Source organism: Mytilus californianus, unplaced genomic scaffold, assembly GCF_021869535.1.
Source record: "Mytilus californianus isolate M0D057914Y unplaced genomic scaffold, xbMytCali1.0.p SCAF_2, whole genome shotgun sequence".
Taxonomy (NCBI): Eukaryota; Metazoa; Mollusca; class Bivalvia; order Mytilida; family Mytilidae; genus Mytilus; species Mytilus californianus.
The window spans coordinates 900,405-1,023,110 of record NW_026262668.1 but is presented as its reverse complement, the minus strand read 5'-3'; the positions used below and the strand labels follow the sequence as shown (position 1 = coordinate 1,023,110).

Below are 122,706 nucleotides of genomic sequence, written 5' to 3'. Positions count from 1 at the left end.
GCAAAAAAAAGGTCCAAAAATTTTTTCGACTCGCTCCGCTCGGCGAAGATTTGATTCTACGCCCCCTCTTTCAAATATCCTAGAAACGCCCCTGATAGAGCGACACCGCCAGTGGAAGTAGCCACATAATACTGTTTTCTCATGCTTACTGACGACAAACAGAACCATTTGTACGTTCGTACTTGTAGCACTGCCAACTAACATTACATTAGTTTTTCATCACCTGTACCACATGAAACAATGGAATAAACCTTCAATAAAGTAAAATCTCTCACAGGTCAGTATATTTAAATTAATTTATTACTAAAATTAAATTTCATCAACTGATGCGTAATTAGACAGTCATCATGATAAATAAAATTGCTCTAATGAATATTAAATACTGTCATAATATTAAAACATATTAAGTTTATATCTTATGATTCACAACATAACCTACTCTTAGCACATGTTTGGGCAAAGCTAATGCTATAAAAATGACATGGCTTAAGTTTAGTTATTAAAAAACGTTTATTTCAGAAATAAGATTTATTCATCTTTATTCTCATTTATTTATATTTTTGAGCTCGGGGAGCATATATTATGTTTCAAATTATATTTTTTACGCATCTATGCGTTCGATGTTTTAAACAAATAATATCGTTCTTTTTCATTAGTTATAACTAAAATAATACTCTACCAATTCATGTAAAGTGAAACCGACATTCATAATTATTGTTTACATGCACTGGAAATATTTATATTAAGCGTGGGAGGTCATATACATATCTGTTGGTTCATCTTTTTATCAGTATGCATATATACATAATACATGATAATAGAATCTAAGGCACTTGAGGGTCTTTACGGTTACGCAGTCCTTTAGCAAACATGATAAAGGCTAATATTACAACGAAATCACATGTCAATTACTCTGTAATCGGTATACTGTTATGCTGATACTAGTGACATGTTTGTTTGAAGTAAAAAAAAGAAAAGTATTAACTTAAATCTAAACTTCTATTTGAACTATGAGATCTAAACTTTACAACTAAAGCCATCATTCTTTTCCCATTGTTAACTTTTGTATTCAATTTTTTGCAGCAACAATTTCGTCCTGTAATAATTATTACCAAATGAGGCCCATCACGGAATTTTTAATTGTCAGGAGCAACACGAGAGTTGCAATTTGTTGAGCAGAACCTGCTCCACCGTCCGATGGACATGAATTCATCCTCAGTTTTTTGTCGGGGTTCATATATGCTCAATCTTTAGTTTTCTATGCAGTATAATGTAGATTATTGTTTGTCTTGTCTTGTTTTATTTGGCCATGACATTGTCTTGCTTATTGAAGTTCTTCGAATTATGATTTTGATTGTCACCTTAGTATTTTATTTTATTTTTTACTTTTACTTTTACTCTTTTGTAATGTGACAGTTGTCATATCTTTTTCAAGTTAATGGGCACACGTGCGAGATTTCTTGTACATCCTCTTTTATTGTATATTTTTGTTTTGTACACATAGTTAAGCAAACCATAAGAAAAGGGTCAAAATGTTTAAAACCTTGGTTTTTTTTTTATCTAATCCATCTATATGATGTACCTATGCTAAATCTGAGTATCCATTTCCATGTGTTCTTCGTCTTTGATAGTTTTGTTATGTTTTTTTTTTTTGGAATGAATGTGCGTTTCATTTTGATTAAACTGACGTTTGATTGTTTCAGCACTTTGCTGCGATGTAAAATGGTTCGTAAGTTCCTTGTATCTTTTAATACATTTTTGTACCTCTTTAAACTATTGAAATAATTATTTCTGTTTGTGTCCGAACTATATGTCAACATTATGCATACGATGAAAATATTAAAAAGAACTATATATATATATTCATCTTTAATGGTCAAAGTAAATAGGACTTGCCGTTTCTAGGACAAGTGAGTGAAAACTAGTGTCGGGACTTCAATATCATAAATGAAAATATTAGACATCATAGGGTTTTTTTCAATTCTAAGTACCTAGTCTGATATAATTTAGCAGTTACTGTGTAGACCCTCAAACATTCTGGTGCAGTTGCCAATTATAATAGAGTGACGTGAATAAGTCACCTCCAGGTACGTTTGATTGACCGATAACAAACACGTGTATACACACATAGAAATTATGATTATTATGCACATTAATATTTCTATATTTCTAGTGTTTCGAATCTCCTTGTTATTTTATTTAGTTTGATACATATTCAATCGAAACAACAACAAAATTTCCTGTATATGTTATGAATATATTTTTAGAAATACCATTGATTTACACAAAGATGGCTTCAAATATAATTGGATATCCTGCATTTATCTTGCTTTACCATGAACTAAGGGGAAATTGCTTAAAGACCCCAGTACCTCCTTAATTATCAAAAGCTATCATTTTGCATCAACAATAATTATCATGGCATAAATTATATAATGATATTTAAAGGGGCATTAGCTGTCAAATTCATGTTCACCGATTTGACTTAAGTGCTCATATCTGATTTATATAGCATACTAAAACATATATCCAAATTATAATAAGTCTAAAATAAACAGTTTACGGTGCATGTACTCGATAATATGTGTCATTTTATTCTAGACGCCATCTAATTAACCATCGAGGTGACATCCGAAGACTGCCGACGGTCAAATAACCCGATATAAATATAATTATAAATATAAATAGACAGTGAACACGTGCAATTGGATTTTTCTAGGTCAGTTTGATTTCATATTAAAGGTTAAAACATATGTTAATCATCATTTTTACCTGTATAAGAATGAGTCTTTTTGTGGATCGAATCAGTCAACCAAATAGTTTACCATTGTTTCACTTTCAATGTGGACATTCTTTTCCTTAGAATAGCTCAACACGTCTTGTTAATGCGTAACACATCTCTAACTAAGGGGTTAAATTGAAGGTCACATGAATACGGATTCAATGAGGTCGAATTATTCACTTGCAAGTGAATAAGTCATCAACAATGTTTCTTATTTCTATATCTCGTAGCTAATGCCCCTTTAAATAGTTCTGATTTCCATTGCCGGACTAAATATAGTTGACCTTCTAAGTCATTGTCCATATAATTTCTTTTATATTTGTCTTATGTACAACCAAAACAAATGACTTACGGAAAGATGCGAGTGAAAGCCTAGAATGTGTTTCCCTATTTTACAGTTATGGGATGACTGCTTGTGACAGACCTGTCCTTTTTTATTTGAATTACATTATTATAATTATTACAGTGTAGTTTATTTATACTTGCCACTTACTATTGTTAAACTAAGAACTAATATGTTTTACGTTTGTTTTTACATATGTTTCTTATGTGGTACTCGTGTCTTAACGTCGTCAGGCACTTTATGAAATTTCGACTGCACTTACCTTTGTTTACTTATCCCGTAATTGTGATCCTAATTTAATGCTATGACTTTCCGATTCCATTTCCTTTATCCATTTCTACTAATTATGATATTAAAAATCGAAAAAAAAAAATAAATAAATATTGCTGATCTTCAAGAATATCCAGTGTTTAAAAAAAAAACACTCTCAAAAAATAAATGTAACTGTCATAAATCAAAATTCCCCTTCTAAGCAGTTTCAACAATTGTGTGAAAGGAGACAACGCCTCTGCAGCAATCCTCACATTTCTTTTATAAATTCACAGTCATAAACAATTGAAGATTTGAAGATTCTCGTTAAAAAATTGCGAAAGGTCTTGGATTAAAGTTATTCCATTGGTCAAAAAGACAGTATCATGGGATAAGGGAACATACAAGTAGTTAAAATGTCTTCTTTTGTTATCATGAATGTTGTTGATAATAAACAAATCTTACTTATGATCTCTTATCTATATTCAAGAATAATGAGATGCTATACCAATTATTAAATATCATATTATTTTTAAACAATGTGATACAATGTCGTTATTCAGTCGACTTTATGAGTGTACGCGTATCTTAAAGGCTTATTGTCACCATATTCTGTTCCCTCGAATGGATGAAGGTATAGATCATTAAAGGCATTTTCTGAAAATAAAATACATTCTCCTTCTCAAACTTTATACATTCCTATGTCGTATAAGCATTTAAAACAACCTAGTAGATGTTTATTTTCTTATTATACGTCAGTTACACCAGGCGTCAGTATAGAAAAAATATCCTTCAATTTTGACTGTGAAAAATCCAAGTTTAGTAATGATCGCTATAGCAATGCTATTACAGCGAACAGCGTCCAAGACCGAGAGATAAATAACTTTCTGAAAAGGGACAAAATATCGTTCAATTAAACGAAAGACTGTCGTCAGATCAATTACAATGCTCGTTTATCCTATAGTAAAAATTGGTATAAACGACATAAATCTTATAAAAAAATTCACTTGATTTTTATTTGAATAAATGAATGAATATTGTTAATATTTGTATATCACATTTTGAAAACATTGTTAACTCATAAATCAATTAAAATGTTGATTATACGGCCCTCTAGCGCTGATTTTTAGTTTGTTCTCAATTTGTGTGTTACAAGACTGTCCAAGGTTAGGAGTCGGGTTATGCTCTCAAAACATATTTGAACCCACACATTCTTCATGTGCCTGTCCTATGTCACGAGTTTGTTATTCAATGGCTGTCGTTGTTTACTGTCTGCCATAATTGCTTTTTTTTATTGTTTAAGCCTTAGAAAAGCATTTGGTTTTCACTTATGAGTTGCTTTGTAAAGCTTGGGCTTTTCATAGGTAACTGTACGGTAAGGGTTTTGTTCACTGTTGAATGCCTTACGGTGGCAGGTAGTTATTTATATCCTCGTCCGTTAGTCTCTGGTGGATAGTTGTCTCATTGGCAATCGTCCCCCTTCTTATTTTTATATACTAGACTAATGATTAATCTCGACACATGTAAACATGTCTTTCCCAAATAAGGACCATTGTCACTAGTTGTGTGTAGTTAAATCTTTAAGGTAAAGTTGACCTAAGATGGATTTGGCTATAATTTTTAGGTCCTTTTTGGTTTCGGTTCTTATACATCCTTGGCTCCCAAATATTCTGTTTTGAGCGTTTCTGATTAAGGTAAATCCAGAAAAGGCTTCGGACGCATGAAACAAGTGTTGTTTCATTTTTCAAGTTAGTGGGTTTTTTTTTAAAATTATTTATTGTGTTGATGTCAATTATTATGTAGTATTTCGTTGTTTTATTCGTAACTAAATCTTTGATCTTTTTAGCATAGACGCTTCACCATGAATTTAGACTTTATTGTTATCTCTAGATAGTGTTTGTGATATCGGATTGCTGTTTCATTGACCTGTTCCCCGCACCTCCTTTACTTCAAAAAAGACAATAGACATTATATATGCTGTATTGCTTTCTATTTGTTGAGTTTCCAATCAATTTAATAAAGATTAATTTATTTCTGTATTTACTCTTCATTATTTTTCTTTGTTTCAAGCCTTCGTTGACACGATCACAAAGATATTGACAATGACTCAATGGGTACTAAATATTGGCATAGGGTTGAAAAGTCTTTAATTAGCTACAGTCAAATAAATGATTGAAATCTGTGAAAGTAACTACAAATAATTTTATCATAGTGAAGCAACACTACAAAATTACTTTATGCACCAGGGAGGTTTACCTCACTCCCATAGGGTTTGCATTGTAAATTTTGCGTCAAAATCGGTAATTTGGTAAAAGACGAAAGAAAAGTATCTTCTTTGAATATAATTCTAAATAGAATACATTTCATTAGATATTTCCTAATTAAATATTTCTGACACATGGTTTATACAAAACCATCTCGTTGAATTTTATGTAAACGAGTTTCAAATTATAAATCTGGCATCTATGATGAGTTCTTAAGAAACCCCGGTCGATGCCAATGCTGGTGGACGTTTTTCTCAGCTGATCACCAGTCCAGTAGTCAGTACGGCTGTGATGACATGACATATTATTGATGCGGTCATTTTTTGTTTTGCAAAATAAATGTTAATAAAACGTAAAAAATCATCCAATACATCATTTTCCACCAGGCATATAGATAGAAGGCTTTATCCTGATTTGACTTTCTTTTTTTTTTTTGCTCTTTAACTTCCTAATTGATTTTGTCTTTTAACTATTTTGATTAGAGCTCTACTGATGAGTTTCGTGTAGACTAAAACACGTCTGTCGTATTAGATTATAAACCTGTTATCTTTGTTGATTATTAACATTTCTACATGTATGTAAATGAAGATCACATTTTATGTGATTTCAATGTTAATATGGCTAAATGAAATAAAATAAAATGCAGTCATTTTACAGGTTTACATTTTTTTGCAAATAGATGAATTGCATATAATGCATTTAAATTTTTTAGTGAATTAAAGAAAGGGATGATGAACATATGGTAAATCACACAACCCTTTTTACCGTGAGTATCACTTCATGCTAATGAACCGGGCAAAATTCATAAAAAGTTAATGAAAATTATATCAATATTTTTAACTTGTAGGTTAACGAATAATGGGGCGAAACCAATTTGCAGTTCTTGGTCTTATGCCTGGGGCATCAGGAGAGGAGATCAAGAAGGCTTTTAGGTCCCTCGCACTGCAATACCACCCAGATAAAAATAAGCATGCAGGAGCTGAAGAAAAGTTTAAAATCATGTGTGCAGCATACGACTTTCTCAAAGACGAGACAAATCGTCTATCACACGAGAGAGAATTGCGAGAAAATTTTGACCACAAGCGAAGACATAGAAAAGGACACAATGAAAAGCAATACACGTTTTCAAGTCAACAAGAAACCGATCCATTCGGACATTCACAGACGTTTGAAGACAGGTATAGACCAAAATTTTATAGAAAAGGATATGAAAGAACAAGCACAGACTCAAACAGCAGATCAAGACATGAAAGGAGGCATGAAAGAAGCAAACAGGAAACTAGCGGGGATCAAAAGTCAGAAAATAGTAGACGAGACTCTCAAAGGAAGAATAGAACAGACAACGAAGAGTTTAACCGGAGAGAACACAACAGGTTTATTCCAGGATTCATTTTCGAAGACTTCTTTTCTCTTTTTAGTGAACCATTTAAGTCTTTCGAGCAGGATTTCGGCTCGTTCCGTCAAAGAAGAGACCCATTCAGTGTGTTTCATAATTCGCACTTTGAGGATCAATTATTCGATAAACATTTTGAAGAACATTTTCATGTATTTCAAGAATTTGACAGGGAACCTATGACTCACTCATTTGGACCTTCAAATATTGAGGATATGATGAATGACTTCGAACCTTTTGCTGACGTTGGAAGGGATAGAGTCCATAGTCGGCGAAGGAATAAGCCTTCAAGACGAAATTATACTTCATTCCATTTTCGAGGAAACCCATTCAGAGACACACTTTAAGATGCTGCATTGAATAATCATTGGAAAAGACATAAACGGATAATTGAAATGATGCTAGAGTCATAACTAAAGAATTTGAATTTAAAACGTCTGATCATGTTTGCCAAAATTGCAAGTCTGTTAAACATGACTTAACATCTGCGAAAATATATTGCACTTTTAACTATTGTTATTCCTGATCAACATTACTTTGATATTAAAAGTTTATTTAAAGTGGAGTTCTCAATTTAAGCTAAGTATACAACGTTTTATTTCAAATTGATAAGATGCAATTACTTATACACACTCAAGATTCATTTCTGAAAAAAAATACTAGCAGTTAATATACAAGGTATAAAACTGTACAAAAAACCAACAAAATACAACAAAAATAACCCATACAAAACAAGATTAAAAATACAAAAAAAAAGTCATGAGTAATCTTCTAAGTCGTGTCAGTTTCATTACCTATACACTTAAGCCGCAATATCAAAACTCATAATAATAAAAATAGATTAACTAAATTCACTATTGGCGACATATTGGTTTTATTGTTGTTGCTTTCTAAACGTATATCAATGTTAGCATATTCGATACAAGAACACATTTAACAATAAATCAAAGAAGCAGGTTCTCTAAAATACGTTTGGGATGAATGGCGGGAAATTTTAAACTGTCAAAAGAAAAGAATATAGATGTTAGATTATCGTTGATTGCTTAATAAAAGCTTATTGGTTGCATAACCGAACCGAGAGAAAGTAACAATTAATTAAAAAAAGAGGTTCCGTAAAGTAGGTCGAAAGATGGTGTGTGTAAGTTAGAAGAGGATGAAATACATTCCTCCTACAATCTACCTATTATACCTAAATATTCTAAAAAGTTATTGCAGTGGTTTTCAAATGTGCAAAATATTAGGAACTCACCATCCATGAGCCACCGAAGTGAACGTCCACATTCCAACAGACTGTTGCTCCTTATCTTTACACCAGGCACAGCTCAACGGATTGTAGAATTATTAATTTTATACCACAGTTGCGCTTATGGTCAAGTTTGTTTTCGAATCAAAACAAATAAATACCATTGTATAACTGCTTTTCGTAATTAGTCATTATAAGGAATACTCAAATCCTACAGTTGGGAAAATAAAAGATAAATAACTATACCCTTGGTAATTACTTATTCCAAAGCGCTTCCAAATATACATTCAATTCTAAGAAAAAAATTTGAAATTCTCCATCAATCTAACAGGCTAAAGAAAATATTCCCTATCGTAGCATTCAAACTCGACAACAACATAAAAGACATCTTAGTGCACAAGATGCACAATTTACTATTTCATAAACAGACTAATGGCTGTGGACCATAGGGGAAAAATTGTGCATTATGCTCAAACATTAATGAGACCAAGGTATTTTGGGACAACACCGGAAAAGAATATACCATTCAGGGACAAATAACTGTAAAACCGCCGGCGTTGTCTTTGCAATTAACTGTACAAAATGCGAAAAACTTATATGTGTAGGATAAACAGGTGATACACTATATCAACGCGGATGCTATTGAACTTTTCAAAAATTAGAACAAACAAAACCGACGATCCGATAGCAAACCACTTCATTGAACATAATCATTCGATGAAAAATTTAAAAGTTACCGCCATAGAAAGAGTATTTGGAACAGAAATTTACAGAAAAACAAAAGAAGCCTTCAAAATAAAAAAAATTAAAAACTTTAGAGCCTGATGGACTCAACACAATGTATGAACGATAGTGAAAATATTTTATAAAAAAAGAAAAAAACGCGGCAAATGAACGTCATAGTATTAATTATAACGTAATGTAACCAAGTGGTGTAGTTGTTGTTTAAATGTTGCAATTTATTCCAATGAAGAAAGCCACAATGGCCGAAACGTATGGAATTTGGTGTTATAGTTTTTATTATATAGTTTTTATTATATAGTTTTATAATCAGAATAGGTTGATAAGATTCATTTTACATCATGATCATACTGATGAAGGATATCTGTTATCCAAAATATTTATAGTTATTTCTCATTTTATTGTTATTTTTTGGTGATGTTGTACCCTTTAAGACTGGTTATATATTATATTTTGTAGTGTACTGTATCATAATTATATGATCCATCGCCCCGTAAGATTTATCGTTGGCTATTATTCAGCCATTTCATCACTGAAGAGACATTAATTGTCGAAATCCGGATATGGTGTACACAAATCTTTGTTTGCGGTATACCATCTTTGCCGCAAGTTTATTGTTTTCTGTTTGGTATTAAATTTATAATTAAGATCCATTTATTACACCTTGTGATCCGTTTATTTGGTAATCGCCAATGACAGTCAGCAGGGTTTAAGAACATTTCTTCTTCGACCTGCTAGTCAAATGCGTTTTGTTAAAATATACTTTTTCACTTTTTTGTTTTTTTGGAAAATGTTGTTTGTGCTGTATTTAGACCCCTCTAACAAGTAATTTGTTTTGCATGCACACGTATAAAAATTGCGGTTTTTATCCAACGCAATCATAGGTTGGAATATTGTTTTCAATTTTGATTTGTTTATATTTTTTCGTTTTGGCTTGTATTATATTTGCCTTCGGGTTTATATGATCCGCTCATCCTATTTTGACTCCTCAAAATTCAAGAGTCTATCCTAAATTGAGGTAAATTATATGGCCTTCCAAATACCGTTTCGATTCTTAACATCACTGAAGAGACATTTATTGTCGAAATCCGGATATGGTGTACACATTTTTGCACCTCATGTTTGCGGTAAACCATCTTTTCCGCAGGTTTATTGTTTTCTGTTTGCTAATACATTAATAATAAGATCCATTTTGTTACATCTGGTGATCCGTTTATTTGGCAATCGCCAATGGCAGTCAGCAGGGTTTAAGAACATCAGTTGTTCGACCTGTTAGTCAAATGCGTTTTGTTAAAATTTACTTTTTCACTTTTTTGGTCTTCTGGAAAATGTTGTTTGTGCTGTATTTAAACCCCTCTACCAAGAAATTTGTTTTGCATACACACGTATAAAAATTGCGGTTTTTATCCAACGCAATCGTAGGTTTGAACGTTGTTTTCAATTTAGACTTGTATATATATATATTGATATTTTAAAACATTTACACACATTCATCATTTGTATACGTTTCTAAATATGTAATCTTCTGGGCAAAATGTTGCTAGATGACATACGTACAGAATGCGAGTATGAAATCCAAAGACAAAAAGGGTACTGCAGACACTATATAGATCGTAAAATCCAAAAAAAAATTCAAAATTAAAGCTAAGAAGTGATACATGATTATTTTTGGCTCATATGAACTCTTTCTGGGTTTAGCTTGCTGTTCGGTGTGAGCCAAGGCTCTGTGTTGAAGGCCGTACTTTGACCTATAATGGTTTACTTTTACAAATTGTGACTTGGATGGAGAGTTGTCTCATTAGCATTCATTCCACAACTTCTTATATCTATCTATGCATAATATATGTATTCTTAAATCTGAGTATGAGTAGGGTAATTTACTAGAGTTTCTCATCATCGGATTTACATAGTTTTGAATTTTAAATTAAGACCAAGTGTAGGGCAAATTAAACGTTTCAGAAAATATTTTTTTAGTAAAATATCTGATAAGTTCATACATACTAAGTTTTACCATGTTTATTAGTCATTATGCTTAACGCCAAGGGGAGGTCATAGGAAGTAAATTTATAAACAAATATGCAACTTTTCTGTTTTAAACAGTTAGATTTTATTTATTAAACAAAACTTTACGCGTAATCTTTTAGATATTATTATTATCAGTTTGACGTAGGGATTTTTAAGGTAATAACTGCTAACATTCACTTCACTGTATAAACAATGAAAAATGAGACATTATTGAAATTACAGATTGTTCCTCTGTGTGAAGTGAGCACGTTTATAGTGCTCACAGTACTGTTCCCAACAGTGACTCAATAAAGTACATATGGTTTGGGAATAGAAATATATTCAAATCATAATTCTATTCCGACTTTTTTTAACTCACATATAGATATAAGGAGGTGAAGTACAATTGCCATTGATACAACTATCCATCTGGGCCAAAAGGAGAAAATTATAAAGAAACTACATGTCTCTGTTCGGCCTTTAATAATGAGAAAAACCAATATTAAGCTATGCAAATGTTCAAACTGGCCTTTACATACAAGTGATATATTTATAGTCATTTATTACGTTGAGTAAGTAAAACCTTATGTATTTGACTTGCTAGGTTGTCCAACATCTGCCACTCTGTGTTTTGATTGGTGCTAGGGTGTCCAACATCTGCAACTCTGTGTTTTGATCGGTGCTAGGGTGTCCAACATCTGCAACTCTGTGTTTTGATTGGTGCTAGGGTGTCTAACATCTGAAACTCTGTGTTTTGATTGGTGCTAGGGTGTCTAACATCTGCCACTCAGTGTTTTGATTGGTAGTGTTACCCTTGGGATATCTGCATTATTCCAGTCGCCCTGTAAAATAAAAGAATATAAAACAGAATGCTGTGAACTTTGTCAACCGACATTTCGTTACTTATCAGTCCCCGAGGTTATCATCCGCTCAGTAGGCAGTGCTTCGGTACTGGCATGATTACAGGCCTTTCTTAAATTGTCCGTTTATAAACTTAGAAATTATTAAGAAATTAAAGGTTCGGCTCCCTCAGGAAAAGTTGACCTTAGATGGATTTTGGATATTATTTTCAGTTCCTTTTCTGTCATAAAGCTCTTCAGCTGTTTTGGTTCTTATACATCCTTGGTTTTCAAATACTATGGATGCATTATTATTGGTTGGATACCAATTTTCATGGATTTTGTGGGTAAGGGGGAACTACGAATTTAAAGGTTCAACGAATTACAAATTTTCCATAGGAATGTATGCAGACTTGATCAAAACCACGAAATTAAATATCTACGACAATGTAAGTTTTCCTCAATCCACAAAAATTGGTACCTACGAAAATGCATGAATCCACATTATTTGGCTATGAGCCTTCCCGATGAAGGTAAATCAAGAAGGCGCTTTGGACGCATGTAATAAATGTTGTTTTTATTGTTATATGGTAAATTCAATTTCACGATTGCAATAAAATTTCACTTACACTGAATCATATTTTCTATGCATCAAGACAAAGTGATAAAATGAAATTAAAGTAGTGGTTTTGATCATGTTTCAATTTGTCATATAAGAGTTACTTCGCTACTTTTTGTTTTCAGTTTTTTCGTATATTTTTTTAATTGTTGTGCTTCATTGCATTTTAATTTTGATTTACGTAAAACGGTTTCCACTTTAATTTTGGAGTAAAATTTCATCGACCTTTACTAGAATCTATTTAACAGAACACATGTTTTCTAATAATATTTTACCATCACTTTCCTAAAATGTCTGATTTACTAAATTAATATATGTCACTGATCGTTAGATGTAGACAAAATGCGCGTCTGTCGTACCAATTTATAAGACTGGTATCAGTACTTTTGTGAGTGTTTATATAATTGAAGCACAACTTGCAGATATCTTGAATTGCAACAACGATTGCAAATAACGTATACGTAAGAAAGATAGCTATAAACGGAAAGCTATGGCTTCTCAGCATAACCTGTATTTTAACAGACTTGTTTTATAACTTGAAGATGGTTTACATAATCTTTGATAGAGAAGAGGAAAGTAATATGAATAATTATAAACAACACATTCAAACAAAATTGAAAAAAAATGTAATTGAGAGGTACTCACTGGAAATCTGGTTCCGTCTGATCTGTTACATTGCATCGATAAGGGTGCGATGTCGTAAAATGTGCTCAACATCTGACTTGCATGATCAGACCATCTAATGGACTGGTAGTTTTCGGCAACGCTTTTCGTCGATGAGGTGTCATCGTTGTAACGTCTAAAAATGGAAAACGTTTTTAAATGTTTTGTTGAGATAAATGCAATAATATTGTACACTCATAGATGCAACAAAGATTCAACAGTTGTTCATGTATGACATATTGGTGTAATGTTGTAAAACGGGGAAAGATTTCATGAATAAACTCACCATGGAAACAGAATTAAAATTTTGTACGCTAGACGTGCGTTTCGTCTATAATAGTCTCTTCAGTAACGCTCGAATACAAAAAGTTAAAAAGGACAAATAATGTGTGAAGTTGAAGAGCATTGAAGACCCAAAATTCCAAAAGATTTAGACATATACAGATAAAATAATCTGTTCCTAGGGTAGAATATCTGTAGTAATCAGAAAAATCTAAGTTTTGTGAACAGTTAATTTATAATTATGACCATATCAATGATAATTTATATCAACGCAGAATTGTTGACTACAGGGCTGGTGATACCTTCGAGGAGGAAACATCCACCAGCAGTGGTATGGACCCAGTGGTTATAATTAAACTCATCATAAATAACAGGGTTATTAAAATTTTGAACGCCAGACGCGTCTTTCGTCAACAAAAGACTCATCAGTGACGCTCGAATCATGAAATTTCTAAGAAAGCGGCAGTAGATACCCAAGGGACATTTAAAACTCATAAGCTGAAAGGAAACTGGCAACGCCACGGGGAAAAAACAAAAAAAAGACGAAAAGACAAACATTTGAAACACTACATAAAAATCTAAAGACTAATCAACTCGAAACTTGCCACACACTGGGGTGATCTCATGTGCTCAGGAAGGGTGAGCAGAATCTCCTCCTTTTTTTTATACTAAGGATTCTTGTTATTTATTTCTATTTTCAGCGTAAGTATTAGTCTAAAATTTTTTTTCCAATGAATTAAGCAAAATAGTTACGTGTGAATAAGGCTGTTTATGAATAGCCTTTCCATTGGACAATCCATAGTTTAAAATAATACCCTTTTGATAAGTAACTATGTAAGTAATATGATATTATCATCTTACTTATTCATGAATCTGAAGAATCCCTGAAGGGCGTCCGAATCGACAGAACTCTTGCAGACTTCTAAATCAACTGCTGGATAGTAGTGAATGTAGTTTACACACATTTCTTCTCTGATTGAAAAGCCACCCTAAAAATAAGTATTATTCTGAGCTAACATTTATATTGGTTGTTTCACCATTTTGCCAAGTAATATTTCTATAACATATCTCTTACATGTAACCTAGTCAGAGATTTCTCTGACGTCCAACGGCTGTTTTTTCAGACAAGCTGGGGCCGTGGGACGTCAGAGCTCGTCCTATATCAAAAAGTGGATTTTGCCCGTCCAAAATGGATGCGCCGCCTCATTGCTTCTGGAGCCGACTGACGGCCTTAGATCCATATAAATAGGACCTCAATTTGTTCATTTTTCATTTATCTCTTCATTTATGTAAGTTTCATCTACCTGCCACCCCTTTTTTCTCATATTTGGACAGTTTTCACAGTAACCAATCGATTCCGGAGTTTTAACTTTCATTTTCAAATGGACGTCAAGTTACGAGAGACTTCGCCGCCTCGAGACTTAAGTATGCAAATTTTATGCTAATTTCGGCCTTGAACCTTCCTAGCCAAACATGATAACAATCGGAACACACTCCGCCATTCAGCTTATTTGCGTCGTAAATGAACGAGGTGTTAGATTATGTATTCATATTGACCCAGGGTCATTTGCATTCATCAGCTCCCATAATGCATTGCGCCTTACTTTTTCTCGTTGGTCACGTGACAATCTTTCAAAGTGAACGTTAAAATGCCGGAATCGATGGGTTACTGTGAAAACTGTCCAAATATGAGAAAATAAAGGGTGGCAGGTAGATGAAACTTACATAAATGAAGAGATAAATGACAAATGAACAAATTGAGGCCCGATTTATATGAATTCAAGGCCGTCAGTCGGCTCCAGAAACAACGAAGCGGCGCACCCATTTTGGACGGGCAAATATCCACTTTTTGATATGGGACGAACTCTGACGTCCCACGGCCCCAGCTTGTCTGGCAAAACAGCTGTTGGACGTCAGATCAACCTCGGGCTATTGTAACCAAACTCTTAAAATAATTTGTATGACTCTTTAAGCAACGTTCGCTGTATTATTAATTTGGAAATCAAATACACATCCTCATTGTAAAAAAAAGTATTTGTTTTTCTGTGTTTTCTGTCGATGAATACAATAGTTCGTTCTATTTATCACACGTTCTTCTGCCTGTCTATCGGGTTTTTAAAACTGACAAAACATAGATTCAAGGATAAGATATGTATTCTCACAACATTTTATATTCTTCTAAACTTCTACTGCTTGCACGCATGACTAGTAAACGTATTTTTTACTGAAACGGTCATTTTGATCTTAACATCATCTGAACAGTCTTACCGATAAGTTGTTAAGTCATGTTCAGTCTTTCAGTCAATTATTAGATGAATTGACTGCGGTAAATTCAGTACTGTTTAGACGACTCGCCTGAAGTCAATGCAGTACTGTTCAGTAGCTTTTCAGACAATTCAGTATGCTGTTGATCTGTCCAGGTGAATATCAACTACTGAACAGTCTGAACATAGACTGAACATATTTAAATGTTCTGATCAGTACTGAATTGGCTGCAGTGGATAAGTCTAAAAATTGACGGAAAAACTGAAATTGACTTTACAATATATTGTCCAGTCTTTTAACAGTTGTTAAGATTAAAATGACCGCTTAATGCCACTGCTGGTGGACGTTTCGTCCCCGAGGGTATCACCAGCCCAGTAGTCAGCACTTCGGTGTTGACATGAATATCAATTATATGGTCATTTTTATAAATTTTCTGTTCACAAAACTTTGATTTTTTCGAAAACTAAGGATTTTTCTTATCCCAGGAATAGATTACCTTAGCCGTATTTGGCAACAACTTTTTGGAATTTTGGGTCCTCAATGCTCCTCAACTTTGTATTTGTTTGGCTTTATAACTGTTTTGATCTGAGCGTCACTGATGAGTCTTATGTAGACGAAACGCGCGTCTGGCGTATTAAATTATAATCCTGGTACCTTTGATAACTTTTTTCAGACTAAAATTATTTTACTAGCGTTGAATACCATGAGTGTACTATTCTCAAAATTTTATTTTTTGATTTGTTATCAATTTTTATATAGATATTAAATAGTATCATATCTAGATTCGAAGCGTTAGGTCTAAAACCAACAGGGATTCTAAGAACAAACACAGTTATATTAGAGAAGGGGGACGATACTTAACTTGACGATGAAGGAACAGAAACTTTGGTAAAAAAAAACAAAAAAAACAAAAAAACCTTAGGCTGATTCGGAAAATGACTCTAGTATGACTTAAAACGCGCTTCAGGTAAGAGCCATCTAAGCGGCCCGAGGTCAAAGTGTTTTGAACAATAAATGCAAATTAAAAAATTCGGACCAACGCTTTCTCAATAATATTTTTACAGTTTAGTGTTCTTTTATGAGAAATAATGTCAAAATCATAGAAAATTTCATCAGCTCTTACTAATTATATATATAAATATATGGAAAAATATTATATTATGGCGTCTTAAATTCAGTGTGACAGCTTCAGACAGTTATTTTGACCTTTTTCAACTGGAACAAATCACTTATTTACCTTACATTTCATGTCCCATTTTTTTCAAAGTGTAATGTAACCTCCTCTCCCTCCTCCCAACTTTCTTTTTTATGCACAAAACATTAAGAAAAAAATTGTGAAGGTGTATTAAAAAATTGGAAGTAATATACTATCCACACTTAGGACTATATTCGTTTTTAGACAACGAAAGTCAAAGGTCGACAACCGTGTTCTCGTACCATCTGACGCTTAGAAAAGTTTTATAAAACTTGCACATCAATGTAGTTTGTGTAAAAAAAACATTATTTACTATTTAACGTTCTAGTAGAAGTGTCCCTAAAGCGGGGTTTTTGTGTACAAAGATACACACATTAAAATTAATAACACTAGAATCAGAGTTTTAATCATAAAATGAAAACAAAAGGATTTCTGCATATCAAAAAAGATAACAAATGTCAACACAAAAAAAAATTTCAATTCAAATCAGGTATTGAGCATACCAAGAGTGCATGACACGGGCACATTCAAGACAATTAAAATTGTGAAAATCTTGCAGGTATTTACCTGATCTTCTAAAAAAGTTTCACTTTATGTTACATGTATTTGTCTTTGCCAGACAGCTACATAGATTTTCTCGTGTAATTTTATTTTTATAGTAATGCTGAAGATTGATTTTTATCATATTTTACATTCAACAGATTGCTTACTAATGTAATGTTCTCTCTATCAAGTGTACTATCCTCACATGTAGTTATAAGACTGTCTCCCTACAAAACAAGGTAGTATAAATATATATGCTTGAAAACAATTGAAATTCGTCACTTTAAAATACTGTTTCGTTTCAAATAGTCTAAAATTGGATAAAGCGTATACGTATGAGCATGATACGTTTCTCTGGCTTAAAAACGCGCGTTATGTTATGTTATATAACACATTTATTAAACTTTTTTTGCAAATCACGGACTAAACCAGTCTATACAAAACAGCCAATTGAAAACAAAATCAATGTTCTAATCTGCAAAGGAGTTGCAACATTAGTATAAATATAAAGCATAATAAAGCAATATTATTTCTCATATTCTTAAGTTATGATGAACGATGTTCTTTTAAAATTTTTATCGCATTTAATGACATTTGTAACTATAGAAAACGTGCTGTGTGGATGCTGTAGAATGTGTCCCCGTGCTTGTAGTGTATGCCCTTATATTTTACAGTTATGAGTTTTTTGCTTGCGAGAGGGCTGTCTACTAATAGTTTTTATTATTACAATTTTTCTATTTCTTTAAATTTAAACTTAGGTTATCATATGTCGAAGCCTTTTATAGCCGACCATACGGTATGGGTTTTTCTCATTGTTGAAGGTTTGCCTATAATTGCTTACATCCACTTCATTTGAACTTTGGTGGATAGTTGTCTCATTGGCAATCATACCTCATCTCCTCATTTTTATTTGAAACATTCTTTTCATTTTGATCGATTGTAGTTTTATTACTATATTCTAACATAATAACACTTACCGGAAAAACATGGACCGGTTGTTGAAGTCTTCTTATCTCTTGAAAATGGGGACTATAATGGTTGTCTCTATTTAGTTCCGGTAATTCTTTTCCATTTCGGACATGCTTTGTATATACACGTTTTCCCGTCATATGCGTGTGCAGTTGTGAAGCATATATTGCTATGCCTGTTCTTGGTAACGCCTGTAAAATGGGAAAAAATGTATTGATGGAGTATCAAAAAATAAACAGGAACTAATATATTTTCTTACAAATATGTAAACAACCTATAAAAGTATGCCAACAAACATGTTTGCCTGAGATATCTCCTGGTGGTTTTCTTGCAATTAACATTAATTATATTTTAAACTAAGTTTGTTCCTTTTAAGCTACACCTGAATCAAAACTGAATATGTTACTAGATCTCCACTACTTTATTTAAAAAGGTGTTGCTTAATATATGATTTAATACTTGATTCTCACGATTCGTGTGCAATCAGGGATACAGTATCCTGTCAGAGAAAACAAATTCTGGTTTGGAGGAATCGCCATTTTGTTGGTATATTCCAACCCAAGCTCCATTATCCCTGAATCATATTTTCGTAATTTACTTGTTACATACAAACGGATGCCAGACGAGTCTTTTATACCTGTAAAATACTAGTGCTTTATGATATCGCAAAAATTGTATAAAATAAGATATACATATAACATAATCATAACATCAATAGAAATATTATCATTAAACAGGTATACGTGACAAGAGAAAATCAAAATGCATAGAGCATTTGAAAAGAATTACTAAGCTAATTTGGTGTGCCTTAAGTTTAATGGCAACATACCAAAACCACACTCTTTTTTTTTAGAAAAATGTTACATGTGAATAACAGTGATTTTTTACGAGGGGTTAGTATAACTATAATTCATGTTACCATTGATTAAAACTTTGTCACTATTTGTCTTTCTTGGATAGAATGTTCCTAAATTATACAGCCCTTGAAACCAAGTCCAGTCAGATTACAATAACGGGATAATAGACATTAAGCAAAACATTTGAAAAATGTGAAAACATCAACTAAAACATGTGTTACTGTATTAAATCATCGGTTGTTGTTATTGTTAAAGTATATTTTTGGACACATTATCTTTCTCGTTGATGTAGTGATGATGAGTCTAGAAGTCTTTGTATGTAAACAAATTAGATTGTTTCTGTTTCATAATTGGTTATATTAGAGGATGCGTTTGTATTTGTTTTCTCTCCTTAGTCTGTTTACATCTGGATTTATGACATTTCAACTGACATTAGATGTGAACTATATACCACCTTTATATTTAACAAGCATTCTGAGAGTACCGGTTAAGAATTCATTGTACTGGAACGAAATGCTAACTTGATCTATAACTTTGCATGGTGTAAACTATATAACAAATATCAAGTCAATATCTTCAAGCATGACTAAAAAAAGGGTAGAAAACTGATTATTTGAGTGAATTTTCTAAGTCCAAGGACCATAACTCTGCACAAAATCATCAGACCGGAACATAATTTGAACTTGATCTGTAACTTGTCATGATAAAAGTATATACCAAATTTCAAATCAAAATCTTCAAGCACGAAGAGAAAAAGTGTGGAAAACTGATTTGCCAGACTGACGGATGGTTTTTTCATGAAGTTAATAGTTGATAGTCGGAATTCGGTTAATAATTTTTTTATATATATATGTACACATAGATATAGGGTCTAAAATTATGCAAAACTTTCATATCGGCATCCGGTTTCATCTGGATAGCTACACGCGCCTGATGAAGCTAGCTAGACTAACGAAAAATTGCGTGAATCTACATAACATATATAACAAATATTTTTTATTACACTCGTTATCGTGTTGCAGTTACATTCTTCGGCATTTATACATATAGATATACATATTATTGGAAAAATATATCATCTGGAATAGATATTTTTCTTTCATAGAAGTGACATGATTGTCTTTTCTGAAAATTAAGTATCTCAGGTTAGCAATACATCATTACATGCATGGCTCGGCTAGTTTTCCTTTCATAACAAAGACGAATAACTACATTAGTTTGTAACCGTTAGCATTTGCATAAGCTGCATACAATCATTTTTGTTGTCTCTAATAATAATCGACTGACCTTTTGACATTTGACCTGAACCTTAGCATGCATCCAGCTAGCTACGGGTGAGGACAGTGCTGTTCTAAATCATAACATATGAACGTATTGCATGCATGTCTAAACTTTAATACTAGCGGTGTAAATTGTCATCACAATTACCTTGGGTCAGTCGTGGGTTATTATAATGTACCTCTAGCAGCACAAATCTAGACCAATCATCTCCGCCAACTGGTGTTCCAGCTTCCTCCGGTAATGTTACAGACTACAATATATTTCTAAATTCACTGGTCGGCTGAAGAAATGTTGCTTTACTAATAGCCGGGTGTAAGGAATTTTGCAATCGAAAAGTACAAAACAAATACCAGAAAATTTTGATTAGAAAAAGAATTAAAGAAACTATTTGACAAAAAGATAGCAAAAATTATATGATGTGTAAAGAATCTTTTTGTAAATTGCATAAGAAAAGGATGAACAGAACTGAATGTGAGAAAATAAGACAAGCAAATTCCTTTGATTTGACATATTTATTTACATATCAGCATTCCGGTTCTTGTCTATCCAAATACTTATTTTCTAATTAATTTCTTGTATACAATATCGAGTAAAAACATAGTAAATTATTCTTCCAATATTCCAAGCAAGTCAAAATTATGTGACATTGATTGTAATAAGGTTGATAGAAATTGAAAATGAGGTGGACAAATAGGATTAAGGGTGAAAAGGAGATAAGAAAGAAATGAGATAAAAGAGGTGGAAGGTGGTAGAAGGAATCGAAAGTAAAAAAACAAAGTAGCATTTAAAAAAATTATTAAACTGAATAGGATAACAAGTTTGATACAAATGGAACATTTTACTTACATCTTATTGTGTAAGATTATTCTATCGCTATGTCCATTTGAATTATTTCAGTTCAATTTAAGTTAGTTCAATTAATCTTTATCACCATATGCATGGAACATATAGATCTGAGAGCACGGTATTCGTGGTGATCTTGTTGCTCAGTCTTTCGTTTTCTTTATTCTGTTTTGTGTACTGTTTGTCTTTTCTTCGTTTTTTGCCATGGCATTGTCAGTTTGTTTTCGATTTGAGAGTCTGAGTGTCCCTTTGGTATCTTTCGACTCTCTTTTATATAACAAACAGTTTGTGAAAGATAGACTATAAAATTAATGTCTTTAAGGGAATAAAAGATTAATTAATTCGTCTAGCACACAATCCCTGACTTAATAATTTACTAGTAATACATAGATTAGGCTCATTGAAATCCAAGACACGGGCATAACGAACGAGTTGAATATATAAACATCATAAGACGGTGTCAAGGGAACTTCACCGTCCAAAAAAGAAAAATGATCCCTTTTGTCGTAAATTTTTGTGTAGAGTTTCTGGTGTAACACAGAAATGTCTAAATCTAGGAAAGGACACTTATTGCTGTAAATATTTGATTTATTTAAAGTAAGTTCCTTTTGGGTAAATTTCAGCAGTATATTTAGAGAATTCTTGATTTTTTAACGAAAAAAATATCATCAAGATAATGGTAAATGTTGTTGAATTTATCAATAAAATGGAATTTAGACGGTTCTTTACTGAGTTTGGCCATAAACTGTGATTCATAACAGTATAAGAACAAGTCTGTTATTAAAGGGGTACAATTGGTGCCCATAGGAATGTCGATAAACTTTATTGCCGAAACGTACATAAATGTTGTCTAGAAGAAAATTTACTTACTGATGCGCCCATTGCCCATGCGCCAATGACTTTACGACATACTGACAGCCCTGGTGGTTTTCCTTCTGCCAAGCCAGGACCATTATATGATGGGACAACTTGGTGTGGTCTCGCTTCACAATGAAATAGTTCCATGTGGTGAACAAGATTTTCATGCCCTTTCTCAATGATCCCTTCATACTAGGAGAAAATACTGATTTATTACATTTTTTTGTAATTTCACAACTTGATGATGATTTCAAGATGATAAAAACATGGATATGAATTTGCAACGTACTTCTTACATAAAACATATGGAATGAATAGTTGTTTATTAAAGTTTGCGTGATCCAAAGATTTTCATGCCCTTTCTCAATGATCCCTGCATACTAGGAGAAAATATTGATTTATTACATTTTTTTGTAATTTCACAACTTGATAATGATTTCAAGTTGATAAAAACATGGATATGAATTTGCAACTTACTTATTACATAAAACATATGGAATGAATAGTTGTTTATTAAAGTTTGCGTGATCCATTTCTTGTTTATATCTTCTCTTACAGTATAAAGATTATTTATAAAAATTATCATATTTTAAATACAAGATATAATTGGAGATGCTGAGAAGGACAATTTTGTTTCTTTCGTTTCATTTTAAAATACTTCATATGATTTCCTTATTCTAATGTTACCTTAATGATATGATGTTTCCGTTTGAAATCTGGTAACTTAGTTAGGTACCACCAGTATGTTGTATCAGTTGACGGTACTGTTATCTATACAAAAAATACAGACAGCAACTTGAACACGTTCACACATCTATGATAGCTACCAGGTGACATTAAATACCGCGATTTTTAACATTTTAGTGTGTCAATTTTCTTGCTTGCTAACCTTTGACATGACTAGATTGATTTCTGTTTCATGAAAATTTTAATCAACCCCAAAAATGGCCATTAAGAAAGTATTTCCACAGATGAAAAAGCCAATATATTCTAAACTGATGAAAATTATGTCGATTTCACGTGCATTCTATAAAGTTTTACATATTTTAAGAATTTGTATTTTATAATATTCAAGGAAATAAAACAGTTTCAATTATCAGATACCAACATATCAAAGTTTTATGTAAAATTGTAAAAGAAAATTGTGATATCGCCTATAAACAGTTCATTGACCTTAATTTTTGCAGACCATTGAGTCGCTAAGTTATCAGAAATATAAGAATGCACAGCATTTATTGTTATTGATGAGCTACATACCTCTTGGTTCGTGACGTCAATGACTTTTACGTCTTTTGGTATGTTCACCTCTGGAATGTCTGGTTTCAAAATTTGAACTCTTTGTAAGCCTTTCTTATAATCCAAAGTGTTGATATGTTTAGGATATCCGTAGCCAGTGAAAAATATTATGTGTGTTGTTCCATTCTGTTTAAACATATAAATGATAAAAACCGATAAAGAATTCTATTTCTTTGCGTGATCATGGTGATGAAACAATGTGACTGAGAAATAAAAGTATATGTACAATATAGAATTGCTGAACCGGAACATAGATCACTAAAATAAAGTGTATTATGAGCTTTTCTATTTGTTCCTGTAATCAAGACAGATTACAGAGTTAGTGTTGTACAACAGTAGAAAAAAAAATCAAATTCCCGTTTCTCCTATAAAATGGTGGACTCATAATGACGGTACAAGATGGCCAATTACACATGATCGAAAAAGGTCAAAAGGTCTCAGAGGAGTTGCATTCACAAGGTGTCATATTGGTACGATAATAAAAATGATCAAATCAAAATGACAGTACAATCTGGTCAACTACAAATGATGGCAAACACTTCTACCAAGTATGAGAGCTTTCTGTGAAATGGTCTCAGAGCAGTTACGTTTACAAGGTATCTTCGTGGTAGGACAGTACAAAAAGTCAAAGTCCTATTTCTTCCATAAAAATTGTCAGACCTAAATAATATGCTAAGTATGAGAGCTTTCTGATAAACGGAGTCAGAGGAGTTGCGTTCACAAAGTATTAATGTGGTACAAGTCCAAAATATGGTTAAAGTCCCATAACTTCTATAAAAATCTTCAAATCAGATTGACATTGTAATATGGTCAATTACATATGGTGACAAACAAGCCTGCCAAGTATGAAAGCTTTCTTTCAAATGATGTCAGAGGAGTTGCGTTCACAAGATGTAATTTTGCAATACTCATAAAAAAAATGGTCTTAGTCCCATAACTACTGTAAATATGGTCAAATCAAAATGACAGTCAAGAGAATATGATGACAAACATATCATCACAGAAATTAGAAATACATAAAATTCTGCAATTCTACAATAAGGAGATGGATTGTATTGTTTTTGGGATTGTAGTTTTTTTCCTTTTTTATCTATATTTTTTTAGGGAAAACATCCTACCTAGTTTGCAAGCTTTCTGTCAAACGGTCTTTTGGTATTGATGTGTTTCGGACGGACGGACGGACGGACGGAGAGTCGGAGACCATTACCACATATCCCCCAAGGCTCGAGCAAGGGGGACAAACAAGTTATAGAATAGATATGGATAAGAAGATATCTGCAATAGAAGTTTCCATCCCTTAGCTACATGTGCTTATTAAATGTTCTATTTAGTCGTATATACATTTTTTTCGAGTAGGCTAGTCTGTATAAGTCTTTCCACTAGTCTTTTGTTCAGAGACAACTAGATCAGACATTATATATGCAGTCTAGTTGTTTGAATTTATCATTGTTTCAAATGTTTATAATTACATTTGATGTATGTTTCATTATAATACGTTATTCTGATTGGCTAACTGCAATCTCGCGTTATTCCTTAATCAACTTCATTTCAAAATGAATTGTAACATTCATGCTGACACCTGCTTCTACAATAAAGTGCACAGGTAAATAAAAGAAAACACTTGATAGTAATCGTATTTTCATGATCATAGCGAAAAAATGTAATTATAAGTATTGAATGCTTCTTTTAGTAACTTCATATGGTTATAAAAGCGTTGACCGTGCGTACATTTTTAGAATGAAGCGCTTCCGCTCTTCATACAAAATGTACTTCGGTCAACGCTTTTACACCCCAATGAAGTTACAAAAAGAAGCATTCAATTCTTAATACAATATGAGTTTTAGATCGGATGTACGTGAGATAACCCGCGGTTTATTTTAACTCTTACACTACCCAATAAACGTACGTCTAGTTTGTAATCGTCCACATCACATGTATCAAACTTTCTAATGAACTCTAGCTTAAACCAGTTATGCTTCAACTTTTCCGTACGAGTCCGGAAGTAGTTTTGGTTTGGGTCAATGTGTATATATCCTCTTCTATCTGTATGGACGTCCTAAATTGAAAAGGCATTAATATAACAACATATTTTTACTAAAAACAAACACAACATTGATTGACGTCAAGTTAGTTTTAAAACCAATTTGACCTTTTAAACACACTACATACATGTTTGTATACTTGAAACAGACATACAGTACAAGCGAATAATTACAGGATGATAAAAGTTTGATACGATTCCGTTATTTTGATCGATTGGCCGAGACATTCCAAAAGTTACATATTTCACTTCCGTATAAAATGCAACATCTATATTGCACGTGTTCGTCATGACAACTTAAAAACAACAATCAAAAAGCTTAAATGTAACTCTTTATTTAATGGTTGAATGCATCTTTCAGTAGTTTAATAAGGTTGAAAACACGTTGATCGTGTGCACATTTTATACATATAACGATTCTGTGCTTCTTACAAAATCTACTTCGGTCACCTCTTTTACACCCCAATAAAATTACAAAAATTTAACAATTTATTCCTAAATCAAAACTTACTTAATAAGTACGCATGTAAACCGTTTCAAGATCAAAAGTACCGGACTTATATTATTTTTTATTGGTCTTACATTTTATCAACCGTTTATAAATTAAATTATTGGACTATCTAAAAGAGAATACTTACTTTGAACATTGTATTACCCAAATAGTCCTTCCAAAACAAAACCAAATCAGCATTCTCAAATTCTCCATAATTAGAAAACCCGAACGCCAACCATTCATTTGGTCCCAGTTTTCCTTGTATCCGAAATTTCACCAGTTCATCGGCATAATTTACATTCCATTGCAAGTTCAGTGGTTTGTCCATGCTTAGAATTGTTTCATATTTGAAATGTTCACAAAAAGAAACTGTACAAATTGAAAACACGGAACACGCATATGAAATAAATTTCATTTTGCTGCCCTTTGAATCAACTAGTAAACACGATGTCAATAACGAACGTTTGTTTGTTTATTTATATGTTCTTTAGTGTTTCCTTATAAAGAAATGTTTGTAGTAGGAAGGCACTAATAATTTTATCTCGATAAAAAATTGATTTAACGAAATTTACCGTAATATATATAGGTCATAAATGAAATATCAATGCACGCTTGTTTTAGACGCCAGGATTATTTAAATGATCGCCCTTACTTAAAATAAATCTCTAATTATACCCTTAATTGCTATTCTTTAGTGTAAATTTTAAGTCATTAATTAGAAAAATATTCTTATCTTGTTATTCTTGTCTAATTTCATTTCATGGAAAGAAATGAAATGAAATGAAATGAAATGAAGATGTACGTTTCTCGTTGTTCATTACCCCTTCCCAGACAATGGATGCGAGGCTTGACAGGTGCTGCCCAAATTGATTCCGGATATTGAACGAGTGTTGACAAAAAGAATTTCTCTATTGAGTTATTCAGTTAAAGATAGTTCTGAATTAATTTGTAGTTATTGATGCAACGTTTTGTTGTCGAAAATCTAATCAAGTGTTTACAAAAAATGAGTTTCGTGACAAGTTTTCTTTCAATTACCGCTTAAGTAATTGATGACATTTGACTTCTTGGATATTGCTGTATTTGTTGATTTTCGTGTATTACGCATTCAACACATGCTTTCTGGCATGTTAAACATATTAGGATTGGTCTGGATTTATATTTGATAGACAGATATAGGAAATAACATTTTGTAAATCAAGTTGAGATCTTTTCAGTATTGTATTGCACCAAAGGAGAAAATTGGAAGGAACAACTTTTTCAGATTACGTACTGCTGCAATGACTAAATAGAGAACCAAATTGTTGTGCTAAAGACCAGAAATTTATAGTGGTTAAAAAACCAAAGGCTTTGGATCGACGAAATAAAATGCCACCACGTAAACAAAACGAGGCCGGTGGTTAACTGAATTGTTTCAATTTTGTTATCTCTTATACATTACTTTACGGTATGGAGTTTACTCATTGGAAAACTGAATCATTGGCAAGCACACCACATCTCCTATTTTATATAGAATAAAGCAAAAGCAAACAAACAAATCCCAAATTATGGAATGAACTAAACTGTATACAATATATTCTTCGTAAAATATGAGACACCGGCTTTGTTTGCTTCGCAACTATACTTCTAATTTGAAGTGTGAATGTTAGGACCAGCACAGTTTACAGGGCTTTACAGAATTAGCAAATTGGTAAACAATTCCACAAGTTATCATATTACGGATAAGCAGCTTGTATTTTTTCTTTTGATTGTGCAGTAACTTATCTTCGTTCTTTCTAATAATTTTCACAAACAGTATTATAGTAATGTAAATCTTGTTTTTCCTATAGAAACTAGCAGAATTTGACACATTTGAAAGAAAATAACTTTGATTTATATCAAAATCAAAATTCAAAGTCTATACAGATTACGTCGTAGACTTGATTTGTCTCTCGACTTTCGCTGCTTGTTATCTATTGTAAGATGACTGTAGTATACTACGGATATCAATGGGCACTAAATGGGTTTATGGAAAAATCCTTCATCAGTTTCAATTAAGACAAAAACTGATGTGAATTGACTCCCGCTCAGGCTCGACTCCGATTTTAATTAATATGGATTGCTAGTTTTCATGCCGACAACAACAAACACTGGTCGCCATGATAAAGCCAAGGCGGCTAAAGGATGTGTTATTTCATATCGGTTAAGAATTAGCTTCTCTTATTGGATAACAAGGCGCCATGTGACATTCTTTATTCTTTAGTAAAAAATTCCATCGGTCTTTAACAGTAAAAAACGGACCAGAAAACCGGTCGTTAACAGACTTTACTTGTTAATGACCAGTGGGGCGTGGTTTCTCTGTTTAGAGTGATGTCCCTTTAATAAAACGCAATCGCGATTCAGACGTTTGGAACATGGCTGAACTGGAAGGCACGTCTGCTACAGACAACTCAAATGGTCGTTTTTCCGTACTTTCCGATGCTGATATAGACAAGCTACTCAGCAACAAGAATTATAAAATTATAGAAAACTTTATTTTGTATTCATATTCTGAAAAATTGCACTTAAATGAATGGCAGTGACTTATAGTTATCACTATGACTGATCTTTACTCTTTCCTATAGAAATCGTACAATAACTCGAGTTTGCTTTGAAGAATTTGAATTTATGAGAATTTTAAAAACATGGTTCCTCAATTAAATAAACATAATAGTTATTGAAGAACTGGTCATTATCGTGATACATGGACTGCCCGTAGGACAGTGGTATTGACTACGACAGCGATAATGACCTCGCCTACGGCTCAGTCATTATCGCTGTCCTGTGGGCAGTCCAAATATCACGATAATGACCAGTTCTTCAATAACTATTATATAAATAAACACCACCCAAAATAATCCAGACAAAAACTTTGGACTCCCAAAAACGTCACTAATACAACATAAATATTTAGGGCATACGAGTTTAAGCAAAGTATTAGAAGATTATTCCATCATAATAACATTAGGATACCGGTATTTGCATTCAGATTAATGTGTTCCTTTTGCACTCGACCCTCGGACAGAGGTTAAGAACATAAAAATTAGAGTGACATTCAATAATTATTAATCTACACTTGAAAGGTTGCACCGATTTTCAGAATAATATCTTTCAGAGTAACACAATAATAATATAATACAACTGGAAATGGGAAAACATAAAAAATAAGGAAGACAAGATTGAAAATCATCTGATTCCTTTCTTTGCTCTGAAATCACAATGAAGACTGTCTCCCTCGTCAAAGAACCATCCTCCCATTTTCTGGCATTCTACCCAGAATTCACTTGTTCTGAGCATATCCTTTTTCAGATCAACTGCATCTCCTGCATAATGTGGTGAATTACAATCATGGCAGCCACCAGCAAAATCATTTACCTAAAATGTAGATATTATCTGTAAAGGCAAAATTTAATCCAAATATGGCATTCTATTTACATCAATTCGTTGATAAGAAGTGGGGGCTTTATACACACAATTCCTTTAAACACTTAATTTCTAAATATTCATTGTGTCGACCCTTGCCAGAATTTTGCGAGTGCTTGAATTTGACCCAAACACCATATTAATACCATATTGAGTTTATTGTATTATTCTTTTAGAAAGTATTTCTAGATTGCTACAAATAGTGCACAATGAAAAAAAAAAATCATGTAAAATAGCAAGAATATTTCAATGGTGCAATCAAAAACAACAAAAAAAAAAAGATGAAAAGGAAAATATAAGTCCACAAAATAAAAGAAGCAACTTATATTTCGACTGTATGATTCATCATACTTCAGTCACTAATAGATTGATTGTGCAAATCAAGACTAAATGATTGGCAAATACCAACTGTAAAATGGTGATCGTTTTAATATAAGTTTTCTGCGAAAAGAGGCGAACAAATGTGAGCATGGACTTTTTTAATAACCATTGTATAGTATTTATTAAGTCTTTTTGTACAATCAATGTTTCTTCAGTGATGCACGAGGATACAAACGTTGAAGAGGTGTTTTTTTGTGTGTTAGATTTATTATCCTTAATCTGTTTACTTCCAACAATTATCATAATATCTCAAGATTTTGACACTTGTTTATAATTTTTATAGTTTTTTACATCTATATATGTTTTTTAATTCCAAGTGTGTCGTTGGGTTGGTGTCTCTTTGACGTATATTCCACACAAATGATAAATTCCTACACAAGGCTATTAATATAACTAGAGTTTTAAAACTTCCCAGGAAATGAATAAACCATGAGTAAATTCTTTTTTAGAGTTTTCAATGAAATAGATGCTGCGGAAATTTGCAATCTGATTGAAATACACGCTTTACTTACAAGTATCTGACAACACTTCGTTGAAAGCGAAGCAATCTGATTGAAATACATGCTCTACTTACAAGTATCTGACAACACTTCGTTGTAAGCGAAGCAATCTGATTGAAATACACGCTTTACTTACAGGTATCTGACAACACTTCGTTGTAAGCGAAGCAATCTGATTGAAATACACGCTTTACTTACAGGTATCTGACAACACTTCGTTGTAAGCGAAGCAATCTGATTGAAATACACGCTTTACTTACAGGTATCTGACAACACTTTGTTGTAAGCGAAGCAATCTGATTGAAATACACGCTTTACTTACAGGTATCTGACAACACTTCGTTGTAAGCGAAGCAATCTGATTGAAATACACGCTTTACTTTTTCAAGTATCTGACAACACTTCGTTGTAAGCGAAGCAATCTGATTGAAATACACGCTTAACTTACAGGTATCTGACAACACTTCGTTGTTATCGAAGCAATCTGATTAAAATACACGCTTTACTTACAAGTATCTGACAACACTTCGTTGTAAGCGAAGCAATCTGATTGAAATACACGATTTACTTACAAGTATCTGACAACACTTCGTTGTAAGCGAAGCAAACTGATTGAAATACACGCTCTACTTACAAGTATCTGACAACACTTCGTTGTAAGCGAAGCAATCTGATTGAAATACACGCTCTACTTACAAGTATCTGACAACACTTCGTTGAAAGCGAAGCAATCTGATTGAAATACACGCTCTACTTACAAGTATCTGACAACACTTCGTTGAAAGCGAAGCAATCTGATTGAAATACACGCTTTACTTACAAGTATTTGACAACACTTCGTTGTAAGCGAAGCAATCTGATTGAAATACACGCTCTACTTACAAGTATCTGACAACACTTCGTTGTAAGCGAAGCAATCTGATTGAAATACACGCTCTACTTACAGGTATCTGACAACGCTTCGTTGTAAGCGAAGCAATCTGATTGAAATACACGCTCTACTTACAAGTATCTGACAACACTCCGTTGTAAGCGAAGCAATCTGATTGAAATACAGGCTTTACTTACAAGTATTTGACAACACTTCGTTGTAAGCGAAGCAATCTGAATGAAATACACGCTCTACTTACAAGTATCTGACAACACTTCGTTGTAAGCGAAGTAATCTGATTGAAATACACGCTCTACATACAGGTATCTGACAACACTTCGTTGTAAGCGAAACAATCTGATTGAAATACTCGCTTTACTTACAAGTATCTGACAACACTTCGTTGTAAGCGAAGCAATCTGATTGCAATACACGCTTTACTTACAGGTATCTGACAACACTTCGTTGTAAACGAAGCAATCTGATTGAAATGCACTCTTTACTTACAAGTATCTGACAACACTTCGTTGTAAGCGAAGCAAGGACACAGAATCTGTATTATTATCAGATTGCGGAAATTTGAAACTTACCGTCACTGGTCCATTGGCTGCTAATTTTTCTATATACCTCATAACAGTTAAACTTGGACAGCCATAACCACCAGGTGCGGGCATCGTCGGACACTTGTCACATTTGTAGCTACAATCAAACAATGGCAACACTGATGAAAAAAAAATCATCCTGCACACCTCTCCCTCTCCCCGAAAATCAAATGGCGGCCCCCTTACATTCATAAAGAATTAAATTATTTATTTAACATAACACTCAAAAGCAAAAAGCATAATATCGATTTTCAGAGGGTACTATTCTGGTACTCAAGTTGTTCGTTTAATTTTATGTTACATGTGCGAACTACATTGTTAAATTCTTGAAGAAGAAAAAATCTAAAGGGAATATTAACTTGTTCAGTGAAAGACCACGAATACTTAAAAAAAATGAGAGTTAACGGTGTACCTAGATCTTGGTGGAAGTTTGGTAAAATAGTTTGATGGCGCGACACACCACGTGGTCATTGACTTCATTGCTGTAGCTTTATCTGTATGGTTGTCTGTGTGCTGTTGTGCTAATGTTATTCTTGGATCTACGACAAATTGGCATGCCATCGCATAAGACAAAGGATTGAAACAGTTTGCCAGTGCTTTGGCTGAAATAAAGATATATCAAATATAACTCAACGTCAATGACAGCCAGGTTATCTGTGAAAGGTTCGCAAAAGTATCGAGAATTATTATCTCTGATTATTATAGAATCAATAGAAACATTAACTGCAGGTAATATAAGTTTAGCCATTTGATATAAAAAGATGTGGTATCATGATTGTCATTGGACAACTCTCCATCAGAGACCAAATGACGTAGAAGTTTAAATAACTACTATAGGTCACCGTACAGCCTTTTGACAACAATGAGCAAAACCCATACCCGCTTTTAACCTTAAACTTTTTTAATAAAAAGGAAAACACGAAGAGGGCAATCAAAAACTTTAAGCAGAAGACAACCCGATGACCATGATCATTATTTCTGATAAAAAAAAACAAATGTTAATGTTGATAAAATAAATCTGGAAAATATGTATTCAAAATGTCTAATATTCTTTCAATACATCAATTTTTACAGACTGTTCCTGATAGTCATTAGCATGACACATTTCCCGAAATCTATCATTTTCAACAACTAAGATTTCGGGTTCACCGTTGTTTTGCTTGTCAAGAGAACTTTTGATATAACTATATATATATATATATCTGCTGATATAAAGACTTAAAGTTCAAGTTTTAAAAAATTGTCTATGAAAATATTTAATTATTTTTTTTTACAATTATTAGTTTATTAAGACGTATTCAGGCGCGGATCCAGTTATTTTGAAAAGGGGGTTCCAACCCCCCAGAACACCATGAACCGTTCGCATAATTAAAAAACAAAACAAAAAACAAAAATATATTCATAAAAAGGGAGGGTTTGTACCTTCGGAACACCACCTGGATACGCCAATGGCCTTCATCAATGCCCATGTGGGAACTGCCTTCTCGAATTATTTGCATTTTAGAAATTATCTCTCCGAATTTGTCTTAATGAATCCATTTCAGAAATGTTAGTTAATGCAGAATATGAGTTGCTATTTTTTCTTAGATTTCTTTGGGTGTATATACCAAGTACCGTGTGTTCCTGTTACAAATATACAGCCAGTATGTAGTAAAATATTCTTAGTATGGTAAGCAAGAATTTTGTTCACATAGCATCATTATTATACCTTGATTACACTCATTTACCCTGCTGGTCCTCACATTCGAAGTGTTTAGCACAAAATCATAATATTGTTTTATTATCATACATATTGTGTCTTTATAAGTGAATTAAATATTAACAGAACGTTGATTAATAGTGTTATAATTGATGAGAAGACGAAAACACTGAAATGCCTCATTTGGAAAGAAAATTATGTTTTGTCACTAGAATTTCTACTGCAAAATATTTTATTTATTTGTTTTTCTTTACCTTTTAAATAAAATGCCTTGAAATGCTTTGATTCTAGGCCAAAGAAAAGTTAAAACAATTCAAAATGTTCCAGCTTAACATGTTTAATGAAAATATTTCGTAACCAAAAAAATAAGGCCGAAAACGTTATTTACCATTTTCATTTTGAAATATGTTGAACTGTATCAAATTCTTCAAGAAAATTGCCATGTATTTACAATATTTTAAAATTTTCATTCAAACAACGTCATTTTATAGATATTCGAAATGGAAACCTTGTACACAATACTAGTACACATTAAAACAGTATATTTGTATGTAGGTCACAATTTGTAAACAGATCTACATATATTTTGGTTACATTTTTTGTTGATTCAGGAAAAACACAGTTATCAAAAATAAAAAAAAACAACTTTGTTATTAATAAGGTTTCACAAGTTAGTAAAAGGACTTTCTTTATCTGTGTCATAGTTTTTCCTTTTCTTTTTTTTTTGTAAATAATTATAATGATTAATGTCAACCAAGTCAACCAAAGTTGCTGCGATTTACGCAAATTAATCCGTTTTGATCAAGGACGCGCGTAACAGTAGTATAATCATCATTGATCTTTTATTCTAATAAATTCAAGGGACATTAAATTTGAGAATAATTCGTTGCATGTTATGCAGAACTCATGATGTCAGACATGGTTAGTTTTCACACCAAACAAAACAATTATAAAGCTTCTATCATAAGCGGGTTCGGGGAGAGGGCATGAGGCCCGGGCTCCCTTATGTAGCTCCATATATGTTTAATGTATAGACTATTTACAAGTACAATTGATAAAGTTGCCTTTTTGTGCACCCACACCCCTTTCGAAAAACCTGGATCCTCATCGGTCTATCATTCTAATCATCACGAAGTATGTTCGTTTCTCTCCCCAGACGTAAACTGTGTGACTTGAACCACGAAATGGCTTTGCACGCACAGTGTCCGGACTCTCAGAAGGAGGTAAAACATTTAAGTAATGACGTATCAGAGCATAATTAATCCAAATATTCACATATACACACTCAAACCTAAACATTCCTCAGAACGATTAAAAACTGATCCTATAAAACCAATAATTTGAGTGTCGCCCCTGTGACAAACCAGAAACAGTGGTTAAGGTTCTATTATGGTTCTATTCTCATATTTAAGACAAACTTTTGTAATTTATAAACTGAATTTTTTTTTCGCTTATATGAAATATGAATAAAAGGAATGTGTCATCGTTAAGGCTTAGGTGTGTTTGAATAATAAAATGATTAGGTGTGTTTGAATAATACGATGATTAATTTAGGCGTGTTTGAATAATGAAACGATTTGATTAAAACGTTTTTGAATAATACAATACAATAAAAGTTCTAGACTTCTTGTGAACTAGATATCTATCTGCTGGTGTGTCATAATGTATTTTTTATATATTTATAAGTGTGCCCAAATCTGAGCAAATTTATTATTGAATTTGTGAAGTTGATTTGATTACACAATATAAACAGAATAGTTTTGGTTGCTCTACAATAAAACATATAGTAAAAAATTCGTCAGCATAAGGCAATATTGTTGTTAACTTTTTGCTGAAAGATATAAGATCTACTTTAGGTTTTAAGTATTGTTACTTAAAATTCAATTTGGAAAAATAAACTAGAAATAATACCACAGAAGAAGTACTCCAGTAAAACATAGGCGTAAAACCAAAGATATATAATGTAAGTCAAGTCTCCTCAATATATCAATATAACGAAATTCATTGCATATCATTGTAAAAAAGAGCCTTAATCATCAGTTTATTTACAAACAGGGGGGCTCGGTGGCCGAGTGGTCTAAGTAGTTACTACTGTAATCACTAGCCAGTCAACACTGAGGTTGTGAGTTCGAACCCCGCTCGTGTGGGTGCACTCGACTCCAATCTTAATTGACTAGGATTGTCAGTTTTCCTATCGAAGGTCGGTGGTTTTCCATCTTCGCTAGCCAAGGGTAACGATCCACTTCCCTCCTCTCCACCCTTGGCAGATTAAGGCAACATTTGTAATAACAATGTTGCGCCATCTATCGGTAGATTAAAGTCACGCCCATTCCGAATACATTATTCTAGACCAATGGTAGAACTTGAACTCCTCAATTTAGAGGTAAAAACACGATAGCGTCTAGATTCTACACACTTGGTAAAGCAGGAAACGAAAATATACGTTGACATTCATGCATTTGTGCAAGAAACATACACATGAACCTCTATTAGTTGACGAAAAACATTCAAATTGTCACTAAATATAGTTGTATGTTTAGGAATGTAAAGACTTGTTGCACAATAAGCACGTGGCAATTGTTTACATACACTTTCTAGATTTACACGTGATCATGTTATAGGCGCTTTTTGATTGGATGCAGCGAGTTTCGACTGCAACCAATGAAAATCATTACCTTGTGTCTCCGAAATTCTATCTCAATCTGCCAAGGGTGGAGAGGAGGGAAATGGGTCGTAACCCTTGGCTAGCGAAGATGATGGTTTTCTCCGGGCACTCCGGCTTCCTCCACCAATAAAAACTGGCCGCCACGAAATAGCCCAAAAGCGGTGCTTAAAAGTGGCGTTAAAACACCAAAAATCAATCAAATCAATTTACAAACAGTCTGGCATTTTAGTATTTAGACATCAATTACTTTGTAAAACCTTTATGGAATTTTATGACACTTAGAAAGCAGCTTCTCATCATGATTAAGAGACTCTATCTAGAATATTTTTTGAAAATACAAATTTTTAATTTTGACCGGTTTTTTTTTCGATAAAAAAATCTGGTTACATGTATTGATTTAGGGTTGTACGATGGGTGTGTGAGGCTCCAACTGTTTCCATGCGTTAACTCATGAAAACCGTTCTACCAATAATTTTTAAATTCAAATATGTTGTTACTGATAACAAATTAGGGGACAGGTTTAACACATTTGCCGTTTAGGAATTATGGTTGTTGATTGTTTTTTTTAAATAAACCTTTTATGTCGTTTCCTTTCAGAAACTCGTGAACGTATCGACCAATGATTTCATAATTTAATAATTGTTACTGAAGACAAAATCAAGATTGAAATAGACGATTTTCATCATTCCTGTTCAGGAGTTATGGTCCTTGATCGGAAAATGGATTTCGTTTCGTGAAATATCTTGGAATCTGTGTTAAAAAACTAAAAAAATACTTTTTAAAACTTAATGTGCTGTATCTAATGACAAGATTGAGGTCAAGTTCGATACTGTTGATTTTCACTTTTGCATTTTACTCTTTCCATTCAAGAGTTGTGGTACTTGATTAATTAAAAATTGAATTTTGATAAGTTTTGAACCTTTCAACCAATGCTTTAAAATGTTTGTATGCTTTTGCTAATTACAAGATGGAGGTCAAGTTTGATATTCATATTTCACATTTTGCCGTTCAAGAGTTTTTGCCCTTGATTGTCCTTTCTTTCTTATTTGTTTTTCGTGTATTGTTGTGTTCATGAAACCCTAGTAAATAATTCTTCTAATACGCGAAATCAGCGACTCTTCAGCAAACATCTCGTTATCTTGAAAGTGAAATATTCACAATGTCTGTACATGATTATATGTTTTGTGATAAGATAAATCAAATGAAAACAATATCTTCTTACAACAACCGTTAAACAACAGACAGGTGTCCGCACAAAAATCAAACAAAAACAAACAAAGTAAAACAAATGAAACAATCATCAATCTATGAGTTGTTCGTTGCAATTTTTCTTTGTTGTGTGTGTGTGTGTGAGAGGAGATGTGGTATGATTGCCAATGAGAAAGCTATCTAGAAGAATCATATTTAAGCAACTGTAGGTCACCGTACGGTCTTCAACAATGAGCAAAACCCATACTATATAGTCCGCTATAAAAGGCCCCCTACATGACAAAATGGGAGACAATCTGAATCTGACATTCAATGATGGTTATGTATATATACTTTTCTTTATTCATAGATTCCTGTAGTTGTGAAACTTAATGTAGGTGGTAGGCATTTTGAAACAAGGCTTGAAACATTGAGGAAATATCCGGAATCAATGCTAGGAGCTATGTTTAGCGGCCGGTATGAATTAGATGTGACCGATGATGGACAGTATTTCATTGACAGAAACGGTGACTACTTTGAACATATTTTAGAATTTCTCCGAGACAGCACTTACCTACCACCTAAGGATTTTCTTTCTGCAGTTTTCCGAGAGGCTGACTATTTTGCGCTTGTTGAACTCCGCGATAAGATAATGAAGTTGCCACCAATATTTCCATTTTGCGGTGACAGACCTGACCCAGTTCCAAATTACATGGAAATTAAGGAAAAGATGATAAAAGAAGCACGTGATTTCGTGAAAGCTACAGCACATGGACAAACAATAGTATATTTACTTTCACTGCAGGAAGAAGAAGAGCCGGCACCTGATTACGTGTATTGCAGTGAAAAACACCATGTATTAAAAATCCCTGCGCCTATAGATGATCTGGACGGTTTATTTCCACGCGACTTGAATGAAATTGAGGGTATTCAAGATGATAAAGCAATTGAGTTTATCGAAGATGCTCCACCTGTACTTCTTCTAAAGGCCGACAACAAAGACCAAGCACTGTCTGTTTCCAATTGCTTATTTTATGATTTGAAGAAACATGGATTTGACATCAAAATGGAAAATGAAATCTGTACGTCTAAAGGTGTTTTCTCTGAATTTGGATTGAAAACAAAAGCCTTTGGAGAAATGGGATGTAAACCATGTTATCAGCATAGCAAATTCATATTTCTCTGGTAAAGAGGTTATTGCGTGATGCTATTTTGATTGGCAAATAGCACGCGATTTTACAAAAACCAAGTTGAAATGTTAGGTAACTGTTACAGCGGAAATACAATCGGTATTTGATAGATTACTGTTTGTCAGCATACTTTGAATACAAACATTTTCAGAACTAGGATTGTTTTTAATAAATGAATATTCTCTGACTTTTACTGGTATGTCTAGTATCGTAATGGTAAGACCTGGCAATCACTTATAGTAAAAGACTGGCTATCAGTGATGGATATCCTTTGATCACAATGGTTTTTTTAAATTTCATGTTTCGCACGATTAATATGATTTCGTAGCATACAATAGTTCATTTTTTTCAGTTTATATACAGTTTTGTCGAATTATGCCCCTCCCCTTTCAAAAATCCTTGATCCGCCCCTGGCTATAGAGTTTCTGTGTTTATTATTACTGGAAAATGGAGCAAAGACTCAAATAGCCGGGTGTGCAGAATGTTTCTTTAACAACAGACAACAACTTTTTGTTAACATTTAAAAAATATATGGAAATATAAAAGGGGGAAATATTAAATGGAAAAATAGGGGGAAAACTTTTAACAACTCCATATGCATATAATTTTCATCCTTTTTCCGTCACTAAATACAAATACATGTCATTCTTAAGTGGAAGAAAAGGTTCGTTACTGATTATTAATTTTAGGTCATTATTGGTTATATAGCTTTTTATTTTTTTCAACTTAATACATCTTTTGCTTTCAAATATTTGGCATTGAGCGTTCCTGGTGAAGGCAAATCCACAATAGCGCTTCGGACTCATGAAATTTATAACGTGTTGTTTTCATTTTTTCAAGGGATTTCTTTTTGGCCCTTGTTTCATTATGATGTCTTTTGAAGATTTTTGTCGTGTTATAAAAAGTCAATCACATAGAATAGATCTTAATAATATAAAAAAAATATTTAGCGATAGAAGAATATAAATATTTCTACCTGCTGCCTTTGCCATCTGAGCTGCTGATTCTACTGCAGCCTTGGCTGCATCTTTAATAACTCCTGCTACACCGCCACTTTTGCCGCCGTTTTCTGATACCCAACCATGAGAGTTTGCTCCAGGATTTCCGTTGCTACCAGCCCAACCTTTCAAGCTGCCATCGCCTGTACTTTGCCATCCCATATTTTTGGCTGAAGAAAAACATGATACACATTAAATTATATTTCTAGAATCCTTTGTGTTGATTTTGTAGTAAGTACAAAATGTGGGAGATGATTTTAAGAGTATAAAAACTATCTGTTGAAGAAAGACAGATAATACATGTACCATAGCCAAAACAGTCCATAAAACTAAAGATTGAACACCATTAAATGGACTGGAAGTCGGGACATGAGCACAGGTGCTTCGGAAGGGTCGTCTTGATGACTTGTATCAGGGATTGACGAATGTCTTTTGTCTAACCCTAAGACACCAAAAATGTTTAAACCATTGCTTGTCAACTTTGAAAAGAAAACACGGTTTAGCAGAAAAAGGATAGACTGTTACCAGTAAAACTAACAGACAGTCATATCTAAAATAGCACAAAATACACCACTAAAAACTAAGGCAAAAACAACACGAGTCAACTTAAAAAAAACCTCGGTAAATAGTTCTAGCTCCACTAGTGGAACCAAACTAATTTCCGCAAGTGGAACATATCCGTGGACATCTGTGATTTAGATATTCCGTAACGTTGAACTTTATCACAATGGCATCCGTAAAACTGTACAAGAGATTACTTCAACCTTTACATATAGACAACATTTTTTAAATAACTTACTTGTAACCAGCAACAATCAATCAAGGTATTCACGTTAGAAGCTGTGGCGCACGTCCTGGACTATCGTACAAACTGAACGGGCTTTTTTATATACAAAGACAGTTTTTTTTATAAATCGTTTAAAGGGACAATAGCGACGTTTATAGAGGTTACTGCAGTAACATTTTTGTCAAATTGTGCATTCACAATTAGTGTTCATTGAAACTACTGTTGCACAGGTTTACATAAACCACGTACATTAATGTGCAATTGCAACATTTCTAGAACTTTGAATAACTGTGTAAACAAGCCCAGTTATTTCGAACAAATGTAGGTCACTCTTTCAGTTCACGGATTTATGTTATGTTTTCACTCACGGTTCAGTCTCGATTTCTTATCCCCTTTGTGACTTACAGACATTCAACTTATGGAATAGATATGGAAGAATCTGACGATTGGCAAAAAAGTAGACGATCCTGACTATATTAAACTAAGCTTAGTTTTACGGTCGAATTCTGTTACGTGAGTTTTCAAATTCATTTTAAGATGTGTGTTCATGTTACTTGGTATTGCATGCAAGACTTTCATTTTGAATATCATTTTATGTTTCAACGACTGCTTAAAAGTTCTCAGATATAAAGTAGTTTTCAATCATGTAACTTAGCATAACAATTCATCACTGAGAAGCTATTTTTCGTACCAGCTTCTAACCAAAAAAGTAGGGTACTCTCACTAACATGACTTGGATTTAGTTTTACGTCCCATTAATTTCTAAGCAGTATATGCAATGTTCTTATGTTGTGTGCATATATGGCAATGCATCTAAAGATGTTGATAAGCTTTTCTCGACATTTTTTAACTATAAGGGTTTTTCAGAGGTTTGAACATCATGATTATCTAACAATACAGTATGTTGTTGGTTCTTCTTACAGGATATGCATCTTATGTAGTTGTCTATCGTTGACTTATTGGCTACTTGTAATATACATTTCATACAAAGAGAACCAATTTTGTTGTTCTCTCCTGTTCAAATCCATAAACCGTTTACACCCTTCCCCATGTTTTCAAGCGCAATCGATGTACGCTATGGTTGGTTTGGTAGTCAAACCATCCTTTCCCAAAGTATATATATGAGATGACCCGTTAACACTTGCATGCAATCATTCTACAGAAGGGATGCATTGATCTCAAACTTATACCCTGCATGTTATTGCTTATCGTAGACCAGCTACCACATCCATTGAAATGAAACAGAAAGTCATAGAAGCAGCACCATGTGAACTTAGAATACCCTTTGTTACAGGAACTACATGCTACAACTTCTGCTTAATTGTAAAACCCTCATAGGAAATCAAAACATGTAGAAAATGTAGTCTTTCTGGGCTTTTAAGAGTGTCTTCAGGATGAAGAGAATAAGTTATAAGTTTCTGCATCTGATCTTACTCACATGTGGCATTTAGCTAGGCAAAAAATACATGCTTTTACAGCTTTTAAAGATAACAATAAAAATACAATTCTGTAGCAAAATAAGTCTGTTCAAACAGCAATTCTACATGGTAAAGATCTTCAAGAATCGATTTTCATTTTTTTCACTCAAGTCAATTGCGTATCTTTATGATTTATTTTGTTGTTTCTATAAAGTTCGACTTAATGAGTTCCATTATCTTGACTTACATCTTTATAGACAAACAAAATTGCTTTGAACATTCGCTAATATGCTGAGGTCACGTTAAGACAAGAGCTGAAGTTCCACATTCGACATACAAGATTGAAATGTCATCAGTGGAATGAGCTAAAATGAGATATACTTACATTTACCAGAAGTGTCGCAGCACCCGCCATCACCATTGTTCATACCAGTGTCTTTACCTAAATATATCATGAACAAATAATGAAAACACTATTATAGTACAATTCATCAACGGATTGATTGCATGAACATACATCCTAAAAAACACCAGAATTAATGAAAAAATGCAGTATATTTCAGGCCCCCGTCTGTGCGGGTGTCATGCTAGACCCAAAAATGCAAGTGAAAAAAATCAATCCTTCCATAAACGTGACGGTGTTAGGTTCTTGAGTTAATACATGACATGTACAATGTACCTAGCAAACTTTAAATACGTTTTACTTACCAAATCCTTTAATTTGGTCTGGTGAGAACCCAGCATACTGATACTTCCCCGATGTTGCTTGTTGTCCTTTATTTGGTTGATATGATCCTGTATTAGGGTCGAATCCTCCCTGGTTGTTTACCATTGTACCACCTAACAATCGTACAATTAACATCGCATATTATTCATTTATTATCTAAAATCTATTGATTACTTATTTAGATATAACAACTCACATCAAGATATACAGATTTGTTAAAGACAACTCTCTCTCTCTCTCTCTCTCTCTCTCTCTCTCTCTCTCTCTCTCTCTCTCTCTCTTTTTCGGGGAAAAGGGGGGGGGGCTCCCATCAATTACTTCCATTAAGACATCTCTCATTTCTGAATATATTCATTGTCCTGAACTAGCTCAGGGTAGATTCTAAAGCTATCGGTGTATTTTTTTTTTACTTAAGATTATTTAAGATTAATTGAAAGGTCATCATAAAACTTTAATCATGACTCTTTTGACAAGAACGGGCGGGAAAAGTTTGGCAGATATACGACTAACTTTGTAAGGAACTACACTTTTCCTCAGAAATTAACATTAGGAAGACGATTACAGGATCCTTTCAATGGTTACGTAAATTCGGTCTATCGGTGCAGTTCTTTGTTGAGATGGGTCTATAATTATACCAATTGTATCGTGAAGGTACATTGTGATTTCAATTATCATGCATTATACTTGTAATCGATTTTTAATGAATATTTTGATGTTTTTGGTCAGGAACATTTTTCGTAAGTTATAATTTTGACGAAAACAAAATTACTAAATGTTCATTTGAATTCTGAATAGGAGACCGTAAGTCACTTTGTTTTCCAAATTATTCATCAATTAAATTACAGCCTTTTAAGTGTCCTTGGTGAAAGCAAACCCCAAACACTCCGCACAGTATTTATGATGACGTGTTATTTGTATTTACCATATAAACTCACCGCCAAATCCGTTGAAGGTTCCACCTGACGAACTACTCGATGATCCTGATGAACCACCCGAAACTATGCCTGCAACAGCTGAACCAACTGATCCTCCAGACGAACTTAAAGCACTACCAAATTGACTCGCCGCAGAACCCGATGAACCGGATGACCCGAAGAACTGACCTGCTTGTCCGTTTCCACCTCCTGATCCGAACGAAGCAGACCCACTTCCACTACCACTACTACCAGACCCAGTACCAAAAGATCCACTACTAGCGCCACTCCCTGATCCACTTCCACTGTTACTACCTGAACCGAATCCTGAACCAAACGAACCAGTTCCACTACCACTACTGCCAGTTCCGAAACCCGATCCAAAAGATCCACTGCCACTACTCCCAAACCCAGAACCAAATGATCCACTTCCACTTCCACTTCCACTACTGGTACCACCACTACTAGATCCAAATCCTGATCCAAACGATCCAGATCCACTTCCACTACTACCAGATCCACTTCCACCGCTCCCAGAACCAAAGCCTGACCCAAACGACCCACTTCCACTACCACTACTACTTCCTGATCCAAAACCTGTTCCAGATCCACTGCCGCCAGAACTAAAAGACCCAGAGCTACCTCCTGATCCAAATGAACCCATTCCACTACCAGAGCCAAATGATCCAGAGCCGCCGCCACCAGTACCACTGCCAGTTCCAAAAGCTGAACTAAAAGAGCCCATTCCACTTCCACTACTACCACCAGAACCAAATGTTCCAGAGCTACTTCCGCTTCCAGTACTTCCAGTTCCAAAACCTGAACCAAAGGAGCTCATTCCACTTCCACCAGAGCCACTACCACCTGAAGACCCAAATCCATTTGAAAAACTACCTGCACTCAATTCAGCCATAGATCCTTTTTCAAATCCACCAGCACCTTTGCTACTAGAACCTCCCGTTAATGAGGATAACGCTGAACTTACTCCACCAGAACCTCCTGTTAATGAGGATAATGCAGAACCAGCCCCTGATAATACAGACCCAGTTGCAGATGATAAGGACCCAGAACCAGATGATCCAGAACCTCCTACACTACCGAAACTGCCACCAAAAGCCGAAGATTTATCAGTGTAATGACCGTTCCATGATGACTGGCCACCACCCCCTGATCCAAACCCAGAACCTGTTCCAAATCCATTGTTACTTGTAGAACCACCACTATTGGAAGATGTTCCTTGTCCAGAGTCTGTCAACAATGCAACTCCTAGTAGAATAACAGTGCGATTATTCACTTTATATTGCCTTTTGTTGGAATTAAAGTAATGTAGCTAGCACCCTCTCTTGTTAATTCTCATTATTTTCAATATTAAGGAGTTATTATTAGGAGTAAAAATGTTAAGATATTTAAAAAATAAAGTTGTAAATTGAATAGTTAAATTTTAATACGCAGGAATTCATCAGTCCCAACGAATCTCGGAATGTAGGCTACCTGTTAGAAGAGCAATTTCATCAGCAGAATGCTTTTTGAAGTTTTTTAAAATATATAGCCGATAGCGGAACGGTAGATAAAATTTTCTAACAAATTGAATCTAATGTTAAGTTAGGCAAAATACTTGAATCTAATTTTAAGTTAGGCAAAATACTTGAATCTAATGTTAAGTTAGGTAAAATACTCGAATCTAATGTTAAGTTAGGCAAAATACTCGAATCTAATGTTTAGTTAGGCAAAAAACTCAAATATATGTCGGATTATTTATTATTTTTGTTTTATAGACTAATGCATTGTTATTATTTATCTTTATTTCCGATAGCTCAATGTCTATTTTTCTTAATTCGAGGGACAAAAGTACCTTTTCTTACCTTTAAAAAAAATAAGGAGATATGGTATAGTTGTCAATGAGATAACTATCCACCAAAGTTCAAATGAAGTGGATGTAAGAAATTATAGGCAACCGTACGGCCTTCAGCAATGAAAAAACCCATACCGTATAGTCGGCTATAAAAGGCCCCAACATGAAAAATATGAAACAATTCAATTAAGAAAACTAACGGCCTAATTCATAACAAATCAATTCCCTTTATTACCGAAATTTCTAGAAAATGAAATATATACGTTTAAATATTTTCGTTTTGTTTTGTTTAAACCGTATGATATATTTTGTAAAGTGTATATACATCATCAACAATTTCCTTCGTGTTATATTTTGCAAATTAAAATAACTATCAGGAAAATACGAGTGAACTTTGCGTGTGTCTGTCTGTTATTTACTGATATTTATCGCACAGGTATGTTCGTATGACGCATATTTCAAAATACCGCCAGGTTGTCTTGCAGTTTACAGTAAGAAAAATTCTCAGTGATGCAGAACTCACCATTTGTCGATAACGCTATGAACAACAAGCTGAATAAATAAACAATTGTCGCCATTTTCTCTCCAATACCATGCCTTATCACACCTTGTCAAGCTATCAAGATTATTTTTAATTTGTTTCTTTCATGACAATTGTACTCCCAATTCGTCCTGATTCCCATGGTTCTGACTAATCTTGTAAAACCGGATTTTATTACTATTAACTAGAAGATACCACATGGTGTGCAGAATTTTTAATTTTCCCGAAAAATGTTGATTGGTAAAATATAAAAGTTTGCAAGTTCAGCTTTGTTGACACGTCTTTAATGCTATTATGAGAGACCAGCAAAAACATTTGTTTCACTGTAGTAAAAGAATATCACGTTTTCTGAAGGTGTTCTTCCCTGCTGATGTTGCACAGAAAATCAGTTGTTTGGCTAATGGTACAATGGAAGATGCTCATTTAATTTTCGAAGTTATTTATGCCTCTTTACTTGTAAAAAGAACTAAAACTTATTACTATCAGCATGACCAGTGGCTGAAATTGTTTTGCTAACTCAATACGTTTTTGCTGTCTGTTATTTTGTGATTGATGTCTTCAATCGATCACTGTTTCAAGTGTATTCATTCCGGGAAAGATCAAGCAAGCTAAATTTTTGAAAAGGGGTTAATTCTTGCAAAAAAGGAGATTCCGGTCCGATTTAGATTAAATCGACCCAAAGATTGAAATATAATTGTTCGTGCATTTGTCGTATTATAGGTTCATTTTGAATAAACAATTTCAAGATAATTTTGTCAATCCACATATATCTTGGATAAAACGAAAAGTGGGTCATAATGATTCAAAATTTTAAGAAAGATTCACCAACTTCGCTTTTGTGTTTTGGACAGTATAACTAGTCTTAATATAATTTTAGATGCAATTAATTGCAATAAGTTGCATTGAATGCAACTTCCTTATCTTGCTCACCTTTTGCCAATACTTTTTTTGTAATAGTTGATCATGTACAAAATTCGCTCTTTGTAGATTTTTCAATACTAATCTAACTGGTACAATCTGTACACAACTTATACAAACTATACATTTTGTACGTGTAGACTTTTAACGTTTCAGGCAAAACAACTTAAGACAATAAAATTAGAAATGAAGATTTAATACAAACACAACTATTTGTATATATGTATGTATTTTCCACCATAATATTTGTTAGATCTAAATATTCACGCGCTCATTCTTGTGTGTTTCTGTAAATTGACTAGATTGATTGTTGTTTACTTTTAAGGTCAAGGAAGGTACAGTAAATAGGCTATGTCACAGATTTTGGTAACCTTTTGCATTAAACTTTTGCTCGTTGAACTATAATTCAAACTTAAATGATGAATTTATTATCTGAAATATTACTGTTTGGATTCTTTCAAAATTTGTGAAGATTTTTATAGAAAGCACATAAAATCGGCATAAAACGTTCTTAAATTTGTCTTAAAATCATCAAATTTCCGATTTCAAATCCATAGATTTTTCTCAAAAAATTACATGATGTTGATACATAAATTTCCGTTTTTTTTTCTTCACCCAGAACACCACTTTGAGTGATATATAAAATAGTCGGTGACCTTATTATCATTTTACATCATTAAAACTGAAATTGATGTATTAACAACATATAGTTTTTAAAGACACCTCTATGGATATGAAATTGGAGATTTGGTGATTTTAAGTCAAATTTAAGAACATTTTTCACCGATTTTATGCGCTTTCTATACAAATGATCACCTTTTTTTAAAAGAATTCATTCAGTGATATTTTAGATAAAAAAAGAGATAACTGCATTATTTTTTTCGAATTTCAGTTATTATAGTTCAACAAGCCGAAGTTGTATGCAAAATTTTACAAAACTATGTGAAATAGAAATAAGAAGATGTTGCATGAGTGCCATAAATAACCCATTTACTGTTCCTCGACCGTAACGCCCAGTGTCTTTGGCATGCATGTTCAGGACGTAAATTGACTAGATGTTGATATAAAATCAGTCTGATTAAAACCAGCCCCCACTATCCACTTGCGGTTGTAGCCTACAAACGCAAGTGGATAGTGGGGGCTGGGTTTAATCAGACAGATATAAAATATGTTTATCTAGAATATGGAGTATATCTAGTAGCAGTCGGTCATTTTATGCAGCCAGCAAGATCGATTTGAGAGATCTGATTAGCTACTTTGATTGCGTGTACTTATTTACATTTCAACCATTAGATAGTAATAATAATAATGATGATGATGATGATGATGATGATGCTTTGTACTAGACCGACACGCTGAGCCGCATTTTCTACGTGCTAGTTCACAAGGTAATAGTCCGCAGGAAGACATGTCATCTTACCCGGACACATTATTCCGACTCCCAGCTAGCTAACCAGTCTTTGTTCTTACTCCTTAATGCCGCGTGCTTAGCAGAGAAGCAGCATAACCAATTCAATTTTAAAGTCTTTGGTTTGACCCGGATAGGGTTCGAACTCACGACCACCCGCACTCGAGGCGAACACGATACCACCGAGGCGGTTTCTCACGGAATGATTGGACGATGTACTATCATGGTAAAGAGTTCAAAATAGCTCGATTTCATCTTTTAGTCAAATGCAGACATTTACAAATGGTCAAGAACTTGTACAAGCTAGTTACATGTATATTTATAGTTGAGCATAAAATTCATTTTCAATCCTATGTTTTTATGCAACGTAATTTAAAACGGACTATTGCAAAAAAAATATATTAGGTTGAAATTAGATTCACTGCTGAACACTGTCAAAACTGTATCAATAAATTCATCATAGATACCAGGATTACAATATTGTACGCCAGACGCGCGTGGCTAGACGCGCGTTTCGTCTACAAAAGACTCACCAGTTACGCTCAATCAAAACATAAAAAAGGCCAAATAAAGTACGAAATTGAAGAGCATTTAGGACCCAAATTTCCAAAAGGTTTTGCCAAATAAAGTAAACTTGATCTTTTTCGATTAGGATTTAGTGAACACATTATGTGAACATCGCTACTTGTTTTCCTGATTTGAACTGTTTAAGGCTTTATGCTTTTTGAAATCGGCTATGAACTGAGTATTTTGTGGACATTTTTTTATTGACGAGGGTTCTTCTTTTTTCTTTCTTTTTTAAATGTTTTATTTTTGGGAAGGAAATTTTAAACTATTATTTGTTAACATTATTTAAATTGGTTTTTTTTTCCATTTATTGAGAAAAAATATATTTCAATTAAATGAATACTTAACTAGCTAATATCGTTTCTCACTTACTTGCAGAATCACTATGCTTATATACCTATCTCAGTTCAGGAACCTCGTTGTTGGTTGTAGCAATCTATTAATATTTTTTTATAATTTACGGTTGATGTCACACAGGTCGTCTGTATTGGGTTACTGTCTCATTTATAGTTGACCTTCACACAGAGAAGATTATTTTTTAAATCCAGAAACACCATGGTCAGGTTGCGATCTTTATGAATTTGTAAATGAAACCAATAACTGAAAAGGGGTATTATTTTTGTTTGTGATGAGGACTGTAGAGTCTGCTGACAACTTATATTAAAGGATGAAAAGTACATGTAGGTATTGTGACCTTTGATTTAATTACCAAACAATCTATACGGTCTTCTTTATTTCAGTTTGATGATTCATGAATATATTTTCTATATCATAAAATAGATCATTATCACACAAAGTTTGATAAAAGTTCCGACCGTGCAAGACCCTCATGGGTCGTCAAGGTCGTCAAAATCCGCCCTCGTCGTCCTGATAAAAGTCATACAAATTGTTCAAAAGAAAACACCCGGCAACCAATATGCTGTCCTTATTTCAGTCTATCATTTGCTGCTGTGGCCTTGTCGTTTAACCTGGTGATCTCGAAATAATCAGAGATCGTCCTAATTCCATAGGATATTATCACACTAAGGTTTGTATAAGTAATACAAATGGTTCAAATATAACACCCGGAAACCAAAACTTGGTTTTAATTTCAGTCTATCGATTACTTCTGTTACCTTAACGTTTAACCTAGACTAGCGACAAAAAAATCGAGATCTACTTCATCCCATAGGACATTATCACACCAAGTTTTGTGAAAGTAAGACACATGTTAGACCTTTGACCTATTGCATCCAAAATCAATAATTGTGTTCTCATCTCATATGTACATTTGTATTGTATTATCAAACAAAGATTGGTAAAACAATGGGTATATTGTTGAAAAGATAACATCCGCAACCAAACTCGTGAATTTACCAGATTGTATAACAAGGAGTTCAAATAAAATTTTAATATACATGTAAAAAAAAATAACAACAACTATATATCTTAACATTGAACAAGTAGTACGTACCGCTTTGTTAAATCAAGGAATACCGTTCCTTAACAGACAAATAAATAATAAATGATATTTTGTTATGTTATTCAATCGTATTTCTACTTTGAAAAATAGCAACACCAATGAAATAAACATAAGTTGTACAAATATTAATTTCTTACTTAAAGAGCTTATGTTGAGAAGCAGTTAAAACTAGTTTTACAATAAAATGACTCGACAAGCTGATTCCTTCATCACATCTCCGTTGTTCTCTTATTTCTTAAATTATTGCGTATAATCAATATTATTCCAAGGCCGACGGCTATAACTGCCACGCCAAATGTTAAAAGATATCCATAACGAGTACAATGTAAACCTTTACAAAACATTGAAGCATCTGAACTGACTTCAAGATCATATATTTCACCGAAAATCAAATGAAGAATAATTATCAGAACAGCTCGCAGAAGCATTACCAATCCCCAGTTCCGCATTAAATTATCAATGTGGAACACTTCACTCATAGCTGTAGGTCCAATGGTATATACTATACCTGTTCCAACAGCAGCTAACACTACCGCAGTGATGACAACACCCTTGCCTGACGATAAAAAAGCATTTAATATCGAACTGATGGCTAAACATACTACTCCGGCGATTAAAAATGACGTCCTCGTTAGTGTATGCTTCAATTTGTCGGATGCTAAACTGAATACCAATGCGGCAACAATAACTATCGGTGGATACATGATCGTGATGACAGTATCTATAGAGGTCAGGTCAAGTTCTTTTGTTAAGACTGTCATATTGTTGCTTAGCAACAGAGATACAGCAAATGCCGATGAACACATCCATGCAAGCAATTGATAATCAATAGTGCAGAGGAGTTCCGAAAAGGATTTTTCTGACAATGCGTTCTCAGTGTCCATTGCTTCATATTTGAAATTAGACGAATGTGGTTCCTCTTTCGCAACAGTAATTTCTCCGATATTAGATGGTGTATTTCTGAGGAATATCATGCAAAATATATATACGGCAGCATTGAAAGATACCACAACAATCAAAAACCCTTCTAATCTGGTGGCAGCGGGTAAAGCCTTGTAATATATAACTGTAAAGCTGATCATGCCGATATCAATAAAAATAAACATCATCGCCATTATGCGACCCCTTTTGTCTTCTGCAAAATGTGTTGCGTTGAATCGTAATGCCATAATGTACGCTACAGAACCTCCAAGACCTTCGAAAAAAAAACATAAAGAATATCATTAAAAAGCTTTAGTTCTTAAATTTTCGTCGTTATATATTGAGGAAAGTTCATACAATACTTTATTCAAATTCGTTCTAAATACGATATGATAAACTGGACAAGAAATGTTTAATGGATATTCTCGCGAAGTGTTTTTGCCAGCTGAATTTGGTTTTTGGTAATATGGCTCCTAAGGTTTCTACGAATAAAGACATCCCTGGCTTTCAAATATTTAAGTTTGAGCGTTCGGACGCACGAAGTTCATAGCGTTATTTTCATTCACTGACAAAGTAGTCAACAATATTGTTGTTGATTGACTTACATATTATATAAAAATACTTAAATAAAATACAAATATGCTTCCATTCCTCGTGTCTCATCAGCGACTTAACTAAAAGCTGCTAATTAACATAACATGGTTCCTACAATGAACTGGTTTCATAAATTATGCAAGAGTTCAATCTTATAAGTAATCCAGTAATTTTTTGAAATCAAATTCCCCCCTCCTACATGCACATTAGTTTTTCTGAAATCAAAGGGCGAAATAGGCAAACACATGTTTTGTTGTCGAAATTCAAATTTCAATTTCCCACAGAACGTATTATAGCTGCTACTATGTACTAAAAATGCTTTAACAATAAACAATTGAATAAATGCATTCAAGAATCAAGGCATTGTTTTAAATAGGAATATTTAGAACAAAGGAGTAAATTCGTAACTTACCGCTAATAAGAAAATATAAAGCCATAAGCCAGCTCTTTCCCTCATAAAATGCCACCATCTTTGTAGAACTCCACAATAAAAGTAATCCAGCAGTACTCAACAGTAAACCAATAACTAATATCCACGTAGATTTCAGTTTGCTACCAATTAAATTGGGTAGAAACCCAAGACCAATTCCGGCATTCAACATGGATGCAAATAATTCCACTAAAATGAAATATACTTAATTTTCAATTGCAGTTTAAGTACTAAAGTTTTAGTACCAGTATATATTTATACCTATCTTTTTATCTGTAAAACCGATATTATTTTGTTCAGTGCTTTTCGTTATTTGTGCATTATGTTTTTTCAACTTATCTGGATAAAAAAAGGAGAGAGGGCTTAGTGTTCAACAAACACCTTCAAAGGGGTACACATGTATGATAAGATATCTTCCTTTGATATAACTTCATAAAAATTCAAAAAGAAATGTAGATGTGAGAGTGCTTGAAACTCCTGTAAAAATAATAGATCAGCGCTAATTTTCGAGAAATAACTGATATAAACCTTTATTATAAATGTCATATCAATCCTTCAAGAAATTTAGTATGAGAGTGTTGTCAATGCAATTGTCTATGCGCGGGGGAGGGGGGACAATACAGTTCAACAATTTCATAGTTATATTAGTTTTAGTGTTAAATCAAAAGTATGATATAATCTAGCCCCTACAGTCCAGAAAAGTCAGTTATGGTCACGGTGTCACCATGACGTCATAAATATGTTAAAATTGACGTATATACGACATAAACAGGCCATTTTACACGTTTTTATTTTGTTAAGTAAGTAATGAGACCAGGCCTAACCCAAAAAATAGTTTTTTTGTAGCGTGATTGAATTATACTCATGCGCATATGCAAATTTTAACAATACCTTCTGTCTGGTTATAGTGAAACTTGGCTTTGATATCATTAATGTAGACATAGAATATCAGATTGGATGCCAACATAGCATGAGCTAATCCCCCGGCAAGTAGAGACATCCATCGGAGACAATAGTTCTTCTTTGGTGTCGACAGGAGTTGGTCTCCTTCATTCTCCTGCAAATAGAAATACAACTATAAACGTAGTCAAATGACCAGTAATTCCTGAAATTACCTCAATCGAAGTTTGTTTGTTTTTCTATTTTTTGCTACCTAAACAAGAGGCTCTCAAGAGCGTGAATCGCTCACCTGTAATTTTTTGCTTAAATCTTTCATCGATGATTATTTTTGCTTTTCAATATATATTAATGAATGGCTTAAAACTTCCATTGAAATGTTCTTTGTATCTGTCATATTTTCTTCAAAATCAAAGAAATGTATTTTACCCCTATGTTTCATTTTAGCAAAAGTGGCTATGTTTCTTGACGTACCAGAAAATAAAATACAAAATTTATACTAGATACTCTGAAACTCATTCAGCCCAAGTTTGGCTGAAATTGATTCAGCAGTTTCAAAGGAGAAGATTTTTTAAAGTAAGCAAACTAAATGAACAAATTGTGAAAAATTGATTTTAAAGGGCAATAACTCCTTAAGGGGACAATTGATAATTTTGATCATACGAACTTATTTGCAGATCTTACTTTGCTGAACATTTTTGCTGTTTACAGTTTATCTTTATCATTAATACTATTCAAGATAATAACCAAAATCTGCAAAATTTCCTTAAAATTACCAATTAGGTGGCAGCAATCCAACAATGGATTGTTAGATTCATCTGAAAATTTCAGGGCTGACAGAGCTTGACCTAATAAACATTTTTACCTCTCATCAGATTAGCTCTAAATGCTTTGGTTTTTGAGATATAAGCCAAAAATTGCATTTTACCCCTACGTTCTATTTTTATCCATGGCGGTCATGTTTTTTTACGAAACAGAAAATAAAACACAAACTTTATTCTAGATACTCTTAGAATCATTCAGCTTAAGTTTGGTTGGAATTGGTTCAGTAGTTTCAGAGAAGAAGATTTTTCAAAGTTAAAAAAAATGATAAACCAATTGTGTAAAGTTGTCCTTAAAGGGCAATAACTCCTTAAGGGGTCAATTGACAATTTTGATCATATGAACTTATTTGTAGATCTTACCTTGCTGAACATTTTTGCAGTTCACAGTTTATTTTTATCATTAATAATATTCAAGATAATAACCAAAAACTGCAATGGATTATCAGATTCAACTGAAAATTTCAGGGCTGATAGAACTTCACCTAATGAACACTTTAACCCCTGTCAGATTTGCTCTAAATGCTTTGGTTTTTGAGATATAAGCCAAAAACTGCATTTTACACCTATGTTCTATTTTTAGCCATGGCGGCCATGTTATTTGACGAACAGTAAATAAAACACAAACTTTATTCTAGATACCCTAAGCATCATTCAGCTTAAGTTTGGTTGAAATTGGTTCAGTAGTTTCAGAGGAGAAGATGTTTGAAATAGTTTACACCAGACGGACGACGACGGACGGCAAGTGATGGCAAAAGCTCACCGTTCCAAAGGCTAAAAAAAGTTTTTCAATTTTTTTATTATTGAAAACATATTATTGACTGGTTAAGCTTATTAAGTCTTTAAGTGAAGGAAAAATGCCTGTAAAACACAAATTCCATAAAGTAGTTCTAATATTGCTCTTACACAGTGGTGTGTATATATAAATAACTGTTATAGATTTTTTTTCTGTAAATAAGAAAACATGGTAATCACTGTTAAAATAGTTTAATTATCTAAAATATCCAAACATTTATAGGCGTATAAAGTAATTGCTTAATCTAAATTAAAAAAAGAAGAAAAGAATCACATGAAATATTGATCGCTGCTGAATCACATAATGTAACAGATTCCATGTATTTTTAAAAATAAACAGGTGTTAATTGGTGTTAAAAGTACACACTTTCGTTTATTGTTTTGAACATAGACCAGAATATCGTCTTGAAACCACACTTAATTTATATCTATGCAATGAAATTAAAAACAAACATGAAACAGTCTCAATGACATAAAAAATGAAAATAAAAGGTTTAAACTAAATCTAGTTTAAGAGTTTGGGGTCAAACTAAAGTGGGAGATATAAACAATAAAGTGTAAAAATTGTAATATTATCATTGAGGATGAGGAACACTTTTTTTTCTCATGCAGCTTGAGAAAAAAGTTTTAGACATGAATATTTCAAAGAAGTTCAAGAACTATAAAAAAAAAGTATGGCTGCATAGGAAAAAAATTACACTTAATTTCAAAATCTATATATAAAATGATTTCTCAGTAATCACATGTCATAAATATATTTAATAATAACCATAAGATACTGTACACATTACATTATATTAAAAATATAAATTTCATCAGAATCGGGCCCGAATTAAATTTTTGACAATATTTTTGAAAAATATTTTTATTTGAGTACTAATTATATAGGGACATTTTCGTGTGGTGAAACACTTTTGACCTCTGACTGAATGAATTGAAGAGATTATATATATATATATTAAGATGAACGGTTAATAGCACTTTTCATTAAAGTACATGTATTCCTTATTTAAGTGAAGACGTATATAAATTTTATGCATACGACTTAAGAATTTTACTTAACTAAAGGAATTCTTAGTGAAATCTAAATTTAAGTCCTTAACACTTAAAGGGGCATTAGCTACGTGATATAAAAACATATATAATATGATGTGTTTTGTTCAATCATTAATGAAAGTGAAATAGTGAAATAATAGTTCGCTTTTTAGCAGCAAGTTTGGTTCATTTTTGTCAAAATAAGCTAACATTAGAATTAATCCCTTTAAGTTAATGTTGTACGTAAGTACCAAAATCCTTCTAGTAGATATATTGATCTACAACCAATGTAACAGATGTAGGATTTGTAAAAAAAATTGTAACTGGAATGAAAGGTCAAAAGTTGAACTCGGATTGATGAATGGCGTTTGGACAGTTGATTTTGTTTCGAGTTTGATTACCTTTCCTTAACATTTGAAATCAATATATATGAGGGAAAAAAAAAATTAAGCGTTTTTAAGTTTCTTTAACACAATGCAATGCAAAAAAAGGAAACTGCTTGATACCTGTGGATTGAAAGACGATATAGAAATTTCTATGTTGTGTTTTGAGTACTGTTGTTTGTCTTTTCGTGGTTTTTCGTTGTTTTTGTTATATTTAATTTTTGCCATGGCATTGTTAGTCTGTTTTCGACTTCTGGCTTTGAAAATCCCTTGGGTATCTTTCGCTTCTCTCTTTATAAAACTGTATACAAATGTAAATCTACATACAAACTAATATGATACTTTATCTTTGTGTACCCTTAGTACGTTATATGAGCGAACGGAACTATATTGAAATTAAGCAGTATCGCTTTCTATAACATAGAGACATCGACTCGGAATCAAAAAATAAAATCTTATCATATAATGCAATATACTTTCTAGCATTTCATATAAGTAATTACATTTTATTTTTATTTCTAGTTCGAAAAGAAATTGTATTGACATTCACACTATCTTATTATGTAACAGTGAATGTAGTTGTGATTTATTTCTGTGTAATTTATTCAACTTAACTAGGAGACAGATTGATATAAGCACCAGTAGCTTGTTTCTCAGGAATCCAAGTTGACCTTATGGACATTTATTTTGTATAATATGTATTTGTTTTTCCATTTAAAGATAATATTTTGTATAATATGTATTTGTTTTTCCATTTTTAGATAAACATTGTGTACAATAACGCATGATTCAACATGAACATAGAATAATATGGTAATCTAAGAACAAAAAGCGTATATTACTTAATGAATCGCACGAAAACATATTTTTATTTATTTAGGCAGAAGGAGTCTTAAATGGAAAATATTAAACAAGTATCTACGTTGTGGTAAACATTTATTTTTCTGGTCGTATTATATTTTTATTCAGTGTTTTTAGCTTTGTATTTTTTTTTTTTTACATTTCAAGACAGAATTCAGAAATTGTATCCATTTCCTGTAATGAATCTTAAATAATCATACGACAATGCGTCTTTGTAAAACATAAATCCCTTATCATATTTTTGAAATCGCAAAATTCAGAATTATTTTTAAAACATATGCTTTTTGGTAACTTTTTCCTCTTTTTGTCTCCTGAAGACGGTTTTGCTTTTACTGTATATTTTAAGTGATTATTAACATTCAGAATCTTTCTTTACAAAATCTTTCTTCACAAAATCTTTCTTACAAAATCTTTCTTTACAAAATCTTTCTTTACAAAATCTTTCTTTACAAAATATTTCTTTTATTCAGAATATGTATGTGTATGTGGTAAGTAAAATGAAAATAAGCTTAAAATTTGTGTTGATATGCTCTCACAGTTATCAATAAAATGGTACTTGTATAACTTTTATCGTGACACGTATTTTATAGGCGTATGACACGTTTTATTATGTTCTTATGTCATACTACCACTTTATATAAGGATTAAAATTATAAACACAAAGCTGAATCCGTTTCTGAATCTGCTAAGAATAAGACTTAAAACAGGATATATGCACCTAAATTTTCCATCGACAAGAAAAATAGAATAAGGCAAACTAGATGAACAAATTGTGAAAAAAAATGTCTTTATAGGACAATAACTCCTAAAGGGGTCAATTTTCAATTTTGGTCATAAAAACTTATTTGTAGATCTTAAACTTATTTGTAGATCTTACTTTGCTGAACATTTTTGCTGTTTACAGTTTATCTTTATCTATAATAATATTCAAGATAATAACCGAAAACTGCAAAATCTATCTCCTTAAAACTACCAATTTAGTGGCAGCAACCCAACAATGAGTTGTTAGATTCATCTGAAAATTTCAGGGCTGATAGAACTTTATACCTAATGAACATTTTTATCCCATGTCAGATTCCTTTAAATGCTTTAGTTTTTGAGATATAAGCCAAAAACTGCATTTTACCCATATGTTCTATTTTTTGCCATGGCGGCCATGTTTTTTGACGAAACACAAAATAAAACATAGGCTTTATTCTAGATACCCTAAGGATCATGCAGCTAAAGTTTGGTTGGAATTTGTTCAGTAGTTTCAGAGAAGAAGATGTTTGAAATAGTTTACACCGGACGGACGCAGACGACGGAAGACGAAGGATGACGACGGACACCAAGTGATGGCAAAAGCTCACATTTCCTTTGGGAAGGTGAGCTAAAAAATAAGTAAAAATATTTTAAAAGATTTTTGTATTTATTCATTTTGCATCTTCATAAGGAGGCGTTCCCAAGCCTCCAAATTCGCCAATCAAAAAAGTGGCTTTTATGATTATCATGCCCCCTTTCATACCCTTACATGGACGTTTCTTTGAACATTAAAAGCACTTAATTAAGGTAGTTCGAAATAAAAACTACACGACGACAAAATAAATGTTCACCGCGCAACCTCAAAAATCATCAAATGAAACCGAAATCTGAAACTAATCAGATGTCGATTATATTATAGATGCGATTAAAACTACAGTCGTAAACATTAGATATTTGTCAAATCTATGGATCTCTCAGTGAAAAAAAGATTTACCATGATAGCTATAGGTATTTTGTCAAAAGATATTTTGATATTCAAAAAATATAAAAAGGGTGGTTACCAATGTCTTTGCTGCACATTCCTTCCACAAAAATGTCCCTCTCCCCGCACCCCCACCCCCCCCCCCCCCCCCCCCCAAAAAATAAAAGGTACAACACAAATGCAGGCAACAATGATTATTACCTTTTTACTGTTATGTTTACCCTACCCTTCCCAAAACGACTACCACACATAAACCCATTTAGAGGTCATTTAAGATACAATTGAAATTTGTCTAACTCTAACTCGCCCTGGGTCTGGAAAAGCTTTGAAAAAATTTAAATAGACTAAAAAATCTCCAATCAAATACAAGTTCTTCTAATGTCAACATATAAACATTACTACCACCAACCAGAATATCATCATGAAACCACACTTAAGGACTATGTACCCTTGTGTTGATTCAATGCTAAACATATGGAAATTTTATAGAAAATCCACAGCATTTCCCCTTGTACTCTCATATTTGACAATTCGGTGCTTGATAGATAGAAGATTATTGCATGCAGTGCTAGTAATAATTTCCTTAAAACAAGTTTATAAATTTAGATATTGGTTAAAACAAATATAAATATAGACCAATTCAAGTACACCTTCTAGGGTGCACTCGACTTTAGTGACTCAGCACGAGGGTTTTTGGAATGTAAAGGTTGTTTTGGACTTTTTGTAAACAATAAACGCTAGCACATCATAGAAAAACAAGTGAGTAATCTATGTTTAAAATTTTTTAACAAAAATCTCTGTATTAAAGTATGTGGATTTTCTACAAAAATCTTGGTTTTATTTGCCACAAAATCCCCTTTTTCTATTAAATGCAATTAAACAATAAATAATAATGCATTGCACGAAGTTTCCCCTTGGTATATGTACAAAATGGCTCATCTCTATTATTCATTATCTTTGCTGTTTTGATACTATTGCAGTTTGAAAATTTCGTCTTTCACATGGCTACAGAAGGGGTCATAAACCTTAATTTATATTTATGCAATGAAATTAAAAACATATATGACTTATTGTAAAAAAAAATTGAAAACAAGAGGTTTAAAACTAAATCTTACTATACTGACCGTCCGAGACCCTCATTGGTAGTCAAGGTCGTTAAATTCCCCTAGTAGTTGAAAACGAAAGGTTTAAACCAAAGAGTTTGGGGTTAAACTAAAGTGGGAGATATGAACAAATAAAGTGTAAAAATTGTAATTGGAATATTATCATTGAGGATGAGGAACACTTTTTCTTCTCATTCATTTTGAGAAAAAGTTTCAGGCATGAACATTTTAAAGAAGTTAAAGATATATATATAAAAAAAATGTACGGCTAAATAGGAAAAAATTACACTTGATTTCAATATCTGTATATAAAAAAAAGATTTCTCAGTAATGACGTCATAGATATATTTCATGATAACCATAAGATACTGTACACATTTATGAGTTTAAAAATAAAAATTTCATCAAAATCAGACCTGAATTAAGTTTTTGAGAATTCTACATCGTCAAAATTATCTCCCCATTACGCCACCTAATTTTTATAATCGTAAAAATGGAAGCCATTGTAGTGATGACGCGCTGTCAATTTAGCTCTTGAAAACCGATCAATTTATCCACATAGCATCATGACGATCCTTATATGCCACTTGTATTTTAAAAGACAAATGTACCTACTAGCATCATTTAATGTATTTTTGGGGCCCTTTATAGCTTGTTGTTCGGTGTGAGCCAAGGCTCCGTGTTGAAGACCGTACTTTGACATATAATGGTTTACTTTCATAAATTTTGACTTGGATGGAGAGTTGTCTCATTGACACTCATACCACATCTTCTTATATCTATTTTATGCATTTGGTCAACTTAAAACTGTTATCTGATCGGTTGTCAGGGGGGATTTTCAAAAGTTCAAAAACATTTGAAAAAAATCTAATTAAATATTTCGTGCAAGGGCAGACTAAAAATTTTCAGAGGTGTGAAACTAATTACCCTAGATAACACACACAAAAAATGAAGTTTTTTTGAAGTTATGCATTTTTAAGATCCACTTGAAAAGTCTGTCGTCAAGTACTTAAGTAAAAATTTGTTATTCGAACACACCTACAATGTTGTTATGACTCATTAGAAATGTATTTCACTTGACCCATATATTTCATTTTTTAGTGCTGTAAATTTTCAATGTTATTATATCAACCTAGAGCCTAAATATATAAAAAATAATAGAATCTGAAGCGAGATGATGTATCAAATATTTTTCTTTTATACGTTTTCAAGACAGAATAGTCATCTCAAACACGTCTGAACATAAAAAGGTGTACTGACATTCTCCTTTCGATGAAATTATTGCCCATTTTGGGGATTTTTTCCAAAAAAAACTGTCGCCGGGGGGCAAGTGTAAATTAATGCTTTGAAAAAATCAACATTTAACTGCCAAAGACAGGTTTAACTACAAAAGCTATTTTTACTGGTAAGACTCCCCTTTTTATTAGTCAATATTAGGTCAGCTTACTAGGCTAGCAAGGTTTAGAATTTGATTTTGCTTACATATGATATTTTCACACGTGACACCTGGACTTTGAATAAACTTACTTTAAAAACGGTTTTTGTACGACAAATTGTAGGTTTAATGATCTGATTTCGAATTGAATTGGAGACTGGATTGGTCGGACCAGATTTGCTTTAAACTGTAAACTCTGGGCCCGTATGCATAAAGCTGCTTAAGATTTTTACACGGATGAGTACATGCGATGAGATTACTTCTATCATACGATAATTAGAGAAAGGTTCAGATTTAAATATTCCTGAGTTTAGTGAAGACGTATGTAATTTTATGCATACGACTTAAGAATTTTACTTAACTAAGGGAATTTTTAGTGAAATCGAAGTATAAGGAACACTTTTAGCTACGAGATATAAAAAATCATGATATGTTTTTTTTTCAATCTTTAATGAAAGTGAAATAGTGAAATAATAATTCGCTTTTAGCAGCCCGTTTAGTTCAATTTTGTCAAAATAAGCTAAGTAACATCGTTGATGAATTATTCACTTGCAAGTGAATTAGCATTAGAATTAATCCTTTAAGTTAAAGTTTTATGCATAAGGGTCCTGAAGTCTAAAAATTTCTCGATAGACTTTGAACTGTTTTTTATCAATAAGACAGATTGTGTTAGTACGTAAGTACCAAAATCCTTCTAGCAGATATATTGATCTACAACCAATGTAACAGATGTAGGATTTGTAAAAAAAATTGTAACTGGACTAAAAGGTCAAAAGTTTAACTTGGATTTATGAATGGCGTTTGGACAGTTGAGTTTTTTCGAGTTTGATTACCTTTCCTTAACATTTGAAATCAATATATATGAGAAAAAATAGACAATTAAGCGTTTGTAAGTTTCTTTAACACAATGCAATGCAAAAAAAAATCTGCTTGATACCTGTTGATCGAAAGACGATATAAAAATTGCATCGTGTGGATAAATATAAATGATTGTTTTACACAAAAACCATAAGGGTATGAAAATGTTTCACAAACGTTTAAGGAAAGCAAATTCAAAACTTTGATATCTAAACTAATAGGATAACGTCATAATTCTCCATATATAACACAATTCGGGGTGGAGGATTTTAGATGGAGAAGAAGTTTACAAAATTTCAAAAGAACTCTTTCTAATATTTCATTATTTCCAAATCCCCAAATTTCACAGCCGTAAAGTAAAACAGGTTTAACCAATTTATCAAATAAATCTAATTGACAACTTATTGATAAGCCATGCTTTCTCCCTTTTTTGATAACTTCATACATGGCTCTCGTAGCTTTTTCTGCTTCTTATTTGCATTAAAAGAGCCATTTTTGGAAAAATAAATCCCAAGATAATTAAACTCATTAACAATTTCTAATTCAGAGTTACCAAAATTAAATTTAAGGTTAACAGGTTGTCTACCACTACAAAAACATCATGATTTTAGTCTTGTCTACATTGACTTTCATTTTCCAAGCATTACAATATGATTAAAAAATTTCTAGTAGCAATTGAAGTTCTGTGGCTGATTCAGCCATAAAAATAGTATCATCTGCGTAAAGAATTGCAAACAGTTTAACATAGACATCTAGTTCGTCTTCTAGGGCATCTGATATAGTTTTTAAGCCTATCAAATTCCCTTTTTAAAAGAAATCTTCCAAATCATTCAAAAAAGTGAAAAAAATAAAAGGGGATAAATTCTCCCCTTCGCGTAGTCCAATATGTTGCCTGGAAAATAATCAGACTTCTCACCATTGGATGACAAGCATGATTTTATATCATACATGTTATGAATAATTTTATACATATAACCATTAATATTATTTACTAACATCTTATACCATAAAGCATCTTTCGTCACTGTATCAAATACTTTCTCAAAAGCGACAAAGGCACAGAACATTTTTTTCTTTTTTTTTTAATTTCAAAATTTCAAAAAAAGTGTGTAGTGTAAAGATACAATCACAAGTTGAGTAATCATTTCGAAATCCACACTGATTTTCGTTGAGTAGTAAAACTTCATCAGAGAACTTTGCAAGTCTATTACACTAAATAGCTGTAAATAATTTACCCATACAGCTTACAATAGTAATGGGTCTATAGTTTTTTGGATCAAAATGGCTTGATCGTTCCAATCACCCAAGATACTGGTACTATTCCAGTTCAGGGGTTAAAAAATCCACTAGCCCGACGCCCGGGACTAGACTTTTACACTTCGGGCAATTAAAACTTGTAACCGAATATGCCCGACGGACTAGTATCAAAAAATTCTGGGCATTTCCAACATAGTAAGTGGAAAATCCCCTCATCACTATTCTATCTTAGCCAATCAGATTCAATTACGTACGTCATCCGGGATTCCAAGAATTTGAACCGATTTTGTACATGTTTTAAAAATAGAACAACTTACTCTGTGTGGACCTGTATTGATCGCAATTCACGTACTTTCAATATCAATTTCTCAGTACAGGGGGTATTGTACATTGCTTATGCCGAGATTTTCAATTAATGGTACTTGGGTGTATGATGTAATGATCGATATTGACCTGTCTTGTCGGACAGCTGTTAATTTGAGCTTGAAACCATGCACAAATTATTTCTAAACATTTTAGTACGGCCACCACAGGAACTTTGTCAGTTTTAAAACGAAAAAACGGTAGATGAAGGGGGTAATGAGGCTGAAAATTGATCCCAAAAAATGCCAAATACGACCAGGAAAAGCGGAAAAAAACATTTATAGTGTCATGGACAGAAAGATTCCCCATGGGCAAGGTCGACTGTTACTGATGATAAACAAGAGATGATGTTTTGTGAATATTGCCGATATTTTCCCGATCTCGCTGATAAAAAGTCTGCTTTGTATGTGGGAACAACAAATATACGAATTGAACCACTGGTTTAACATGACAATATCAATGAACATATTTAACCCATAGTACAAGGGATATCCAAAAAGATGTCTAGAGATCCTTGTTATAATTAATAAAACAAAAATTTATTTGATTTATTTTATCAAATACCGTGTATAATGCCGCATTCAAAACAAGGGACACCCACTCTAAATTTGAAAGGTATACTCGGGCTAGCAGGTCAGTTTTGATGGGCTAGCAGCTCTTTCAACAGGGCTAGTAAAATCCTGCTACCAATAAGTCCTGGGCTAGTGAGATGTAACAAATTTTTTTAACCCCTGTCAGTTCTAAAAATCAAGTTAAACAATGCAACATAAACATCAATAAAAAAATCGCTAGAAGTCTATATATATATATATTAATAATCATATCATCACCACAAGCTTTGTTATTTTTTAAATTCTTAATACATTTTAATATTTCTTCTTTCGTAATTGGACTATTCAAATTATCATTTACTTCACTCATCAAATTTGTATCATTAGTTGGCAAGTCCATTGGATCTGAGTTACCTGAGTTTAGCTCTTTGAAAAAGTTGAATAAGATCAAAATTAATATTCGGTTGTTTTGAATGTTCACGTTGGTTCAAAATTTTCCAATACTCTTTGGTGTTTTGAGATCTAAGATTTTTTAATTTCCGAGTCATGTCTTTTTTATGTTTTTTCATAGCCTTATCCATGACCTTTTTGTATCTTTTCTCAGATTCTTTAACTTTATTTGATAATACAAATACTACACTGCATAAAACGGAAAATTGTCATCTTATGTTAATTAAGTGAAACTTCCTTTTAAAACTTTAATGTGACCTATATGTAATGTCTGAAATTTTAATGGTTTAATATATAATATTAGAGTCAATGAAATGATAAAAGAAATCAAAATTAACGTGACCTACCGAATTAGACTTATCACCGGGTTTGTACTTACATGAGCAACACAACGGGTGCCACATGTGGAGCAGGATCTGCTTACCGCCTTCTGGAGCACCTGAGATCGTTCCCGGTTTTTGGTGGGGTTCGTGTTGCTCAATTTCAGTTTTCTATGAGGGGTGGACGGCTTTTGAGGGAGGTGGGAGAGAAAAAAAGATTCTAAAAGAGAAGGGTACCCCCTGTCCACCCCCTCTTCTATGTTATGTTTTATGTACTATTGTTTGTCTTTTTGTGATTTTTCTCTTGTTTTTTTTTTTTGGCATGGCATTGTCAGTCTGTTTTCGACTAATGAATTTGAAAATCCCTTCGAAGGTCGGTGGTTTTCTCAGGGCACTCCGGCTTCCTCCACCAATAAAAACTGGCCGCCACGAAATAGCCCAAAAGCGGTGCTTAAAAGTGGCGATAAAACATAAAAATTCGAAAAAAAATTCAAATATAAGTAATTACATTTTATTCTTATTTCTAGTTCGAAAAGAAATATTTTATTGACATTCACACTATCTTTATTATGTAACAGTGAATGTAGTTGTGATTTATTTCTGTGTAATTTATTCAACTAAACTAGGAGACAGATTGATATAAGCACTAGTTGCTTGTTTCTGAATTCAAATGGAAATTATGAGAATTTATTTGGATAAGATGTATTTTTCTCCATTTTTATATGATAAACATTGTGTACAATAACGCATGATTCAACATGAACATAGAATAATATGGTAATCTAAGAACAAAAAGCGTATATTACTTAATGGATCGCACGAAAACATATTCTTTATTTATTTAGGCAGAAGAAGTCTTAAATGGAAAATATTTAACAATATGTACGTTGTGGTAAACATTTATTTTCTGGTCGTAATATTTTTTATACAGTGTTTGTAGCTATGTTTTTTTCTTTTATATTACGAAACAAAATTCAGAAATTGTAACCATTTCCTGCAATTAATCTTAATTCACCCATTTCTCCGACGTCAGTCCCTTATTCTTACTGTAGATTATTTTTTAAGAATCCACTGACCACTGTGTTAACTTAAGATAACTTATATTATACTTTTAACTTACGATCTTTTATCCTCTCAAAAACGTGTTTCAAATAAATGGTTCGAACTCGCGCATATTTTCATTGTAAATCATTACTGTCTTCAGTCTAGGCATGATACCACTATACCACGAGTGCTGACATAAATCATCATTTAAATTATACTCTTAAAGCGCTAAATTGTCAATTATACATGTCGATAAACTGGAGTTTTGTCTCATTGATTATGAGCTTCTGTAATCTATGAAATATATATTATGTCTTAGTTTGTTCATGTTCTTAGCGTCGCTCGTTGATTATCGTTTAAGAAAGCACTAATTCCTATAAATTCTCTAATACATAATCCTACGACAATGCGTCTTTGTAATACATAAATCATATTTTTTTTGAAATCGTAAAATTCAGAATTACTTTTACAATTATGCTATTTGGCTAATTATTTCCACTTTTTGTCTCCTTAAAACGGTTTTGCTTTTTCTGAATATTCTAAGTGAAAACATTCAGAATCTGTCTTGTATTTAGAATATGTATGTGTATTTGGTTAGTATAATGAAAATAAGCTTAAGCTTTTAAGTAGAAATTATGAATTTGTGTTGATATGCTCGATATCATAAGGTGTCTTCAACCTATGCCAACATTTGAAAAATATATATTCAACCTATGTCTATAAACAAAATACAATGGGTGTTCGTATAACGATTCACAATTGATTATAGGTAAAATACAGTCTGTATTTTAAAGCGTTAAAATTCTTTCAGAATTAGAAATAACAGTCAGGGAGCAACCATTTAACTTCAAAAAGGGGGGTTACGGTTTTTATTTTTTCGACGCTATCAATCAAATTATTTTTTTCAAAATTTAACATCATAAGGTATGCGGAAAATCTGGATTCAGAACTCTTTTTTTTTTTTTTTTTTTTTTGTCATCTGCTTGACCACAATATTTTTTTTTATCAAATTGGGGATCAGAATATTTTTTAGGGATACTTGCAAAATCATGTTGTAGTAAATATGAAATTTGTGAAGAAAATAGACAAAAATAATATAATAGAACAATTCTGTATGGTAAAATACTTGCTAAATTCTGTTGTTCTAAGTACGAAAAAAAAAAGTAAATAAAAAAAATTTAAAACAATAAAAAAAAAATTAAGTAAAAATAAATGTATTTGTGTATTATTTTTTGATAATTGTTATTATATTATTATATATAAATTGGCTTTTACTAGTTGTGACAGAGCTCTTTATTTTAGTATTAGAAACATAATATGTGTAACAAATAATATCTCTTAATCAGATTATTTAAGCTGCATATATGTATACAGTAGTTTTTTGTAATATACCATTATCAAATATTAAAGGGGCAATAGCTGTCAAAATCATGTTCACCGATTTGACTCAAATTCTCATATTTGATTTATAACAATGTAAAACATTTATCCAAATTATAAAAAGTTTAAAATAAACAATATTCCGGGCATGGGCTCGATAATATGTAGCTTCGTTTCGTGTGTATTTTAGTCTAGACGCCATCTAATTAACTGCCGAGTTAACCCCGAAGACCTCCGATTGCCATATAAGCGATATAAACATAAATAAAGATATAAATAGATAGCAGAATCGTGCATTTGGATTTTTCTAGGTCTGTTTAATTTCATATTATAGATTAAATATATGTTAATCATCGTTTTTACCTGTATAAGAATGATTTTGTTGTGGATCGGATCGAATCAGTCAATCAAATGATTTACCTTAGTTTCACTTTCAATGTTGACATTCTTTTCCTTGAACTAATTGAACACGCACAATGCATGCGGTATCCATCTCCAGCCAAGGGGTTAAATTGAAGTTCACATGCATACGGATTCAATTAAGTCGAATTATTCACTTGCAAGTGAATAATTCATCCTCAATGTTTCTCAGCTTATTTTGACAAAATTGAACAATACTGGCTGCTAAAAGCGATATATTGTTTCACTATTTCACTTTCATTAATGATTGAACAAAAAAAAATCGTATTTTATAATTTTTATATATCTCGTAGCTAGTGCCCCTTTAAAGTACTAAAAAAATCCCACTCTTACAGTATGATCAGAGACATGTATACATAAAAAATAAATATATAATTATTAAGTTTGGGATTTCGTTACCACAAATTACTTAAAACCTTTACAAAATTCTTCCATAGATACAAATATTTGATTTGGAAGTATAGCTGTACCTGTAGAAAACTTATTTCAAACAAGATAGCACATCCTAATTTTAACGGAAATGTTGTTTACCGAGCCCGGAAATTTAGATACATCCGGGTAAACTTATCGATCCTTTAAATCAACTTATTCTAAAAGGTTACTAATTCAACACTGTAATTAGATATTTGAATATTGTTTTTATTGGTATAAATATTGTATTTTTTTTTTATCACTAAATTAAAACCAAACTAAATTGTATTATTATATACATATGCACATTCACATTGAATTTCACGGTTCTACAATCTGTCGATACCTGTATTTTGGCATTGCACAATATTATGTTTTTCTCGGAATGTTAATGACGTCTTTACACTCTGGTGGAGAGTTGTCCCATTGGCAATCATACTACACCTTCTTATTTATTTTAAGAAATTAATGCTTCTTTTTTGTAATTTTATTGGGGTGTAAAAGTGTTGACTAAAGCACATTTTGTATGAAGCGTTGAAGCGCTTCATTCTAAAAATGTGTGCACGATCAACACTTTTACACCCCAATAAGATAAAAGTCTTTATGGACATATATACTGTTAACCTTTCATTTAAATATACATGAAAATTGAGTCTTGAAATATGCGCAATAGCAAAATATTATCACGGGCCTTGTAAAAACTGTACTGCTACTTTTTTCTTTTGTAAATAAATATTTAAATGCTATATATTTTATTGTAGAAGCGATATTTTTTTAATGTAGTTGCGGTATGTTTTTATTGTAACTATAAGTTTCGTGTTATATGAGGTTGCAGTTTTTAGCCTACTTGCTTAACGTCAAAATGAACTTTTGAGACATTTTGGAAAATTCTTAATTGTTCTTCAAACATATTTGTGTTCGAGATAAAAGTTATATGGCGATGTTCCGTTGATTGGTAGCGTTTTGACTTCCTCTTTTTGAATTTGCCTTGGAGTTTGGTATTTTTGTTATACTTTTTATATGTGAAGAATAAAATTAAGTAAAAACAAGCCGCGTCCAAAAATACATTTCCGATATCCTTACTACATGTAACCTGTATAAAGGTGTTTAGATCCTAAACACAATTCTAAATACATTGTTTTCGCACTTTTTTTGTAACATTTTTAGATTGAAGAAAGTGTTTATAGGATTGTGGTTAGGATCATGTTTAGCTAAGAAATTAGTGCCTTTAAAGTCCTAAGAACTTTTATTTCTAAAACACATTTAAAAGTGTTTATATTCAAGACATGTTAATGTGTTTACTTAAAAATGTTTTAAGATAATATCATAATTCTAAACACGAGTTCTCGGGCATGTCAAATAGATGATCGCTGGAAAAAATACTTACTTTAAGGAATGGAAAAGAAAAACGATTCCTAGTTCACAACTACAAAATTACGTTTTTACTATCCACATTTTTACCTATCGAATGCAGTTCTTGACCTCTTTTTTTTTTATCTTCATGCACGATACGATAAAAATGCAATAACATTACATCAACTATAGATTTTCAAGATATATAAGAGGGCGAAGAAAGGTTAGCATAGATATTTTTGAGGCCCCTCATGGGGGTGTCCAAGTAATCACATAATCAAATTTTTTTGCCAATATAATCACATAATCATTAATTATTTTTTTTAACATGATAATCAAATAATCAAAAATACAGTTAATTAAATAATCATGAAATATTTGGTCTGGTAATCAAATAATCACTATAAAAACGGCCAAGTAATCACATAATCAAAAACCCCATGAGGAGGCTCATTTTTGTCTCGCCTCTACGAAGTAATGGAGGCGTGCTGTTTCCGATGGCATCGGCGGCGTCAACCTTTTTTTTTATTTGTGATAAGGTAAGGGAACTACTAAGATAAGTCAATGGATATTTGGTATGCATGTGTATTAGCATTGGCATATTTTTATGGAGATTATACGGCCTCGCCCCCTGAACGATGGTTCATCGACTGCCAAAGTTTTGCATCGCTTACATTTAAAGTTTGTAATTAGGTCAGTTTAAGGGGAACCATTTACAATAGGTCAATGATATTTGTTAAGCAGTTGTACATTGTAACAGCGTTACCATATCTTATTTCCAGGGAGATTATTTCACCCATCAACTTCAGTCATGTTTCATTGGCTTTGAATTTTTTGCATAGTCTCTGACAAAGTATTGTCATTTTAATTTTGCAACAATTGCATTTAACTATTAAAATTACATATAGATATGACAGATGATACATTTATTTGTATTAACACTTTATTATTCTAGACTGACACTAGCCAAATATTTTTTTTTCAGCGGAAGTTGGAAGTCGGTAAAAACTGTGCAATATTGATTGGAAAACCCAAAGTTGATCGAGGCAAAGGGGATATTGAACATCGTGTCTACTTCTTTATAAGCGTATTATTGGTTTTTTGTGTACGTACATCATCTTTGCGAAATTTCAGTGAAATTTTTCTTGTACCATCGAACCTGTCATGAATAATTGTCGATGTTTCTACTTTGTTTGGATGTATTGTGTCACATTATCGTATTTTATTCATATGAAAAAAGTATCGCATTTCTATTAGAAAAATATCGCATTGGAAACGTTTTACATAAATAAAAGCATATCGCTATTCTATTAGAAAAACGTTGCACTCATATAAGAAAATATAAAATTATCATCCCTTTACAAGTGATTATATATGGCGTAGAACGCAATCGATTAAGTTCAATGGCCATTCCACTGTCTTTAGTACATCATTGTCAAAGAATTTGAACAGCTCAAAATTATAGATCGTGCAAATAGGTTTTATTAAATACAAATGCATATTTACTCGTACAACTACAACATACAAGGGATAAAATGTTCAAAATACATGGCAAGTTGTATATATATTTATATACGTTTGTCCTGTTAAATACAATTATGTTTAAAAAAAAAAACAAGTATTTTCCGATGAATTTTCTTTTATTCCTTCAAATGTTAACATACGTCTGATATTTCCCCACAATGCATATTGTTTACAAAAGAAAATATCGCTACTCCACATAGGAAACGGTTTTCTCGATTCGCGCTTTCCATAGACTGTATATATATATATATATATTAAGGTTTGAACGTTGTTATCAATTAAGACTTGTATATATATACCTAACATTGTTGGGCTGTTTTTTAGACGAGTGATATATATACAGATCAGCTGAATTATCTATTGTAAAGGGTCCTACAAATTAATGCAAGATGCAGTCACAGAAATAATTAGATTATAAGTTCATCTGAACAACAGATTTTATCCATAGGATAATGTGATGGTGATACAAGGCTGAAAACACATTCTGTATACATAATTCGTCTAAATAACAGCCCAACAATGTTAGATCTGTAAATTTGCGGAAGCAAATATTTTGTTCTTCCCTGGCCGGAATTCGAACTCATGCTACTGAGATATCGCAAATTTACAGATCTAAAATTGTTGGGCTGTTATTTAGACGAATTATGTATACAGAATGTGTTTTCAGCCTTGTATCACCATCACTGGTGATCCGATGGATAAGATCCTCTACGATAGATAATTCAGCTGATCTGTAATATTCCACCTTCATGCCTTATATATCATGTACTGTGTTACGACGCTAGATAAAAACTTACGATGAAAGGTAACACCCGGCCACCAAAAGCTTGATTTTTGTCGAGCCAAGGTGGTCTAGTGCGTTGGGCATAGTGCAAGGCGATTTGGTGCCACGATATCCCAGTAGCATAAGTTCGAATCCCGGCCAGGGAAGAACAAAAAATTTGCTTCCGCAAATTTACAGATCTAACATTGTTGGGCTGTTATTTAGACGAATTATATATATATATATATATATTTGTATTATTGAATTAAATTCACAAGTAAGTGTTTGTGAAATACGTGTTTTTTTATATTAGAATACATAGAAATACTGAATATAGTATTATTGTAATAAGAAATAACACAAATATGTGCAAAATAACATTTTCTTCATGAATACTGAAATGTGAATTAAATACACTTTTCAAAATCAAATCAAACCAAATATTTTTATTATTCCAATCAGGGTCCCACAGGGGCCATTTACAATTAACAATTATGATAGTAAAAGCAACAAACAATCTGTGTAAGTTTATAAGAATTATTATGAAATGCCTAGAATCTCCTGGGTAACTCCTTTATGTCTCTACTTTACATTTGTATCTAAAATTTATACTATGTATGTTAATTTATTTGTATATGTCTCTGTACCATTGTACTTTGGTTTACGAGAATAAAGATATATATATATGAGACATTGTACAGTATATAACGTGACAGATATTATAATAGACAAATGAAAATAGCATTAATAACAAAAATACATTAAAAGTACTCGAGTATTTTTTTTTCCTTCCTTCCTTATTACCATTATTATTTCTATGTCCAGCAGTTTCAACGTGCAGCAGATTTAAAAAAAATTATATTCATTATGTCCATGCATTTGACGTTACGTACTCTACTTAAAATATCATCAACATTTTCATCATATTGTATGATATTTACGCGATACTTGTACATTTGTAAACAAAAATCCTTTATTTTCATTGTTTTATTATGTTAATATCTAATACAAAAGAGATCAGTACATATAGTTGCTTTAATTTTCGTTTTACAAGTTACAATTAAAGAACCCTTGTGAGCACGCTCACATACTCCACGCCCCACATTGTTACTGGACGAACAAAATCTCACCAGATTCGTAAGTTCAAAGACTCATAACTCTACAAAAGTCAACTGATAAAAAATTTCTTGTGGATATGCACATTTACATATTATGGTCTCATTAACTACAAAGTTTCATGAAATTCTGTTGTGTGGTTTCAGAGGAGTTGCGATGACAAACTGTTGCAGTAGTATATTGAGGCCACTAAGTTCAAAGGGGCATTACTCCTAGAAAAAAAAATTGAATCATAATTTCCTGTCGATATGCACATCTACATAGTATGTCCTTATTATCTACAAAGTTTCATGAAATTCTGTTGTGTGGTTTCAGAGGAGTTGCGATGACAAACTGTTGCAGTAGTATATTGAGGCCAATAAGTTCAAAGGGGCATAACTCCTAGAAAAAAAAATTGAATCATAATTTCCTGTCGATATGCACATCTACATAGTATGTCCTTATTATCTACAAAGTTTCATGAAATTCTGTTGTGTGGTTTCAGAGAAGTTGCGATGAGAAACTGTTGCAGTAGTATATTGAGGCCAATAAGTTCAAAGGGGCATAACTCCTAGAAAAAAAATTGAATCATAATTTCCTGTCGATATGCACATCTTCATAGTATGTCCTTTTTATCTACCAAGTTTCATGAAATTCTGTTGTGTGGTTTCAGTGGAGTTGTGATGACAATAACAGGACTGACGGACGGACAGACCGACGGACGAATAGACGGACGGACAGACGGACGGATCAAAAACATTATACCCTCCGCAACTTTGTTGCGTTGGGTATAAAAATAGTTTTCAGCACACTTAAACATTATGTTTAAACTGGTTGTAAATTGATTGGCCCATAATTATTTTTTGTTTTTATAACACTTAATCTGTTATATTTTATTTAACCTATGCCAACATTTTTTAATATAAATTGATACCGAAATTTCAAAATGTTGGCATAGGTTGAATGATTATCATTATCAATAGAATGGTACTTGTATAACTTTTATCTTGACACGTGTTATATAGGTGTATGACACTTTTTATTATATGTTCTTATGTCATACTACCACTTTATATAAGGATGAAAATTATAAACACAAAGCTGAATCTGTTTCTAAATCTGAGAGAAAAAGACTTAAAACATAATTGCTGTACATACATTTTCTATCGACAAGAAGACTAGAACAAGGCTTCGTTACCAAAAAAGTGGCGGATCCATGATTGGAAAAATACCAACTTTTAAAAAATAAGTAAAAATATATTAATTTTTTTTCTTTGCATTTTTCATTTTGCATCTTCATAAGGAAGCGTTCCCAGGCCTACAAATTCGTCAATCAAAAGGGTTGCTTTGATGTAAACCATCACTCAACTGTTAAATTTCAGCAACATACAGTGAAAAACATCGACAGAAACAAAAAAAGAATCCTGCGAGACTCTTGAATTAAATATATATACAAATACCGAATGTGGTTTGGTCAAAATAGAAAGTCTTACACTGTTTCTAACCAAAAATCGGGCGAAATTTCTGATATAAACACAGACTTCGGGTGTTAACAAATTTACTAAAATTCGAAATTGGACGTGCAAAAGTAGTCTCAATAGGAACCGTTTTTCAATTACTGATATATATGGGAACCAAAAACCATTCTAAACTTAACTCTTTACAATTAATTCCCACGGGCTATGAATAAATGGACAGTACAAGACAAAACAGGAACATGTCTCGCCCTAGGCAATCAAATATTATATCAATAACTGTACACGGTCAGGCATAATCATCCTGTTTTGTCTTTTAATGTATGCTAATTCATAAGATGCGTATCAAACTTCTCCTTTTATTCATTAAACTAATCTTTAGAATGCACCCTGTATATTTGAAACAACGGTATTCTTGATCTTTTTAAAACAATTTTCATCTATTAAAGATGGTATGTCATATCCTAGAGTAAGACCATATGTGTATATTAAATATATTTGTGGATCTCTTTCATTGAAAATACAAACAGATTACCGCAAGTGTGCTTACATAACTGAATAAGTGTTCTTATGTAAGTGAATAAGTGTTAAGGGAAGACAAACAGATTACCGCATTGTGCTTATATAACTGAATAAATGTTGAACGAAGACAGATTTTAAATAGATGGACAAGAAATAGCCTACCTGAACTAGTTCGGGGGAATTCTCTTTCCATATTCCATCCATCTTTATTGTTGTTAAGATTTTCACTTGTCCATCTGTCACGTTTTGTTTTTACATCAATCTAGACATTAAAATCGATTTCCGTATACACCATATTTAGAATAATTTATTAAGTTACAACACACGGTTCATGTACGATGGATATTTAAATCATACAACTAAACACTACAAACCGCTGCAAGCAAACTAAAATTCAAGATTTATACATCCGTTTTAACACTTCAACGTTTTGAATGAAAATCATTTTGATATACATGAAGAAACATTATCACTGCAAAAAATATACGTGTTTACATCCCGTATCTTTATAAATTTTATGTTAGCTAATCAAAATTTTTAATGATTTTATAACAACGTGAAAAAAATATGAACTTTTATGTAGTGACCTTTCCATGACATTATCTCTAGAAATTCGGCAATCGCAAAGTGCAAATGCGAAGGGAAAACCGTGATGAAAGAAAAGTATATAAACGTTTATAGGAAGATAGAATTAACCGATACAAGAAGAAAAATATTGAAACACCTAATAATTTAACAACTGTAATGACAAAGTTTAATGAACAAATAGGAACGCATGGGAAATGTAAATAAATATAGAATAAACATCGCTCTATCATCTCACTTATTATTCACGTGCTGGATGATTTTGTGATGATTGTTTATCAAGGTCACGATCCGTAAACTTCGGCAACAAAACTTATAAGTAGATAAGCTGCCAAAAGTTTTCGATCACCAATCACCGAAGGTTTCTTCCTGTCTTTTAATATAACATCAATATCATGCACTGGGAAAACCTAAAAAAAAAAGGGGGGGGGGGTTGTTGTTTTTCTTTAAAAAATATTCTGATTCTCAACTGAAAAAATACATTTTCATCAGGGAAATGGGGGAAACAAATTCTGCTTAAGAGTATTTGCCATTAAATTTAATTTTAAGTTCTTTATAAAAAAAAATGATGCTTGGGTGGAACGAAAAAAAATTTATGAATGAAAAAGAATTTAACCCCTGTAAGTGGTTAAATGGTCGTTCCCTAAATAAAATGGAAGTGATAATGAACGATGGCGATTTATAACTAATAAGAATTCTTTGAATTTTTCATTAAAATCCACTGAATTATTAAGGTATAAAATGCATGTATCATATTTACATGGTTATATCCATGTTTAATTTTTCTATTTGGAACCCCAAAACCATCATACCTACAACAAAATTAAAATAAATGAATTAAGTACAAAATGCATGTATCATATTTGCATGGTTATATCCATGTTTTTTTTCCATTTGGAACCCCAAAACAATCATACCAACAACAACAGAATTAAAATAAATTATTAAGGTTCATCATAACCTTTAAGTAAATATGGTCGTATTTTCACTACAAATTTCACTCGAGTACAGACAAACCTGTACCCCTCGAAAAGATTTGGAGCATGGCTGGACATAGATATAAAAATAGAAAAACAAGAGGCTCATGAAAACCTGATATCGCTCAATTTTTTGTTCAAACATATTGTTTTTCTTAAATTGTTTAACATTTCACAGCGGTAAAACATGTTACTTTAATTATTCTTCCCTTAGTTTATTTATTTTGTATTAACATTGTATCATAGATCAAATTTATTTGTTCAGTGTATGTTCACTGGTGTTAATATGTCTTTTGATTGAGTTACGCCATTTCAATTGATATTTTATAGTGTGTCTTTCTATGTTGTGATGTTACACTATTGTTTCAGATAAGAGTGAAGGTTTGGTACCATTAAAACGTTTAAACCCGCTGCAATTGTTTGCACCTGTCCTAAGTCAGGAATCTGATGTTCAGTGGTTGTCGTTTGTTGATGTGGTTCATAAGTGTTTCTCGTTTCTCGTTTTTTATATAGATAAGACCGTTGGTTTTCCCGTTTAAATGGTTTTACACTAGTAATTTTTGGGGCCCTTTATAGCTTACTGTTCGGTGTGAGCCAAGGCTCCGTTTTGAAGGCCATACTTTGACCTATAATTGTTTACTTTTTACACATTGTGACTTGGATGGAGAATTGTCTCATTGGCACTCATACCACATCTTCTTATTTTTATTTGACTTATTTGTAGATCTTACTTTGCTGAACAATTTTGTCATTTACACTTTCTCTCTTTCTATAATAATATTAAAGATAATACATAACCCAAAACTTTAAAACTACTAAAAATTAACTATTTCTGGACAGTAACCCAACAATACGTTGTCCTTTTGGTCTGAAGATTACTTGACAGGTAAAAATAAACTATTTCCAACAGTAACCAAACAATGGGTTGTCGAACTTGTCTGAAAATTTCATAACAGATAGATCATGACCCATTTATCACTTTAACTACCTTTCAATTTTGCTCTAACTGCTGTAGTTTTTGAGATATAAGCCAAAAACTGCGTTTGTCCCCATTGTTCTATTTGTTGCCATGGCGGCCATATTTGTTGATGGATCACAATTTCGGATACAATTTACAAACTAAATACACTAAGAAACATTCAGTTAAAGTTTGGAAGTATTTGACCCAGCAGTTTCAGAGGAGAAGACTTGCACGAAAAAATGTAAAAAATAAACGTTTCAAGGGCAATAACTCCTTAAGGAGTCAATTGACTATTTTGATCATTTGACTTATTTGTAGATCCTACTTAGCTGAACATTTTTGCCATTTACACTTCCTATCTATTATATTAAAGATAATAACTAAAACAGTAAAATTTCATAAAAATAAACTATTTCGGACAGTAACTCTACAATGGGTCGCCCAATTGGTCCGAAAATTTCATAACAGATAGATTTTGACTTATTCATCACTTTTGCTCTAACTGCTGTAGTTTTTGAGATAAAAGGCAAAAACTGCATTTGACCCCTATGTTCTATTTTTAGCCATAGCGGCCATGTTTGTTAATGGATCAAAACTTTGGATACAATTTATAAACCAGTTAGCCTAAGGAACATTCAGTTAAAGTTTAGAAGTATTAGGCTCAGTAGTTTCAGAGGAGAAGATTTTTAAATGTTAGCAAACATGATGAACAAATTGTGTAAAATTGTCTTTAAAGGGCAATAACTCCTTAAGGGATCAATTGACAATTTTGGTCATATTAACTTTTTTGTATATCTTACTTTGCTGAACATTTTTGCTGTTAAATGTTTATCTTTATCTTCAATAATATTTAAGATAATAACCAAAAACTGCAAAATTTCCTTAAAATTACCAATTAAGTGGCTGCAATCCAACAATGGGTTGTTCGGTTCGTCTCAAAATTTCAGGGATGATAGATCCTAAAATTTTTTTTTACCCCTGTCAGATTTGCTGTAAGTGCTTTAGTTTTTGAGATATAAGACAAAAACTGCATTTGACCCCTATGTTCTATTTTTAGCCCTGGTGGCCATGTTTGTTGGTAGATCAAAACTTCGGATACAATGTATAAATTAAATACCCTAAGGAACATTCAGTTAAAGTTTGAAGGTATTTGGCCCAGTAGTTTCAGAGGAGAAGATTCTTGAAAAAGTTTACGACGACAGACGACGACGGACGCCAAGTGATGGCATAAGCTCACATGGCCCTCAAAGGGCCAGGTGAGCTAAAAAGAAGAGGAATCGCACAATGCTATTAGCCCTTTAGGTATTGAAGACCTTTTGAAAGTTTTAACAGTTCAATAATTCCAGTCAGAAATGAAAGAAGGCAGTGAGACAATATATTATAGGACTTATGTTTGATTTCATGCGATATCTTTTCAAAAGGTCAATTTTCGATTGTAACTAAGGAGTAATACAATATTGTGTGTCATAGCCATATTGTGTGTTATAAGAATTTGATGTTAAGAAGAAAGAACATGCTTTTTAAAACAAGTTACCTTTGTCTCCGCCATGCTTGCAGAAAAATATTTAAAAAAATTAGCACGGTGTACTCGATGTATTTAACTTCTTCTTAATTGATCTCGATATGACATGTTAAATCAAAGACTGACTTTTCTCTCACGCCAATACAATTTTTATTTAGCGATTAAAGTCAATATTGATAAAGTCAACGCCAATAAAGACTTCCTGGCTTTTAATTTTTATTCGAGTGCTCCTTACTCAGAAATCAGAAATAGTTTGAATTTATTCCGTCTTTGTTCAGTATACTTGATATAAAAATTCGTATAGTTGTTTTTATTGTAACTCTCGTCTGTATTATACTATAAATATTTAAAAAAAAAAAAAAAAAAAACATTAAGTGAAATTTTATATTTGAAGGGACTTTTAAGCAGTATATTATAGAATTGAATGCTGTTTTTGAAAATTTATACAAAATGAATGCAAGTAACGATCACATTTTGCTATAAATCTGATAGTGACTTGCATTCATTTCGTATCAATTTAAAAAAAAAACTTGCATTGAATTCTTTTTTTTTTTAGATCATAGAAATTAGATAAGCATATTTAATTTTAAAACAATTTGAATCTTAAAGTAAAGCAAAAGTCTACACACAACTTCGGCGGAAATTGTCTTTTGAGATGTAATCCATATCTGCAATCAATCATACGTCATTCAGCTGAAATGTTCATGGTGAAAATGTCAATTTCAAAGTCAATATAAAGCTCGTTAAATATTTATCAAATTTCCATAATTATTATAATGTATACCATCGGGTTATAATTTATTGTTACATATTTCTATAATTTTTTCATATTTTCAATATATATAAGTCTATAACGTTTTCAATTTCGATTTAAAAAACAATGTTTGCACAAAATACTAGAATAATGTGAGAAAATAGTGTTGATTAATTTGTTGAGCGGATCGAAATACTCTATACTTCAAACCAGTATTGAATGCAAGTGACGTAATCAAATGATTTGTTTTCAGCTAATAAACGATCAGCGTTTGTATGAATAACATAAACGGTACCAATTTTTCTGCACCAGATGAATTGAACACCTAAAGTGTAAATATTCTGTAAAGAATAGTTTTTAAAATTTATATCTTGACAGATAATTTAGCTGCAACAGTATTTTCTTTTATTCTTTATGAATTTAAAAAAGGTTCTGACCAGTTTGTTAACTTTGATCAACGAAACGTTGTTTTTTAAAAATTGTCTACATATTCATTCGGAATATTCACTCGGCATTTGTCCATCAAATCATTAGAGAAACTGATTCTACCACTTTATCCAGTTGATTAACATATTTATCTACTCCCAATAGTTCGATTTCATAACTTGAAAATCTTGAATTGGTAAATCTCGCATTTTAAAGTTTGAAAATGTCACTCTCTCGAGTAGATAAATATCGTAAAGATCAGTGTGGTGTGGTAGAATCTATATGTATATTTGTTATCTTTGCCTTTTACTAATAAGATGAAAATCCAAATTCTAAGTTTATACAGACAAAAATAAACATAATATTAAAGAAATAACAGTACTGTAGTTGAAAAGCTTCCGCCGTCATTTGGCGATTTAACGGTCGCGAAAGCAATTTTAGACAGTAAAACGGATATTTGCTACATAATATGTAATGTGATGTTTTTGCTTCCACACGAGCCACCAAAAATAGAAAACAAAACATGTAGTGTGATGCTGGTTACCTGCTGCCACACGAGCTGCCAAAATAGAAAACAATCAGGAACAACAATCGAAGAAAACTATATAACAAAAATTAAAAGGCTAAAATACATCTTTTTTATGGCTTATGTGATAACAAATAACATCAAATTATTACATGTTTTGTGTTCTATTTTAGTGGCTCAAGTGGTAGCAAATTACATCACATTACATGTTTGTGTTCTGTTTTGGTGGCTCATGTGGTAGCAAATAACATCACATTATATGTTTTGTGTTCTATTTGGTGTTTCAGGTGGTTGCAAATATCATTAAATTACATGTTTGTGTTCTGTTTTGGTGGCTCATGTGGTAGCAAATATCATCACATTACATGTTTGTGTTCTGTTTTGGTGGCTCATGTGGTAACAAATATCATCACATTACATGTTTGTGTTCTGTTTTGGTGGCTCATGTGGTAACAAATATCATCACATTACATGTTTGTGTTCTGTTTTGGTGGCTCATGTGGTAGCAAATATCATCACATTACATGTTTGTGTTCTGTTTTGGTGGCTCATGTGGTAGCAAATATCATCACATTACATGTTTGTGTTCTGTTTTGGTGGCTCATGTGGTAGCAAATATCATCACATTACATGTTTGTGTTCTGTTTTGGTGGTTCGTGTGTTTGCAAAGAACATCAAGCTACGTGTTTTGTACGGTCTGTTTTACTGTAAACAAAAAAAACCTGTCGTGTATAGGTAACGCTGTCACCCGGGAGGGGGGGTTACTTCCTATATTTTTAGTGGTACGAGTGTGCCGCAAAACAGGGTCGCTTTTCCATGCCCTGTTGGTTAAAAAAGGGTTCCTTTTCCATGCCCTGTTGGTTAGAACAGGGTTCCTTTTCCATGCCCTGCTGGTTATAACAGGGTTCCTTTTCCATGCCCTGCTGGTTAGAACAGGGTTCCTTTTCCATGCCCTGCTGGTTAGAACAGGGTTCCTTTTCCATGCCCTGCTGGTTAGAACAGTGTTCCTTTTCCATGCCCTGCTGGTTAGAACAGGGTTCCTTTTCCATGCCCTGCTGGTTAGAACAGGGTTCCTTTTCCATGCCCTGCTGGTTAGAACAGGGTCCCTTCTCCATGTCCTGCTGGTTATAACAGGGTTCCTTTTCCATGCCCTGCTGGTTTGGTTATAACAGGGTTCCTTTTCCATGTCCTGCTGGTTAGACAAGGTTCCTTTTCCATGCCCTGTTGGTTAGAACAGGGTTCCTTTTCCATGCCATGCTGGTTAGAACAGGGTTTTTTTTTCCATGCCCTGCTGGTTAGAACAGGGTTCCTTTTCCATGCCCTGTTGGTTAGAACAGGGTTCCTTTTCCATGCCCTGCTGGTTAGAACAGGGTTCCTTTTCCATGCCCTGATGGTTAGAACAGGGTTCCTTTTCCATGCCCTGCTGGTTAGAACAGGGTCCCTTTTCCATGTCCTGCTGGTTAGAACAGGGTTCCTTTTCCATGCCCTGCTGGTTAGAACAGGGTTCCTTTTGCATGCCCTGCTGGTTAAAACAGGGTCGCTTTTTCATGTCCTGCTGGTTAGAACAGGGTTCCTTTTTCATGTCCTGCTGGTTAGAACAGGGTCGCTTTTTCATGTCCTGCTGGTTAGAACAGGGTCGCTTTTTCATGCCCTGCTGGTGAGAACAGGGTTCCTTTTTCATGTCCTGTTGGTTAGAACAGGGTTCCTTTTTCATGTCCTGCTGGTTAGAACAGGGTTCCTTTTTCATGTCCTGCTGGTTAGAACAGGGTCGCTTTTTGATGTCCTGCTGGTTAGAACAGGGTCGCTTTTCCATGCCCTGATGGTTAGAACAGGGTTTTTTTTTCCATGCCCTGCTGGTTAGAACAGGGTTCCTTTTCCATGCCCTGTTGGTTAGAACAGGGTTCCTTTTCCATGCCCTGCTGGTTTGAACAGGGTTCCTTTTCCATGCCCTGCTGGTTAGAACAGGGTTCCTTTTTCATGTCCTGCTGGTTAGAACAGGGTTCCTTTTTCATGCCCTGCTGGTTAAAACAGGGTTCCTTTTTCATGTCCTGCTGGTTAGAACAGGGTTCCTTTTTCATGTCCTGCTGGTTAGAACAGGGTTCCTTTTCCATGCCCTGTTGGTTAGAACAGGGTCGCTTTTTCATGCCCTGCTGGTGAGAACAGGGTCTTTTTTAAACAAAGTATTTGTCTAGAACAGGATCGCTTATTTAACTGTTTAAGATACAGTCTAGAACCAGGGTCTAGAACAGCATTTATTTTATACGGTCTAGAACAGGGTATACATTTTCTGAGCGTGTCTAGAACAGGGTATGTTTTTCAATATTTCTGTTTAGAACAGGGTATGTTTTTCAATGTTTTTTGGTTAGAACAGGGTATGATTTGGCAAGTGCTGTCGGCACAGTTATACCCGATAGGATAGTCAGTAACCCCCAGGCGCTGTCACTTTTACTGGAAAGATAGATTTCAAGCCTTGATGTAAGACTGTAGATAAATTCCATTCTGACTCGGTCTTAATTAGAAGTTTTATTGGGTAATTGCAGAATAGAAAACCCAACTTCTTAACGGGATCCCTAAAAGGGGTTTTCAGCATTTTGGGATACACGTTCTTATTCTCAATATTAACTTTTGCAAAACGTGTCATAATTTCAAACAAAATTTGATTTGATGTGTCCCGGTTGATGAGTGCTATGCGAGTTATTTGACTCCCTTGAAGTCCCTTACTATAATCATATTATTTGGTGATACTACTAATGGAAATGATGGAAGGATGTAACAATTCAAAAACAAATACTGCCACGTGTTTTAAAAGTATTAAGAAAGGAAATAAGTAGTATAGGCCTATAACAAGCATTCAGTCTGTTTCAAGTAGACATTTCCTATATTAAATAAGGCCAAATGTATTGTTTTCTTTGTTTTCCTGTTGCTTGCTGGTTTTTTTTTTATGATCTGAGTATAAAATCAATCACAGAAAACATTTTAGAAACGAGTTTGAAAATTTGAAAAACATATATATTTTTAAGAGGATATTTGAATTTTAGTCATATGTATGACCACAAATCATTACTCGGTAAAAAAAAACATTATGACAAATATGGTTTGTACTTTGATAGACAACATCTGTAAACGGATAAATTCATATGTTGAAACATGACATCAAACTTTATGGGAAGTGAGAAAAAAAACAGTTTGTTTTTATTGAGAATTTTTATTTTAAACGAAGCAAAAAAAAACATTTTATAGTACAAACAAATCTCTCATTTTAGTAACATAAAATAGCATATATGTTGAAACTACGATTTTATTCTAATGGAGAAAAAGATCTTTTGTAGAAATTGTAGAATAAAAATTGAATTAATACTGTCTCAAAGAACATTACATGTTTCACTGAAAGTCCTTGTTTTTCCATTAACGTTTCTTTTTTCTTCATGCGTTCCTGCATTATCAACTAAATTTGTAACATCTAGGCCAAAATCGTGTCTTTTCGTAAGCTCTTCGTCTATCACCTGGATCTCAGTCCCATTCTTTCCAATTACTGGTAGGGAACAGTAAGTATCAGCAGGTTCTTCCATCAGATCATCGTGTCGACCAATCAGAAAGTACGTATTCAACAGACCTTTACCTTTTATCTCTATCCTTCCGCGGTCTCTGAATATGTAGTCCTCATTTATGAGCAAACTGCAATGAGCAATCTAAAGAAATTGTATATTGTACATCAGCGTTTCTATTGTTTGATTGATTGATCGATTGTTGGTTTTTAACGCCACTTTCAGCACTCGTGGCTATATCGTGGCGACCAGTTTTATTTGATGTGGGAAGCTGTAGTTACCGGTGAGAACCATTACCTTCGACAGGAAAATCCATCCGCGTTTCTAATTTAATTTTTCGTGCATATTTGAGTTCTTTTTGGTTAGCTGTCTTGTTAAGATATTTTTCATAAAAACTATAAAACATATATACACTATGCGGTTTTGAATTTTGCTCATTGTTGAAGGCCAATGACCTTTGGTTGCTTACATCCTTGTCATTGGGGCTATGGTCTATAGTTGTCTCATTGACAATCAAACCAAAACTCCTTATTCTTAAATGAATATTATATCTACTTGTAATCGGCAAAATGTATTCATTAAATGGAAATTTGTGACAAACAAATCCACCATTTCCTTAAAAGTAATTTTTTAGATACGAGAGCAACCGTCCTAAAATATCAGAGTAAAAACCAGTACTGTAGAATTGTTTTATATTAATTTAACTAAAACAGACTTGTTCAAATCAAATTTGAAATCTTGTTTGAAGGTATAATTGCAGGACCGCCACTAAATATTCGTCGCAATAAAGTTTTGTTTGGTAAATTTCAAAATGTTGTCTTAATTCTTTGTCAGGCATTGTGTTTTATATCAGTATGATAAATTTCCCACCTGTAAGCTAGAGGACTGACATGTATACGTCCAGGAACGCCGTGGCTCTCCATCCGTGAGGCAGTGTTGACAGTATCTCCAAACAGACAATATCTAGGCATCTTAACACCAACCACGCCAGCCACAACTGGCCCGCTGTGAAACCCTACTCTTATCTGAAACCGAATGAAAGAAATGAGATAAAATCAACGCTAACATATCGTTCCACAGTCACATTAACGAGAGTTTGGGTGAGGTTTACAGAATAGAGAATGATGGGCCAATACTGCAAAAAAAAATGCAAAAATATAAAGAATAGAGAATAATGGGCAAAAATATAAAGAAAAGAGAAAAATTACCTACAAAATTTGAAGAATGCAGAAATGAAGGAGTGGACTCCCCTATCCAGACCCTCATTAATTCAACTTGGGAAGCTCCGTAATAGACGCTCACTGAACAATTATGATATTAGATTGATTTGTTAAATCAGTGTACACCAACTTGTCAACATAACTTGAAATATATCAATTTAGAGTTTTTGCTGTAAAGATGAAAAACACTAATTTTAAAGTAATAACGATTTACGTGCACTAAACAGGGGCGGATCCAGGATTTTGGAAAGGGGGGGGCGTAGTATTAAAGTTTGCCGAGCGGAGCGAGGCAAAAACTTTTTTGGACCTTTTTTTGGCTAAAAAACATAAAATAAGTGTAAAATGCATTTTATAGTTAAAGTGTAGGGGTTGGATATTTTTGGTGCCGTATTCTCTCCATTAATTGTTAAATGATTGGATGGATCCAAAGCTATGTACTAATTAATATATTTGATGTGGGATTTGTCAGTAAAAAATGGAGATGGAAAATTCTCGTTTGTTGTATGGTTAGTTAGCATAACCTCACAGATTTCTTGTTGTAAACAAGATATACGGCTATTCAATGAAATTTACAATACGACCGACACGAAGAAAGACAAGCAATTTTTATCCAAATGTTTGGTTGAAATGTTTCAACCAACAAGGGAAGTGAGGGGTTCCAAATCAACCAAAGGCTACGAATGAGTCGGAAATGACAATGAAGTTGAGAATGACGGTCGACACATGGAGACATATAGGCCACACCCAGCAGGCAGGTTGCAGTCGGGCCTTGAAAAAAGTATTCAGTATATCAGTTCGGCAAAACAGACATTCCGGTCAGATATGGGATTCACATGCAACCCTCCCCCCCACCCCAAAATAAAAATTACGCCCGTTTTTTATTCATCATGTTCATTTAATGCTAAATAATTTTGTTGAAAATATTTTTTTCTAATAGCAAAAAAGTGGACAAGATTATTGTTTTCAATCCAGATACGGCCAGAATTTTTGTTTAAGGCAAAAATTAGGGTCAGAATTTTTTTTCTTAAATATCTCAGACTGCCCCCTTAAATCAAATGGTCCGTATCTTAGACTTTAAATCTATATCTAGAGCTTACTGACTGGGGATCACTATTCAGCAATGTTATTAATGGGCTGGGGCTAGTGGGGTTAAACATGTTTTCGTAGGTAAATAATATTGCTGTGGAACTTTTTTTTTCATGAGAGTGTAATAGAGTATTACTTTCTGTTGGGTGGAATTGTGAAATAGAAGTCAATACGTTCTTGCTCAATACTTTGTCGCTTTGAAGGCGTCATGCTTGTCATCCTCAGCCTAAGCAATGTGTTACTGTAATTTGAATTTCAAAATGATTGAGTGACGTTTTTTTCGACGTACTGGTCAACTCCACCGTAGCGAATCACATGATTTTGACATAATCAATAATATATTATAGTAAATACGAGCGAAAAATATCTTTATAAGTAAAGAATTGTCGCATAAAAATTAAATACACGGGAAATGGCAAAGTTCGCGATGTCTAGTCTGATTAATCATTTAAAAAAAAAAAAAAAAAGTGCAAGCAAAGGGAGGGCGTACGCCCTCTACGCCCCCTCTGGATCCGCCACTGCTAAATTGTGTCCTTATACTAACAATATGAATGGAAACGGATCTGATGTGTCCATCAACCGAAACGAGAGGCAAAATAGATCTACAAGACAGCATCAATGTACAAAAAAACCAGCTCAAGATATATCCGCATTGCCAAAAAAGTCCGCAGAAGCACAATTTTCATGAATTTTTAAGGGCCGTAATACCGCAAAAAGTGTGCCAACCAGAACGAGACGCAAAGTCGATCTGTGCGACATCATGATACACTTGTGTATCAAAATCTGCACTACATTTGCAGGCATAACGGAAAAGAAGTCCGAACAACTGTTTGATTTCAAAATGACGGAAGATCGGACATATGATACACTATATGTCCCTGCCATTTAGTGGGTTGGGCATAATGAGAAATATGGGTTGAATATTATTATTAAACTTCATGTCAAAATGCCAGATTTTGATTGGTTAATACGAGGGTGTTGATTTACTCTATTCTATGGTAAATACTCTATTACCCTTCACGGAGACGCTTGATCAAGTGTGCGCTTTATTAAATACGACTCTATCCTATGGCAAATACTCTATTATCCTTCACGGAGACGCTTGATCAAGTTTGCGCTTTATCAAATACGGATGGTTGTTATGTACAAGGCGTCATAGTTTATTACTTTGAATTTGAAATTTAATCGACAGTAATAACAGAACATTCAGTAAAATAAATTAAATAACACATATCTGAGAGGCTGATAGAGCAGATTGTTACCCCTCGAAAAGACATTGTGAACCTTGGCTTCGCCTCAGTTGACAATGTTTTCTCGGGGTAACAATCTGCTCTATCACCCTCTCAGCTATGTGTTATTTATATAATGGTACATGTCAACCGTAAACAAAAGTTAAATTAACAAGGATGTCTAGATTCCAATGAAAGAAAAGCGCCGAAAACATTTTGCAAGCCCTAAAGCTTCCCGAGTTATTGTACAAGTTGAGACAAAATGGAGTGTATGGCCGTACATCTTCTAGCACATTGCTTTAGAAGGGGTACAATGTATATCAGATAACTTCAGGTTGTATACAATTAAACTTTCACAATCAAATTAAACAAACCTGATATCACGGTATACTGTTTGCCTTTGAATCAAAGTCACGCTTAGGTCTCGGGTGGTGAGAGTCCAGGAAAAGAACGGTATTTAATTATCAATGAGACATTTTGAAATCTTATCGATTACAAACAAAATACCAGAATCAGAATCTTTGCTTTCTCGTTTATCTGGTTCACTAAAACATTATTTATTTCATTTAATATGTTCTTTATCTTAAAAACAAATCAATCAGCACAAACCTGTAGTGATAATCCTGTAGCTGGAGACTTTACTTTAGCTGCCTCCTCTACCATATCCATAGCAAAATTTGCTACAGCTTGCACGTGTATCTCTTTGATTTCCGGACAACCATTGACTATCATATACGCATCACCAATTGTTTCAACCTTAAAAGTGAACCCCAGAAACAATGAATCAACTGTTTTTAAACTAATTAACTACTAAAATAAAAACTAACCAAATTATTCAAAGAAAAAAAACTTTAATTAAACAACAATAGTGAAGATAATTCAAATTGTTTCAATGATGAACGGCTACTAGATGAAAAATCAATGCACCCAACATAAACAATTTCAAATAAATGATTAAGTTCAACATCTATTCATTTGTGGAAATTTATAGAAAATCAAAATCTGATAATATGCACACTCTTAATAATATCTTGCATAATTTAAAAGTTCAAGAATAAAAACTATTTAAGGATTTACTCGTTAGATTTCTGCGGACAACCATGTAATCCATTTGTATAAAGTTTAAGATTGAAAACAGTAGGATGGCTTAGCCAGACACACCATGTACCCTGCATGGGTAATTTTACCAAAAATGACGAAAAAAAATCATTTGCAAAAAATATAAAGAATATCAAAATCCTGATACTATACACATGTATAAACAATCTGCATACTATAAAAGTTCTAGCTCGAAAGCTGTACGTAGAATTAAACCGACAAACTGTGTACCCTATATGTGACGTACCAACGGACAGGCGGACAAGGGTAAATACCCCCATTTTCTCGACGTTTTGTTGCTTGCATATAAAACATGTTCAACGCCTCAACATAATTCTAAAACTTGATCAAAGAAGCAAACAAATTTTTCCTCTTACCTTATACACATCATGTTCATTTGTTTTCTCGTCAAACTTCGCATACAGATTGTTCAACATGGTAACAACTTCCATGGGAGAACACTCAGAGGCTATGTTGGTAAAGGTAACGATATCACTGAACAGGATAGTCACTACCTCAAATTTCTCTGGAATATGGTATAACTGTACTATTACTTTCATACCATTTTTAACACACAAACCAGGAGAAAAATTTCGTTGGGAGCTGAGACAAATGATGACACTATTTTGGATTTAATTACATCAGGACTAAAAGCCAAAATTTTTACAGTCAAGGCTGTATAAGTACAAAACACGTCAACTAATATGCACAATTTTGGGTATATTTCACCCAAAAATTCCTCTGGCAAAGTTGATCCTAAAAAGTTTTAACTATATTTTACGTCCGTTTTAGTGTTCCTATTTAAGTGGTTCTAGAAATAATCATTTAACGTATTCGTTGTATTTCATACTGATTAGGCTTTTTATACAACTAACTGTAAAAAAGAGTTACTAAAAAAATACTATACACTTTAGGTTAAATGAAAATCCACTCACCTGCTGCTATTGTTATTCCATTTTTCAAATCATTAGCGACTTTCTGTGGAAGCATTTGGTACAGTAAAGCATCAGTTTTATGTTTTTCTTCTTCCAGAAGACGTGACGTTTTCTTTAGTTCAGCTGTTGTTTCATCTAACTTTTTCCTGCAATTATACACAGTATTTGAGGAATACCAGGGTTGTGGTTCAATATCATAACAACTAACATAGCTGCAAAGCCCTATATATCTATCTTTAGTGAACAAAGCCCTATATATCTATCTTTAGTGAACAAAGCCCTATATATCTATCTTTAGTGAACAAAGCCCTATATATCTATCTTTAGTGAACAAAGCCCTATATATCTATGTTTAGTGAACGACACGCTACATGTACGTAGCTAACTCGCTTTAAAAAATGCATCGGTTGTAAAATTATTCAGTTGAATGGAAATACTCCTATTTTTACTGTCTTTGTACAAATCTCGCACACTTGCAATAATATCCCAAAGCAATGAATAGTAGTCATATTCTAGTAAGGAAGTTCGCTACTCAGTTTCAAAATAACAAACTTTTCATAACACTAGTATATATTGATAGGGGATAAATAAAGGAACCAAAAGAGTGAAAAAAAAATATATAGGTCTGTGTGCTTGTTTTCGAGATATTAGCCATTGAAATTTTGGCGGAAAAATTTTCTCTCTTGATTTTTCATAGCTTTATCATTGACAAGTTTAAGTTCTCAAAAACTATGAAAAAATAACAAAGATTTTATAAGACTTTTACAGATGGTTTATATATGTAAAAGATTTATAAAAAGAAAAATGGGGATTAGTGAGCAATATTTTTTAAGGCATTCAAATGGATAAAACCAGAGGATTCCGAAAATCTGACAAAAATTCCAAAACATGACAAGCGAACATCCTAAAAGTAAAATAAAAGTTCATCATCAGCGATAACGACTCGGTGATAGTGATATGCCACTATAAAGAAATGATCACACTTTTATTCCAATTATGAGTGTCTTTTTAGAATTATCTGCATTAGGCTTGTACGGGACTAATGTTTGGGAAGGCATTTTTATGTAATAGTACATAAGAATCGCCTAAACAGAACAATCAAACTAGTCTTATCATAATGTCAGCAATGCCTGAAAGAGCTGCAATTTAATTTTAGCACATACACATATTTAATAAACTGTAAATGTAGTTAACATGTATCAATCAAAGTATGCCATAACCGAAGTGCTGTCTTCTTGTCAAATACCAATATGAATGGCCAAAGTGTGTACAAAAATACATAAAATAAAGAAGAGAGAGAGGGAATATAACAAAGTGATATTCAAACTCATAAGTCAAAATACAAAGTATTTGGCCACCATAAAATTGAGAATGGAAATGGGGAATGTGTCAAAGAGACAACAACCCGACCATAGAGCAGACAACAGCCGAAGGCCACCAATGGGTCTTCAATGCAGCGAGAAACTCCCGCACCCGGAGGCGTCCTTCAGCTGGCCCCTAAACAAATATGTATAATAGTTCAGTGATAATGGACGTCATACTAAACTCCAAATTATACACAAGAAACCATAACATGCATTTCATCTTTTTATTCCATTCTAAAAATCTAACGTAATTTGTTTCATTTATTTAGAATATAAACATTTGATTTATTCACATTCGTAATTGAAATCGAAGTTTACGCATCGAACATTACACTTCCGTGTCACATTTCTTGTTTTAGTAAACCCAAAGAAAATATTAAATAACTGAAGACACTAATTATCTGTGCAACTTTATTGTTTGATAATTAATACTAGCAATGCCTAGGATATGTGAATTGATTTGCAAGAAGTTTGAAAACATACAAAATAAGTCTTCAATGAGCGATGAAAACTTAGATATTTATTCAAAGTAGCAAAACCATATAATGAATTTCTAAAAATATCATACAGTTCGCTTAGAAAAAAAATTTTGTAATTTAAATAAAAGATATCGTAAAAAGATTCCTCTGCGCAATATATGGGATTAAAACATTGAAACGGAAAAATATATAATATACAATAAAAAAAAATTAATCAATCGAGAAATTAATTAATTTTTCAGGTTTTTGTAATCAATTTTGTTGTTGATAATATCATATTTTCCTTTAAATTGTTGATTATTTTTGCTGTTGAAAGCTCTTTGAAATGAATTTATAATTAAAAAGTTCAATGTGTTGTTTCATTTAATAAAATAAAATGAAGATATTTAGCTTTTATGCACAGATTGAACAATTGTTTGAAAACAATTTTTTTTTAAAGAATGAAAATCACTAAGTCTAATTCATTTGTTTTCAATCTTATAAGCAAACTTTCAAAATATAATATTCCATAAAGATACGATATTGCATGTTCATTTTTGTTGTGTCTAATTAAGAAATAGTTCCTTCAAATCACACCGTGCTAATTTTAACAATACTAAAATGTTAGCAATGATTAATGTCTACCAATGCATGTTAACATGAGCATAGGGTTGGCACGAAAGATGATTTTGGTTTTAATATGAAAATTCAGTACTTTTCCCCTTCGGAACACACGTATAAGACACATTCGAAAGGTGCCACTGTTATTTTGATAAAGCGAAAACATTCTACAAAACCAATCGTTTCAAGATTCAAAAGTGAACAGCAGTTTACCGATATTCAAATCTCGTAAATCGATTAGAAAGACAAATCAAAGTAACAAACAAAAACTGAGGGAATGGCATGGACTTCAATAGGAGCGAAACTGGGTACGTCGACATGGAAAGCGTCCCCGAAATAGTTCGTTTTCTGAGTCCGATCTCGTTTATCACAAGTGAACTACTACTATAGAATCTATGACAAAGGTGATGGTTTAACTTTTCCCATTTTTCAGCAAAAGCATACTCTTTTTCCCGTTGTATGGCGTTTACATATCTCAAATAATACGTTACGCTCGTGTATTTGTACACTATACGGAATTCATTAACATAGGTGTGCTCTTTTCACAAAACCTCCTCCAACAGAGTTATGAGGAAAAACTACGACAATTGACAGTACATAAGTTTTACGGTCACCATCACGAATTGATTGCCGGATACGCTGTATCTGTATCTCAACTCACTTAGGACATGCCTTTTTAAAAATTGAGGGAATCAAAACCGGGTACGTCGTCCGATTTGATTTTTAAAAATGTGTCTTATTCCCGATTGCGAAGTTTTGACTGAGTGTGGATTTGCATTGCAGTTGATGGTAAGCAGAAGACGCTTACCCTGACGACGAAACTGGTCTCGCTTTATTTGGGGTTCATGCGATTCCCTCAAATTTTGTCTGGTACCTAGACTGGCATCTTCTTAATCGATTTTTATGAGATTTGAACATAGAATCAAAGTACTGAAGTACTGAACATCGGATGACCGCAGGTTCTTGTGGATGGTCAAAAGCACATGTCACAGAAACAGATCACATCTCTATACCTGAAACTGAGGTTAATTTACAGAGATTTTGTTTTCTTATACAAGTTTGTGCTTGGATGATGAATAAATGACAGGAAATTCAACCTCACCGTAATAACTATTATATTGTAGTGATACAAATCAGTATACCTTAGACTATTATCCTAATATAATAATAGTTCCAGAGAATACACTGGTTTGTTGTTATATATTATATTAATATATACGGTTGCATGTATATATAATTTTCGTCTATTTGTATATCATACTATTCTACTATTATTATAGTGTAATGCAAGTGCATGGTGGACACTCTTCTGTAAAAAAAAAGTCAAAGTCTTAAAGGCTGTAAAAGCAATTGCTGCCATGTTAATGTTTTGTGGACTTTTATTTTTCATCCATATATATATAAGAATTAAACCTGACAGGACAGGAGTGTTGACTAGTGAGAAGCAAGACGGTTTTAACTTTATATCAATATAAGACTTTAGCAGGAAATCATTTTAAATATGTTTTATATTTTACAAGGAGACAACAAGTTTAGCAGGCTAAAGTTGGGGTTAATTATACATGTGCTGAAACATATAACTGAAAAAAAAATCATTATGGATTATCCCCTGGTAGTGTTTGTAACTGAGCAATAATTTCCTTTATTGATTTAATTTTAACCATTTTCATAATTAATTTAAATTAACCATTCAGTTAAAACATTTCAACTTTCCAGACGCAAATGTTGAAAAACGGGACAGAAATAAAATATCTTACAAGACATAAACATGTAAAAAATAAATATATATTTCAGCTTACTAAAAATTTTTTCATAATGTTACTTTGACATCATTTCTTAAAACTAAGTCCCAAACATAATTGCTCAGTTGACATGTGTCATTCTCATGCGTTACGAGATAACTATAATTCTGATGCAATCCCGAAAAGGGGGGTCATCACAAACAAACATGACATTAAATTGTCATTATACGAACTAGAACAAACAGCTCTATGTTGCTTTGATATTTATCAATTTTCAGGAAACATGTGAAATAAATTTCAGGTCCATTTCATTATAGTGCCTAACAAGATTGTGTGAGGTAGACGAAATTGACCTTAAAACGATCGTATTGTCTTTTGATGTCCAAAAATAGGCAGATCGGACATATAAGGACTTTATCTAATGACTACATAAATTTGGGATTTATTATTATTATAATATTCTAATGAAACTGAAAATTGTATTTTTTTTTAGGATAAACAACAATTTTACCTGGCGTAGCCGTTCATAAATGTTTTTCTGCATTTATCTTCGAAAAATGGCGTATTTAATGGAATAGAACGTTAATACAGTAAACTTTCTCTTTTTTCTCCGCAATAGGCTATCAAAAATAATTTATCTAATGTGTATGTGGAAAATTATGTGAAAAGATAAAAAGTGGCAATTGTTACCTTTCATACCTTAAGTTTCGTTCATCTGATTCTGACCAATGCTTATATACTAAATATCTATTTATATGCCGCTATTATTGTTGTTGTTACCAATTATGTAAATCAATTGTATATGATTTTATGCCCTTTATGGGCCCTGTAATTTGGGAAATAAACAAAAAATCTATTCATTGATAAAACGTAATATGGACTGGTCCAGTGTCCAGTTTGCAGGTCATTTAATTTTCTGTACACATTCATGCACGCTCTGATTTAATCAATATACTCGTACGAAAAAGCATGAACAGTTTGAAGGTAATCTAATAATAACTTAATCCAATCAAATTGCATAAGATTCAATAACAATGTCAAGTCCACATCATAATGAGTAATAGAGGTAAACTGGGTAGGGAGAAAATGACAGATATTTCAAGTTAATATTTATGCAATAACGAATTAAAATTTGTCAACCAAAAGTTTTGCTACAATTTCAAAAACATGTCGTTCTGTATGGGTATAGTTTTCGGATCTTTCATTAGCGTATAAAAAGTTTGGGCTTCAAAAGTTCACACAATTATTGACTTTATACAGAAAATTCGTCCTTGTAAAACATTTAATAGTTCACAAATGATACGCGATTTTAAAGTAAAATTATTTCTTAAAACACTGCAAAAAAATTCATTCATATTGATAAAGTGGTATCGTCACAAAGTGCGTTGAAATGAACAGTGGTATAGAAAACATCGAATTCCCTCACAAAATGTTACCACACACTACAGTAAGGGGAGTCAGTTAAGTTTGTCTATTTTTAGATACTATACAGGTAATCTTTTGACACTACGTATACAACCTGTGTGACCTGTGTAGTGATTTTGATTTTACGATAAATTCATGAATGAACGATAATTTTATGAATGAACATGAGCACCTGACCTCTTTCTTAAACATATAAAACCGTATTTAATAAGGAGATAATTCAGTCAAATTTTCAGTACTAAATCAACAACTGAAATGATTCCATTTTTTGATGAAACATCGTACGAACGGAGAACGGAATCGCAGGTATAAAAATGCACTTTTTTCCCTTGTAATGACCGCGGATCTATAATTTTTATAGATCGGTTGAAATCCCAAAACTAATTTGCATAATGGAAATTTAGGCGATAGCAATACATCGGAGTGACCTCAAGGTCATCCTCTGTAAAAATGACTATTGTCTAAATTTACTCAATATCAAATTTTTCATAGGTGTTATTTTTTAAGAAAATCATTGAAACTGATGACAAGAAATATTTTAATGGTGTTCAATCAGAAGCAACTTTAAAGATACATCTGGGACTATTATACTAACAGTCCCAGGATACATCGACTATTTCATATAAACTTACGCTATGTCAATCTCAGCAATTCGTTGTTGATTAAGCAGAATTAGCTCCCTTGTAACATCATATAAAGGAATATCCGACAAGTACATGTTTAATTTCGTCAGTTCCGATAGGCTTGTCAGTCTTGGTGAGCAAATATAAATCATATGCTTAATTTCAGCTAACCACATCATTTCACCTGTTTATATAAATGTGCTTGCATGATGTTTATCAAGTTTAGAACATGTATAAACTTGATTAAAAATACAAATCTGCCGTGTAGTAAAAATACAATAGTTTGATATCACAAGCAAATAATTTTCAAACTAACTGTCAATCTGTTCCGACTTAGCTTGAGATCACCCCCAGTTTTTGGTGGAGTTCGTGTTGCTCAGTCTTTAGTTTTCTATGTTGTGTTTTGTGTACTATTGATTGTCTGTTGGTCTTTTTCTTTTTCAGCCATGGCGTTGTCAGTTTGTTTTTGATTTATGAGTTTGAATATCCCTTTGGTATCTTTAGCCTCTCTTTTCAATGAAATGGTTGGGTTTTTTTTCGTATTTGGGCTGATTTGTATGCCTCAATAAACTGAATATTTTCACGAATGCTTAAACATCCTATCAAAAGTCAAATATTTGTAAAAGTTTCATATTCAGATTTAATAATTGTTTATGTAGATTATTGTTTTACTTTTTATATCAAGGTAATGTACGTACATCCCTAACCATTCAATTGTCTTGAATGATATAAGACACATGACGGCAATTTGTCTATCTTGTTCCGAATGATAATGTTCAAAAATGTTGTTTTGGTTAATATGATGGTAAAGGTCTGTAATATCCAAAAGTCTAATTTGAACAGTTGGAAGTGATTGATTTTTAAACGGAGATGTACCAGTTACATAAGCATGGGATGGTGATTAAGTATCTTGCTATACAAGTATTAACTATTATTTGATTCCGACCAAATGATATTAAAAGATAACATCAACAGAAATAAATGTCCCATGCATGTCCCATAATTCATAAAATCACACACAAATATACACACAGATCATTTAAAAATAATTATATATAATATTCCATATTGAAAGGTTGTTAAAGGTTGCTGTCTGCAATTAGTGTTTTTCGTTTATTGTTTTTACCATAAATAAGGCAGTTGATATTCTCTTTTGAATTGTTTCAAATTGCGTTATTCTTTTATTGCTAAATCTACGGTATGGGTTTTGCTCATTGTTGAATGCCGTGCAATGATTAATCAATGTTCACATACTTGGTCTTTAGGGGAAGTTCGACTTATACCATTTGCCAAAAAACAACAGCTCCTAATTCTAATATATATATGTGAGTGTGTATACATACTTTTAGATATGTGAAAACTTTACGACAGACGTTCTCCATCGGATAACCGTGGTAATACAGGAATAACACCATAATTTATATATACTTCGTCTCAAATTTAGCTCAATAATTTTAGATCTGCAAATTTGCGTTATACATATATATTTATCTATACTTATACTTATACTAACGGCAATGCTGGAAAAGAGTATACTAACCTCTTAAAATAAGCGGATTATCTGTTCTGTCTGTTTTCTTCAGAGACAGATAGAAAACACTATTACTGAACATAAGAATATTTTCTACCAGGAATTTCATTGGTGGATGCATAATAGAAAATAATGACGTCATACAGGTGTTCGGTGGTAGATTAGTTTGAAGTAGTTTTGATATCATATTTCCGTATTGTTTAATCTGTAAATCCTCGTCAAAAACGATATGATATGGCAAGGCAGTACAAATATGACTGACACTTAACACACTTGTAAATGGTTGTTTGTCATATTTTACAACTACTTTTTCGTTTTCGGATAAATCTTTAAATTGTACAATGAAAACAACATGTTCCCTCTCACTTCCGGTATCACTTTCATGCGTTGATATGCTTTCTACTTCCATTTCTGCTGTTTGGTGATATATGTCTCTTGCAACTGCTTTGGCAATACCTACATTTATATACGAAATTAGTATTACTTGAAAGACATGTCATTTTGGAAAATGTTATTAAGCTAATTCGTTATGGAGTTAGACAATTATGATTATGTATAATGACCTTTTTAGAACTAAAAAAGTTCTGAATTTCTGGTTTGTATTTTTCATAAAATAATTGTGAAAATTCAAAAGAAAACACTTTTCATAGTCTTCATAATATAAGTTAGAAATTAAACCCTTTAGAAGCTTTGCTTAAATAAAAAAGTTATTGAAACGCTCTTGTTTAACAAACACAAATTTTTAAATGTTTATTTTATAAAGTTATTGACGGACAATACTTAACAACTAATTTAGAAATATTCTGAAACGTATTCTTCGGGAAAAAATTCCGATGTAATTTCTTTCTTAATTGGCGGATCTGCAAAAATTTTAAACAAGATGGTTTACACAACATAGGAATAATTAATCGAAAAATCAACAACAATTCGATAAAACATTCTTAGCATAAAGACTGAACATACATTTTTTTGTAATTTTAATATTCTAATATTCACTTAACTGATTTCTTTTTGAATGAAATTTTACGTTTCAGAATCCTTTGCACTCTGGGTAATATTTCTAAAAGCGTACATCAAAACATTGTAACGTTTAAAGCAATGGATAGTCGACTTCTGACAATACTTTATTTCCATTTTTTTTACTAACAACGGATTTACCCATAATCATTCTAACTCTACACAGAGATGTGTGTATGATGCTTTAAAAAGTTAATATCTTATTCAAGACCTTGGAAACAAGAGGAATATGTTAAAACTCAAACGTTTCAAAATAGCCTGTCACAATGTCTGAATCAATTTATGTAGATTTAATCTGATTAATTTTACATAGTGTTTTGATAGGGACTTAATTGAAAAAAGATGATTGCATTTGGCATCGGATTTTTAAAACATATTGGAATATTTTGTTCTTGTAAAAAATCGATCCATAGACGGAGTTAATATAGTGAAAATTAAGTCTTATTTCAAGAAACTAGATAATTGTTATACAATTTATATTAGTAATATACTAATGCCTAAAAGATATAATGGCCTCTTACTAATTTCAAACATTTTTACTCAAATCACGACGAAATCAAATTATGTGTGAAATGGTGTTTAAAAGCTGTAAAAAAATATTTGCTTACTTTCAGAAATGTGGGATTATTTTTTTTAATTTGTCGTGCATCAACGTTTATTTGGTATCATCGATGGTTTGTCTTCGACTTATGGTTTTTGAAATTCCTTGGTACATTATATCTTCTTCCTCTTTTAACTTCATAAGTAACTATGTGTTTTTTGTTTATTGTTTTGTACAGTTCTTGTAATGTTCTGTTGCACCACTGTCCCAGGATTAGGGGAGGGTTGGGCGCCAAATAACATGTTTAACCCCGCCACATTCTATATGTGCCTGTTCCAAGTCAGGAGCCTGTGATTCAGTGGTTGTTGCTGTATATCATATTTGTTTTTCGTTTATTATTTTGTACATAAATCAGGTTGTTAGTTTTCTCGTTTGAATTGTTTTACATTCGTCATTTCGGGGCCTTTTATAGCTGACTGTGCGGTATGGGCTTTTGATTATTGTTGAAGGCCGTACGGTGACCTATAGTTGTTAATTTCTGTGTTATTGGTCTCTTGTGGAGAGTTGTCTCATTGGCAATCATACCACATCTTCTTATTTTGATATGGGTTGTTGTTTTTTCCTTACTTACTTATACCGACCGGTGATCGAACTCACTAGTGGCTAGCATGACCACCGGTGCAGTGAAAACACAAACTAGTAAATGTACATTTGCTAAACAAAATCATGTATTCATCAAATTTAATGACGAGTCTTATATAGACGAAACGCGCATCTGGAAAATTATAAAACTGGTATTTTACATGATTTTTTAAAAATAAACCAGCCATTTATGTGTTTTAAAGCAATACGAATTGCTTAAATTGAACAAAAGGAAGAACAAAGAATAAAACCTTATTAGAATTCCATTAAAAAATTGATAATGAAAATAAAGGTTTTAAATGTCGTACGTCCGAAGCGTTTTTCTGGATGTACCTTCATTAGGAACTCTGAAACATTTAACGTCTACAGGGATGTGTAAATGCGTAGAAACGTTAAGAGATATATGACCAAATGAGACCTAAAGCCTAACCAAATTCATATAAGGTAAACTTTGCCTTCGGGTCTCGGAACTACAGGTTCTTAATGATTTTTAAATTCAGCAAAGAGGAATTTTAGAATTATATTTCATAACTCATATCAGTATAGAAGCACTGACTACTGAGTTGACGATACCCTGGGAGAACAACAGTCCATGAGCAGTGGTCGCGGCTCAGTGCTAGTTGAAAATAGCACTTTATAAATTTCGTGCGTCCGAAAAATTTACATTCACCAGGAACGCTCAAACCAAATCATTTGACTAACAGGGATGTGTAAATACGTAGAAATGCTAGGAGCTGCAAGAATGAAATAACAAAATTCATCTAAGGTCAACTTTGCCTGACGGAGCTTGAACCTCAGTTTCTAAATGATTTCTTCATTTTTCAAAGTGAAAATTTGGAATACCATGTTAAAGTCATGTCAGTATTAAAGCATTGACTACTTAGCAGTAACTTGAGAATGAAATTCCTAAGTTGATTAAAATGTTACAGACATATCAGAATTTTAACATTATTTGATTAATCAATTGCATACTCACATTACACTGATATCTTCATACAAAAGACTTATATCAAATTTGTCATTTAAATTTAGGATTACGTTCATTTTGGAATTAGAGTGTGTTGAATTTGCCATTTTATTCAAATACATTCATCTTGTCTATACGTATACTTTGACATTACACAAGATCATTCTTTTTTCGACTGCTTATGGCGTCTTACCACTTATGATTTAGTATACTAATTGATATATTAGCTCGGGAAACATGTATATCTATCAGTTTGGCTTCAAACTAGGTTTCAATAATTGCAAGTTCAGAACTCTTAGATCCCTAATTTATGTCTTTTGTATTTTTGTTCGTTGTTAAAGTGCTGATTGCATAAGCCTAGTCTTTTTCTACTAACTCTTATAGTGTCTTGTAATGTAGTGCTGTAATACTACTTTTCTACGTAAATTAAAAGTGTTAAGCGTTTTCAGACATGTTAAACTACTCTTGATTCTTTATGTTCCCCTGTTGTTTTAAGTTAGGGGCCTGAAGTTCAGTGGCTGTCGTTGGTTGATGTCTGAAATAATTGTGTTTCGTTTAAGGATATAAGCTTAAATGCGGCTTTTTGTTTTTTTTTTCTGTCATATTGTTTCACTTTGTCTCCGGATCTTGCATAGCTTTCATGTACAATACGGTGTGAGTTTTGCTCACTGTTTTAGGCCTTACGTCAACTTTTTACACCCTTGTCTTTTTTAATTTTTTTTTAGTGAAAAGTTGTTTCATTGGTATTCATACAACATCGTTTATTCTATATCCAATTGTAAAGTAAGGAGTCTTAATAGGTATGATTTAAAGAAAACCATTTATTGCATTTGAAAATATAGCTGTTTCTTTTATTTATCAGGCATTTGATTTCTCGAAAAAAGGTAATGCTTAGGGAGCTACCATTTGATTTTTATGGGGGGGGGGGAGGGGAGGGGCTAGGATGAAATTTGAAAAAAATAGACAGGACAGTAGTTTTGAGTAAAAAAAAAGGCAGGATGAGACACTTTGCAGGATGACAATTTATGTAAAAAAAAGTCAGGATAAACTAAAAAAAAAAAGGCAGGACCGAATAGAGTGAAAAATAAAAAGGCAGGACAGAGATTACAACTAAAAAAAATGCAGGACAAAATTTTTCATCCTAGCCCCCCCCCCCCCCCCCCCCCCCCCCCCATAAAAATCAAATGGCAGCTCCCTTACTGAAACTCTTCATTGGTTATTGTTTTGTCACAAATGAACTAACCTATAACAAGTGGATGGAGACCTGTCCTTTCTGTAAGATAATGTAAGTTCACAGAATCAGCATTTCTTCTTTCACATCTAAATCAAAGATAGATGTCAATGTCATATTAAGAAATAAGTCACAGATTTTTAAAACAAAAATATTTGGGGAGGGGGATAAAATATAATACATGAAATTAATTAACACAGAAGGATTAGTCTGTGTGCTTGTTTCTTTGATTGGATATTGCGCTAATGGCCGGAAGATGATAAATATATACATAGGGATCTTATATTTAACCAAAATTGGTCTAAACGGAACTTCTAAACTTGTTAACTCTGCTTCAGGATGTTGCAACTCAAGTTTTTGTTAACATATCGATATTGTACAGCTGAGAATCTGTCAAAATCCATATATTTAATTATGGCAATTCCGGTTCATAGATTTCTGACTTGATGATACCCTTGGATGGGGATTCCTACAGAAGTCATATCAAATATATAGTGGTAGTAAATGTTACTAAAATACCGATGTGACGTCAATATCAATTTCATTAAAATGGGTTGTTACTGTTATTAATCTACGTGTTATATAAACCTTTTGCACTTAGACCTAATTATGCAATATATATGTAGGACTCTAAAGTGCGATGGGGACGCTAAAGTACGATGGAAAAAAGTATAGACGTAAGAAACGTAGTTGGATTATGACGTTAACAGTCGTTCATACAAATCAAAAATAATCATACTGAAAGATGAATGATTAACAACTTTTAAACCAAATATCCATGACTTAATTAATTTAAACCTAACCGTGCTTTGTCGGCTGAAGCAAATGTGGTTTTTTTTTTCGGGTGCTGGATGCAAGACTTGTATCCTGCAGTCGACCATTTTACTATATGGGATCATATAGATACAAAATAGTATACGCACATTAGTGAAAGACTGATTGAACGGCAAGCTACACAAATTATCCAAATATTTGATACGCCCGAATTGTTAAAAATTCATTTACAGGAAATATAGTATTTTGTGACACCTAAATTACCTTTTCAGCAATTATTACGTGGTCGGTCTTCTAAATTTAGAAACAATCACTTCAGCCTACCGGTAAATTATAAAGCCTATCACATATGTTATACCTTAGCATACTAGCTTTTGCAAAAATACTATTTTTTTAACATCAATATACTTTGCTGTTTTAAGCCCTCGAACCTTACCCTATTGGTTCATTGCAATTTATCGTGATATACCATCGTACTTTAGCAAACAAACAACCATCGCACTTTAGCGTGAGACACAATCGTACTTTAGCGTAGACCGTCGCACTTTAGCGTGACCATCGCACTTTAGAGTACCATCGCACTTTAGAGTACTACATATATATTATGAGATCGGAATGATTCAGGAAAGTTTGGAATGTGCAAACATCCATCTTTTGATCTGACTTATAAATGAGATCCGCAACACTATGTAAGTATCTCGATTGTGCATTCTGTATTTTATCTATTTACCTGAATGACGGGAAGCGAAGCTGAGTGTAGGTACGTGCCAGGTAAGAATGTAGACTATCTAGATTTTGGATGAATGATATAAAGTCTTTTCCTAGTGTCCGCAACAGTTGATCATAACCATGTCTGAAGCAGTACTGGACAAAATAATCTCCAAATTCTTCTAGAACTGTATCATAAGGCGTACCTGTGAAAGCAACCACGCCAGAAAAATCTATTAAAGAATATAGAACAAGTCATCGCAAAAAGGTTTCACACTAAGGTGAATTTTGAATGGATGATTTGTGAGTAAAATTTCAGTCTGTTCAAGTGAACTCTCCTGGATAAGTTTTGGATTATGAATATTTTTTTTCTGGTATTATTGCAATATAAGGAAATACTTCAATCTACAATTTTTTCCAATCGCATCCCACCATCGAAAACAAATCTACTCTAACAATCGTATCATTTGCAATCTATGGTCATAAAGAAACTTCAAATGCGGTTCAAAATATGGAAAAAAAAACAATTCTTTTTTTTTCTATTTTTAAATCAAACGGAGTTCTTCAATTAAATTAAGTCTTACCGGACACAGAACTTACTGCTCTGAGTAAAGCAAACGTTTTGTCATCAGGGTATGATTGAAATACCAAAAAGTCAGTTTCATCGTCAAGACCACTGACAATTCTGAAAAGCAAACAAATGACCATTTTTAATAATATATGCAATCATTTATAGGGTAATCCTTGGTTCGATGACATACACCCTTAAGATGATTAAAGGTTTGTCTAATGTTTTCATTAATGCACGTTTTTTAATCTTCTAAGTAACAATGAATTAATTTGTTTCTGTTTCATTAATCTTTAGTTTTTTAGTTATGAAGTGTTTTGTAGACTGCTGTTTGTCAGTTTGTCTCTTTGTCAGTTTGTCTCTTTGTCAGTTTGTCTGTTTGTCAGTTTGTCTGTTTGTCAGTTTGTCTCTTTCCATGTGTTGTATGTGTACTCACTTCTTGGAATTTATAAACTATATTTCAAATAAGAAGACATTGAAAACTAATAGTTGATATCCTTATGTTTCCTTTGAGAGTACTTCTACTCTAGCGGACCACATAAAAAGTACGGGAAATTATAGTAAATACTAGCATATAAGGATCGGTCGCGCCAGAAAGTTAAAATCGAAAATAGCCTAAAAATTAAAAAAAATAAGGTAAAATCGAAGTCTACAGGTAAAGTTTTGTTAAAGAAACTTCTTTTAAAAACGTTTTTTTTTTAATTAGAATTACAAAAACTAGCAGAAAGGCGTCTTGGTAAGTGTACAAATTGTCCACTATTCCGTTAGTCAGGTAGGTATGTCACGTGATAAAAATTCCATTTTTCTGTTACCTCTACGTCATGAATATTCTTTAAATACGTGAGGTCATTCTCAACCGTAACGTAAAATCAGTTGTGTTAACAAACATTGCAATGTAAGGAAATTCAGATCAAGTTAAACGATTTGTTTAATATTTGTGAGTGTATCGAGAAAATTGTTCAGTGGTGTATTTCTTCAGGATTTTCCCTAGATTTATCTGGAGAGGTATGTAAATACCCCTTATCGCTATTTGAAATTCTGTCCCCGCTGACCCGAGAATCTGTCCCGCTTGAACTATTGACGTGATACAACAATCACTTTTCCATTGTGGCGTCAGATATTTTGTATTATGACGTCAAAATTTTACGGGAACCTTTGTGATGTCCAGTAATTGCGGTCAAATAGCGATAAGGTTTATGGTGTAGCCATGGACATTTAGGATTGAGGAAAGACAATTCATTTTCAAACGACATATTTTATTTTACCCTTCCTTTAATTGCTCTGAGCTTTACAAACATTGACCCCATAAGCTGCCAGTTTCAATGCTATTAAATGATATAAATATTTTGAAATATCTAGTCTCAGTTAATATCATCAGCCTAGTAGTCAACACCTTTGTGCTGACATGAAATATCATTTATATGTTCATATTCTGTAAATGAACTGTTTATAAAATGTTGAAATATTCAAAACTTTAAGCTTTTTCTGGCCCTAAGTAATTGCCTTGTCGTATTTGGCACAACTTTTTCTGAATTTCGGTTATTTATAACGTTCAACTTCATAATATTTGATTTGCTTTCCAACTTTTTTATTCGAGCGCTACTGATGAGTCTTTTGTAGACGAAACGCGCGTCTGCCGTACCAAATTATGCGCCTGGTATCTTTGATGAGTTGTTGTAATTAATATAATGATTTAATAGATACACTTACAAAATCTCCTTCCATGCTTTTCCACCAAATTTATCAAGCACCATGTCTTTTATTGGTAAATGGATTTGACCATACTAAAACAAAAAAAAAACATTTGTACAACACAACAGCAAGCGATGGCTTATGCTATGTGATATTGTTAGCGTATCGGTGATACTTCCATGCGTCTGTGGGACACTCCTAGAAGGTGACAAAAACTGATACGCGTTACATAAATCCTTTTAGTACTTGTAAGATCGATAGTTTATCTATGTGAGTATCATGTCAATGAGCTATTCCAAAAGCTGCCTTCATTTTTACATTATAAGATGCTTTTGATTTAACACCCAATCAAATTGTCTGGCCTGAATTGATTCATCTTTAAATCCCAACCTTATAGTATATCTTATAGATGTTCTTTCTCTAACATTATGTTAAAACTTTAATGACAAGAAAGACAACTTTAACAGCTAATTTGTCCTAGTTCTGTACATCAGTCTCTCTTTTCATACAAGTGGGAGATTTAACAAGCTATAAAACCAGGTTTTACCTAGCATCTAAACCGGAAAATGCCTGTATCAAGTCAGGAATATGACAGTTGTTTTCCATTTGTTCCGTTGATTGATAAAATTTAGTGTTTGTTTTTGTCAGTTTTTATGGACTTCCCCTTTTTTAATTTTAAAAAAACTTTAACTTTAACAGTTCATTCTTATTGGAAGGAACAATGCACACTCATAATGTCTAACTAAGGTTATTATGTTTATCAGCTGATAAGTCCATTACTACCCCTTTAGCATGTCATCGAAGTCTTACTGGTTTATAATACCGTAACATCAAAGTACGTTTTGTCTCCACTTCAAGTTTCAATTTCTATTCCTGTGGTTTGTGCATATGAATATTTTTGTTCCTTCTTTTGACTGCCTACCTAGAGAGTATTTTGTTTTTTATTAAGGCGTGTTTGGTACCTATCATTGTTATCTGTCATTGGGTCCCTACTCCTATTCCATTTTATGTAGACAAAACACGCGTCTTAGGGCGAACAAATTATAAGCCTGAAATCTTTACAACCACTGTGTGGATGTGCCGCTGTTGGCGAACGTTGTTTTGTCACGAGGATATCATCAGCCCAGTAGTTAGCACGTTTGTGTTAATATGAGATATCAATGATGTGTTGTTTTTTTAATGGGACACATGTTGTTTAATCTGTTAATCTCCTCGTACAAGAAGATACAGTTCTTGTGATAAAAACATTGTTTTATGTAACCGATTATTTCTGGGATTGACTCGTATTTTACATTATTTATTTTAACTCCAATAACTTTTTTATTGACTATGATATCTGAATCACGAATGTGGTGTACAAATTATAAGCCTGAAACCACTGTGTCGATGTGCCGCTGCTTGAGGACGTTTCATCCCCGATGTTATCACCAGCCCAGTAGTCAGCGCTTTTGTGTTGACATGAAATATCATAAATATGTTTTTTCTGTAACTTTTCTGTATATTAAATTTTGAGTTATTCGAAACGCTTAAGCTGTTGTTCTTCTCCCCGGCCCCTTTTCCAAAGTATGTATTTCTTAAGTCGCATTTCGCACAACCTTTCGGGACTTTCGGCATCTAAAGCTCTACAACCACGTATTAGTATTTGATTTTGGCCTTCCAACTGTTTAAATTTGAGCGCCACGGATGAGTCTGAATTGACAAAAACAGGCGTCCGGCGTTTAAAATTTTCAGATGAGTTTGTTTTCTTCAACTCAATTTTGATGAATTTGTTTTCTTAAACTCAATTTTGATGAGTTTGTTTTCTTAAACTCAAATAGTAATGGTGTTAATTCGTTTCATTTATCAGGTTTGGCCGTGTGCGCTACAACAATAATCCGTTCATTTTATATGAAAATTAAAGGTTTCGTATCGACCGTCTTTAAGTAGAGTATTTTATTGTGTGTCTTTCTATGTTGTGATGTATCCCTATTGTTTCAGGTAGGATGAAGGTTGGCGCCTATTAAAACGTTTAAACCCGCTGCATTTGCACATGTTCTAAGTCAGAAACCTGATGTTCAGTGGTTGTCGTTTGTTGATGTGGTTCATAAGTGTTTCTCGTTTCTCGTTTTTTATATAGATTAGACCTTTGGTTTTCCTGTTATAACGGTTTTACGCTAGTCATTTTTGGGGCCCTTTATAGCTTGCTGTTCGGTGTGAGCCAAGGCTTCGTGTTGAAGGCAGTACTTTGACCTATAATGGTTTACTTTTACAAATTGTGATTTGGATGGAGAGTTGTCTCATTGGCACTCATACCACATCTTCTTATATCTATGTGTTAGTTTGTCTGGTTTAAACTTTCTTTTAGCCTCTTTGTTTCCATTTACTGCTTCTTACAACATATTTATACAATACACTACTTAGTTTCATAAATTCTGTCAATTTGCTCGTACCATACATGTATATTCCATCGCTGGTACCAAAATGGCGATGCATCGGGGAAAGTGTTACCTCAACAACATATTATCTAGATATTAAAGATACACAATCCCTTATATTTGTAAAATACGACACGCAAGTAATATCAAGCAACATAAATTTTGTGTAACATGTTGATTATATTCTGCTCTTAGTTTCTTTGAAAATATATTAACAAAAATACCAAACTCCAAGATAAATTCAAAAATTGAGAAGTCCATAAAACCAGACAAATTCAAACGTTAGACTATATCAACCACCGGAACGAATTGAAAACAATTGTCATATTCCTGACTTGGTTCATACATTTTTTAAGAAAATGGCGGGTTTAACCTGGTTTTGATTTTTTAAAACTCTTTGATTCGCCAATTTAAGAAAAATATTGGTTGATACAAACATAAAAACATATACAAAATCATATTACCGGATGTGATGTTATTGCCAATAAGACAACTATTCACCAGAATCCCAACGAAGTAGATATAGGCAACAATAGGTAACTGAACGGCAGTCAAAAATAATCAAAACCGATTCTATATTGTCAGCAAATCTGTGTTTAGAAAAATTGCGTTCTTACAAAGTTTTTATTTCATATTCAAAATATGTAGGTCATAAATATTTCATTTATAATTTTGAACATCAAACATACCTTTAAACGCCATTTCAACGGGTGTCAAATTGAATGCAAGGACAAACAGAAAAGTTTAAAACAATCTACACAGAACAATATAGAAAAAAGTAAAATCACAAAAATACTGAACTCCGAGGAAAATTCAAAAAGGAAAGTCCCCAATCAAATGAGCAATAAGTAACAAACATATGTGAGCTCATGTTCTTCGGAAGGGGATGCGCAGTTCATCCTACAATAGTAATACTCATTGTTTTGCTAATGAGTTTAAACCGGCTAGAAATTGTTATGGTTACCCTCTATAAACTAGAAAAGAACGACTGAATTTTGGCTACGACAAACTGACAGTGCCTATTGTCATCTGTAATTTTCAAAATGATTGTTCATATTTGTAATGAATTATGTCAAGTACAACAAATGTCTTTCGTCGACAGAAATATTTAGCGTTGCCCCGACATGGCTTTGTGACTGAATTATATCTCCATCTTGAAACAATTAGTCTCGAAAACTGTGCGTCTTTTCTTTTATTTAAGGTATATCTCCTCTACAATTGTGACTCCTTTTGTCACATACATCATACATGATTTATATATATTCTTTCCTTGAGACATAGGTCATAATGAATTTGTAGGTAAAAATAAACATTTATGCATGAACATCACAAGCAGATTTTAAGACCTCCGAAAGTTTCTATCAATCAAAAGAGTATTGTGGGAAATTGGTGAAACCTAAATTAGCTTTTCACTCTAACGAATTATTATTAACATTTCTTATTTTTATTCAGTTTACTTTTATTAAGTTTCATAATAAATGTATTCAAATATTAAAATGTTTCGTTATATCATTTTTCATTATGTATATATATATAACATTTTAGTAATGTTATCGATTAGACGCGATATGGTATATAGTTCCGTTTTTATTTAAATCGTTGGGTCTTAAATAGAATGCTTTTCAACTGCGTACTTTATTTTGCCTTTTAAACTTTTTAAATTCGAGCGTCACTGATGAGTCTTTTGTAAGCGAAACGCGCGTCTGGCATACAAAATTGTTATCTAATGGAAAAAATGGTATCTATGATGAGTTAATGGACTTCCACTAAGTTTGATTTGTTAAACAGGCTACAACTATTCAGATGTAAATTATTTATTTTAGGTAGAATTATGTATACGTGTTTATAACATATACTTACGAAAATTTTGAAATTACTATCTAAAATAAAAACCACGTCATCAACATTTTTATATTTAATTATTAAATGTTATTAGAGAAATATTATTGCATCAGATTTATCTTGAATACATTATCATCTTCCCCTTCAGATAATGGTGACCTGGAATGAACCATTACTTAACGTTCATCATCATTGATGGTCTAATGGGGTCAAAAATATTCGAATTCCCAGACCAATGACTAGAGATTTCAGATTATATATTGGAAACTCGAAATTTGAGAGCAAATTTTGATACCTAATTTTTTATATTTTATGTACGAAATTCAACATCAAAAGAATTCAGACGATACCATTCAAATTTTGAAATCACAACTTCGTAGATCCTCAAATTTCTAATTCTCATTGACAAGCAATAACAACGGGTTGCACAATTAATGTAGGAATTACTTATGCTTCCGGAAAACATGGATTCAACCCCAGTTTTGAATGAGGTTCTTTTTGCTCATTCTTAATTTTTTTGTAAAGTGTTTTTTGGTTTGTCATGGTTTTGTTTATTTTTCCTCGACTTATGACTTTTGATTCCACCATTTTATAATTAATTTACAATAATTAGAGAGTAATTGTACATGAAAAATCGTATATGAAAAAGAATTATTAAAGCTAGAAAAATAAACAAATCAAAAGAAAAGAAAAAAAAGGAATTTTGGTAAAAAGTCAGTTTCCTTAATTATTTCACTCAAATCCACCATTTTCTACAAAAGGAAATGCCTGTACCAAGTCAGGAATATATCAATTATTTTCAATTCGTTTGATGTGTTTGAGCTATTGATTTTGCCATTTGATAAAAGACTTTCCGTTTCGAATTTTCCGCGGAATTCGATGTTTTTTTTATTTTACTTTTTTCATGTTCATGAAATATCACAAGAAGCAGCTATGTACAGATTTATAAAACTTTAATACATTTCGTGCTTCCTAAGCGATTTTCTTGATTTACCTTCATCAGGAACGTTCGTAGCCAAAAGTTAGAAAGACAGGGACGTTAGCTATACATCTGACATGGGCCCAAAATACATTGCTAAATTCACTTAAGATAAACATTGCCTGAAGGAGTTGGAACTTCCGTTTTTTTTTAAACAATTCTTAATTTATAAACGGTGAATTTGAGTGTTTAATTTTCCTACCAATAATATGACGTTTCCGTTGATCGAATATAGCCTCTAAGTAAAAAAAAAAGTTGGAAGTCTGTTAAGATAACGATTATCATTATGACTTGGCTAGTGTACTTTTTTTAATTTTTAATGTTATTCTTATTTACTTTTTGTCCTTTTCGATTTATTAGCACTTCAACGTTTGGATTTGGTTTTTTTTTTCAAATACAATGGCCTCGAGCGTCACTGAAGATACATTAATTATCAAAGTGCGCGTCTGGTTTGGTACTGTTTTATCTAATTGTGCTAACTACTTAAAAGAATTTCAAATTTCGTAAAAAAATCATCATGGCTTTTGATTTTGCATTGATATACATATCAAATGAAAAAAAACTTTTGTAAAAAGACCATTTCTAATTAATATGCACGTTCGGATTTGATAGAAGCATTTTCCTTACTTCACCTATGTATAAATGTCAAAATACATGTTTTAAGAAGTTTTGTCAAAGTCGAATAGCACATTAATAATAATTAATTTCTGAAAAATATATCTAATTAAGATAAATGATCCGTATCCATAAATAAACTGACTTCTGACATATTTAGTTATTTGTTTCCCGGCAACAAATTGCATAAACCTTTTTCATATATGTATTAACTTTTTTTTGTTACTGATGGTTCATGTAGTATTCGAAATGAAACGCAAATACCTGTATATACGATTGATGAGTGCAAATATGCATATGCCGTATTAAGTAAACAAAATAGTCGACCCTTTTGGCCGATATCCGATTAATTCTTATTAATGCAGCTAAATTTCCTTTAATTAGTGTTAAATTATTAATATCTCAATACGATGATGGATTCATTTAATCTGATCATTGGAATGAGATCAAAAAGAGGGGCAAAAGATACCAAAGGGACATTCAAACTCATAAGTCGAAAATAAATTGACAACGACATGGCTAAAACAGAAAAAGACAAACAGACAAACAATAGTACTCAAAACACAATATAGAAAATTAAAGACTGAGCAACACGAATGATTTTAAGCAAAAATAACTGACAAAACACAAGGTTTCAAGGTGTTTTATCGCTCTTTAATTCATCACATTTTACTATCCCTGCATCTTTGAAATACTCTGAAAGCCATTCTATTTTGAGAGAGGCTCAACAATTCATTGATGTTGTTCCTTTAATATCGAAAGCTGACCTTGTAGATGTATTTAAGAAATAACAGTACTTTGTATGAAGAGTTGCCGCCGTTAATTTGTGATTTGATGCCCGCAAATACAGTTTTACTGGCGACGCTGATCATGAGAAGAGCCAGTAAAATAGATATTTGGATCTATTTAATTCAACATTGACGATGATGAGTGACTCTTTGCACCTTGTGATGTTCTTCCTATTATAATACAAAACTAGTCTTAGAAATAAACATTTGAAATATCCAGGATATGACGACGTGTTTGCGAAACGTTTTTCCTAATTACTCCGCATTACAGTACATTAATACAATGTTATTATGAGCATGCAATATTTCAGATATACTATACTTTACGAGTCTTGCTATTTAAAAAGAATCACAATAAAAACAATAAAAAATTGATAATGATGATGATGTGAATGTACTTAGCAAATTTAGGCAATTGACATAATATTTATCACTTCCTTTGATCGAAGCCATAGACGTTTTCCATAATTGAATGAAAAAAATCCCTTTTCCTTCTTAAGCTCTAAATATGATGAAGTTGTTGCCTATCAATGTTAAGCAACCAAACAATGCATGCCTTTATCAAAAGGTGAATGGTACAACTGAGGTTGCCATTTCATCAAGGAAGGTCGACTTAAAATAGTTTCAGCTGCTTTGGTCAAACATTTTCCGTTTTGTACCCTCATTAGTTTTATATCAGGCTTCCCAACAAATTGGTTTCATGCGTGCCATGGTGTACTTTTTTTTCCGGGAAAAACGCGTCAGGCGCACAAATTTCTGACAAAATTATAACTACTTCAGGATCAACTCTGCTGCTGAAGGACTATCGATCTGTAAGAGTGCCATCAATCAAGTAGCAAGTACTTTGGTACTGGCATATTTCAAATGACGACTTGAATGCAAATTTCAAGTTCATAAGTTATGTAATTGTACCATAAATTAGGTTGCAAATTATCTGGCAAATATTACCCAACACGTTTTTAAAGTCTTGGTGTTCTTTTCTATCAAATGGTTTATATCGTGCCTTCTAAATTGATGATCTAGAGTGTATCTGATCAGTATTATTATCGTTGTCAAACTGCAAAGTTCCATTTGTCTCTTAACAATTCAATATCCGAGTTAGAAATTCAATATACATAATAGCAAATAAAATATGAAAATGAAACCTTTATAAAATGTTTCATAGTAAAGAAACATATAAGTTACTGCGAGCAAACCAAACCTACTTAATTGTTCATCCTGGTATCTATGAGTTTTTTTTACAAGCACTGGTTCAATACCACTGCTGGTAGAGGCTTCCTCCCCGAGGTTGTCACCAGCTTGCCATGAATTACCATTTATATGGTCATAACTGTAAAGTAACTGTTTACAAAACTTAGAATTTTTCGAAATACTTAGGATTTTCTACCCTAGGAATAGATTACCTTAGCTGTATATTGCGAAACCTTTCTGAATTTGGGGTCCTTAAGTCATGGTTTCTATGATGAGTTATAAATTGACTCTATTTTGCCATTTTTATAGATTATATTTTTTTTTAAATTCGGGCGAACTTGTACTCGTCATCTTACGTAGCTTTTATATAAAAATATTTTGTCAAATGTATTTCATTCGAATAACGTTTGAATGTTTGATTAGAAAATAACAGCTTTATAATTATTCTATTGGTATTTTCCCTTAATTATTCCAACAAAATATGCAATGAATCCAATTAATTAAATAGCCTACAATCACTATATTAAACACTATACAACAGTTGCTTGCAGGATAACATTGTGTAAATAGCAAGCTGTCATAACGTGCATAACGGGTAACAAATGCTGATATTAAATTCAATCCGATAAAAGATTTTATATTGTCCAATAAGGACTTTAAACAAATAAAGAAATTAGAGGCAACAATAGTTCACCGATGTTCGAATCTCAAAAATCCATTTAGATGATACTAATCAAGGTAAAAGAAATTAGAGAAAACAGGAAAATAAATGCTTTTTACGAATGTCATTAATATAACTGATTTTTTACTAGATTGTTTCATAACATTTCATATAGTTTGGAAAAACAATGAAATTATTAATAATGTTGTACAGGTTTCACGGCCATTGAGGTCATATATTTGACAAATGTTTGTGACATTTAGACATCAAGAGTAAAACCAGTTTGACTAATATTAAAGCTATACGAAAAAAATAAATTCCAATATTTAGTTATTCTGGGTAATACTATAACCAATATAACCACAAGCTTATATCTTTGAGCCTCCTCATGGAGTTTTTGATTATGTGATTACTTGGCCGTTTTTATAGTGATTATTTGATAATCTAGGACTTTATTTTTGAATATTTGATTATCATGTTTAAAAAAATAATTGATTATTATGTGATTATATCAGCAAAAAATTTGTGATTATGTAATTACTTAGACAACCCCATGAGGGGTCTCGTCTATATTCGATATGACCAAAGCGATAATACATGATGGCATTATTATTAAACTTTAGACACATTATTACAAAGCTATTCAACGCATTACACTCATTATTTAAATTCAATTTTATGTTTTACAAAACTATGTTTAGCATGCTTTCTTTTTTTCGGGATTTGTTCTTTTACATAATCCGCTTGATTTCCGATTTCCATTCTGCCAACCAGCAATATTATAAAGCATTGTTTTCATATAATGTAGCATTGCCTCATTTACCTCGATTTGTATCTTCTTAAGGATGTTCGCTACTCTGTTTCAAAATAGCAAGCTTTTTAAAAGACTGTTATAATATGATAGAATATGAATAAAGGAACTGAAAAGGCTGAAAAAAATGAAGGGTCCGTGTGCTTGTTTTCGAGATATAAGCTATGGAAAATTTGGCGGGAAATAATTCTCTCTAGAATTTTCATACTTTGTCTGCTTTTCTCTTTTAAAAACTATGAAAAATAACAAGGATTATATAATATTTTCAAATATTGCTTTTAAAACTATATGTAATAAAATAATGAAAAGAAAAGTATGGGTTAGTGGACAAAATTTTGTAATGGCAAAACATGGATAAAACCAGAGGATTCCAAAAATCTTGCAAAAATTCAAACACAAGAGGAGCGAACATCTTTAATGGATTTATGAGATTTGAACATCAGCAAACTATCGTTGCCCTCAAATGATTTACCTTTAACAGGATTTAAGTTAAACTATTTTTTAAATATTTTTCAAATTTTATTATAAAGTTGATTGCATGAGTCGTGAAACATTTTTTTAGTGGAAAAGTAAAAAGTACAACATTCCAGTAGGTTTGTTACTATTTGGCCATTTACTGGATTTATTTGAGTTTTCTAATCTATCTATTTTAATAACGTTAGTGATCCTGTTTGATGTGGCATTGATAATCAATCATAACCTCTATTTGTGATTGATCAAAAATGTGTCATCTCTTTAAATACTTGCATTAATAAAGTTTACGTATGTTTTTTTTAACATTTTAGTTCCGACATAAGGCATGATATGTTCTTTTTCAATAAAATGAATCAACTCATTTTATTCTGCTTTTACAGAGGCTTTCGTTACATAAACTTGTTGAGCATTCTTTTTCCGGAGTTTGTTTTTTTACATTATCCACTATATTTCCGATTTCCCTTTTGTCATCCAGCATAATCGCTTTGATGATTTGATTTCCAATTTTGATGTATAATCGCTATAGTCAATACCGTATGTCAGAAAATTTAAGTTTGTGTTTAATGCTCGCTTCGTTTACTGCAAAATGTACTTTTCGCAAATATTTCAGTGTCCATTCAATTTCATTGCACAAGGTCCTGATTCGCGAAACATGAGCAGTGCGAAATTCCAAATGTCCCTTTCATGCCTGTACCAAGTCAGGAATATGACAGTTGTTATCCATTCGTTTGATGTGTTTGAGCTTTTGATTTTGCCATTTGATTAGGTACTTTCCGTTTTGTTTTTTTCTCGGAGTTCGGTATTTTTGTGATTTTACTTTTTTTCCAATGTCCAAACTAAAAACAAAACCCGACGAAGAATAACCCAATATACAAAATTCGTATAATAACTATAATTACGAACTGTTCCCTGATCCCCTGAACATTTTGTCGGCATTGAACCAAATAAAGATGGGTACAGTCATAACGTGTATAAAACATCTCAGAGCACAATCATTTTGACTGTGCTGCAAGTTTGCTTGATAGGTTAGACTTTCGATTGACAACTGTTTGGATGATTTTTGGGGAACCATTTAAAATTAAAAAAAGAGAATTTTAAGGATCCTTGCTCTAATATTTTACCTAAAGAAAGGTTTCAATATTTTGAAACTTAGGACTATTATTTATGATAAAAATGTACTTAATAATAGGAAAACCTACATAATATATATAAGTGTTGATGGATATGTACTTGTATGTTTATATTAATTTCATGTCTATTGTCATATTTGGGTAATATAGGATAAGAAACGAATAAAATATTCGTTTTCGTATTCCCACAAGAGGTGCATTATTTTTCATTTAAACGTATCAAAATACGTTTTTTGTTTAAAGTCTGAAATAAAAGTAGATTACTATGAATATGATTTTGATTGTTATGCTCTATACAACATGTTATTAATTACAGATGCATTCTTAAATGGAAATTAGTATTCTACTCTCTCGATATGTGGATTTGCAAAGTGTTATATATGTGTCCATAAGATATAATATAACCGTGTAAAATACTTCGGATAAAGTAGTTTTGATATCCTTTATTGCGATGTTGATAACATAATATATCATAAAAAAGACTTCCGAGCTTCATAATATATCATAAAAAAAGACTTCCGAGCTTAATGGTATATGTCTATAAATATATCTAATATTTCCAAAACTTACTAAATGCCGTATTTATCACATACAGGCATTGTATGATAAGTAATCTTTATAGTCAAACTACACTAATACAAAATTGCAGACTTTCCATGAATTTTATAATTCCAATTTGTACAATTTCCGTTAAATACTTATACGTACAAAAACTATCGATATCCATGCAATACATGAAAACAAATGTATACAAGTGCAGTTATATTTTCTGCTTTTTCAAACATTGTTCATCGAAACATTTGTAACAACGAATGCTTCCAATCAATTTTAATACAGAATTCTCTATAAAATACCCTTTTCAATATATCAGTTTAACTAAATAAAATTGTTTCATCCAAACTTTATTGTTCTGAAAAAAGATTTTTTATTGGTGCAATTATCACACTAGCTTGAATGAATGGATACAAAAGTTGTTCTTGAATATTAAATATCAAAAAAATCTTTTATTAGTTTATTTGGTCGCAGTACCTTATTCATACTTTATCCCATATAGCTGTTTATTCATATTTCATTTTTTATTATTATGAGCCTACTGTGTTTTGGAAGGTAACCTTGTATCGCAGTACTGCCTGCTGGTGTCCGAACTAGAAATAAGTAACGGAAAATTTAGACTTCAAGACATGAACATTTCCGTATTATTGGAATAATTTAGGTCCGTTTAGCTATGCAGGTCAACCCCAAGAAGCACAGCAAACGGGATAAAAGGCGACACGGAATACTCGGTATAAAGAACCTATCGACACGAATAACAAGAGATATCAAGAGGTCAACATACAGTTTTTAACAATTGACAGGTATCTATAAGATATGACATTTTTTTTATTATCGGGTCTACAAATATTGTAAAAATATTATGTGACTGTCAAAGACGAGTAATAAGTGGTATGGTGTATTATTATACTTCGCGTCAAAATGCCAGATTTTGATTGGTTAATACGAGGGAGACAATTTACTCTATCCCATGGCAAATACTCTATTACCCTTCACAGAGACGCTTGCTTCAGTTTGCGCTTTAATAAATACGGATGATTGTTATGTACGACATAATTTATTACTTTGAATTTGAAAATTAATAGACAGTAATAACAGAACATTCAGTATAATAAATTAAATGAAAGAACCTTAGTGAGCGCGCTCACATACCCCACGTCCCCACATTGTCATTGGAGTAATAAAATAAGTGTAAGAAAAAAAAGTTGTATCAGAAAAAAAAATTGAATCATAATTTCCTGTAAATATGCACATCTACATAGTATGTCCTTATTATCTACACAGTTTCATGAAATTCTGTTGTGTGGTTTGAGAGGAGTTGCGATGAAAAAAGGTTGCAGTGGTATATTGGGCAAATAAGTTCAAAGGGGCGTAACTCCTAGAAAAAAATTGAATCGTAATTTCCTGTCGATATGCACATCTACGTAGTATGTTCTTATTATCTGAAAAGGTTTCATGAAATTCTGTTGTGTGGTTTGAGATGAGTTGCGATAACAAAAGGTTGCAGTAGTATATTGGGCAAATAAGTTCAAAGGGGCGTAACTCCTAGAAAAAAAATTGAATCGTAATTTCCTGTCGATATGCACATCTACGTAGTATGTCCTTATTATCTGAAAAGGTTTCATGAAATTCTGTTGTGTGGTTTGAGAGGAGTTGCGATGACAAAAGGTTGCAGTAGTATATTGGGCAAATAAGTTCAAAGAGGCGTAACTCCTAGAAAAAAAATCGAATCGTAATTTCCTGTCGATATGCACATCTACGTAGTATGTCCTTATTATCTGAAAAGGTTTCATGAAATTCTGTTGTGTGGTTTGAGAGGAGTTGCGATGACAAAAGGTTGCAGTAGTATATTGGGCAAATAAGTTCAAAGGGGCGTAACTCCTAGAAAAAAAATTGAATCGTAATTTCCTGTCGATATACACATCTACGTAGTATGTCCTTATTATCTGGAAAGGTTTCCTGAAATTCTGTTAGTGGTTTGAGAGGAGTTGCGATGACAAACTGTTGCAGCAGTACATTAAAGTAAATAAGTTCAAAGGGGCGTAACTCCTAGAAAAAAAATTGAATCGTAATTTCCTGTCGATATGCATAACTACATAGTATGTCCTAATAATCTAAAAAGGTTTCGTGAAATTCTGTTGTGTGGTTTGAGAGGAGTTGCGATGACAAGAAATAGGACTGACGGACTGACGGACGGACAGACGGACGGACAGACAGACGGACGGACAGACGGACGGACGGACGGGTCAAAAACATTATACCCTCCGCAACTCGTTGCGTGGGGTATAATAACACATATCTGAGAGGGTGATAGAGCAGATTGTTACCCTTCGAAAAGACATTGTCAACCTTGGCTTCGCCTCAGTTGACAATGTTTTCTCGGGGTAACAATCTGCTCTATCACCCTCTCAGCTTTGTGTTATTCATATAGTGTATACGTCAATGCGTTTACATTTAGAACGACATAAACCTTCAAACCGACATCTAGAGGTCAATATACCGTTTCAATTTCTATTACTTAGAATAGAAAGAATAATATTGAAATTCGGTGGTTATCGTTGGTGGATGTTGGTTATATTTGTTTTTCATCTATTATTCTGTCATAAATCAGGCAGTTCATTTTTTTTATCAGTTGTTTCCTAATTTGGTCGACTCATGATCGGGGCATTTTATAGCTGACTATACAGTATAGGTTTTGTTCATAGTTGAAGGTTGCACCGTGACCTATAAGTACTTAAATTCGCCTAATTTGGATTTTGTTTGATAGTTATCTCATTTGCAATCACACCTCGTCTTCTTATTTTATAACTTATCGATTTCAGCTCTGTTCACATGTGTGGTCTGCAATCATTTAATACCAATGCTAATTACAGATCTGCTCCAGACTTACCTTACGAAAAAGACTTTCTACAAACAAGACTAAGATCTTTAATTATGTATGTAAACCGTTATTGTATACATGTTTATTATACTAGTATAAGGTGAGAAATGTAGCATTGTCCTTAATGTGTACTTTATTCTATCCCTTCGCATGAATAATATAGAATACGAAGTTATATTTGGTTCTGAACGACAGTTGTTATAATGAACAACCATAGGTTTATTTTTCATTACAAAAGGTGCATCTTTTTCTTTTTAAACATTTTAATATAAATCTTTACACATAACTTTCCCTCAAGTTTTGAAAATGTAACGATACTATAAATATAATATCTATAGCTATGCTATCTACAACGTACCTTGAATTGCACATTGACTCTTAATTGTAAATATTTTTTCCGAACTTATGATAGGCGGATCTACTGTATAACTTGAAGACATAGAATATCTTTTCATAGAAATGTTTTTTGGAGATCCGGAAAACAATGTTGATTAATTAGAATAACACAAATAAAGTTCCCAGCTTAATGGTTTATATGATTTATCCATTACTTATTAAAAACTACATGACTATATACAGGCTTCGCATGAGAAGTAGTCTATATGTTACAGTGAATTTGTAGAATCAAGAATTTTGTAAAACCACTGAAAATATTACTAAACACACAAAAATTCAGTGTGTTCCTGCAGTTCACATTAGATTTATAGTTTATAGATATTGCCTTCATGGAATGAGAGATATATGTACGTGTTTTTGTCGCTTTGCCATATAAGTTGAAAGCATATCACTGTTTAGTCATTCAGCATATTTGATTTAATTATTAAAGTCGAGTTTTTTTGGAAGGTATTCATGCTTTGTATTCTGTTGCCAACTCTATTAAATGTAGAGATAATTTCAAGACAACCGTCAAGAATATGAGCATTGAGGGAAATATATCAAAATTATCAAACTTATAATGTCTACCATAAAACATCTCATAGTGAAATGCTCATTTCACTAATACTACATTTTATGGTTTTGATCTTATTTAAGACCTCTGTTGGTTACATGACATGTTGACAGACATGTTTTCGTGCGTTTAGTTCTTAAGATTTTGAAAAGTTCTAATCTGTAAATTTACCGTTTGTGACTTATTTCGTGAAATGATATTTTGAGAACGCCTTCCCAATCGATGTACTCGGTATTCATCTTGCTTCGTTTGGAATTCTCTCAGTTACTCTTTTCTTTTATTTATATATTCAAAATTTATAAACGAGATTTGAATATCTGTAAACTATTGTTGCATCATGTCCAATCCATCAATTCTTATCCCAATTTGTAGCTATTCAGCTATGAAGATAAAAAAATGCGATTTGACTGTGAAATATAACAGATATACACACAAGCGATCAGTTATGAATAGACTATCGTAAATCTAAGAAAATATTTTGTCCTTTGAATGTAAGGCTGTCCTCCAGTCACTATGTATTCAATGCATTAAAGCCAGTCAAAGTATGAAATTTTAAGTCCAACCTCAATCAGTAAGATAACATGATGTCATGTGTTAAAATACGATTATTCAAACCCCGTCAGGCAAAGATGGCTGTAGACAGGTTTGGTTAATTTATTAAAATCCTTTTGGTTTTCATGCTCACAAACGTTAAATAACCTTGTCTTCTTAAACTTTTTTCTTCTTAGTAGGATGATGATGATATCATGAAATGCTTTGATTGACAACCTCATTGTTAAATTTTGTTGATTGATATTTAAACACACAGTCGGTAATCCTGGTATCTTTGCTGAGTGTTTCTTTAATGTACTGTAAATTCAGAAATTATTGCGATGTTTTTATTATTGCGAAAAATGCGACAGGGTTATTATCGCAATAATTTAAACTCGCATTTTGAAATATTTTTTTTTTTTGAATTAAACAGGATTTTTCTCTATATCGCAAAAATTAAAAACGCATTTTAGGCTAAAATGACAAAATCGCAATAATAAATGCACGCAATAATTTGTGAATTTACAGTATACTAATTGTGCAACTATACTGACCGACTTGTTTTTGTACCCATATGAAGCAGAATTTCTACAAAACCTTCTCAAAGACAAAAAGAAAAAAATAATCTTGCAAAGTTTTTTAATTTCACTTTCAGATATATTGATGTTGTCCTGTCCCTCAATAACCAACATTTCAATGATCACTTGCATCTCATATATCTCAGTGAACTTGCAATTAAGGATACTACCGAAGCTAGAAAGGTCTGCTTCATATCTTGATGTTTTCCTAGATATTGAATCAAATGAGCGACTTCAAACTAGAATCTTTGTGAAATGTGATGATTTCAACTTTTCAACTTCAATTTTTTTTTCGGCAGTAACATACCCTCTGCCCTATCGTTTGATGTTTACATATTCGAATTGATACATTACACTGTACTGATTTCATTAGCAGGGATGTGTTCTTTACGCAAAACTGATCCAACAGATCTAGATAAATGGACACTACACAAGTTTTGCGGTCACTATCACGAAATAAGTTGACCGATATGGTATGTATGTCTGTGTCTAAACTCTTTAGCGACATGTTTTTGCAGTCTTAGATCTTTAGATACCAGAATTGTCGTCTAATCTGTAATTTTACCGAC

The 122,706-nt window shown here is 32.6% G+C and overlaps 6 protein-coding genes across 7 annotated transcripts; 1 reads left to right on the top strand and 5 right to left on the bottom strand.

Annotated features, from left to right (window-relative positions):
• Positions 1 to 11,487: 11,487 nt before the first annotated feature.
• LOC127728851 (dopamine beta-hydroxylase-like) lies at positions 11,488 to 26,444 on the bottom strand. The gene is made up of 12 exons (XM_052236445.1): positions 26,200 to 26,444; positions 25,436 to 25,585; positions 23,491 to 23,655; positions 22,921 to 23,004; positions 22,246 to 22,425; positions 20,680 to 20,782; positions 18,865 to 19,031; positions 18,403 to 18,585; positions 17,593 to 17,652; positions 14,284 to 14,411; positions 13,123 to 13,276; positions 11,488 to 11,861 (listed from the first exon to the last, which is right to left on the bottom strand). Exons 1-12 carry the CDS (start codon positions 26,389 to 26,391, stop codon positions 11,793 to 11,795), a joined length of 1,635 nt encoding a protein of 544 aa, XP_052092405.1. The 5' UTR covers positions 26,392 to 26,444; the 3' UTR covers positions 11,488 to 11,792.
• A 2,785-nt stretch (positions 26,445 to 29,229) lies between these two features.
• On the bottom strand, positions 29,230 to 39,759 carry LOC127728753 (uncharacterized). Its single transcript, XM_052236383.1, has 4 exons — positions 39,574 to 39,759; positions 32,268 to 32,457; positions 31,844 to 31,952; positions 29,230 to 29,453 (listed from the first exon to the last, which is right to left on the bottom strand). Exons 1-4 carry the CDS (start codon positions 39,755 to 39,757, stop codon positions 29,265 to 29,267), a joined length of 672 nt encoding a protein of 223 aa, XP_052092343.1. The 5' UTR covers positions 39,758 to 39,759; the 3' UTR covers positions 29,230 to 29,264.
• LOC127728752 (BTB/POZ domain-containing protein KCTD14-like) lies at positions 34,718 to 38,668 on the top strand. The gene is made up of 2 exons (XM_052236382.1): positions 34,718 to 34,777; positions 37,778 to 38,668. The coding sequence occupies exons 1-2, from the start codon at positions 34,739 to 34,741 to the stop codon at positions 38,594 to 38,596; spliced, it is 858 nt and encodes a 285-aa protein (XP_052092342.1). The 5' UTR covers positions 34,718 to 34,738; the 3' UTR covers positions 38,597 to 38,668.
• Positions 39,760 to 40,128: 369 nt separating the features above from the next.
• LOC127728850 (uncharacterized) lies at positions 40,129 to 45,875 on the bottom strand. Its single transcript, XM_052236444.1, has 5 exons — positions 45,817 to 45,875; positions 43,463 to 44,707; positions 42,509 to 42,640; positions 42,186 to 42,242; positions 40,129 to 40,145 (listed from the first exon to the last, which is right to left on the bottom strand). The coding sequence occupies exons 1-5, from the start codon at positions 45,869 to 45,871 to the stop codon at positions 40,129 to 40,131; spliced, it is 1,506 nt and encodes a 501-aa protein (XP_052092404.1). The 5' UTR covers positions 45,872 to 45,875.
• Positions 45,876 to 50,102: 4,227 nt separating this feature from the next.
• Positions 50,103 to 79,057, bottom strand: LOC127729044 (uncharacterized). Of its 2 annotated transcripts, none has more exons than XM_052236666.1 (4): positions 79,031 to 79,057; positions 53,026 to 53,191; positions 52,117 to 52,323; positions 50,103 to 51,384 (listed from the first exon to the last, which is right to left on the bottom strand). In XM_052236666.1, exons 1-4 carry the CDS (start codon positions 79,043 to 79,045, stop codon positions 50,399 to 50,401), a joined length of 1,374 nt encoding a protein of 457 aa, XP_052092626.1. In that variant the 5' UTR covers positions 79,046 to 79,057; the 3' UTR covers positions 50,103 to 50,398. The 2 variants fall into 2 exon arrangements, with proteins under 2 accessions (XP_052092626.1, XP_052092625.1); XM_052236665.1 differs by lacking the exon at positions 79,031 to 79,057 and adding an exon at positions 75,136 to 75,469.
• Positions 79,058 to 84,013: 4,956 nt separating this feature from the next.
• LOC127728848 (guanylate cyclase soluble subunit beta-2-like) lies at positions 84,014 to 110,170 on the bottom strand. The gene is made up of 12 exons (XM_052236442.1): positions 110,126 to 110,170; positions 105,760 to 105,833; positions 104,066 to 104,166; positions 103,504 to 103,687; positions 102,012 to 102,088; positions 97,611 to 98,057; positions 96,080 to 96,254; positions 89,838 to 89,983; positions 89,280 to 89,428; positions 88,414 to 88,560; positions 85,140 to 85,294; positions 84,014 to 84,399 (listed from the first exon to the last, which is right to left on the bottom strand). Exons 1-12 carry the CDS (start codon positions 110,168 to 110,170, stop codon positions 84,087 to 84,089), a joined length of 2,013 nt encoding a protein of 670 aa, XP_052092402.1. The 3' UTR covers positions 84,014 to 84,086.
• Positions 110,171 to 122,706: the final 12,536 nt, after the last annotated feature.

Bases quoted from the DNA above. Each gene is read 5' to 3' on its own strand.
- LOC127729044 (XM_052236665.1), bottom strand. From the start codon at position 75,177: ATGGATGGAATATGGAAAGAGAATTCCCCCGAACTAGTTCAG. The intron at 53,192-75,135 runs GTAGGCTATTTC...TTCTATTTGCAG, and splicing joins ATTCCCCCGAACTAGTTCAG to GAGAATGAAGGAGACCAACT. The intron at 52,324-53,025 runs GTATTGTTAAAA...ATTTCATTTTAG, and splicing joins TCACTATAACCAGACAGAAG to TGGAATTATTTGCATCCATG.
- LOC127728850 (XM_052236444.1), bottom strand. From the start codon at position 45,871: ATGGCGACAATTGTTTATTTATTCAGCTTGTTGTTCATAGCGTTATCG. The intron at 42,641-43,462 runs GTGAGTTTATAT...TACGATTGTTAG, and splicing joins AACCTTCAACGGATTTGGCG to GTGGTACAATGGTAAACAAC. The intron at 42,243-42,508 runs GTAAGTAAAACG...TGATATATTTAG, and splicing joins AGACCAAATTAAAGGATTTG to GTAAAGACACTGGTATGAAC.
- LOC127728752 (XM_052236382.1), top strand. From the start codon at position 34,739: ATGGCTTTGCACGCACAGTGTCCGGACTCTCAGAAGGAG. The intron at 34,778-37,777 runs GTAAAACATTTA...CTTTATTCATAG, and splicing joins GTCCGGACTCTCAGAAGGAG to ATTCCTGTAGTTGTGAAACT.
- LOC127728753 (XM_052236383.1), bottom strand. From the start codon at position 39,757: ATGGGATGGCAAAGTACAGGCGATGGCAGCTTGAAAGGTTGGGCTGGT. The intron at 32,458-39,573 runs GTAGAAATATTT...TCTTTATTTCAG, and splicing joins TCAGATGGCAAAGGCAGCAG to CCAAAGCACTGGCAAACTGT. The intron at 31,953-32,267 runs GTACACCGTTAA...GTTTGATTGTAG, and splicing joins AAACTTCCACCAAGATCTAG to CTACAAATGTGACAAGTGTC.
- LOC127728848 (XM_052236442.1), bottom strand. From the start codon at position 110,170: ATGGTTCATTCCAGGTCACCATTATCTGAAGGGGAAGATGATAAT. The intron at 85,295-88,413 runs GTTTGTGCTGAT...ATTCGGTTTCAG, and splicing joins CTACAGGATTATCACTACAG to ATAAGAGTAGGGTTTCACAG. The intron at 84,400-85,139 runs GTGGGAAATTTA...TGCTCATTGCAG, and splicing joins GTCAGTCCTCTAGCTTACAG to TTTGCTCATAAATGAGGACT.
- LOC127728851 (XM_052236445.1), bottom strand. From the start codon at position 26,391: ATGGACAAACCACTGAACTTGCAATGGAATGTAAATTATGCCGATGAA. The intron at 25,586-26,199 runs CTCTTTTAGATA...TTTTCAATTTAG, and splicing joins CAATGTTCAAAGTAAGTATT to GACGTCCATACAGATAGAAG. The intron at 14,412-17,592 runs GTAAGCAATCTG...ACTTATTTTTAG, and splicing joins ATAGAGAGAACATTACATTA to GGTGGCTTTTCAATCAGAGA.